Below are 118,625 nucleotides of genomic sequence, written 5' to 3'. Positions count from 1 at the left end.
AAATAAGTTATGAACACCGAGTTATGCAGTGTAGATGATATTTTTAGCGTATTAATAATGTATCATTTATTTTAATGGTACAAATACAATTTCCTTTATTAAAAGTGCACCTAACTTTCAAAACAATGATAATAAGTAGTAGTGACAAAATACGAGTTTATATATGACCGAGACAAAGGATTTTTATTTAAATCTGAGAGACATTCTTATCACATTTAGTAATCTACCATCTATTTTAAGGCAAATATATTTCTTTTTTTATTTAGGATAATCTACATCCCCTTACAGGCTTACAGTGTATATGTATATACTGACGTATGATTTATTTTAGTATTCTTTTTATTGAATAATAAATAAGATGTCCGTGCATATGTGCGGCTTCCTTTCCGATTCCGGAAATATCCTCCAATTTATATTTTGTCCTTACAGTGTTAGAATCACAACCTATGATACATGCATGCCCACGCGAATGCGCGGGCTACTTTCCTAGTTAGGTAAAAAGCCAACCGAACTGTTCCCTAAATGGTCAAGATGCAAGTTAAGAGTAGCTATCTTCGTGATCTGTGTTGAGATTATAGGCATATAATGATTTAATCTATTCCATAAATAAATCATGATATTACAGATGAAAACTAGCATGAACGCATCATTAGATCTACACATATAAACTACACAGTATAACATGAACAGATCAAATATGCGCAACATATTGAACACGTACCGAGGTGACGGAAAGACCGGCTGCTTGGTCGAAACTTTTCGCAGACGTCTATGAAGGCACGAAACACGCGAGCGAAGAGGAAGGCGAGCCGTCGCAAACGAACAAGGAGCAGTCGCGCGAAGCGCTTCCCAAAAACCTTATTGCCGCCTTCTCCCGGTGCAGGACGTCGAAGGCAGAGGTTCCGGAGACCTACTCTCCCGATCGCCGGTGCACGCCGGCGAGAGAGATGGAGTAGTCTACGAGCGACGGTGTAGTACAGAGTAGGAGGCAAACCCTAGATTGATTTCGCTTGTGTTCCGTGAAGACGGCAGGTCGGTTTATATAGAGAAGGGTCGCTTGATCAGGGCGCCCGCACGATCTCTACTGCGTGTAACCGAACCGGATAAGTCGCGCGTAACTTATCCGGACTCCACGCCATTTGCACGCACCGAATTTTTCGGAACATTTCCAAAACAAAAACAAATCCGAATTTGCAGCAAAACAAAACTGCAAAAAGAGGCTGCATCTGCGCAAGGGTGAGAAGCCAATTTTTCGGACCATTCGACGCGTACGTCGTGCACGCGCGCCGCCTGCCCAGCCCAGGCGAGGCGAGCGAGCGCGCGCGTGTGTTTCCCCTCTTCTCTCCACCACACGTGCTTCAAGTGGCTAGGAGGGCATCCTCCCTTTTAAGGAGGTCCCCCTCTCCTAGAATAAGCAAGGTAGTACTAAACTCTACATACATGCCATCCCATGAGGTGGGCTTTTGTGATTTTCTAAAGAATTAATCTTCGAGTGGGCTAAGGCCCATTCATTAACTCCAACAATCTGAAGAAGCAATTGGTGGAACCATGGAATTCGTTCATAGATCAGCATCAAAATGGCAATATCTTCACTTCATCATGGTTGTACTCAATAGTTATTGGCATCGTGAACCTTTCTTTTCCGATGAAATTAATGCAAATGAAGCATGATGTATAATGTGGATTTGTTTACAGGGACTTATTATAAACCATATACAGTACATTAGTACGTCTCTCCATCTAAGATTGATAGCCATATAAGCAAAAAGGGAAAAAATAATATAGGATTGATCATCATATAACGAAGGGAGCATATATTTTTCTTGTGTACAATGTTGGTGTTTCTTCGTTGCAGATGCTCATATTAATGCGTCACCGTTTTCCTAATGCATAAAGCAGTCCATGCGCGCCATGTTTTATCCACACCGTGCCCACCCCCTTCCCCGTCCGTGTCCGCCCATGCACGCTACACGCTTCCGTGCGGATTAAATGCATTACGAGGGAGCTTTGTGCTCGTTATTGTAGCCGACAAGTTATTTGGACAAGTTATTGTGCTCCTTGGCTTTGTGCTCCTTTATATGCTGATATTTGGACGGAAAGAGTAGTTTAGAAGAGCGGTGTACGCAAATGTTGACATAAAATTTTCCTAAAAATCATACTACTCCTAAAAGCATTGCCATAAATAATTCTGATAATTTAGAAAAAGAGGACCGGCTCCTTTAGACCTCTAAATTGATGATCGAAAACAGACATCTTAATGTTGACGATGGTTAGTCCATGAAATCATATAAAATTCTCCACCATAGAGTAGACACTTCACGGTATATGTTTTCAAGATAGCAAGAGTTGGGGTCAATAATCTGCTCCTCTTATCTCATAATAACTTTTAGCTATCAAAATCTGTCAAGAATACAACAAAATTTTAAGCGCTTTCTCATTAAATTAATTATGTACGCTCACATCTTATTTAATTTCTTCATACATATTCTTATCCCAATCAATCATAACATTTATTTTTTTTGGATGGATTTAGTAGCTTCCAATTTTTCACCCGCAGAAAGTTGGAAAGTTGGAGGTGCTTACGTGATCCCAACTGCCTTCGCCGGCCGACATCGATCCGCCGGATAACGCAAGCTCATCATCTCTCTCATCAAAACTAAAAGAAAAAAAGGAAAAAAGAAAAAAAAAGAAGCTTTAGTTAATTACAAGAGTGAACAGCTGTCAGACACGTGTGGAAGACAATCAGACAAGACGTGGCGTCCACGCCCGGGCCCCACCCGATTAACCACCCACCACTCCCTCCCGCGCTTTTTTTTTTCCCTTCTTTTTCTCCCCTCCCGCGCTTTTTTTTTTCCTTGTTTCTTTCCCTCGCTTTTCCTCCACGTCCGCCGCTCGCGCGAGCCGAACCCCAAAAGCAAAAGCGCCTCCAGCTTCACATGCCACCCCCGCCGCGCCACCACCTCCTCCCCGCCCTCTCGCTATATATTCCGGCGAGCTCGCCATTGCCTCTCCTACCTCATCGCCATCGCCTACCTACCTAGCTAGCCATCGTAGTCGTCGTCGTTGACAGATGGAGATGAGGCGCCTGGCTGTGAGCGGCGGGAGGAGGAGGAGGATCAGGCCGGCGGCGGCGCGGAGGAGCGGCGTGGCGCTGAGGCGGAAGGTGCGGGAGCTCCGGCGGCTGGTGCCCGGCGGGGAGGGCGCGCCGGCGAGGAGCCTGCTCGTCCGCACCGCCGACTACATCGTCCGGCTCAAGGCGAGGGTCGAGCTCCTCAGGGCGCTCTCCGCGCTCTACGACGAGCTTCCACTCCCCGCCGGCGCCGCCGCCGGCGTCTGAGCCCGCCGCCGGGGCGCGGTGGCGCGCCGCGATCGATCATTGCTTGCTTGCACCGAGATGAGAGATATACAGTAGCTATGTATAGAAGAAGAATTGAATGAATTCATTTCGAACAAGACAGCATAAAAGACATTACTATTGAATTGTTTGTTGTAGAGTGGATGGAGTTCATGCAGGCTGGCGGATAATCGATTAATTAATTACAAGCTGTTATTTAGTTACATGGAGTATATAATATATACCTCATCATGCGCTATTAACTAATTTTGTTTCTTCTGTTTTGATTTTGTTCTTCATCTATCCCTTTTTCCCTTTTGATCGATCGACGATGTTTCTTCGATTGGCGGCTTATTTTGTAGGGTGAAATTGAGGCCCTTATTGTTTTGTTTCCATGGTTCTGTACTGCTGGCATGCAAAGAACGGCCTAAGAACTAAGATAGACTTAACTGTAGTGTTGTATTATCTTTTGAATTTGATGAAGTAAAAAAATCAATAATTTTGTCGTTTCTTAATTATGGATGGAGTCCATGATATGAACTTTTGTTCTTATGGATGTATAAGAGGTATGCAAGATTTAAGAAAAGATAATCTTTGCTTTTGAGATAAGCTAAAATGCAAGTGTCTCTTCATAATTGGAGTGAATTACTTCATATATACATTTTTCTTCATTGAAACAATTGTACTACGTCCGGTCAGTTTTATTTATCGTGTCAAACAAACGTTTTGGCTTTTTTTTTGTTATTGTCTGAAAGTCTATTGATTAAGTCCAGAAGAAGTATTTCTAACTTCATAAAAAAAGTGTTATGGTGAACGGTTACAAATATATATTAGTCTAGCAATACATAAAGATTATAAATCAATAATTGTAGGCCCCATGTATATATATAGTAAATATGTACTGCGGCTTGCAATGCAAATGTATTATATGCATTGTGTATTCTACAGAAACTATGAGCAAGCAAGAAAATTTTGTGCCAACTAGCTAGGGAATAACAAAACCAAAAACAAATCCATTGGTTTTCCTTGGACTAATGCATACCCTTGGGCGTGTACGCGTGTCTTTCGTGTAATTGAAAAAGAGAGGAGAAAAAAAGTACACAATGCCAAAAGTTTGTTTAATTAATTTGAAGAGCATTCACGCACATGCAGCTGGTGCAGCAGCAGCAGTATTCATATGCAGCATGCAGCACACATATGTGAATATGTGATCATTTATCAATCATATCTGATACATATTTATTAGCTGTTGTATTGCCACCTGTTTGCAATTCATGGCCAGCTTGTAAAATTTTGTCGGAAAGATGAGGCGTTTGCATGGACAGAACAGCGAGAATGACACGTCCTTGGGAAGACAGGCAGACAACGTAGGGCGTACTCTCTCCAATCCCAAATGATTTGGAGCACTATATATCCTGATTATTATCTTAATTTAATTAATTTTGACCTGCTTCTGGAATGCACATACACCATGTAGTATTACATCCGTACCAAAATAAATGCAGCCATAAGTTTCTGTGCCCAACTTTGATCATCCGTCTTATTTGAATTTTTTTTATAATTAGTATTTTTATTGTTATTAGATTATAAAATATGAATAGTACTTTATGCGTGACTTATTCTTTCTAATTTTTTTAAAAAAATTTAAATAAAACGAATAATTAAAGTTTGACACGGAAACTCATGGCTACACTTATTCTGGGACGGAGAGAGTATATATGCATCATCATCGATCGCTGCATAATAATTAATTGATTGAGTAAAGTAGAGCCACCGCTGAGCTGGAAATTAATGCAATTATATTAGTGATGGATGCTGTATATACGCAGTGTACGCACCCATACGTCGATCGGTGTCGCATATACATCGTGGACTTTTCTCCCAGAAAGCAGGGTTATTCAATGTTTCGATCCGATCGATAAACCTGAAATTTCAGGATCTTTTGGCCGAAAATATGGTTTATTTGCTTAACAGGGACGAAGCCAGGATAAATACCTGCCGGGGTCAGTACTACTAATTAGGATTTACGTTTTCAGCCAAAACCTATCAAAAACCACGCAATTTGATATCTCCACGCGGGGTAGATTCCGAGTGAATTTTTGAATAGTTCTCAAAAATTAATTTTTAAAACAGTAAAAATTAGAATCGAACACTAAATCAGAAATATGTAATGTAGCTTGTAATTAATGATATAAGACTACATAATGCGTGACAATTATTAAAATAAAACCAACTCCTGCTGTAGTAGTGTTACATCTTACCTATTACAGCTTCTGTCTATAAAATTATTAAAACATGTACATTATTAATCTGTAAAAGATACCAAATACACCAAAGATTATCAAAACCACTAATTCTTTGCCTTCCGTTATGCTAGAAACAGAATGAAATATGATATCAGGATGTGCAATGCCTACGCAAGACAACGAGGAATATGATGATGCAACCAGGTAATTTGTGGAGTAGTGGCTTCCGGTCTTATTTGTGGGCTCAAATCTCAATCATAAATGTATATAGGACCATCATATAGTCATATAAGTGCTAGTTCATTTTCTATTTGCTGCTTGCTAGTAAGTATCGTTCCTATAGTAACAAGTTGAGCTTTGATGGAACAATCAACAATATCACCGGGGTCTAGTTTAGCTCTTCACTGGAGTAATAGGCCATGTCACATCGGATATACAGACACACATTTGAAGTATTAAATGTAGTATAATAAAAAAAAATTACAGATTCCGTCTGTAAACTACGAGACAAATTTATTAAGCCTAATTAATCTGTCATTAGCAAATATTTACTGTAGCACCACATTGTCAAATCATGGCACAATTAGGCTTAAAAGATTCGTTTCGCAATTTACACACAATTTGTGTAATTAGTTTTTTTTATATTTAATACTCCATGTGTATATCCAAACATTCGATGTGACAGGGTGAAAATTTTTTTGTGGGAACTAAACAGGGCCATAGCTGATAAAATAAAGAGGGGTAGTAGACATTGGCAAAAGATCGTCGGGGTCTACTGACCCCGATGGTTAAATGTAGCTTAACAAAATTGGTTCGCATGTACTCTATCCATTACATATTAATCATCATATAAGTTCTTTCACCAAGAAAAAAAAACTTAACTACTGTACATTTTATTTAGCACGGGAAGTGCTTCTGTGCTCCTTAATAAAAAAAAAGCTGCACACAAATTAAAGCGCACCAATGGTTTGGATTAAAAAGTGATTAACAGGTAAACCTCACTAGCGAGGGGCAGTTTCGTCCAGAAAGTAAAATTCCATACGCATACCCATCCCGTACCCGGCCAGCCGCCTCTCATCGATCGATTCGTTCGCGACACAGCTGAATGATATTCTGATGATAAGATCCGCAGCACTTGCATCCATATTTGAATCGTCCATGCCACAGCGGACAACAAAAGGATCAGCGTTTGAAAAGGACGATTCAAACACTGATCAATCAAAAAATAGGAGAAGAGTTGGGGTTTCTAATCAAGGTTTCTCCAGGTACAAAGAACAGGAGAACACTGAATCAAAAGAAGCGGTTATTCGGCCGGGAGTTTGCGTAATTATAATCATGAACGGCGGCCGTAGTGGATGCGCGCAGCACGAACCAGCCAAGCTCCATCTGGTCTGCCGCCCCCGCAGCCTCAGCTCCCTACTACGGCGCTGCCCTTCGAGAACTGGTCCTCTCTCGTCGTCCTAAAGGTAGGACATGTTTAGATCCATTTGGAATGGTAAATGGCAAATAGCAAAAGTTTTAGTGGTAAAAGTTTTGATATTGTAAAAGTACTAGTTGGTGTTTAGATACCTAAACTTTTGCCATTCTAGCACTTTTTGGTGAAGAGAGAGAGGTCCCAAAGCACTTTTTAGCACAATTTGCTACTACGGACTAGCAAATAGCAAATGGCAAATTGTCAACTTTTGCTACCATTGCTTATATCTAAAATGGCAAAAAGTGCTCTAAAATAACAAAACTTTTGCTATATCTGAACGGGTCTCAACGCCGACTACGGGCACCAAACAACGTCCCGCACAGCTCGTCACCCTCCCGTTCCTCGCACATGCACGGCCTGATCTTCACCACCCAGCCCTGTTGCCGTGTCGACCTCCCAGATCGATGGTGCGATTGGCCTGGCCTGAATGTGGGATTTTATTTCCTGGACGAAATTGGCCCTTGCTAATGACGGTTTACCCTAGCTAGTAATCATCTTTTAATCCGAACCATTGATGCACTTTAATTTTCGTGCAGTATTTTTTTCCGAGGAGCATATAAGCACGTCTTAGCGCGTAGTTAACCCATGTGCTGAGAAAGAATCAGGAAAACATGCAGACTTAGCGCTTAACTACCCACAAATATCTGTATGCATAGATACAATAATGTTGTATGTTAAACGGAGAAATCGGGGTTATATGATGATCAATTTAAAATTTCTGATTTTTTTATATGATGATCAATATGGAATGGATGAAGTATTTCGTAAAAACTTCTAGATTTCTGAAATTTCAGAATTTTGGTGCCTCTAGCTAGGATTGTGTTTCGATCCAGAAATATTGAACCCCGCTAAAGAGAGCTTGAAGTTCGAAAATCTGCGTTCTCAATTTTTCCAATTTGTTCTTCGTCACTTTTAATTCCGGTTGGAAGGCCGATTAAATTAACGACATATATATCAGAGACTAGACAAATGTTTCGCCTATTCTCGTACGAACAGAAAAACCATTCAATTTCCGCATGACCAGGAAAAAATTTCGACAGTTATTGACCAGAGAAAAGACTCCATTGTAAGGCCATTCACAGTAGTCACCAAGTTTTGGTGTTCTTCATATGCTACGTAGACTAAGACCGTCAGCCACATGTTACACAGTGCAAACTCCACAAGACCATATAAAAGTAGTTTGTAGTGGGTCCCACTAATACCACTTTTACATTTTCTCTTTTTACTTTTCCCCTCTCCTCTCTCTCCCCTCTCTTCCTTTCCCCCATCGGCCACCGCAGAGAGCCGGGCGGAGATGGAGGTCGCGGAGGTCGGGCTGAGCGGCGGCTCAAGCGGAGGTCGCGGAGGCGAGCAGGACACGGCGGGGACGGGGGAGAGCGGGAGACGGCACCGGGCCGAGCGGCAACGGCGGTGGGGCCTGGCGCCGTGCCTCCCCTCCTCCTCCTCCGGCAGCGGCGAATCGAGGAAGCTGCCGCCGCCGCCGCGCCCCACCTCTTCATCCGCCGCGGGCGGGAAGCCACCGTCAGCCAGATCCAGATCTCCGGCCTCCGCGCCGTGGCCCGAGCGGCGACGGCGTCAGCGGCGGCGGCGGCGGCGGCGGCGGCGGGCGTCGACGTCGGGCGGCGGTGGAACTCCGGCCTCCGCGCCATGGCCCGAGCGGCGATGGCGTCGGGCTTCTGTGTGTGCTTGATTGCTTGTGCCTCTCCTCTTCTCAGCTGCTCCCCTCTCTCTTTCCTTTTCCTTGCTTTTCACAGACTTTTCAGCCCAAGAACGGGTGACCATCCATGGCTACCCGGTCTTCACTTGGCCACACATGTGGAGGACGTGGCACTCAATATGGTGTTCCTTCTTCTTAGGCTGAACGCCCCATAGATGCATTGTAAATGCCTTAAGTTGGAATTGTACTGCTACAGCCACAGTACAAGGATCAGAATAAAAAGTTTTTGGTTAATTGGATTCATACCACTGCAAATTTGTCAAATCAGAAAAATGACACTACTTTTCGCGATAGACGCTTGGTGCCGCTGAAATTTTATAAAATTGTAACTATTCGCGATAATCTCCACGTACGGTTTGTTGTTACCGGTGCGAACTGCGAAGCGACGAACAAAATGTGGGAGAATTTACTATTTGCCACTCTCTCAAAATGCCAGTGCTCAAATGCCATTCTTCCAAATTTTCATTCCCAAATGCCACCCGGGCCCACATGTCAACCTCACTCAGCATCAGGTCCCGCATCACTTTTGAATGGAAAGTGAGACTGACATGTGGACCCAGGTGGCATTTGGAAATGAAAATTTGGGAGAGTGGCATTTGAGCACTGGCATTTTGAGAGAGTGGCAAATAGTAAATTCTCCCACAAAATGATGGAAAAGCATTCACACATGCTGAATCATAGTGAAATATGTATATATATAGGATAGATAGTTGAATTAATTCTGGACTACACAGAGACACATACGGACAATCGTTTATTATATACAGAAGAAATGCATATTCTCATTGGAGTTCATCTCAAATGTTTCTGCCTTCATATATGTACAGAAGAATCTCAGTCACACAATGACACAAATGAGGTAAACTGCCATTATATACAGGTAGATTAAACATCCCAAAGCAAGTAGATCAATGTTAATCTTAACAATTCGTCGATTCAACTTCAGGTTGTCAGCACGTGGCAGTAATCTTTCGTTTTCATGACTCTTATTACACTGCAAGAGTACCTTAACGTTGGAATCTCGGTCCACTGCTCCTCAACTTTTAATTTTCTTTTTTTTTGGATGTTTTCTGGGGTTCATGTCTTCATCGATATATTTACAAATACGAGACATAAAAATGCTAAAGATAACGAAGCCATAGAAGAATGGATAAATAATCAGTTTGGAAGAGAAGAAAGCCAGCGCTCTACAAAATTCTTGGCACCTGCGGAACACAAACAGAAAGAAATATTACAACAATGGTCAAGCAAAAAAAAATATTTAGAATCATGCACGGTATTGACTAAGAAAACAGAGAATATTAACAAACAAAACTATATCAGGAAAGGCAAGCTGCACAACGAACTTCGGTATGGACAAATTTAATTAAAATATTCACATTAAAATGGTCAAATCAGACAACAAAGTGCCTAATTCTCGATCGATCAGTTTGAGCAGGCTATGCCCTCTGAAAAATGTCATGGCATTTATCTTGTAAAGATTCTGGGAATGATAATAAATAACAGAAGAACTAAAACATTAAATGTCTGAGAAATAAATAGTTGTAAAAGGAAATCGACCATACTGATTAGTTAACATGTTTGCAAAATTATTAATATTGTTATTAAAAGAGTTATTAAAAATAATGTGATCTTTGCATCGAACATGTCTTTCATTCTTTTGTTCTAAGGAGCATTTGACAGTGTTTATGCGCCCTAATTGCAAATTTTACCCACACATAACAATTAGGTTGTATCGGGCTTTTCCATGTTAAAATGTGATCTCAGAAGGTTGTCAAATAATAAGAACAAACAAACACATGGAAGCCTTATTGCATACTACTAAAGAAATTTGGGGAGTAATTCGTAAAAGAAACACACTGATAACTTCACCTCCACCTCGTTCTTAAAGTACATAGAAAGTAACAGGTGTTTGTATATCCGACATGACCACATATAGATGTAACTGAACAAAAAGAATGAGGAGAGACAGCATATAACAGAATCATTTATTACCCTTGTGTGGTGATGTTCATTTGCAGCTCTCACGTTTGGTTTGGTGCATGACCTTCCTAACTTAGCGGGACAATAATGAGCGTACAAGACCCTTCCTATTAGAGTTAGGCGGGCGCTACCAGAGCAAGACCACATGACACAGAATTAATCATGAACTACAGGAACAGATAACACTAGAGCAATGAAAATGTACTTCTCACCAGATCTCCAGAGCATTCAGGGTTTCCGTCTAGAACTGAAAACTGGATAAAATAGCACATCCTACCGTGCATTAGAGGATTTAGGCAACAAAACACACAAACTAAATGAAGTTCCCAAGGCAACCGTACAAAATGAGCCATCAAAATCAATAACTGATTTATCTACCAACTTCAACAGCATATGGACACCAACATGACAGATCATTAGCAATAGCTTGCTTGGCACATGCACCAGAACAGAGATGGACACCACAAGCATAACAATTGACAAGTTATAATTTCAGGATGATCATGCCACCAAACATTCACATATAACAACAATTATGGTCACAGTAGCACAACAAAATGATGACAAAACAAAGCATGTAGAGAGAACAGTTATGTCGTACTATCCTAGTCTACTATTAGGATGAATGGATGATAACACCTAAGCAATCATTTCAATCAGAGAAAATTACGGAAAAAACAAATTCTATTTTTTCCAATTTGGTGATTTTTGCAGTGGGACTGAGTAATTCCATCAATCCGGAACTTGTGGTTCCAACATAAGACAACTAAGTCAATTATCAAGTCAGTGGTGATTCACCATGACTAAAAAGTTGAAAAACCCTTAATTCTTCCACTTTAGACCTTAGCAATGTAACTTTCCCCTGTCCAACATATTAGTTACAACTAGATGGCATTTTCCAACTAGCTGATCTCTCCGATAGTCTCCGTCACAAAATAAGTACAGCCATGAGTTTCCATGTCCAACTTTAATCATCCATCTTATTTGAAATTTTTGTATGGTTAGTATTTTTATTGTTATTAGATTATAAAACATGAATAGTATTTTATGCATGACTTGTGTTTTTTAGTTTTTTTTTAAAAAAAATCAAATAAGACGAACAATTAAAGTTGGACACGGAAACTCATGGCTGCGCTTATTTTGAGACAAGGGGGTACTATCCAAGACCAAGGATGCACTCTCATCAAACCGGAGCTTGTGTCAGGACCATGACATAATCAGTTAGCAAGTCAATGATTGTCCAACAGACACCGGTGATTAAATGTTTACTAAGCAGGTGTTTCACCCAATGCTATAATTTCAGCATCAGTTTGAACTCTGACAGTTCCCAATTTGGTGCATCAATTTAAGAGGTCGAACTTTGTGTGTGATACTAGCTTCAACTATGCAGCTTAAGCACTTGCTAATGCTAACTCTACATCAACAGCATAAGCATATATAATGCACATTGTGAAAGGATATTATTGTACAGTGAGCTCACCGGAGACATTGCCGTCGGCGAGCCTACCGCGGCCGGGCTCCTCGACACGGCGGCGGCCATGGCGGTAACACGGCACGAGGACGGCGAAGCTGCCGTCGGAATCCCCGTCGCTGTGGAGCTCCGGCCCCTGCGGCTCGAGCCAGCCGATGGACCAGTCGGAGTCGTCGGAGCCCGAGTCCGACGAGTACCCGTCGACGCCGCCGCCGACGTCGAGCGGCACGACGACCATGTCGTGCTCCCTGTCGACCACCTCACGGCTGCGCGGCCGGCTCGTCCCCTTCCGGGCGCGTCGAGCGCCGCCGCCGGAGCTCGCCGGGCCCCTGAGGGTGCCCATCGTCGGCTCCCGGAACCCGGAGGGGGAGTCCGGGAACAGCGCGCCGGCCATGGCCACGGCCACGCTGCTCGCCGGAGCGTCGCGAGCTCGCCGGGTGGTTCTACTCCCCGGCCATATCCAGTCGGAGAAGCGGCTCAGCCCCATGGCCGCTAGGAGCCAAGATTTCTCTCCCCTTCTTCTTGATCCGGACAAAAATCGCCGGATCCAACAAGAATTGAAACAAAAAGATCTCCCTCAAGAATCCAAATCTTCGCTACAGCTATAGATCCAATGAAGATAAATTTTCTACCAAAAATTAAGCAAACTCGCCGCCTTCTGAAGCAATTACAAACAAACAAACAAACAGGCTAGATGGAGGAGAACAAAAAAAAAAACTGCTCACAAATAGCCGCAGAAAAAAAAACGATAAGCCCTTTTTCCACTCTAATCAACGAAATGAAGCGAATCAACAACGAAACAATCAGGAGTAGTCGCTCACAAGAAATCCAATCGGTTCGTCATCCCAACACGCTTCGCACAGACACCGAAAGCACCAAATTGGGGGGAGGCGAAACAAAACAAACTGAACGAAACCCAGATCACTCACTAGCCACCACTAGTACATAGTAACATCTTTTTTACTCCAATCTGCAAGAACTCTCCTCCATTGGCTCGAGAACCAAGAAACCAACCAAACCCGGCCCGAGACGAAGGCGTGATTTCAGGACAAGCAAGCTCTCAAACTCCACTACCACCAGCAGCCGGGTTGTTAGGACGTCACTGGATCAAATCCAATGGGGATAAACTGCTCGCAAGATTCGAATCTGGAGGTGGGCGAGAGGATCGGAGAGGGGGATGGGAGAAGAAGAGAGGAGGTGATGCTTCTGTTCTGTTTCGTAAGCCACCGGCGGCAGCGATAAATCGGCGGAAAAATAAATAATTAATTAATTAGTGGTTGGGTAACGGACGGCTGCGATCGCGCGCGGCGGTTGCGGGAGGGCGATCTGGGCCGTCGGATTTGGGTGTGTGGGGGGAGGCGGAGGGAGACCCGATCGACTGGGTGGAATGGAACGGAGGCTTGCACGGCTGGGCCATCGGTCGTGAGCTGCGTCCGACGTGGCACGTGAGCGCGTGACGTGTGCTTGCAAGGCAAGCTTCCCGTTCGCGTCCGTGACATCTGCAGAGTTTCATTCCGTAGCAGTAAAGCCTCTTGGCATAAAACTAACATTTAAATTTTAAAATTTAGGCTGTGTAGTTCGACACTAAAATTGAAAGTTTGAAAAAATTAAAACGATATAACGGAAAAATTGAAAGTTTGTGTGCGTAGAAAAGTTCGATGTGACGGAAAAGTTGAAAGTTTGAAAAAAAAAAGTTGGAATGTAAATATGGTCTTTTTTTTTCCTCGCAAAAAAAGGGCCTTATTTTTAGAGTTGATTTAAAGATATTTAAAAATATTTTTTATATTAGCTTTTAGTAAGTCACTAAAAACATATATATAAAAAAATTATTACCAATCAGTCGTCAAGATTTATAATTAACTTTTTGGAAATAGATAGGGCTCTGAAGTTGCATTTCATCTCGCATTTAATTAAAGTTCTCTAACCATTGTTTGGGTCAACTATATTGTAGATGATAATTTTGCCACAAATTAGTTCATGATTGATCCTTCCGCTGGTATTTATTAACAGTTGACTGCCAGTCTTTCTGATAAAAATCAATCTGATTAGGATCCTTGTTGCCTGATGATTAGCATGACAATTGCGTAAACCTGAAAATTCCTCAGAAATTGAATCACTCGATAAACTCCTCACAGAAAATGTTACACCAACTGTCAACTCTATCGCTGCTGTTTGACTTTTAATTGAGTGTCTGGCAAGCCAACTTGCAGCTTTGTAATTTGTAGTCACCGACAAAATTGTGTACATTGACCACGTTACGTGAAGGATAGAATATCAAGGGATGCAAGAATTTTTTTTTCCTATTTAAAACAGTAAAATATTGGGAATCCGTTCAATGGACCTGTATGGAACATCTCATTCTAAACTATTAGGCCAACGTAAAAGATGCAAAAGAAAAATAAAATAAAATTACAAGTCAGAGGTAAGAGAATTAAAGAAACAACTGTGTGAAAATGCTAGGTGCATCTAGTAAATTTATGCGAGGGGAAAAGAAATTGGGCGATTTTTTTTAGATAATGAAATGAATCTCAGCATTTGCTTCAAGGAAGCTATAGCTCATTTCTACAAAATCCGCTCAACAAAGAGCATGAAAAATCTAAAAATGCCGATACACAAATTAGTGACCACCATATTAAAGTATATTTATAAATCTCTATCTGTAGTTAGCAAATATCTATGTAATTGTTGACTCTAGGTTTTGGCAGACAATATAAGTTTGTACTGAATAGTACTCCCTCTGTCTAAAAAAAAAAAAACCAATTCTAGTTACAAACTATATCCAAGTTCGTAGCTAGGATTAGGTTTTTTTTAGGACGAAGGGTCTACCTTACAAAGGAAATTGGGGATTGAACTCTTGATTGTATTAAGGCCTTAGGTAAATCTAGAACACGAACAAATACCCTTGACACACGCTGCTACACTAATATTTAGCACATATTTGGTAGACTGGGCACGCAAGATTTACCAAAATACAGTACAACTTCACAATTAGTACAACAGCAAATGGAGCTCAGACACATCAGTTTATCACGGTTTATGAGAATTTGCATACTGCAATTATGATGCCAGTTATTGTTAATTCTCAACATATATAACAAGGCCTGAAGCAAATGATCAGCTCAGAGAAGATGCATTTCAAATGCGAAAGCCCCATATAACCTCTAATCAACGAATATCCGGGTTTTAGAGTTCAGACTAGCGATACCGCTGATAGAGCATCCGAAGATCTCTGCAGTGTATGCACGTCCAGGGCGTCAATGGAGGATCAAGACAGTACGAGTGTACCCATTGCGACCGGCAAACATGGCAGCTCAGAAGAAGCTCCTCAGGCTCACGACAGTGGCACTGGTAGCATGCCCCTTGCCCAGACTACAAATATAAGAAAGGTGTAAGAGAGGTGAGGAATTGCAAGCCAAAATTAAAGGTAATTTATGTAGCAGCAAGTTACTATAATGGAATAGGAGCTCACCGGTGATTCTGGGAGGCCGTAGAGACTATCATCAAATATGAAAGTGTCGGTAGAAGTTAAGCACGGTATAGTTTGAGAGTATATCTTTTGATCAGATGTACCAGCCTCATCTATTTTACTGATCCAGGCAAAACTTGTTTTGCACAGAGGACATGTCGAAACTTTTCCCCTAGAAGACTGAAAAAGAAAGACACATCATGCGAGTGTAAGAACAGGTTTCAAATTGAAGAATAATGATATTAGAACCACAGGCTCTTTGGCTACAAAAGGAAAAAGTTCAGCAAAGAAATGATAAAATACAGCATTCTGAGAATGATGACTGTTAAAAAAATATACATTTTATTCCCGAAAAAAAATATACATTTTTATTTTATTTCAAGAATCCAGAACTGCGTATTATTTCATAAAGCAGAAGAAAATGATCAACATATATGTTTTCGATCTGATATGTTGTAGTTTGACAACATCTATTCCAATCAGCATGAAATGCTAGACATCTTGAATATACAATCCACCATTTCCTCACTGTATTATACTGAAGCATATGAGCATGAGAGTAACGCAGACGGATGGGTCATATAATTGTGTTAACGAAAAGAATGAATCGAGCTGAACAAGGTGCACTGAATACATACCAGAGAATCCGCCCATTCTTGAATGCATGAATAACAAAATCGGTGTCCACATGGTAAGATGCCCCTTGTGGATGAAAAATCAGTCCAGCAAATGACACAGGAAAGTTCTGCTTGCCCTTGACGACTGGTTGATTCTTCCAAAGTGGCTTTCTCATCACCTCCCTTGTCATCATCAGCTGCAATGTCAATGTTTCCTTGATTTGTTTTCTCAGTACAGAAAGCTGGTTCTTGTCTGGATGAATCACTTGGCTGAAAGCTTCTTGAACTTTCACCCAATTCAAAATTTTCTTGATCCTCACTTTTCTCAGGATCATGCTCACTGGCTTCACCATAATCATATATACTGTCCAAGGTACTTTGTCGCAGTCTTGTCTTCCTTGTTTTTCTTCGATCTTCAGTGGGCAGAGTATCCGACATTTGAGGTTCATCGAAGCTGTCTGTCAAACTTTCATTTTCACAGCTTTCTATAAGATAGCCTGCATGCTTGGTTCTTGATTCTTTTTTCATGAGACTATTTCTTTTTCTCATCATGCTAGCATCATCATTATGCAGAAGCTTTGACAAATCTCCCTTCTGCTTTGATGCGCTCCGAGATGAAGTATAACTTGACTCATGACGCCCTTTTCTTGCCTGCGTTATCATTAATACATACACATTAGATTACAGAGAACCTGTAAGCAAAAGAAAATACAAAGCAAGATGAAACAAGAAGCTAGGTATATCGAATCATCAAAGACCATATAGCAAAACAAGTGCTGCTCTAAATTAAAACACAGATTAGCAACACAGATTTTCATCGCCTTGGATGTGGATGGCATGAAAAAGTTTGAAGTCAATCTGCATAAACAACAGCAGCTTCATATAGGTGCTATTCCAGTTTCCATCACTGAAAGGTCCTTGAGGAGACATGGCTGGTATGGATTATGTGGGACAAAAAATAATCTACTGGGTTAGTGGGAATTTCATTCATCAGAAGAGTTATATTATCATTAGGAGTAGCTATACAACATTTGACAGTTTTTTGGGTGAAAAACATTCAAAATGAAACACAGTGACATGCATGATAAACATTTATAACTACAAAAGATAGTTCTAAAAACAATTATAAAGGATACATGATCAAGGATGTTCAGGTCTTAGTTGAGCAACAATCATATTGATAGGTTCAAACCAAAATGAATATCTAACTATCAGCACAGCATAGAGATGACATCTAAAGGTTCGCTAATATAAAGCTACAGAACATTATCTACAAAAATAAAGTGAAGGCAGACAAAGAAAAACTGACACAAAGGGGAATATAATTTGCGTACTACCATGAGACTAGAAATATTGTCTTCTGGATCTAGTGCATCTTCATTGTTTGATTTTTGTGCATGCTTTAGACGTTTTCTTCTTTCCTTCACATGTGTTGCACCAATCTTAGAATTCTCGTGATCACCAACAAAATTCTGAAGCCAACGGATCAACAAAGGAAATAGAGTAAAAATGAAGTACATAAGTACATTGGAAAAGGTATGCAAAGTATTCTAATTTTGTAAGGTGGTGACAACTGGAACATGGAAGAATACCACCCAATGTCAGGATTAAATGCATAATACCTTTTTAAAAGCAATGTACAGAAGATATGTACAAACTTAAAAGGCTTTTAAAAGCTGCTCCCATATTTATATATTTTTTTAATGGATACTCTAATATTTATACCATGGATGGCTTGACAAAAAAAACAAAACAGATCCACCATCATCCAGCACTTTTTTCACTTGGTAATAAGGCCATGGTTGGCATTCAGCAATGCCAATAGACAGGGATGATGTCTGAACTGACTGAACAGCAACTAATGCGGTAGTGGTGAAATGTAGTATGCTAAACCATAGTACTGAACAGAATATAACTTAACTTGTGGAATGTAGTCAGTAGTCCCATTAAAGGATTCTACCAGGAAATCAAATCATGCAAGGACAATAATCTATTATATACTAAAAGTCCATTAAACATCCTATAAACGCTCCTAAGCCGCCACGTGGCGCATTACAAGCGCTCCTAGATCGCCATGTGGCATTCTACAATCCCGCCATCGATTTTCACTTAAATTGGTGGACCCATTATCTTACACCGTCAGATTAAATCTATTTAAAAGTTTATGCTTTCTATATCTGAGATAATCCGTCCACCAGAAATATTTACGTATGTACATGGAAATACCCAAATAGTACGTATGTTACTTTGGATGAAAAAAAATATATACCTTGGTACTGTTTATTTGAAAAGAAAACAAACAGCGTACATAGTACGTACGATAAAAAATATAAAGACAAAAAAAAAACTGTTCACCTAGGAAAGAACGAAGGATACGTACCATATAAGCACGATTAAAGATGTACAATGTTATAACCATCGAGGCCTTTTTAAAATATGATCTTCTATACTATAAAAATAAAGTTTATTACTCTACAAATATGGTCATTTGCTGCTTCTACAAGCGTTCTTAGACCGCCACGTGACACTACGTAATTTCACCATCGATTTTCATTTATATTAATGGACCAGTTATTTTCTACAATTGCATTAGCCCGCTTTCTCTTAATCTCCTGTGTATGAGAGAAACTATTTTCCGGATAGTCGATTAAAAAAACCAAAGAAACATATGTACATACCATTAAAAAAAGCTATAAAGCCCTCCCAAAAAAATAAATACGTACGTTGGTACAACATCAAAAAAATATAGTTAGTCCTTAAAATAGGATTTTTTATACTATAAAACTAAATTTATTACTCCAGAAATATGCAAGTTAAACTAAGATCAATATAAGTATCAAATCAAAGGTATTTAAACATCCATTTTTAAATTATAATCCATTGTATTCAAATGTTGATGACTTATCATAGTTATATTATGATGCTAAATACATTACAACACATGGAGCTGACATATAGTAATTAATATTAATTTTCAAATGATTTAGGTGACATATAAAAATTAATTTCATCATAATCTTTGAAATAATTTCACATCATATTTTGTGGTGTCAAATATCACTTGACAAATATATAACACTAACTGAAATCGACATGCGTGAAAACAAAACAACGTTATGTTTTGTCAGTTATATATGATTTAATTTTAATTTATGGAGACTAAAATTCTCAAATGTTTTTTTTCATATTTTCAAAACTATTTCATTGGTATTCCTAGGCAATAATCTTTCTATAATATGGCCCCTTAATCCATACGTTTTTCCCACCAGATTGGTTTGTTAACAAATGTGCATTAAACTACTCATGATATATTTTGTTTATAGTCGAGGAATTCTAATATGTCGAGTATAAGTGATAGTTGATAGTTGATGAATGTATGCTATAAGTGCACTCCAAAAAATTAGTTATTTTTTAATATTTTTTGAAAATAAATAAAATTTAAAATTAGTAAATGTGTCTCATGCAATTATGAACAACAGGTCACAAAAACAAACCATACACTAAAATATTGATCTTTGTCAAAATATAAACAATGATATAATGATATGATACTCTGAAGATGGTTATGATCATATATCTGTTTAGCGATATATTTTTTAATGATCAACCTCACTCATTTCAAAACGGAATATTGTATTTATACCATAAAAATTTGGGTAGTATTGCTTAATACTAGAAAAAAAATTATGTCTACACAAAACGTAAAAACAACTATTTTTTTATGGGAAGAATTATTTTCATTACATCGCTTTCTCTAAAGGGTATTGAACATCTTTTACAAGTATAGTTGAGGTAGCCCCAGTGGAGACCACCATAGATAATAGTGCTCAACTTTTTACTTACTGATGCAATCGTTTTTGAGGGTGCTGTTAGTGAATTAGGCCTTAAAATTACACTGCATGCTGGCCTTGAGAGGCACGAGTATGTCGATACGGAACCCATGTTTAGAGGCAACAGAGAAATAAAGACTTGGTATCTCCACCTGTTAGAGGGGATATTCATGTCTAATTTTCAACACTGTTATCACATTTACCATTAGATGCAACACTTTAAGTATATTTATTTATAGATTTAGAACTAAGTGTTGACATAAACATTTAGGTATATAGTGGAGATAAATGTTTTATGTATTATTGATGTATTAGGCTTATTTTGGTGCTACAGATGCAGTTTCATTTATTAAAAAGGCATCTAGCGACAATGGTAAGAAGTAATGGTGACAATAGGTGAGTTTACATAATCAGGACAAAAGTGATTTTTTAATATAAGAAACATTCCTATTGTTTATATTAAAATCTACAATATATTTCACGACATAGATTTTTGTTATTATGAGGTAAAATATACAATTTCTTATACGCATATGATGAGATATGACTTAATTCTCTTAACGTTATTTTTTATAAACATAATGAATAAGATCCCCGCACATCCGCGCGGGCTTCCTTCCTAGTTGATATAATAGTTCTTACTTCTTTCAGTAGGGAGGAATCAGACCATCGCTGATGCTCGCAATCAGAACCTGAATCAGCAACCACAAGCACATCGGTCGCATATGAAGTATTGCAGAAATCATCAGGTAATTCTTTCAAGCATCTATCCTCCATGCTTGCATTTCTCTTGGATCGTGAACGTGGGAAAGTGGGCAGCTCAGGGACTGGCCCTGCTTCTTCACCACTGGACATCAAGCAAAATAGAAGGTTTTTTGAGACTGACGGGGGAAAACTAGGCACAATAATATAAATTTGTGCTATTTGACTATTTCTCCTACATTACAAGCTATCAGCTGTCAAGCGCATAAAGAACGGTAAGCATCTAATAAATCAAATCGAATGTTTAAACTAACCACTGGGCTTTGGACTATGCTACAAATCTATAAGGTTCAAATCCTGTTAATACGAATATAGGGAAAGGCCCCAAGAGTACTAAAACCCTATACAATTATATGGCCCCTTTCGACACACAGCATGACTGATTTATTGCAGCAAATCAATGAACATGGAAATCACAAAACCACTCTGAATGTAACTCCTAGTTCCGAATTAACATTTCCTCCAAAGAAAAAAAAAATACATGCCCACATGCCCAATTCATCGCTGTTCATATCCATCTGAAACAATTACCAATAGTCGAACATGTAGAGTAGCATCGCACCAAGCAGAAGAAACCAGGTACCTTTCCAACACGTAGGGTTTCTCGGGGAGGCGCCTCCCCTCCTTGAGGCAGTCCTCGAACCAGCGGTGGCTGACGACGCGCGTCCGAAGCCTCCTCGCGATGTCGTACTTCTTCCCCTCAAGCCTCCAGCACACCTGTCACCCCAATCGAGAAGCGCGCGAGCGCGAGCGCGCGTCAGATTTCTCGCCGGCGGAACAAGTTCAGCGGCCAATCAGACCGGCGCAAGGCGTGTGCGCCGTATTACCAGGTGGGTGATGGATCTGCTCATGGCGCCGACGTAGCTCGCGCCGGTCTCCGCGATGAGCCTGACCAGCCTGTGCCGCTCGTCGCCGTGGTAGCCGCTCACGGTGGCGACCACGTCCCGCATCCCCTCCACCGCCGGCATGGAGTCCCCGCCGAGGAGAGGCAGGCCAATCAGTGAAGCGGTCTCCGAATCGGCGGCGAGCGGCGGAGGCGGCGGCGGCGAGATGGGGCGACGTGGTGGGGGAAGAGGAGAGGAGAGAAATTTCTGGAGGCGCCTTTTGCGATTCCCCTCCTCCTTCCGCGTTTGCCTCCGGAAAATTTGAAATTTTCAGATCCCCGCGTCGGTCGAGGGCTGGTGGGCCGCAGCTTCGCGTAAGATTGATGGGAGGTGGGCTGGCCCAAACTGTGATTTGCCATCGGATTAAGTACACTTTAACTCCCTTAAAATAGGTCCGAATCTAATCCATGACCCTGAACCGCAAAACCAGATATGTTAACCCCCTAAACTATTAAAACCGGTTCAATTTGACTTCCTCGATAGTTTTGGAGAGCGGTTTTGCTGACATGGCCGGGTCTTCGTCCTACGTAGCGTTGACGTGGCGCTTAAGTGGCATTAGAATTAAAAATATATATGCGGGCCATTTGTCATTAAAAAAAGTTGCAGGCCCTACTGACATGTGGGGCCCACATAAATCTCTTCTTCCTCCTCCCCCTCTCCCTTTTTCTCTCTCTTTCTCTCCATTTCTCATCAGTTCTTCCCCTTCGGCCGGCGGCTGGCAGCGAGCGCCAGAGCTGCGCTGGGCGGCGAGAGTGAGCGATGGCGGGCGGTGAAGGAAGCGGCGGAGATGGGTCGATGAGACTGGTGCCGATGCCATCTCGACCCCGCTCTCATCCCCCTCTGCTCCACTTATTCGTAACGGCGGCGTGCAAGTGAGGGCCGGAGCAGCGACGGCAGGACGGGCGAGGGCAGGAGCGGCAAAGGCAAAGGAAGCAATGCAATGCTCACAAGTAAAGGAATGCATGTAGTATAGAAGAAAATTACAATTCGAAAATAAAACGCACTCTCTCGCGCATGTATAATTAAGCACCTTTTTTTAAGGTTAAGAGGGAACTTTATTAATGACTAAGTTAAGTGGCAGAGTCAGGATAAAATTATAGTAGGGACTCCTCAACCTTTTAGGCTTTCTAACATTCTCAGACAAAGTCTATTTTAGCCCCCTTTAATAGATATATAGATTTAAATTTTAGGGGGTCTTAATGAGGGCTTAATGATTCATTAGGGTAGGGGGGTTAAAGACCCCCCAGGCCCCAGCCCCCACGCTGCCTCCGCCGTCTAAATAGAGGGTTACATTGTTGATTTAGCTAGCAAGATGATTAAGCTAGCGCTTGCGGATGGAGCAGGCCGCCAAGATGACGAGGAACATGAGGATGACGACGGTGAGGAAGGAGGCGAAGACGGAGCCGCTGGTTCGCTGGCAGAAGCCGTGGAACTGCATACATATGGGCACCCAGTTCGCCCGCAGGTTGCCGTTGTGCGCCAGGTCCACGATCGCCGCTGCACAAGCATCAATCGCTCGGCTCATCAGGCGCCGCTCATTCATGGCTCCAAATCAATCCAAAGAAACCATCGAATCTGGCGCGGAACTGGTAGAACTCAGTGAAGACGGAGAGAGTCTTGTAGGACGTGCCGATGGAGATGGTAGATTTATATTTCTTGGTGGTTTCTTAACATTTAAGATTTGCAACCAGTTCAACAAGGGCCACTAACTATTTATGGTTTTATCTTGACTTTATTTCAGCATTGGAACCAATAAAAAAATCCTTGGGTGGGTGGATAACTGGAGAATTATTTTGTAAATAATAATATTTTAATAAAAATTTCTAAAAATAGATGTTATATTATATTAACATGTCAAACAACTATTGTTCAACAGGCTACATATTGAAGGAAAAAGTACGAATTACCCCCCTAAATTATTGTGGTCGTCCAATTTACAAACCAGACATTTAACACCCTTAACTTTTCAAACCGGACAAATAGCCCCCCTATCTCAATACCACCTGGTTTTGATCATACGTGTCATCCAACGTGGTAATGAAATTTTGTTTTAATCCTACCAGACAATAGGGCCCACCTAACAGCCTCTGTGGCTCTATCTTCTTCTACCTCATCTTCCGCATCAACGACTTGCGGCTACGCAGGGGAAGCCACGCGCAGCGCCGCCAGCACCATATTGCCACCGATCACTGGACCTCCTCCAGCCTCTGCTCCCTCCGCCGACGACCGGATCCCCTCGCCCATCCCCATCGCTGAGAATTGAGAGATCGAGAGGGCGACGCAGCAGCCCGCTGCCTCCCCCAAGCAAGCTCGACTGCTCGAGCTCTTTCCACCTCCGTTGTCGGCCGGAAGAGCTCGTTGCGCCTCCGCTACCGACCTTTGTATAGGCACCCCGCCGCGTCGCCCCCTCCCCCCCCCCCCACAACGTGCTTCAGAATGGAAGGAGAAGAGAGACGGGTGGCGACCGGATTCATCGGCGCGGCGGGCTGCCGGAGGACCGGCGGGTGCCCCGCGCGCCGACCGTCGGCCCGCCCCCGCACGCTGCCGAAGCTCGAGTTGGTGGAGGCCGAAGGGGGCTCGGAGCGAGCCGAGGACGGCGGCGGGCGGATCTCGGGGCGACGGGAAGACTCGCAGCCGCTGGCGCTTGGGGCGGTGGAGCTCAGAGCGCCCGCAGGCGCTGCAGCGTCCGCCGCCTTCCTCCCGCCGCAGCGCTGCATCCCGCCGACGCCTCCCGGACGCCCGGCGCGCACGCCTCACCCACCCAGACACAACCGCCGTGCCGGCCATGTGCTCCTGCGCCTGAGTTTGAGAGAGGATAATAGGAAGAGGCAAAGAGGAGTTATGACAGGTGGGTCCCACCAATTTTTTTTAAAGAAAAATGCTGACTGGATTGCCACACGTACGCCACGTAGGACAAAACCGCTTTGGATTAGATTGAGGGGGGTAATTCGTCCGGTATTGATAGTTTAGGGTGAGCAATGTCTGGTATTCAAGTACAAGGGGGTAATTCGGCCGACTGCGATAGTTCAGGGGGGCAATTCATACGTTTTCCCATATATTGAATAATAGAGATTCGATTCGGGAGACAGATTCTAATCACTTGAGTGGATGTCCACCTGTTTGTTGCATGTCAACTAAATGATTACGAAACTTTTTAAAAAAAAAATTGACAAGATAGATCAATATGTAATATATCACTCCACAAACATGCAATTTTAAATTCAACTTCTACGAGTTGTAACAAAAATAACAAATTTAACTGCAAATATGTGTATACTAATTTGACTTTTATTTGTTATTTTTGTTGCAATTTGTATAAGTTGAATTTTAACTTGCATGTTTGTGGAGTGATATATGTAGATATCCACTCGAGAGTTTCCCATTCGATTAGCTGTGAAGACTCTACGTCAGATAGGGCAAGGCAGAGAACTGGTTTCTACTGCTAGTAGTAGTACGGAGTAGTACTACTTTGCATAAAATTTATTCACATCTATATTTTATAAAGTTGGCACCCACTAAATAATTATTACATTATAAAACTTAACATATAGATATGTCATATTTTATTATAAAGTATTTTAAATCTTATGTAAGTATGAGTAATCATCTACAATATAATATTATAAAGCTCAACATATACAAGCATGTCAACACCTTCCTCATATCATTTCCATAATGTTTTAATTTTATCATTTCTATAATATTTATCATATATTCATTTATGTAAGTAAAGCACGAGATATCACCTAGTTTGTTGATGCTTATCGCATAGAGCAAGGGCGGGCTGGTGTTTCTACACAGGGCTAGTGATGTGCATTAGGGAGTTTACGTGAGGACTACGGGTAAAAGGAAAGACCGAAAGAGATATATGGTCCCATGGAAGATACGGAAAGTCTTTTTAGCACCTAGGTACTGCGGCACCTATGCTAGAAATCACACGATGGTTTGAAGATTCGTGCGTCAGATAGTATACGGAGATGTTAGGATCGTATTTTGTTTTTTTGAGCGCACGCTCGAAATACAGCGCTGGCCCACCTGAAGATTCGTATGGGAGGGGGGACCAATACGTGTGTACGACGTCTCCTATTCTCGTCCACATAATGTTCGATACATCCCCAGAGTCATCGGGACCGAATCGCCACCCGCCGCCGCCGCTGTTCGTCGGTCGCCAGCCGCTGCCAGCCGGCCGCATCCCCGTTACATGTTCCTTTGGCGGAAGCGGTGCTCCATCCAGTCTCACCGAGCCTCCGGCCGAGGACTTCCATCATGTATGCTCTAGAAATCCCCTCTTCCCCAACCCCCCCCCCCCCCCCCGCTGCCCCCATCCCCCGTCCCCTCCTCCATATCACCCTCATTGAGTCATCGTCCTGGACTCCAACGAGCTTCCATCGCCGCACATGGAGGCCCTGCTGGCTGCGGCGGCTGCGTGAAGCCTCCCGTGTCAAGAGTTGCCTCCGCTCACAGACACCGGCGAGCTATCACGGGCCAGCAAACAAGTTATACCGCCCCATTCGCCATTCTTGAGCTTCTTGAAGTGCAGTTCTTCATCCGTGCCATGAGCGGACGCCGGTGAGCCGAGACAAAGAAACAGCACGTGCTTCGTGAGCGGACGCCGGCGAGACGACACGAGCTGAGCCGAGGCAACATTACGTTAAGGTCAGCAATACAATCGATGTTTTCTTCTCCCCTGCCGCACATGCACGCATTCTTTCGTTGCCGCCGCCACGGAAGAACTCTAGGGCTTTCAATTCTTCTTAGCAAACGGCCAACGATTTTGTCCATGGTTGTTTTTTTCCCTACATTTTTCTGGAGGAAAGAAAGAAACCACACCAAATCTTATTTTTTTCACATTCTGATCTACTGAAATGATTTTTCAATTTCTTTTGCATGTTTTATATTCTCATTACATGTTTTGGGGGGAGATTGGCAGGTCTTGAGAAGAGTGGTTTACACCAACGGATCCATGCAACTGTGCTAGCAGAAGCTGAGTAGCCCATAGGCCATGGCGGCGACGAAGACTTTTTTTTTTTTTGTCATGGAAAAACTCACACCCCTTTTCTATTCTTTTTTATAAAAATTAATGATTATAATTAAGACCAAAAGAACCAATTTTTGGGATAAGGAAAATTGGTTCAAACTTAAACAAGGTCTTGTTTTATCTGAGCTCTGGGCTTCGCGGAGTACCTCTGTACCTGCTTTCTCTGCTAGCAAAGGAGGATAGCAAGATGAAGTTGGTAGAGGAGACTTCAAACCAAATACCTCTTGCTTCTTTTTGGGATGTAACTTCATCTAAGTTTTCCGATATTTTTCCTCTCTCGAATACTTTTAATAGCAAGAATGTATAGAAAAGCTGAATAAGATACAAAAATTTGGGGACACTATGGACACACTGCAGAAAGTTGCAAACTTTGTCATTTAACTAGCTTTTGTTCAGGTAGGAGGAACTAGGATGTACTGATGATTGAACAAGCAGCTGCAATAGCTACTCCAATGGTATGGGATGTTAAGCTCGACCATTTGAGGTGTCAGCCTAGCATGTTTTTTTTGTAAAGTGTATTGGCACACTATGGCTGTTGTATAGTATGCACTTATCTGAAAAAGTGACATTTTTGGAGTACATTAGAACAACAATGGGGCTGCGCACAGATGTAAGCTGTTCGAAATTCAAAATCTTACCAAAACAACAATGCTTTTTACGTTTCATGGATTAATGTCAATGTTCCAGTGCCAATCTTTTTTGTGGCAGTGGATGTTGGAATTTTAGTCTTTCTTTATTACAAGCGATTGATGTTGTCTGGGGTAAACAATAGTATGAAGAAAAAGTCCAATGATCCGATCTTTGCTTTGATCAATTACACACGGAAGAAGATGGATCCAATAACTGACCAATAAATAGTCTGTTTGCTCATCTAGTTCAAGCAAACAAAAAGAATCCAAATACAAACAGATAATAGAACACCTCTGTTATCTCTCAACCGATCATGAACAGAAGATCTCTCTCCTTCTCCCTCCCTCCCTCTATCGTCTCTCTCTCTCCCCCGGTCCCCCCCTCTCTCAGGCTTTTGGCAGATCATGAACAGATAAGAAGCACTTGCATTGGCAAAGCGAATCAGAAAGAAATCATGGAAATTACATGTGCTCCACTTCTATGTTGGTCAAATCTAGTACATTTTATGAATTGTACTCCCTCCGTCCGATAATATAAGGGATTTTAAGTTTTTGCTTACAACGTTTGATCACTCGTCTTATTAAAAAAATTTTGAAATTATTAATTACTTTATTTGTGACTTACTTTATTATATATAGTACTTTGAGCACAACTTTTCGCTTTTTATATTTGCAAAAAAAATTTAAATAAGACGAGTGGTGAAACGTTACAAGCAAAACTGAAAATCCCTTACGGCCTGTTTGGTTGGAGGGAGTTGGTGATGGGGAATGGGAGTTTATAATATCTGGGAGTTTAAGTCTGTAGTTTGGTTGGAAGACTTGGAAATTCGAGGGGGTTTGGGATGGGGAATTAAAAGGTCGAATTCCCACCAATCTCTTACCTGGGGGAGTCCTGTTAATTCGTGAGACTTGGAGGGAATTCGATGTGAAACCAAACAAGAGATGAGGACTAAAAATGTAACTCTCATGATCAATCCCACCATCAACTCCCTCCGTCCCATAGTATAACTAGCAACAGCAAAGAAGCGACTACATACGCTCACAGTAATTAATTAGATATTTAGATGAAACACATCCTAATATATTTCGATCCAAAAATTAATTATTTTGCTTTGAGATTAATGAGCAATACACTAAAACATGAAGAGAAATTTAAAAAATTGATGATAAATACTTGAGCTGGAATATGCAGAACAAGATCAGCAACAATAACACTAGCAAAGGTTAATGGAAATCTCTAACAGCTCGGTATATAGACGTCCTCTGCCCGAAGGTGTCGATGGATTTCCTCGGGACCGCGCCGCCCGGCGAATCCACCCGCCTGTTCTCCGACGACGAGCTCTTGGCCGCGACGACGACGCTGCCCCCTGCAGTGGATGCCACCGACCACGTGCTCATCGATAGCGCCAGGCTCTGCCCATGCGAGCTCGCCGTGCCCCCGGCGCCGCCGCCGCCGCCGTTGCAGCTCCCCACCAGCACGTCGGAGCACGCGTAGCTGCTCGCGCTAGCATCGGTGCTCATGTCCTGATCAGCGTGCTGCGGCGGCGATGGCTGCGGCTGCGGCTGGTTGCTCCGGAGCCACGTCTTAATCATGGACAGTTCTATGGTTCCGCCGCCGCATCCGCCGTTACTGTAACCACCGGCGCCGTTGACAGTGCTTCCGGAGTAGAGGTATCCGCCGGCGGCTTGGCCGTGCACGTCGGAGAATAAGATGCCGTCGAGGAAGTTCTCCAGCTTCGGCGCCTCGCCACCGCCGTCGCCCACCGTCCTCCTCCCGCCGCCGCTCGAGCCGACGAGCATCGAGAGGTCGGAGTAGCCACCGCCGTAGTCCAAACCCCTCAGCGCCCAATCTGCAAAGCACACCAGGGAGATCACCATGCACGACTCCCCCAAAATTCGCTGCTTGCGGCTGCAAAATCCCCATCAAATAGCTATACGGGTATTCTCCCCTGCCAACAATTAATAAAACAATTTTCTCTGCTTACCACCAAGAACGGAGATTGCGAAACGAAAGAAAATACAAGAACCACCAAAAAAGAAACACAGCTGGCTAATACGGAGACTCATTCGAACAGCACGGGGAAGAGAACACTTACGAGATTTCCACCATGGGAGATCCGGAGGACGAGCCGCAGCTGAGGATGAGATCTGTGTAGGACATCGAGCTCGCAAGGTGGTGTGCGGCTGTGCGCGGGCAAGTGGTTGGACACACCAATCACATCCGCCGCCGTGTTTCCATCGCGGATGGGATCTTGGGGAACAGACGGCTTTCAGTTAGACTGCCGATTGAACGCCATGGCCGCCGCGTCGGCGAGCGGGGCGGGTGGTGGGTGGGGAGAGAGAGTGGCCATTGAGCTCGCACGATCTTGTTGCGCGAGCATGTTGTTGGTCACCACACTCCCATCCACCGTCGTGCATACCTCGCCGGTGGGATGTTGGAGAACAGCCGGCGTGCACCCCATCGCCGCAGGAGCGGCGAGGCCGCGTGGTTGGGGCGGGGGTGAAAGGGGGAAACAGCCGGCACTGCGCGTCGTCGAACACACCGGCGAGATTTGTGTTCGGCAGTAATTGGGAGGGGCCAATAGTACTCTCTCTCCAACGTGACGCGCTGGCCCACGGAGCGTAAAAGTAGTACTTTGTATACCCAATACATACGGTCAGCGCAATATATAGATTGAAGAGTGAAGTAAATGGGCGGTCCCTAAACTCGTGTATGTGTGTTATTTAGGTCTCTAAATTTGTCATGTGTGTCATATAGTCCTAGCCGGTTCAAACCGGCTCCATGCGCTGACGTGGCATTGCCACGGTGGCACCTACGTGTCATTGAAATCCACATGTCAAGCATATGTAAAAAATAAAAATTAAAAACCATATTTTCTCCTCTTAGGTAAACATAAAAAAGACAAAAAATCTAAGGTAGAGAGAAGAAAATATGCTTCTTTAATTTTATTTTTTCTATGTGCCTGACACGTGGCACGTAGGTGCTATCGTGGCATGCCACATCAGCGCATGGAGCGGGTTAGAGCTCCTCTGGACCTAGATGACACCTCAAGACAAGTTCGAGGACTTGAAAATACATTTTGAGAGTTTAGGGACCTAGATGACATGCCCGTACAAGTTTAGGGACCGTTCATGCACTTCACTCTAGATTAAAAAACGTCCCGAACACTTTACAACCTGCACCAATCGCGGGATGCATCTGACGGCTCCCAGCCTAGGTGCTGCAGCACCTAGGTGTAGAAAAACCGCCTCCATGGAAGATATACTATTTCATTGTTAGTAACTTTTGCGAAGACTATAACTTAAAAGATAGGAGAACATTGTTAGTAAGCCATAGAAAGTTGAAAGTTAATGTATGCAACAATAATATAGTACGGTGCTAGCGCAGTCGAACAACGGTTGTTCGACATGACCATGTTGCACTACCACTGTTTTATAGATCTAATGTGACGTTTTTATAGGTAACTATACCGTGGCAGTTTGATATATGGCTCGTCAAACAAGCGAACTTTGATATAGGGTGCTAAACTTGTGATTTCATTCATACGACATCTATTTTTTAATTAAAACACTATTAGTTTTTTTAAAAAAACATAGATATATAATTCCAATACTACACGACAACTGTGCATCAACAATTCAGCTCGTATTGCTACTATGTAGTAGTTGTTGTCTACTCCTTATTTCCATTTTTAAATATTTGTCACCATTTTTTATCATATAGTTTAATTTATTTGTCAGATTTGGTTGTTAACTATGAAGTATAAACGACAGAGAACATTGCTGTTAACTATGAAGGCATAGTAGCATAGAGTGTGTTGTTAACTACTCCCTCAGTTTCGAAATGCTTGACGCTGTTGACTTTTTTAAACATGTTTGACCGTTCGTCTTATTCAAAAAATTTAAGTAATTATTAATTCTTTTCCTATCATTTGATTCATTGTTAAATATATTTTTATGTAAGCATATAATTTTACATATCTCACAAAAGTTTTTTTAATAAGATGAACGGTCAAACACATGCTAAAAAGTCAACGGTGTCAAACATTTCAAAACGGAGGGAGTACGAAGAAACAGGGACTGCATCATTAGTATTAACGACCCACCATTTTTATTCGTACTAACATTGTAGCAGCTAGGCACTTTGGAGAGTTCCTACTACCATTTCACATACTCTCTCCTTCTCTAAATGTTTGACGCCATTAACTTTTTTAAACATGTTTGACCGTTCGTCTTATTCAAAAACTTTTGTGAAATATGTAAAACTATATGTATACATAAAAGTATATTTAACAATGAATCAAATGATAGGAAAATAATTAATAATTACTTAAATTTTTTGAATAAGACGAATGGTCAAACATGTTTAAAAAAGTCAACGGCGTCAAACATATTGGGATGGAGGGAGTAGTATATTATGCTAGGGAAACTGTTTTAACCACTCAGGTGGACGTTCACCCATTTTTTACAAGTCATCTAAATAGTTATGAAAAATTTTCAAAAAAATTAACATGAGAGGTTAATATGTAATATATCACTTCACAAACATGTAAGTTTAAATTCGACTTCTACAAATTGTAACAAAATAACAAATTAAACTTTAAATAGTATACGTATATTCACGGCCAACCTATCTTGTAAATTCGGGTGGACGTCCATCGAGTTTGAACTTGCATGCTTTCTCATATTTTTTAGAGGCTGCCTTAACCTGTTGAGCTGTATTACCTCTCTTTTTTAATATATGGTGCTGTTGACATCGGTCAAGGTGCTTTATACAGCTTTCAGCGCTGCATGACCGGCGACCTGAATGATAATTAAACTGAAGCAAATTAAGTATACAAATAGAGATGCACATCATAGCCATGTCAATTACTCCTAGTTGGCAAGCACAGCGATACAGGAGAGGATCGAAGAAAATGTACGTGACAAGGCCGTTGTCACGGTACCTGGACAACCCAGACGCCGCGGCGGAGCGACCGCCGGAGGGCCCAGGATCCGGGTTCCTCGTCGTGGAGGACGAGGCGGCCGTCGAGCGGGCCACCGTTTGCTGCGGATTGTTGATGAAGGCTTGATGTGGGTGAAGACGACATTGTCCTCTTCGTCCCCGTCGTCGGCGAGCCGTTGTCGGCCGGCCGCTACTACGTCGTCAAGGCCATCGGCCACCACGCTGGGATGGTGTTGGCGTGCTCACGGGAGGAGGACAAGACAAGGATCCTCTTCTTCTCCTTTGTGGACGATGCGCCACCGAGGCCATTCCACCACGGCGACATCTACCAGCAGGTGGAGGTGGTGGCCGTGACGCAAGCGCCACACTGCCTGAGGGGATTCAAGGCGGTGGCGGTCGCGCCGGATGGCATCCCGCCGAGCTTGCTGAGGAGGAAGGGCTGGGAGGTGAGCAAGGCCATGCGTACGAGCTACGACGGCCTCAGTGACGACGCGCACGGGATAGACTGGCCGCTCCGTCGCCGGATGCCTGACCTCGACGGCTTCGCCATCGGCGCGGGAGGCTCGCCGGCCGCCGTCGTCGGCAAGTGGTACTGCCCGTTCATGTTCATCAGAGACGGCGAGCGGCGGCTCAAGGACCAGGTCAAGCGGTGCATGTTCTACGAGATGACGCTGGAGCAGAGGTGGGAGGAGATATACAGCTGCGACAACACTCACTGGGGCAGCATCAGCGGCAAGCAGCCGGATGACGAGGTCAAGGTGAACGTGACGGTGCGCCGGTCGACGGCGCTGCTGGGCGGCACCGGTGCAGTAGTGCAAGAAGGTGGGCCTCAGGTGGTCGACGGGGTGATGTGGTTCTGACCGGCGGCGCCGCCGCCGACGAACTCTGGCGCGGCAGGTGGAGTTGGGCTGGACATGGTGGTGTGGGAGAAGATGAAGTGGGAGCTGGAGAGAGGAGGGTGGGTCGCCGGGAATGGCGACTTGGAGAGTATCGAGAGGGTGGAGAGGCGTGAGGCGCTGGGTCGGTACTGGGACAAGTTTGGGTGCTACCTGCTGCTTGAGAGCTTCGTGCTCAGGAGGATGGACGGCAGCGTTGCACTCACCTGTGGTTTCAGGCACACCAGCAAGACTATAACCAAATGGGTGAGCAAACGATATGGAGTAGTACTACTGTAACTATCGAATTTTAATTATTTCTGTTAACTTTTAAAAATCTGGAGATATTTATATCGTGTCATCTATGATAGCTTAAAGAGTACATATGACAATATCTGTAACAGTTGTTTAAATCAATCGTTAGAGATATCTATTAAATGGAGTTAAAGAGCCATCATTGATAACTGCCTGTAATGTAATGGCTTGTAATTTAGAGCCGTTACAGATAGCATAGTCATCAGATCTTATCTATACTCATATTTTCACCAAGTGAGTTCAACAAAATGAAAAAAAAGAACTCTACACTGCTACTGCCTCCTCTTGGGCTCTCCTTGCCAGAGCCACTGCTGTCTACGTGCTGCTCATTGGTCTCTCCTCCTTCCCCATGGGTGGCCCTCCTTCGTACCACCACCACTCCTTCATCCTCTCCTCTACCACCGACGGACCTTATTTGTGTCGTCATGGCGCCTGCTCCTGACAACCTCTCCTCCTCCCCCATTGACGAGGAGAGCCAGATCTGGCGATCACGGGGCCTTAAGATGGCGGTGGTAGTGGCTCAGCAATGATGGTGGTACACTCGGCGGGGGATGGCGGACGACGACAATGGCGACCGGGGGAGACGGTGGATCCAATTTTGCCCTGTGCAAGCTCCCTCCGTCACTGCTGCTTGCTCTCCTCCTTTGCCCAAGCAGATGGATCGAGCTACCTGGGTGGCTACGGGGAGCAGCGCATCTAGTGGCCTCATCAGTGGATATCGGCGGTTGCGGGGAGCGGTGGATCCGACCTCGGTAGCTGTGGCTTGCGGATCGAGCGGCCTCGATGGCGCAATCCAATCATCGAGTACGGAGTATCCGCCAGCGACCTCCACAGCTGCAGGCAGCAGCAGATCCGGCCTTGGCAGCTGTTCGTATTTCTTAATGACATTACTAGAAATATAATTCTCAGTAATGACGCAGAAATACTTCTGGTATACTACAGAGTTTATCCGCAAGCATATGGATATACCATGTAGCATTTCACCCGAGAGTATTCCAAGAGTATTGTATTTGTTTAATCCAATAGGAAGATTATAATAAAGAGAACCATACTAATAATTTATATATTACTTGTAATAATCAAAGTCTAAATAGGGGTTAATGTAATCGATCCAATCGGTGGATCGATGGTCGCTCAATAGCTTCTATAGCTCCTGACCTCCTCCACGCCGTGCCTCCACGCTTCCGGGGATCGCACACAGTTGCTGCTGGGTTAGCGAACAACTCCTGGGTTGGTGACATACGTGGCGCCCTCACTGTCCCGGTCATCTCTCAGTTCCTGTTAGTCTGGGACGCGGTGCTTCCTACCCAGCTCTCGCCGGGTGTTGAGGATCACCTCGTCTGGCGTTGGACGGGTGACCAGTGCTACTCAGCGCGATCGGCATATCAGGTGTTCTTCCTTGGCCAGCACTCTTTTGCCTGTGCCGACTTACTCTGGCACGCGAAGGGCCTTGCTAAATGCAAGTTCTTCCTTTGGTTTGCATTTCAGCAGCGCTGCTGGACTGCCGATCTTCTCCAAAAGCATGGTATCGATAGACACTCTGCTTGCCCCTTTTGTGCTCAGGAGCTTGAGACAGCGAACCATATCCTCATCGATTGCGTATTCGCTCGGCAGGTCTGGCTCCGTGTGTTGTCCCCTCCTGGCTGGGCTGCCCTCTCTCCCCCTCGTGGCAGCTGGCTCTAGGATTGGTGGTCATCCTCCAGGGTATGTTTACCTGAGCACCTCCGTAGCGGCTTCGACTCCTTGGTACTCCTAGTCTCCTGGCAGCTGTAGAAGGAACGAAACTCCAGGGTTTTCGACTTTGCGCTCACTTCGGTTGCAGTGGTTCTGGAGTCCATCCGCTCGGAGGGCCAGCTGTGGTCTTTAGCCGGTGTTACTTTTTTTGGGGATTTCTTGGGAGTGTAGCGTGGCTCTGCCCCCTCCCACTGTTTGGAGTTGCGTTTTTAACCGTCGTAGTAGTTCCTAGCTTCAAGTCCCCCCCTTTTAGGCATAAGCTAGTCTGGCTGATTGCTTTGTGTAACAAAAACTCTTTTCCTGCTAATATATTAACGTGTAATCCTTTTGCGCGTTCGCAAAAAAGAGTGACACTAAGCAGAAGTATTAATACTCTCATATATAATTATCTAAGCTCAGTCGAAAGAAAATATAAAGAACCTATACCTATACTTCTAGTATACATACATCCTAACTATATGATTACTTAGCTAATACCATCTTTCCAATGCCCTCCTGGTGCTTCGAGAAGTCACCCCTGATTGGCGAGTTCCTTACGACAATCCGTCATGATCATTCAACCGGGGCTAAATATGGAGGAGTACCCTCTCCAGGAAAGTAACTTAGTACTATATACACGCGCGGAGAAATACCCATACTGAGCTGTCACCATCAGCGGCCCACATCACTTCCGCAGCATATAACCCCAAATAATAATATCCAGTAATCTAAACACCACGCTTAAATTACCAAATACTACTCTAATGTCATCGTCGTGACATAGAGTCATCGTATATACGATCATTATACCCACACCATTGCATTTCCCAGATAAACTAGCATCATAATCATTATAACTCGGATATATAGAAAAGTTGATATTCATATACTCGAAAAGTAATACAATACCAGAGTAGTATAAAAAAAATATTTTAATAAAAGTACAAGTCTTAGAAAAGAGAGCGGAGCTACTAGAGCCATACCCGAAGCCTTCTGAAGACTTCCTGGACTGAGATTCCTTTTTTATTTCTACTCCACTAGCTTGAGAACACTACTAAACTAATGAGAGAGCTTGATTCTTCTTGCTTGAGGTGTCTTGAAATGGAGGATGAGAAGGCTTTATATAGCCTCCCAATGACGGTTGTGACGGTTGAAATGGTCGGAAATACCCTCCAACCGTCATTGGGGGGGGGGGGGGGGGGCTAATCTTCACTGTTCAGAATAAACCCGGCATCCCATGGTGATGTGGAGGGTTCAGCCAAACCCACTGGTTCGGCCGAACCATGGGCCGGCTCAACCAGCCCACATTTCGGCTGGTAGTCTCCTCGTGTTCTTCTCTTCCCAGACTTGTGAATTTTGGCCCAATTTAAATATGCTACTTCTGAGTTCTTAGCCCATCTTCCTCTAAAACCGATTCTCGACAGCATCCGATTTATCGATCTTTTATTTTGTTGTCAATTCTCCTCTATTTGTGTTTATTCTCTACAAGAGGTTAGTAATCCTAATGCTAGTGGAATATTTCTTATTTTGACACAAATATGCATTGCAAGCATAATTAGTTCTTCTTTATTAAGGTAATATTGATGGGCGAAAGATCGCTAACGACCGTCAACAACAGCATCGCTCCCTCTATCTCTATCCCGTGCGCACCATCACCGCTCTATCCCTGCCGAGGCTTCTTCCCTTCCTCGCCGTTGGTCTCCTCCCTCACGCTCTGCTGCTTCTACATTTTTCATCTGCACGGTGACGCCAGTGGCCAAGAGGCCCCATGGTGGACAATGACGACACGGTAAGGCAACAACAATGCCAATGGCCATTGCGTCCGCCTGCGTTTTTGTTTTTTTTTGGATTTTTCTAATCTTTAGTGGCTCGACATTTTCGTTACAAATGTGAAACATCTGTAACGGCTCCGAAGTTCTTATAGATGAATACCAACATCAGTAACCAAAAGGTTGTAATGGCCGACTAAGCTGTTACAAATAATCCTTTGAGCCATTACCGATAAGGGGGTCTATGCTAGCTAGTGTTTGGATCTGTGGCCCTATTTGGGAAGCTTAAAATTTCGAGAAAAAGCTGGTTGGTAGTTAGCTTCTGAGAATCTGAAGAAGGTAATAACCTAGCTTCTAGCTTGTAGTTATTTTTTTATTATGTAAGTAGAGTTTCTCAGTATCTAGATTAAAAAAGGGGGACTTTTTGATGGCGCTTTTAATATTAGGAGAAGCTTCGGTTACAGTAAACTTCGCCAATAGGCACGGTAAATTGTGTAAACGCTATATTATTGGTAATCGTCCCCAATGGAAGCAGTACATATATAAGCTTTTCCAAAATTATGCAAGTTCTTCGGTCACATTTGAAAAGCTAGGATCACAGCAAGTTCCGTGTTAGTCACGCTGAAATGCTGCACGCACGGCTCCTATAAGCTCCATCCATTACTCCATCATGGTTGCTTGTGTTCTCGATTCTTTGTGTTCTAGCTAAGCAAACTGGCTGACTGACTCTTTTGGTTCTGTATTGTTTCTCTGTGTTCAAATTGACTGCGAAAAATTTCCGGCGAAGTTTGCTACCATCATACACGTCATACCAGGAGGTTTTATCAAGGGATCTAAATACTTCATTTTGTGCACAATGTTTCGCGTTTCTACAATGGCAGACTCAGGATTTTATTCCCATGGCGATTAAAAATTTGTGCATCAGTTTCACGTCTCTACTGGGTTCCACAATGTTATACCAGTAGATTTAGGATTTGTTTCCAATGACGAGTTTGAAGTATGGTCTAACTTTTCTGAATCAAGGGTGTTATGGATTATAGTCCAAGTGACTATTTGGCGCACATGGATTTTATCATCACGAGTTTATTTAGAGATTGAAGATTTTTATTGATGTGACCATAAAGTATATGCATACATCCAAGCACGAGAAATATAAAACATGGCCAAAGAATACATCGAGTGAACGGAGGATCTACAAGATATTAAAGTCCAATGAGTTTTGGAATCCAGTTCGGCCTCCGGAGACAGCACTGACTTCAAACAGACTTAGCACCTTTATGCCAACTCCGATTTGAGTGATCTTAGACTTCGTGGAAAGCTTATCTTGTTACCTTTCAAACGCATCCGGTCTCATGTCCAAATTCATCTCGAGTCAACGGGAATCGTCAAAACAAAACAGTGTTATTGCTGAAACCGAACTTGGGCCTTGGGCCTTATAATAGACTAGACCCATCTCGAAAGTGTCTCCCTCCACCTCCACGAATTAGCACTTAACCCTAGATTTATTTTTCTCTATAAATAGCTTTGTACATTCTTAAAAACAATTGGGTTTTGTTTAGTTGAATTTTGCCATATGCCATTAACCTTGTCTCTAGTCTTCGCTCGATTAGTCGGCGACTATAGATTCAGAGCCCCCAATAGTTGGTGTGTTGATTTACCGGGTTGATTAGATCTACCACTTCAATCGTAACTATTCCTTTGTGCTTAATCACCTATTCGCAATATTTAGATTGCATCTTATCTTGTTCTTGCAGTGTTCTCTCGTTTGCATTGCAGGGATCATCAACCGCGCGTCACGGTTGGTACGACATTGTTTGTGGTGTAGCGATTACACGGCGTCCTGGACTTGTTCTGGTTGGTAGCCACGTCACAAACGTCGCACTCGATCAAAACGAGAGTTATCCCCTCACCAGAAGATTGGGCCACGAGAGAAAGCGTCATCATTTATGCTACAAGGGAAATTCATCTCAAGGTGGAGATTGTTAAATATGTGATCCGAATTTTGGGCCCACAATATATTTGGATTAGTTTCCTAATAGAACTTGACTATTAGGATTAGTTTCCTAGTATGACTCTAAGTCTTTACCCACTAGGACTCCTTGATATCTCCTATATATATCCCTTGTAAGTCGCACAGGGAGGGTGCGACAACCCAATATATCCCCTGCGTTTGTATCCAATTTCTCTATAGTGATCATTGCTGGTTGGTGCCCGTGGTTTTTTCCGGGTTTTCTATGTAAAAATTCATGTCTCCGTTATTTTCATAACAAAAATTATGCCTGGTGGAGAATTATGCACAAATTATAAAGATACGTTTGTTCTAATTGGTAGTGAAAAACAATACCATATGCACAGTTCTTTTGACAAGTTGTCCATGTGCATAGTCATAAATACACTATTTTTGTGACGGAAGTATTAGTAGCTAAATTTTACTATATGATAAATTTTCGGAAACACTACAAATATGGCGACAGTTTTTCCTTGAAAAATCTATAGATTTTTGGTCCATCAAATCGTGCTGAGATTCGTGGTAAGGATACGGGAGAAGTAAAATCAAATTAAGCATGCAAACGCAGGGAATCGAGCTCAGCACCTAGGTCACAGAGCTCACGTATTCACCACAAGAGCAAGCTACTGTGATTGAATTGAAACTAAAACTTACATGTTACTCACACCCCATTTACAATGTAATTAATTTACAATGTAATTACATGTAAACTACACTACATTCACATTTGACATATCTTTCTTAGAAAAATTGTCGCCATGTTTATAGGTAGACCCTAAAATTTTTAGTTATACCTTAATGCAAATTAATAATTTTTTGGGGTTATTCACACTTCTAGATTTGCAACCAGGTCAACCAGGACTAATCATGCGGTTGCCACTTTTATAAATCTATCAACACATTCTCTGTCCCATAAAAAGTAAAAAATAAATCTAATATCACATCTTCTGCAAGATTTGTTTTTTTATGAGACGAGCAACACTTTAGCATGAAGATCTACCATTAGTTGGACATGAATACTTATGTACGGTACTGGCACACTCAATACGAAATCGGATTTGCTATTGTGCTGTCGACAGTTTTTGACGTCCAAAACTTGCGATTTTTTATCCGTTTGATCTTGTGCCAAGATTCGTGCTACAGTTTTCAGTTTGCACTTTGGGCTGGGGCAGTGTTTTCCCCTATTTTAATATAGAGCAATTGCACATTTGACCCTATTTTGATATCAAACTACCAATTTGACCCTAAGTTTTTTAGGTTTGCTCATTTGACCCTACTTTTTAAAAGTGAAGATCATAGATGATCCTATTTTGTGAAGGCTAGATGGCAACATATCCTATACACACAGGCCCTCACGTGTACACACGTGCACACCAACTAAAAAATATCACCAAAACATCTAGAAAAAATCATACACATACTTTCAATTGTATTACACCTAGGGTTAAAATCTTAACGTCAAATTCATTATATTTTAGCCGTAACAAAAAAAACAAAAAATCTGACAGTTTCATTATATTTTAGCCGTAACCAAAAAAACAAAAAATCTGACAGTTTTAAGGTTGCAATTTTGTCAGAATTTTATCTTTTTTGTTATTCTCTATGTAGAATGAATTTGAAGATGCGACTTTGCACGTAGATGTAATACTATTGAAAGTATATGTATGAATTTTCCTAGAATTTTTTGTGATAATTTTTAGTTGGTGTACACGGTGTGTACATGTGAGGGCCTGTGTGCATAGGATACGCTCCCAGGCTAGATAACGGTGTTAACTAAGAGGGAAATTGTCCGTTTTGCCCCTGCTCATTTAGCCATGTTATATCAAAGTTTTTTTTTCATTGGGACTTTTTTAAATATTTGTAATGATTTGATATGGCTTTTACAGATCTGAGACCGATTTGTCTTCAATTTAACAGAATTTTACAAAACTTTGACAGCATATTGTCCAACAGCAAATTTCATATCCAAATCCAACAACAAATTCGTATCCAAATCCAGCAACAAATCCAACCAGAAATTCTCCTCCGTCTCTCGCTCCACACAACGCATGATGGCAGCCGGCGGCGGCGCCCCTCCGCGCGGCAACAGCCGGCGCTGCTGCCCCTCCTCCTCCCTCCCTCCCTCCCTCCTTGTGGCAGCAGCCATGCCGGCGCTCCCTCCCTCTGCTCCGAGCCCGGCAGCTGCCGCCACCGCTCAATCTCTCCGCTTTGAGCACGGCAGCCGCCGACGCCACCGCTCCCTCCTCCCGCGCGCCGATGCCACCGCTTCCTCTGCGCGCCGACGCCGCTACTCCCTCCCTCCTGATGTGACCATCAAGTATATGCATACAATCAAGCATGAGAAATATAAAACATTGTCAAAGAATACATCGGATAAGTGTAGTATCTACAAGATATTAAAGTCCAATGAGTTTTGAAATCCAGTTCGGCCTCCGGAGACAGCATTGACTTCAAACGGATATCCGGAGACATCACTGACTTCAAATGGATCTAGAGCCTTCATGCCAACTCCGATTTGGATGACCTTGGACTTGATGGAAAGCTTATCTCGCTACTTTTCAAACGCATCCGGTCTCATATCAAAATTCATTCCGAGTCAACGGGAATCGCCAAAACAAGATAGTGTTGTTGCTGAAACCGAATATGGGCATTGGGCCTTGTAATAGACTAGGCCCGCCCCATCTTGGAAGTGTCTCCCTCCACCTCCAAGAACTAGCACTTAACCCTGGCCAATGACGGAGCTCGTGCGGAGGTAGCTGTAGCGGCAGTATAGCTTGACCTCCGGCACAGGCGGCAATGAGACTGCTCTGCATAGCGGCCGGACGAAGGGTCTCAAGTGGTGGAGGTGTAGGAGCTCGAGCGGCGTAGGCGGCTCCTCTTCCGCCTCCGCTGGCATGCACCTCCTCCTTGACCTCTGCCAGCGCACAGCCGTCCTTGCTGAACTTGATGCCCCGCCGGCCGAGGTGAAGCCTACGGCAAGGTGTCGGAGGCGAAAGGACCGCGGCGGATGGTGGTGAAAATTCCTCGAGGGGACATCCCCTCATTGTTTACATGTCATCTAAATAATTATCAAAAAAATTTGAAAACAATTGACAACATAGATTAATATGAAATATATCACTCCACAAAAATGCAAGACCAAATTCAACTTCTATAAGTTGCAACAAAAATAACACATTTAACTGAAAATAGTTATCGCACATTCGCAACTATATTTGTTATTTTTGTTACAACTTGTAGAAGTTGAATTTAAACTTGCATGTTTGTGGAGTGATATACTTCATAATAATTTATGTAGCCAATTTTTTTTAATATTTTTTTATGACTATTTAGGTGACACGCACAAAATAAGGGATATCCCCTCGAGGGATGAATTCACTTTCCCATCCAACCTAGTATTCAACTGTGATAGCATAATTTTGGGAAACTCATATATGTACAGATTCATTTGAGGGATGATTTACAAACTAGAATGTTTTTTTTTACGCGAACAAACTAGAATTCAGCATTCACAATGTACAGATCCAAAGAACATTCATTATTCCAAAGTCTACTACTGCTGTGCACGCAACATTTTGCTCACTCCCACTTGGTTGTAATCTTGTCAGTGTGCCTGAATTCGTACGTCAACGCAACGCTGCCATCCATCCTCGTGAGCACGAACCTCTCAACCAGTAGGTAACACCCAAACTTGTCCCATTGGCCGTCCAGCCCGTCACGCCTCTCCACCCTCTTGATCCTCTCCACGTCGTCGCCATTGCCGGCAACCCACCCTCCCTTCTCCAGCTCCCACTCCATCTTCACCCACACCACCATGTCCAGCCCCAGCCCTCCTCCTCCTCCTGCCGCCGCAGCCGGGCTCGCCGCCGGCAGGAACCACATCACCCCGTCGAACACCTGAGGTGCGCCTCCTTGCACCGCGCCGGCGCCGCCCAGCAGCGCCGTCGACCGGCGCACCGTCACGCTCACCTTGACCTCATTGTTCACGCTGCTGCTGATGCTGCCCCGGTGGATGTTGTCGCAGCTGTAGATCTCCTTCCAGCTCTGCTCTAACGTCATCTTGTAGAACATCCACCGCTTGACCTGGTCCTTGAGCCGCTGCTCGCCGCCGTCCTTGATGAACATGAACGGACAGTACCACCTGCCGACGACGACGGGCGGCGAGCCTCCTACGCCGACGTCGAAGCTGTCGAGGTCAGGCATGCGGCGGCGGAGCGGCCAGTCCGTCCCGTGCGCCGTGTCAGTGAGGTTGTAGCTCGTGGACGCCGAGGTGTGGACCTTCCACGCCTCCCTCCTCAGGTAGCCCGCCGAGGTGTGGCTGGATGCCGTCCGGCGCGACCGCCACCGCCGTGAAACCCCTCCCGCGCGGCGGCAGCCGCAGCACCTCCACCTGCTGGTAGACGTCGCCGCGGTCGAACGGCCGCGGCGGCACGTCGTTCACCAAGGGCCAGAAGCAGCAACTCGTCACATCCTCCTCCCTCGAGCACGCCGACACCTTCCCGGCGTGCCTGCCCGTGGCCCGGACGGCGTAGTAGCGGCCGGACGACAGCGGCTGGCCGACGACGGGCACGAACACGACGTCGTCGAGGTACGTGTGGGTGTGGGTCCTATGGGTCGTGCCGGCGCGGCCGCCGCCGTCCATCCTCGCGGTGGCGTACTCCACCTTGAGCTTCCGGCTCTGCGGTCGCCCGCTCGACGGCCGCCTCGTCCTCCACCACGAGGATCCCGGAGCCCGGGCCGTCCGGCGGCGGCTCCGCCGCGGCCTGCGGGTTGTCCTGGTACCGCGACATCGGCCTCGTCACGTACATTATCGATCGTTGCCTCTCTGGCGTACCACTATATTCTTGTGTGTCGCACTAGCTAGCTGCGATGTTGATGTGCATCTCAAATTTGTAGACCTTGTGTACGGCAAATGGAGGTGACGTGTAGGGTGGTGTTGACATTCCTCTCGTGCAGTGTCTGAGCTGGCCAAGTGGACGAGACAACGGTTGATGTCAGGAAATTCCTGATCATTTGCTGATTTGCAGTGTAATTTCCTAGATATTTAATATCTCGAGTTACCAATACCTCACGTTATCAAATTGTTTCCGATCGTTGGTTCTACCAATACCTCACGTTATCAAATTGTTTCCGATCGTTGGTTCTACCCAGGGTTTAATCTTTCGGTTTAGTGATTTGTATCGGGGTGGCCGAAATTTCGGTTCGAAATTATATAATTTTTTAATAAAATTTGAACAAAATATTACCAAATTCACGAAAAAATGAAAAAAAATAAAAATTCCGGCCGAAATAATATCGTATTGGGGGTGGGGGGATGGGGGTGTCCGATAGAACCGAATTTCGATCTGAAATTTTGAACTTTGCTGGTACCTCGAGATATTTTTTTTTGAGTAAAGTACACAGGCAGTTTTTAAAGTTTAAAAACTTGGAGCGAGGTGTCACTTAGGTCCATGATCTAGGAAAATCGTTATTCAGGTCCGCGATCTTGTTTAAGTGAATCATTTAGGTCCAAAGCACCTTTGACTGGGTTGACTGACTTACGTGGCCATCCACGGTGGTAGCATATTTGCATTTTAGCCCCTTCCCATCTTGGCTCCCCCTTGTCTCTATCTCATTTCTCTATCTCCACATGTTGCCAGTTGCTGATCACCACGCGTGCATGCATGAGCCACCAGCTGCACGCGCCGAACACCCCGGAGCTGCCGCCTGCACCCGCGCCGTGCGTGTCCTGGGAGAAACCGAGCATGGTCTGAGCTTGTTGTTGCTCCTGCTGTGGCGGTGGCGGCATGCGGAACTCGCCGAGATGGAACCCCACGGCTGCATACTCTGCCGGCATCCCTAGCGGCCCCATCTGAGGCAGAGGAACGTAGCAGCCGATGCTCCTCAGCAACTCCATCGCCGAGAACACACGCCCACGTTGCCCCTACCACCGACGCCGTTCGCCGCCGCCAGTCCGGGGGTTGCACATGCTGCTACTCTCCAAGCTCGGGAATGCCATGAACTCCGGCGACTGCAGGGCGCGGCCGCGGTGATGCGGGAACGCCAGGTTGAGGTCCTGTGCGCCCTCGTGCATCAGCTTCAAGTTCTTAGCTGCCAGCCCCACGTGGACCGAGCCAGAGACCGTCGCGGAGGTGGAGGCCGACGCGGCCGCTGACGACACCATGAGGATGACGAACGCTTGTTCTCCCTTGCCGTTGCCGCCGTACGCGCCTCCCTCCTCATCGTCGTTGTCGTCCTCGCGGCCGCCGTCACATCTACACCGCCACCCAATCGCCGCTGCAATCGCTAACCCTAGAAATCACACAGGGGGAGCTGAGGAGGATTTAGGGGAGAATGGTTAGATCGGATATGGGGGAGCCAAGATGCCCGGGGGGGGGGGGGGGGCTAAAATGCAAATATGCTGCCACCGTGGACGGCCATGTAAGCCAGTCAACCTGGTCTAAGGCGCTTTGGACCTAAATGATTCACTTAAACAAGATCACAAACCCGAATGACAATTTTCCTAGATTATGGACCTAAGTGACACATCGCTCCAACTTTAAGGACCGGCCGTGTACTTTACTCTTTTTTTTTTATCGGAGCAAATCTTAGTTATTGAATGTGCCGGTACCGTACAGAAGTATTCTTGTCCAACTAACGGTAGATCTTCCTACTGAAGTGCTGCTCAGTCTCATTAAAAAACAAATCTTACAGAAGATGTGATATTAGGTTTATTTTTAATTTTTATGGGACGGAGGATATGATAACAGATTGTTAACAACCAAATTTGGTAATCTAAGTATCAGAGATGGAGATGGAATAAAAGTGGAATTTGAGATGGAAATCGCTCGGGGAACAGAGTAAGATCGGCTGCGACCAGGATCGGCAGAGTCCGAGTTGGACAGGGTTAGCCGATCGAGCCGAATCCGACAATATAGCATGGCATACATTGTCGGGTTAGGTTGACGTGCTTCAAGATGATTGCCACGCATGGATAGAGTCCTGAGAAGGCAATTGTATCTATTAATTAGGATATTTCATATAATTTCCTTAGAGATATATATGGGCAAAAGTCTGCCGCAAAGACTTACGGTATCTTAGAGTTTGTTAGATAAGAGTCGTGTCCGATATGGACATATCTTGTAATTCTCGGGTATAAATAGAACCTGAGCCCCATGTAATCAAACTAACACACGTTCAATACAATCTCGGCGCATCGCCACCCTTTTTACTTTCGTTTTGTTTCGACGAGTTCTTGCTTTCGGGTTGAGCTGCATCGGTTTCGATCTTCAACAAGAGGTAAAACTTGTTATAGCGGCTTGCGTTCTCGGGATTAGTGCTTCCATCTTTATGACACTCTATTCTTGTCCATGTAATTCATCGAGTTATCATATATCTTACATAATCTCTGACAATATCACTATCTAACCTACAATCGGCTAACATCCGCCAATAGAGGGCAGCCGATTAGGTTAAATAATGACGTTGACTTAGATTATATAAGATATCCACCACTCTATGAAACTTCCAACGGCTTGATTGTCTAGATATTGTCCTTCTTTGAGTTGAGTTTGATCTTATGAGTCGTGATTAGAATCTCAATCTCTAGCCTGCTTCTTGGTTGCCGATTAGGGTAGTATCGGGGTTTCAGCCGATCTTACCTGATTTAACTATATTTACCTTATATGCTTCGTTGATATGTTGAATCTGCCCTTTATGTTAAGATCTTGTTGCATTTAAGTATATTAGGCTTTTGTTTGATATATTCTATTTGCTTTGATATTTTAGTATAGAGTGGTATCGGAGTATTAGCTGATACATGCTAGATCTATCTGATCGGCTATGTTATGAATATATATAATCTCGTTATTAATATATATTTCGATCTAAGTGATTTATACTGTCTCGGCATGACGACCGATCTATCCCAATCACTTGATTTAAGTATATATCGATATAAGAATTATATATCGTTAATATCTACAGCCGATCGAGTAGATTTAGTTCTGTTTTATTTATTAATGCCTGCCGATCGATGCATATATGATATCGGCTCAAAGATAAATGATATGTCATCGGCACCTAGCCGAACGGCTATCATTTATGGATTTAACCGTGGTTTCTTTGTCTTTGTTTCTTGTTGATTGCAAGATCAAATCAACTGGCACGCTCGCATACCCAAAGGCAAGTTTTGGACCTGCACTAGAGTTAAGCAGATCTCTCAGGCCTCGTGTTTTCGTATCAACACAGATTTATAAAAGTGGCAACAACATGAATGGTCCTGGTTGACCTGGTTGCAAATCTAGAAGTGTGAATAACCCCAAAAAATTTTTAATTTGCACTAAAGTATAACTAAAAAATTTAGGGTCTACCTACAAATATGGCGACAGTTTTTCTAAAAAAAAATATGTCAACTAAGTGTAGTGTAATTTACATGTAATTACATTGTAGGTGGGGTTTAAGTAACATGCAAGTTTATTTCAATTCAAACACCTTAGCTTGCTCTCGTGATGAATATGTGAGCTCTGTGACCAGGAGGTGCTGAGCTTGATTCCCGGCGATTGCATGCTTTATAATAATACGTGATTACATTTTTTATGAAAAAATATGAACTACTTTTGTAATATATCTAAATTACTTTTAGATTTTATTTAATTACTTCTTAATCATAAAAGTAAATTTAATAAAGTCTAAAAGTAATTTACATATATTATATTATAGAAGTAACTTAAAACAAAAAGAAAGTAAATTGTCACAACATTATAAAGATTTAATTGTTTCTACCACAACGGTCTAATCATATTGTAAATCAAATGAGTAAGTTAAGAGAAAATTTTATTTGAAGCATAGGCAGTAGGAATATATTTTATACTTGATAGACAAGTAATATAGATTAACACATATTAGGACAACATCTGATGGCATCGCTCGTTAGCACTAAAACGAGATGTCTCTCGATTTAGATTTTGCGTTAACAAATGGTTACTTTAGCACCACATTGTCAAATCATGGCGCAATTAGGCTTAAAAGATTCGTCTCGCAATTTACACGCAATCTGTGTAATTCGTTATTTTTTCGTTTATATTTAATACTTCATGCATGTGTCCAAACATTCGATATGACATGATGTAAAATTTTACCATGGGATCTAAACAACCCCTAATAAATTTCAAGGTGGTTTCCCTTAATAATTGTTTTGTATTATTCTGCTTCCACCTAATTTGCTTCAGTTTATCATTCAGGTTGCCGGCCGTAACTGTGGATGAAACTTGAAAGCTGTATATATGAAACACCTCCTTGACTGGTGTATATATAATTAATACTCGCCCCGTTTCAGATTATAAAATGTTTTGACTTTGGTCAAAATTAAACTGCTTTAAATTTAACTAAGTTTATAAACAAATATATTAATATTTACATTATCATATTAGTTTTATTAAATTAATAATTAAATATATTTTTATAATAAATTTATCTTGGATTAAAAATATTACTATTTTTTCTATAAATTTGATTAAACTTGAAGCAGTTTAACTTTAACATCTTACAAACTGAAACGGAGAGAGTAGCAATGGTAGGATAATATACTTATATACTATGAAGTGGTCGTAGGAACTCTCGAAAGTGTGCCTAGCTGCTACAATGTTAGTACGAATGAAAATGATGGGTCGTTAATACTAATGATGCAGTCCCTATTTCTTCGTAGTTAACGACACACTCTATGCGACTATTTCCTTCATAGTTAACAACGATATTCTCTGCCATTTACTTCACAATAATTAACAACCAAATCTGACAGATAAATTAAATTATATGATAAAAAATGGTGACAACTATTTAAAAATGGAAATAAGGAGTGGATTGCTACTACTACATCGTATATACGAGCTGAATTGTTGATGCACAGTATTGTCGTGTAGTATTGGAAGTATTCATGTTTATTTTGAAAATAATGGTGTTATAATTACAAAAATTACAAAATAGACGTCATCCGAATGAAATCAAAAGTTTAGCACCCTATATATCAAAGTTTGCTTGTTTGACAAGCCATATATCAAACTACTATGACGGTATGGTTAGCTATAAAAATACCACGTCACATGATCTATAGAACAGTGGTAGTGCAACACGGTCATGTCGAACAACCGTTGTTCGACTACCCTAGTATCGTACTGTATTATTGTTGTATACATTAATTTACAATTTTCTATGACTTACTAAGAATGTTCTCCTATCTTTGAAGTCATAGTCTTACAAAAGTTCTCAAACCTCGTATGAAATAGTGTATTTTCTGTAGCATAAGGACCATATATCTCTTTCCTTTTACCCGTAGTCCTCACGTAAACTCCCTAATGCACATCACTAGCCCTGCGTAGAAACATTAGCCCTTGCTCTATGCGATAGGCAGTCGCATCAAACAAATTAGGTAATATCCTGTGCTTTACTGTGGTATACATAGATGAATGTATGATAAACATGGAAATGATAAATGTTGAGACATTGTGGAAATGATGTGAGGAAGATGTCGACATGCTTATATGTTGAGCTCTATAATATTATATTGTAGATGATTAGTCATACTTGCATAGGATTTAAAATACTCTAGAATAAAATATGACATATTTACATGTTAAGTTTTAGCTTGTAATAATTACTTGTGGGTACCAGCTATATAAAAGGTATATATGTGAATAAAATTTATGCAAAGAAGTACTACACCGTACTGCTACTTAGGGGTGGGCAAGGGCACCAAACACCGAGCCGAACCGAAGTCACGGTTTTTTTGGCTTTTGGTTTTTTCTTCGGTTCCTGTTTGGGACTGTCTAGGCATCTCTCGTGTGATTTTTGAAAAAAAATCACCCAGATTTTTTATCCCCTCAGATTTGTATCCAACGGTAGAAAAAATAGTACACAGACCAAAAACAGGTCTAAATAAGATCGGGCCAATACAGACTAATAAAACAGATACAATATGGGTTGCAATATGCTAAAATTACAGTAATTTATAACTAAAATTACAGTTGTAAAAATAGTAGATATGACATATAAGTGCACTGTAATTTTAGTACAAATGTAATATAAAATTTGGTAACTAGAATATTTGTCGTTTTAGTACAAATGCACTGCTTGAGAAACCGTCCAGGTATCTGAAGTGTTAAATATTGCATTTATAACTAAAATTATAGTGCTTTATAATTAAAATTACATTTGTAAAAATAGTAGTTATGGTATGTAAGTGCGCTGTAATTTTAGTACAAATATACTGTAAATTTTGGTAACTAGAAAAAGAAAAAAAAGAAATAGAGAGAAGCGGCATCAGCGAGAAAACATGGGCGCGCAAATCAAAATATCGCACGGTGAACATGGGCCCCATGCGGCGCCATGCATGATCCATTTTCTGTCGACTGGAAGCTGAGATACTCCGGCTACTGTCTACTGTGTTACTATCAGCTTATCGATCGTTTCCTCCACCATGTCGCCCGTGAGACGTGTGGCGCTGGACCGCTTTGTGCGTGTCTGATTCGTCGCGCCTAATCGCGGTGCAGATCCGACGGTTGAAAAAACGTCAAATACGAAGAAAAAAATCACACGAGAGATATATAGCAAATTCGTTCCTGTTTTTTCTATCCTCGGTGTTCGGCGTTCTCTTCAGTTTCTATCATTCATGAACCGAACAAACCAACCGATCTTAGCCCATCAAATCATTCTCATGCGTGTCTTGGTCCAAGGCCCATAAATTAATGGGTTAATTAGTACATGCCATTAAAAATTTGCCGGATTTGAAATATACCATCAGTATTCGCGTACTTGGAACCATACCATTGCAATTTTACACATATTCAAGATATGCCACTACCAACCATTTATGAAAAAATTTGGACCAAATTACCCTTCTTTCTTTCTTTTTCTCCCCCTCCTTTCTTCCACAGCTCAGAGAACTGGCAGCGGCGAAGCGGCGGCAGCAGCGAGCGGAGCAAGCGGTGGCAGCGGTGGAGCGAGCGGCGCGGCGGCGGAGCGGCGGCAGCAACGAGCGGAGCAAGCGGCTTCAGCGGCGAGCGGCGCGAGAGGCGGCGGTGGAGCGAGCGGTGCAAGCGGCGGCGGCGAAGCGACCGACGGCAGCAGCGAGCGGCGCGAGCGGCGGCAGCGGCGGTGGCGGAGCGGCAGCAACAGCGAGCAGCAGCGGCGGAGCAAGCGGCGGCGGCGGCGGCGAGCGGCAGCGACGTCGAGCAGCAACAGCGCGACAGCGACAGCAACAGCGGCGGTGACGGCGCCAGAGTAGAAGCAGCGGGGAGAGAAGAGGGAGAGAGGTAGAAGATGAGGGCATTTTCGTCCAATACATGCAAAATACGTATCTTAGTGGCACCACTGAGATTATAAACAAATAGCAATGGCATCATTCCAAATACGTAAATAGTAATGGCATATTTCAAAACCGGCAAAATTTTAATGGCATGTATCTAATTAACCCTAAATTAATAGAGGTTGATGTAGCGAGAGCCCAAGTCCTCATCCCCTAATAAGAAGATGTAGAATCAGGCTTGTGGGCGTACACCGCCAGCATCGGCGCCGGCAGGAACCGTATCACCTGCACGCACCGCGACGACGTCGTGCTCGTGCCCGCCGTCGGCCAGCCGCTGTCGCCCGGCCGCTACTACGCCGTCCGGGCCACGGGGGAGGCACGCCGGGAAGGTGTCGGCGTGCTCGAGGGAGGAGGACATGGTGACGTGCTGCGGCCTCTGGTCCTTGGTGAACGACGTGCCGCCGCGGCCGTTCGACCGCGGCGACGTCTACCAGCAGGTGGAGGTGCTGCGGCTGCCGCCGCGCGGGAGGGGTTTCACGGCGGTGGCGGTCGCGCCGGACGGCATCCCGCCACACCTCGGCGGGCTACCTGAGGAGGGAGGCGTGGAAGGTCCACACCTCGGCGTCCACGAGCTACGACCTCGCCGACGCGGCGCACGGGACGGACTGGCCGCTCCGCCGCCGGATGCCTGACCTCGACAGCTTCGACGTCGGCGTAGGTGGCTCGCCGCCCGTCGTCGTCGGCAGGTGGTACTGCCGTTCATGTTCATCAACGACGGCGGCGAGCAGCGGCTCAAGGATCAGGTCAAGCGGTGCATGTTCTACGAGATGACGCTGGAGCAGAGGTGGGAGGAGATATACAGCTGCGACAACACTCACTGGGGCAGCATCAGCGGCAAGCAGCCGGATGATGAGGTCAAGGTGAACGTGACGGTGCGCCGGTCGACGGCGCTGCTGGGCGGCACCTACGCGGTGCGAGGAAGCGGCCTCAGATGGTCGACGGGGTGATGTGGTTCCGACCGGCGGCGCCGGCGGCGAACTCTGGCGCGGCAGGTGGAGTTGGGCTGGACACGGTGGTGTGGGAGAAGATGAAGTGGGAGCTGGAGAGAGGAGGGTGGGTCGCCGGTAATGGTGACGAGGAGAGTGTCGAGAGGGTGGAGAGGCGTGAGGCGCCGCCGGGTCCGTGGGACAAGTTTGGGTGCTACCTGCTGCTTGAGAGCTTTCGTGCTCAGGAGAATGGACGGCAGTGTTGCACTCACCTGTGGTTTCAGGCACACCAGCAAGATTAAAACCAAATGGGTATGAGCAAACTGTGTACTACTGTAACTATCAGATATGATTTTCATCATGAGATGTTCTCTGGTTGTTTACATGTCATCTGAATAGTTATCATAAAATTTGAAAAAAATGACAATATGGATAAATATAAAATATACCACTTTACAAACATGCAAGATTAAATTCAACTTATACAAGTTGCAACAAAAAGAATAAATTAAACTGAAAATTGTTATTATACATTTGCAGCTATATTTGTTATTTTTGCTACAACTTGTATAAGTTAAATTTTAACTTGCATGTTTGTGGAGTGATATATTTCATATTAATCTATCGTGCTAATTTTTTTAAAATTTTTGGATGACTATTTAGGTGCCATGCATGAAACAAAGTGGATATCCCCTTAAGGGATGAAATCACTTTCCCATAACTATCGAACTTTAATTGTTTAGAAAGATTGTTAGCTAGGATACTGATCCTTAGATATGGCGATGGCTAAGGTGTTGCGGTAGGGTGTGCCTTTAAATGTTTCTTTTAGAAGAGCTATAGTGGAAGATATTGTCAATAAAGTGATTGATATTAACCTAGTGAGACAAAAGGATGCGTTCATTTGGAATGCTAGTAAAAATGAAACTTTTACACTTAACTCAATGTATAATAAACTCATATTGTGAAACGTGGTACCAAGGAAGTCTTTAATTTGAAAGCTAAGATTCCCGCTAAAGATTAAAATCTTCTTATTGCACTTTAAAAAAAAGAGTCATCTTAACCAAGGATAATCTTACTAAGAGGTGGAAGGTAGTATTAGATTTTGCTTTTGTATGTCCAATGAGATGATACAACGCTTTTTCTTTGGCTGTCCAATGGTAAGATTTGTGTGGAACATGGTACATTTCACTTTTGATATCTATCCACCTAACAATGTGTCTCATTATTTGGTAGTTGGCTAAGTGGTGTTAATCCTAGGTTTAAAAAATCAAGTTTTTGTGGTCATAGTGCCGTTGTGTTGGGTGGTGTGATTAAGTAAGAATGATATGGTTTTTAATGGAACTTGTGCGCATTCTTTTATGAAGGTAATTTTTAAGGGGACGCATAGAGTGAGACTATATTATTTTTGTTGCTTAAGAAAGAAGATGGCAACAACATGGTGAAAGTGTACTGCAAGGCGCTTGAGATGAGAGTTTTGGGGTTTTTTCTCCAAATTTGTCTAGAACTTGGGAAGGAGAATTGAAGCTTAGAATAATTCCTTGTGCTTGGCTGTTATAGTTACTTTGTGTGTTAGCTTTTGCAGTCTTGTTGGATTGAATTTATGTATGTGTTCGGTCTTTTGTGTTTGTTGTACGATCTATGTAATGGGGTAGCCTATATGCTTATGTATGAACTTGGTAGGCTGTGTACGTACATCATTCCGATGTAGAAACCGGGTTTTCAATCCATTTTTTTTAAAAAAAAACAACGCTATGATACGCGAGTCATATCCAGATCAATCGGGCCTGCACAGGAAGGAGTTTGCGGGGATGGATTCTAATAACTCGAGTGGACGTGCACTTGTTTATTGCATGTCAACTAAATAGCTACGAAAAATTTTAAAAAAAATTGGCAAGATAGATCAATATGTAATATATCACTCCACAATCATGCAAGTTAAAATTCAACTTCTACAAGTTGTAACAAAAATAATAAATTTAACTGTAAATATACATATAGTAATTTGAGTTTTGTTTGTTATTTTTGTTACAATCTGTAGAAGTTGAATTTTAACTTGCATGTTTGTGGATTGATACATTATATATTGATCTATCTTATTCATATTTTTTCAATTTTTTTCATAACCATTTAGATGACATGCAATAAACGGGTGGACATCTACTCGAGCTGTTAAAATAGTTTCCCGGAGTTTGAACCTGATACGGTACCCTACACGTACGGTACCCTATAACGAGCCGAACACGGATAATGTCAACGTACCGACTCTTATTAAACACACGCCATGCGATCCCTTGTATATATATCGCAATAAAAGAGCTATCGATCTGATATCGTTGGACCTCGTTTCGCTCCTGGAATATTGTTTCGTCGGCCGGCGGCGGCCAGTCTCATCATCATCAGCATCGCCGACATGGCCGACGCCGACGTCTCTTCCTCCAAGACGACGACGACGAGAGATTACAGTACGGCGATCCTGGAGTGCGCCAAGAAGAAGTCCCCGAACCGGCTGATGGCGGACGACGCCGAGGGCGGGGTGGCCGTCGACAACTCCACGGTGACGCTCAGCGAGGCTACCATGGAGGAGCTCGGCATCTTCCGCGGCGACCTGGTGACCCTCCGCGGGAGGCGGCGCCGCGAGGCCGTCTGCTACGCGCAGAAGGACGAGTCGTGCCCCGACGGCCGCCTCCGCCTCAGCCGCGGCGTCCGCAGCAACCTCCACGTCCGCCTCGGCGACCTCGTCACCGTCAAGCCGTGCCCGACCATCAGGAACGCCAAGAGGGTGCAGCTCCGCCCCTTCGACGACTCCGTCGAGGGCATCTCCGGCGATCTGTTTGAGCCCTACCTCAAACGTAAGCTTTCTAATCTAATCTATCTGATAAACCATCGTACGTCTTATCTGACATCGTACGTCTTACCCTGATAATTCTACTAATCTAATCTATCTGATAAACCATCGTACATCTTATCTGATAATTCTACTAATCTAATCTATCTGATAAACCATCGTACGTCTTACCCAATAATTCTAATAAACCATCGTACATCTTACCCGATAATTCTACTAATCTAATCTATCTGATAAACCATTGTAAGTATTACCCGATAATTCTACTTGTTGGAGTAGATTTTATTTTAGTCTAATGTCTTGGCATGCAAAGTTAGTTTATTTAGTTACTTGTATCTAATAATAATTACCCCTCATATTTTCCATGAACTAATTAGTACTTCCTCTGTTTTATATTATAAAATTTTCAAACATTACCCACACTTATATATTATATATGTGTTAATGAATCTAGATATATATGTGTGTCTAGACTCTAGATTTATTAACATCCATATATAAATATATGAATATAAACAATGTTAGAAAGTTTTATAACCTGAAACGGAGGTAGTACTACATAGTTACTCATCTAATTTTTATATAATCTCACGTAAAGTGTTCATGAACTAATTAATTAGTACTACCTATTTTTCATGAACTAATTAGTACTATATAGTTACTCATCTACTATTTTTTTATAATCTCATGTACAGTGTTTATGAACTAATTAATTAGTACTACCTATTTTTTTGTTTGAGGTAGTTCATGAACTAATTAATTATTACTAATGTTTTTCTGCAGCCGTTCATAAACTAATTAATCATTTCTACAATATTCTCATGAACTTAATCAGTAGTTACTCATCTAATTTGTTTTATATAATCTCAGTCTCATGAACTTAATCAGTAGTTACTCATCTAATTTGTTTTATATAATCTCAGTGTTCATGAACTAATTAATTATTACTATTTTCTATTTTTTGTTTGAAGTAGTTCATGAACTAATTAATTAGTAATTATTACTAATGTATTTTTTTTTGCCGTCGTTCATAAAGACATAAACTAATTAATTATTAGTACTAATGCTTTCTTTTGTTTGCTTTTCATGTAGCTTACTTCATGGATGCGTTGCGGCCGGTGAAGAAGGGCGACCGGTTCTTGGTGCGCGGCCACATGCACGCCGTGGAGTTCAAGGTGATGGACACGGAGCCGAACAACGAGCCCGTGATCGTGGCGGGCGACACGGAGATCTTTTGCGACGAGGGCGACCCGGTGAAGCGCGAGGACGAGGAGCGGCTCGACGGACCGGGCTACGACGACGTCGGCGGCGTCCGCAAGCAGCTGGCGCAGATCAGGGAGCTCGTCGAGCTGCCCCTGCGCCACCCCAAGCTGTTCCAGACGCTCGGCGTGCGCCCGCCCAAGGGCATCCTCCTCTACGGGCCCCCCGGCACCGGCAAGACGCTGCTGGCACGCGCCATCGCCGCCGAGTCCGGCGCCCACTTCGTCGTCGTCAACGGGCCGGAGATCATGTCCGGGATGCCCGGCGAGAGCGAGGCCAACCTGCGCGCCGTGTTCGCCGAGGCGGACGCCGCGGCGCCGTCCATCGTGTTCATGGACGAGATCGACTCCATCGCGCCCAGCCGCGAGAAGGCGCACGGCGAGGTGGAGCGCCGCGTCGTGTCGTAGCTGCTCACGCTCATGGACGGCCTCCGCCCGCGGGCCCAGGTGATCGTCATCGGCGCCACCAACCGCCCCAACAGCCTCGACCCGGCGCTCCGCCGCTTCGGCCGCTTCGACCGCGAGCTCGACATCGGCGTCCCCGACGAGCTCGGCCGCCTCGAGATCCTCCGCATCCACACCAAGAACATGCCGCTCTCCGACGACGTCGACCTCGAGCGCGTCGGCAAGGACACCCACGGGTTCGTCGGCTCCGACCTCGCCTCGCTCTGCTCCGAGGCCGCCATGCAGTGCATCCGGGAGAAGCTGGACATCATCGACATTGAGAACGACACCATCGACGTGGAGATCCTCAACTCGCTGACCGTCACCATGGACCACCTCAAGTTCGCCATGGAGGTCACCAAGCCCTCCGCCCTGCGCGAGACCGGGATCGTCGAGGTGCCCAAGGTGTCTTGGGACGACATCGGCGGCCTGGGCGAGGTCAAGCGCGAGCTCCAGGAGACGGTGCAGTACCCGGTGGAGCACCCGGAGATGTTCGACCTGTTTGGCATGTCGCCGTCGCGCGGCGTGCTCTTCTACGGCCCGCCGGGGTGCGGCAAGACGATGATGGCCAAGGCCATCGCCAAGGAGTGCAAGGCCAACTTCATCAGCATCAAGGGGCCCGAGCTGCTCACCATGTGGTTCGGCGAGAGCGAGGGCAACGTCCGCAACCTGTTCGACAAGGCGCGGCAGTCGGCGCCGTGCATCCTCTTCTTCGACGAGCTCGACTCCATCGCCGTCAAGCGCGGGAACAGCGTCGGCGACGCCGGCGGCACGCCGGACCGCGTGCTCAACCAGCTGCTCACCGAGATGGACGGCATCAACGCCAAGAAGACGGTGTTCGTCATCGGCGCCACCAACCGGCCGGACATCATCGACCCGGCGATGCTCCGGCCGGGCCGCCTCGACCAGCTCATCTACATCCCGCTCCCGGACGCCTCGTCGCGGCTGGAGATCTTCAGGGCGAACCTCCACAAGGCGCCCATGTCCCGCCACGTCGACCTGCCGGCAATGGCCGCCTCCACCGACGGGTTCAGCGGCGCCGACATCAAGGAGATCTGCCAGCGCGCGTGCAAGCTCGCGGTGCGCGAGGTGGTCCAGAAGAGCACCCTGGTCGGGAAGGCCCTGGCAATGGCGGGCGCGGAGCTCACCGTTGACCACTTCAAGAGCGCCATGAAGCACGCGAGGAAGAGCGTCAGCGAGCTCGACGTCATCAAGTACGAGTACTTCAAGCGCAAGTTCAGCGGCGGCATCCCCGAGGAGGAGGCGACGGAGCCGGAGCCGCCGGTGGGACAGCTGAGGTTGGTGGCGAAGCCGAAGCCGAAGACGAAGGCGGAGCTGGAAGCAGAGGCGGAGGCGGAGGCGGCGGCAAAAGCGAAGGCGGAGGCAGAGGCGAAGGCGAAAGCAAAGCTGAAGGGGAAGGCGGTGGCCGTGGATGATGACGACGACGACTCTACGTACTCCATGGATTCTATGGACGAGGACTTGCTGTATTAGTTAACTATAATATTAGCTAGGTTCACTCAGCTTTAGGTTTATGCCCTGCTAGATCCACTGAATTGTTCAGCCAAGAGCTAAGGAGTCTTATGTTTTCCTCTCTTTGGTCTAGTTGAGTTTTATGCTCAACTTGTCTCATCATTACCATTTATGGGATCCACTGAATTGTATAGCCAAGGTCTAAGAAGTCTTAGGTCCCTATCATTTGGCTTTTTCCCTAATAAAAACAGCTTATTAGAAAATAAAAATAAATTTGTAAGTAAAACTTTTATATATGTGTATTTGGTGACTTAAAAGCCAATGCTGAAAAGAAACTACGTTGAAAATATCTCAAAATTAAGTTTGAAAATTTAAAATTTGGTTTTTTTTGGCTGATTAGGCCATCCGATGGAAGCCTTATGTTTTCCTCTTCAGTCCAGTTAACTCGTGTCCCTCTCCTCCCTACCTCTTCAATGTTTTCATTGACTCTTTAATATTAACTACATTGTTCTACCTCTTCGATGTTGTCATTGACTCTTTAATATTAACCACATTGTTATCTTCATGTCTTGCACGATACTGTGATGCCCATTAAGCAGACCCAGCAACTTGATTTGATGAGTACACTCAATTTTCTGGAGGACAAAAACCTTGAAAGCACAAGGGTGCAAATTGTAACCAATGTGCTTGTTGCTGGAAACTATGAAATCTTGGAGGAAAGTTGCCGTATAGTTGATAGTTGGTTGGAGCCCCCAAAGGATGGAAGGTGACGAGGATTGAGCAAACTGTGATTGGAGAAAATTGAGGGGAATTGTGTATGAGTGGAGTTTTGGCTAATATTTAAGAAGTTTGGCTCGGGAGCCCTGGTTCAACATGTGCATAAAACCTCTGTTGGGGTGATCAATCTAGTTTGATGAAATGTAGAGAAATTTACTGAGTAGTTTTTATATTTGTAGAGGATGACTACAATGCAACAAGTTTGCAACGGCTACAAATGTAATGACTGCAATGCAACGGCTAACTATCTCTATTATTTTAATGTTGCGCATGAAAACACTGTACAAATATAGTAGCATAAATGCTCGGTTATTGCTGTTACCTACTCCCACAATAGCTACTACCAGATAGGATATCTCTCACAATGGTTACTATTGTATAGGATGAGTACATTTATTGTTTATTGACTGCTTTAATATTACACCGTGGATGTTATTAAAAGATAGCTTCCCCGTAGGAAAACTATTTAAACTCTTGAGGGGGCATCCCTTATTGTTTGCATGTCATTCAAATAGTTATAAAAATATTTAAAAATAAATTCAACGAGATAGATTAGTATGTGAAAAAACACTCCACAACCATAAAAGATCAAATATAACTTCTACAAGATGTAGAAAAACAAATTTGACTGTATACGTTAAGTAGCCATATTTAAATTTATTTATTTTTCATTGTAATTTGTAGAAGTTAAATTTTAACTTACATATTTATGAAATAATTTAGCATATATTAATCTATCTTGTTAATTTTTTTTAAAATTTTTCATAACTATTTAAATAACATGTAAACAATAAGTAGATATCTCTTCGAGAGTTTAGAATCAAGCTTGTCGCTCTCCTGGCCATGCCATCGGATGCGCATTGGCGCATTGCTGAGCCGAAGACTACCGCCGTCGTTGAGTTGTTCTTCCTCCTCTTCTTCCAGCCCTGCGAGAAGCTCGGACGCGTTGGTCATCTTGATCTTTCAACTGCCCTGCCCTAGCCGTCGTCGGCGTGCTCTAATCGATCGGCCACATCCTCCGTCCCCTCCGCCCTACTCGCAGCTTGTGTTGGATGTCCCCTTCGTCCCCTCCACCCTACTCGCAGCTTGTGTTGGATGTCCGGAGGAGGACGAAGAACTAAGAGCAAGTTTAATAGTGTAGCCAACTACTAGCTTCAATTCATTTATAGCCAATCTAATAGCTTATTCATATAATAGTTACATACTACACCATTAATACATGGTCCCACCTGTCATATACACACTGCGTCTTAGAGTCAGTGCTACAGTTGGCTACAAATCTGTAGCCCGCTGCCTTTCTCTCTTTTTATTTATCTCTTTAAAATATGTTTGCAGTTGGCTTATAGCCTGCTATTGTACCTGCTCTGATAGCTCTCGTTGCAGTTGGTATTGGATGATCTCCTCGATCAGTGTGCTCCCCTTGATTGAAGCATGTTTTCATCTCCTGAAAAGCACCATGATTTGCTCAGCACGATCTTGGACACAACAATTGGCTCACCTCATTGAACGAACAAATCCGAAACATACGCCTCTAAAAATCAGCAAGATTAAGCACCACGTAGATCGATCTGGCGGCATTTATCTCCGACAAAAAAAAATATCAGAATTCAGAAATGGACTACTCAATGATCTAAACTTCACACGACGAAATCGGAATTCAGAAACCCTGGATTTTGTTGCCTTCCTCGGTTTTTGAATTTTGACTAGGCGCAGTGTGCAAATGTGTTAGTGTTATGTTTAATATCAGGAGCTAAGCAGTTATAGAATTAGCGGCAGCTGATTAACACCCTGTTTGGATGTGACTAAAACTTTTAAGTTCCTATCACATCGAATGTTTGGATACTAATTATAAATATTAAATATAGCTATTAATAAAATCCATCCATAATCTTGTACTAATTCGCGCGATAAATCTATTGAGCCTAATTAATCTATGATTAGCCTATACGATGCTACAATAAACATTCTCTAATTATGGATTAATTAGGTTTAAAAAAATTGTCTCATAAATTAGCTTTCATTTATGTAATTAGTTTTATAAGTAGTCTATATTTAATACTCTAAATTAGTGTCTAAATACAGAGACTTAGTCTCTGGATCCAAACACCACATAAGACAAGAACACTGAGCACATGCAAGAGTGCCATGTCTAATATCAGGAGCTAAGCAGCTGTCGAATTAGCAGAAGCTATTAAGAAGCTGTAGAATTAGCGGCAGCTGATTAGACAAGAATAATGAACACATGTAGAGTGCCAGGCCATGTCATAATAAGAGAATTCTATGCAGAAGAGGGATCATGGTTAGGTGGTTAACAAATGGTTTTCTCTGCTTATATACTACCTCCATCATTTTAGGTTATAAGACGTTTTAACTTTGTCAAAGTTAAACTGCTTTAAATTTGACTAAGTTTCTAGAAAAAATAATAACATTTTTAGCCAAAGACAAATTTATTATGAAAATATACTCAATTATTGATTAATGAAACTAATTTGATATTATAAATATTATTATATTTGTCTATAAACTTAGTTAAATTTAAAGTAGTTTGACTTTGACCAGTCATAGTCGTCTTATAACCCGAAACGAAGGGAGTATATCTTTATCTTTATCTCTATCTCTACTACTTATCTATAACTACTTAAAAAATACGTAAGATCTCCATAGTTTTTTTTATCCGTCGATGTCTGGCTTCGATTCCTATTCATCGTTGATCCGCGTGATACAATGTCCAGACGCGCGACGCCGCTGCACTACGCAAAATCTGAACGTACGTGGTTGGAGCCTTAGAGGGACTCACAAACCAGGGATCGGAAAAAAGATGACGGAACACTGTATCGGGTATCATGCATGTATTTGGATGGATCTCTTTCAAGCGATGGAAATTGAATTGGTCACGCTTTTTTATAGTTAAAAGAAGTAAAAAAAACAATCACATGCCTCCTTTTGCTCGCTGACATTATTGGCCCATAAAAAACTACCCCCACAAATTTGTATTGTTGCAAGAAGAAACATGTTATCACCAATAAATTGAATCGTGCTTCCTACGCAACGCGTGATGGTTCTCAATTTGTCATACGCCGCAGGACACCTAACCACATCACTTTCCTTTTTTTATTCATTGTACGATTTTCTTCTGATTTTTAGTTTTTTTATCAAGATAAAGCAATTCTGCTATTGGAGTGCAGTGAGCATGATCCAATAGCTAGCAAAAAAAAAATTCTTCTACTATGGCTACTCTTTACAATATTTGTTTGCCAATATCAATTGCTAAAAAAATACCCATGCATTGCAACCGACTCTAATAATAGTACATGACAAAAATAAATATTTATTATCGTTTCAAGTTTTAGTATGTAATACATAATTTTATTTTAAGTGGTTTTGATAGTTTTTTTTTTAATAATCATCCATATTAGTGGATTTAGAGCAACAAATAATTATGTCTTGTGATCGAGCGTCATCCTTGTGTTGCACTGGAAATATTCGATTTTACTATAAGGACATCGATTAGGTGGCCTTATGCTCCTCCCACACACTCACTATTGCTTTTGGCTTCACCCAGTACAACGTACGAGTTTTCTGCTAGTATATATATTTTCATCAAAATATAGTAATGCAAGAACTTGTTATAAAGATTTTAAATTATAACAAATACATATGTAAATAAACAATAAATTGGATGGATATTTTAAGAGGAAAAAATATTTAAAGTTTGGTTAAAAATGGAAACAAGAAGCGGGGGAGAGAGGGTGAGAATTGCAAACGAATGTATGCATGTGCAAGTAGATATAGTGTCTGTTTGGGAAGTTTAAAATTCGGAGAAGCAGTTGGTTGGTAGCCAGCTTTTAATAATTTGGAAAAGTTGAGTTTTCCAGCTTTTGGCTTCTGAATTCTATAACTACAACTTCTCATAATCTAAACCAAAAGCTAGACTTTTTGAGGAGCTTCCGATTCTGGAATAAGCTGTAGCAGTTAGAGCAGGTACAATAGTAGACTATAAGCCAGCTATAGACACATTTCAAGAAGATAAAAGAGGAGAGAGAAAAGCAGCGGGTTACAGATTTATAGCCAGCTACAGCACGGACTCTAAAATACATGTGTGTATGACAGGTTGGACCAAATATTAATTGTGTAGTATATATTTATAGGTAATTATTATATGAATTGGCTATTAAGTTAACTATAGATATTTTTTTACTGTGTAATTTTAAAAAAACTATAGATAATTTACAGCCAACAGTTAGCTATACTATTAGCTCTCTAAACATGCTCATAGGGTTGCGTGGTTGGGTGCTGCTTCTTTGCAGCCATGCACTTTTTCACGTGTCAACCTAACAGGCAGAGAGAGCATCCGATTTTTATGAAAAATATCCAGAGTTCGATTTGTAGTTTTGTGCTAGAAGTTTTTTTTTTTAGGTCTTTTGTGCTGGAAGTTTATTTCAGGAAGAAATCTACGAAACCGACGATCTGACTTGTTTTGAACTTATTGTACAGCTGTAGTCAAAGTAAAACAACACGTTAATTCTCATGAATAATCCCCATCATTTTTCTCCTCAAATTGAGGTGGTGTTTAGATCAGGGACTTAATTTTAGTCTTTATTTTTAGACACTAATTTAGAGTATTAAATATATACTACTTACAAAACTAATTACATAAATAAAAGCTATTTCGTGAGACAAATTTTTTAAACCTAATTAATTCTAATTTATTGTAGCATCACATAGGCTAATCATGGATTAATTAGGCTCAGTAGATTCGTCTCGTAAATTAGTCCAAGATTATGGATGAGTTTTATTAATAGTCTACGTTTAATATTTATAATTAGTGTCTAAACATTCGATGTGATAGGGATTTAAAAGTTTTAGTCCCGTAACAGGGTCTCAGTCAAGTTCATGGCTTGACCGCGGCAGTATCTTAACGTTTCTCTTTGATCACACCAGCAAATTAAATTTCACGGAAATGGCCACAATGCGACGTGCCATGCCTCTCAGCTGACACTCTCTCCAGTTGTCTTCTAATAAATCCAGACCGTTAAATATTCTTCATCATAAGTTACTCGGCAATGTACACAACCAAGCCGCTCTCGGCGTTCGCGGGCCACCCGGAGGCCGCGTCGCGGCCGCCGGCGGCGGCGGCGGCGGAGGGCGGCTGCTCCGGCTACCTCGCCGTGAAGAGCGACGAGGAGGGCACCGACGAGACGCGGTGCTGGGGCTTGCGCAGCCAGCCGCGCGTGCGCGGGCTCCCGTTCCCGCAGAACCGCGTCGTCACGGTCAGCGACCCGGCGCTCGGCGAGTACGCCGACGCCTACGCGGACGCCGTCGTGTTCGTGCCCGTCCCCGGCGCGCCGCCCTCCTCGAACCGGTACTACGCCGTCCTCGCCGCGGGCAAGCACCGCGGCCTCGTGCGCGCGTGCTCCAGGGAGGACGACGCGGCGACGCACTGCTTCTGCCGGTGCGTCCGCGACGCGAAGCCCCGGCCGTTCGACCCCGCCGACGTGTACCAGCAGATGGAGATCGTGCCGAACAGGGGCGGGTTCACGGCGAGGTCCGTCGCCGCCGACGGCCTCCCCTACTTCCTCTACCGGAGCAAGCGCTGGCTGGCGTACGCGTCCAGGCCCAAGCACTTCGACCTCGCCGAGGCGCTTGGCCTCAACGACCCGCTCCGCTCGCGCTCACTGACCACCCAGCCGCCGGCGACGGCGACGGCGACGGCGGCGACGGCGGTGGCCGTCGGGAGGTGGTACACCCCGTTCTTCTACATCAAAGAGGACGGCGTCCCACTCAAGGCGCAGATGGACCGGTCCACGTTCTACGAGATCGTCCTGGAGCAACGCTGGGAGGAGGCCATGGGCGGCGAGGCGAGCAAGAGGGTGCTCGTCGGCGGGAGCGTCGAGGGGAAACAAGAGGCGGTGGGGGCGGCGGCGAGCGCGCGGACCGGCGGAGGCAGCGGCGACGGGTACGTGTGGTTCAGCTCGGCGACGACGACGTGGCCCACGGGGCAGAGGGTGGGCGTGCACGCGAGCCTGTGGGAGAAGATGGTGTGGGAGGAGCAGAGAGGCGGGTGGGTCAGCGACGAGGAAGTTGACGGCGGCGGCGTCAGGAAGAGGGTGGCCGGCGGTGGCGGCGCCGGCAGCAGGTCGGTGCTGGTGGAGAGGTTCGCGGTGAAGAGGCTGGACGGCAGCGTGGTGGTGGCGTTTGACTTTTCCCACGTCAACAAGATCAACTAGACAACTACTAGGACCAGTACTAGCGGAGACCTTTCAATTGCAACTATAGATCAGTACGAGACCTTTCGATCGCTTGTATTTGTGTAGTTGTATAGTTGTACGGATTTGAGTTTTTTTTTCTTTTTCAAGGATTGTATATGATTATGTTGTATGCATGCGTGTATAACCTTAGATATTGTTCTTTACTACGGTTAGTTAGTTAGTTAATTAATTACTGATAATGATGAGTAATACATCCAATTTTAAAATGTAAGGCGACACATTTTAAGATTTACATTTACGTAATTTGACCAATAGTTGAAAAGAGAGAGTTAAATTTTGATGTATTACATATTGATTAATCCTTGTCCTTTATTTATCTTTTTAAATTTTTAAATTTTTTTATAACCATTTAGATGATATACACTAAACGGGTGGACATCTATCCAGGTGATTAGAACAGTTTCCCCATTCAAGTGCTTACTACATAATTTGCGCATACATAGTACAGAGTACATACCAAGGCGAAAGCTCAAAGCAAGGTGATTGACAAACAATAACAAATGTAGGATCGAATCACAGGAACTAACCCAACCAGAGAGGGGTGAATGGTTGGTATACCCAAAAACCAAAAACTTTTAGCGGAAATAAAAGTTACCCTCAAATTCGATGTAGATCGGACTAACCGAGGTTGATCAACTGGTCTGACCGCGCTCGTGCCGCCGGTCTGACCAGTGTTGATCACTCGGTCCAACCGCCTGAAGATCGTCTGCCGCGCCTGAAGTTGCTGCCGGTCTGACCGCCTCTCCTCCATCGGTCTGACCGCCGCCTTCCGCCGGTCTGACTGCCGGTATGTCGCCGGTTAGACCGCCGAAACCCGATGAAACACAAATCGAAGAGCTCTCAAAGTAGATGACAAGTTTATTGCTTCTCTCTGTGCCTACAAAGTGCACCAACAGCACTCCTTACAAAAATCTCGACTAAACTAGAAACCCTAATTAAACTAGCAACTCGCGATACAAAAAGCGATACATAAAAGACTCACGCTCCCCCTCTATTTATACATGAGGTAGGCAGCCTAAAGATACGAACCAAACTCATACTAAAAGTATTAAACACCTTAGAAAGCCCTTTAGGACAAAAAAAACAAACTTAACATAACCAATCGTACCAAATTTGAACTCCTTCCAAATTTAACTCCGTATCCCATACGCACACAATACCTCCATTGTAGGGGAGGTCTAGTATACGAACGTTCGGGAGGCAGGGATCTCACGAATGTTCCGAATGCCGTACCCATCTTTTCTTCATCATCACTAATTACATATCTAATTACGTGCTTAATCATGATTAGTAAATGACTAACGAGCCAGTAGTTTGTTTCTTCAATTAAAATACCAATGCCGTGCATGTTGTTACGAGGTTTGTTTGGATTGGACATTTTTTAGAAAAATATCCGGTGATGATCATTTTTTTTTATTTCTATTGAATTGATACACTAAACTTTATAATTATAGATATATAAATATCATATAAAGTTTATATAGGTAAAGTTTACATATAGAAACTTTACATAAATAAAGTCTACGTATAGAAACTTTACATACATAAAGTCTACACATAAAAACACTACATACATAAAGTCTATATGTATGTAAAAAAGTTTTCATGAAACAATTCGTATAAAAAAATTTCTGTTCAAGAAATAATCAAAAAAACTACTGAAAAAATAATTCTGAAAAAGAAAAACGGAAGCAGAAAAATAGAAAAAGATACGTGAAGGATCACGTGAAAAGAGGAGAACCGAAGAATGGATATCGCTTCCCTGGCCCTCCCCGCGTCTTTGTCCCGAGTCCCGACACATTCGCGAGATTGGTTGTGGGCGAACGTTCGCCCACTGGACTTCTCGTCCATCGTATGCCATATGGAATCTCCATCAATCACTCACGTGCATCAACTCTAGCCTTAGTATCTTGTATGATATTTGACCACCACGGACATCGTCTTATCACCAAGCCGACTCCCGATCCATCACCACAAATACTCTCCCGAGGCATCGAGTCAACTACACATGAAATAAACAAAGAAACTATATTCCGAGACCAAGCTATCTCCAACTTGTCTCATTGTTAGCAAACAACAGTATTACATACGTATAGTATCCATCTAGAAGCCATAACCATGAAACAATCACGGATATCCAAACAAACAACTCGAAACCGAAACTGACACAGTGTGGCCGGTCAGACCACGGGCCGGCCGGTCTGACCGCTACAATGAGCCGGTCTGACCGGCAATCACCGCCCGGTCTGACCGCTCCTGACAAAACAGCAAACCCCGTTTATCACCTGAAAATCAATTATCTTCAAAACTAATTCGAGAGTAATCTCTAAATATCAAAACCAATAATCACATATGCCAATTGTTCATCATAGAATAAGAATCAAAACACACCTTGATCTTACAACAAATACACCTCCACTGTCTCACAGAGTTGATAAAAAAAATCATTACAAATCGCAACTTCTTCTTCTTCTTCTTCTTTTTTTATGGTTTTTGTAGGACTTAACCTGAAGATTCGCAACTGTGCATCTGATAGGTATAACCTGACAGTGACAGAGTGACACGCCTACAATTTACACCTGCTTCTCCCTGACCTTGTTGAAGTGCACAAAGTCGACGGCGACCGCGACGCTGCCGTCCATCCGCTTCACGACGAACCTCTCCACCAGCACCGACCCGCCGCCGGCCACCTCGCCGGCGTCCTCGTGCTCGTCGACCCACCCTCCCCTGTACTCCTCCCACCTCATCCTCTCCCACAGGCTCGCGCACAAACCCATCCTCTGCCCGCCGCCGCCCGCCGCCGCCGCCGCCCTGAACCACACGTACCCGTCGTCGCCGTGGCGCCCGCCGCCCTCCTGCCTCCCCTCGACGCTCCCGCCGATGAGCACCCTCTTGCTGTCCAGCTTCCCCGCGTAGCCGTCGCCGTGCCCGTGCGCCGCCGCCTCCCACCGCTGCTCGAGCGACACCTCGTAGAACGTGGCGCGGTCCATCTGCTCCGGCGGGGAGACGCCGCTCTCCTTGACGAGGAAGAACGGGGCGTACCACTTCCCGACGGCGGTGGTCGTCGTCGCCGGGAACGCGTCGAGGGCGAGCTGGCGCGACCGGAGCGCGGCGTTCAGCCCCGGCGCCTCGCCGAGGTCGAAGTGCTTGGGCTTGGAGGCGTACACGCGCCAGTACTTCTTGCGGTAGAGGAAGTAGGGGAAGCCGTCGGCGGCGACGGACCTCGCCGTGAACCGGCCGCGCCGCCGCTGCACGATCTCGACCTGCTGGTAGACGTCGGCCGGGTCGAACACCCTCGGCTTGGCGTCGTTGATGCAGCGGCAGAAGCAGAGCGTGGTCATGTCCTCCTCGCGGGAGCACGCCCTGACGAGGCCCTTGTGCTTGCCGGCGGCCACGACGGCGTAGTACCGGTTCGACGCCAGCGGCAGGTCGGGGACGGGGACGAACACGACGGCGTCGGCGTGGGTGGTGCTGCTCTCGCCGTGCTGCTCCGTGTACCGGACGGTCAGCACGCGGTTCTGCGGGAACGGCAGGTCGCGCACGCGCGACCCGCCGCACGTGCCCCAGCAGCACGTCTCGTCGTCGCCGCCGCCGCCGTCGTCCTCGGGGCCCTTCACGACGACGTAGCCGGAGTTCCGGCCATCCGGCGGCGGCTGGGTCGCCGCCTCCGGGTGGCTCTTGAAGAGGGAGAGCGGCTTGGTCGCGTACATTCTTTGGTTTCTCTATATTTCGCAGCCAGTGCACATGTGTAGGAGTAGCTTAGTTTAGTTTGCTTACCACAATGACAGTGAGCACGTACTTATATAGTACTAGCGTATTTGCTACGCACGATGAATGTTGACGAAAATGTTTTCTGATCTTATCAGAATACTCCATGCATGTTACTCCGTAATTTATATATATTTTTTGAGACAAAAACATGGAGACGTGTTGACCAAAGGGTATATTTATTGGTGCAATGGCGTTTTTGTTTGACCAGAAGCAAAAAAGGGGATTTCGTCGAAATTATCATCTTGGCTTGCTGACCAAGAACCGTACGACTTGAGAAGTCAGAGATCACGACGGCATGTGGCCAGGTGTTTCATGGTAGTACAGCACGAATCGGAGTCGACCTGTGTTCGTGACCAGTAACGCGTTGACCCTTTCTTTGTTGAATAGGTGTCATCGAGGGCTCGTTGATGGGCCTTAACTGAAGACGAGTCGAAAATCTCCGCCCCACGCTCGTTGGATGGGCCGGTTTCAAGGCCCATCTAAACAAAGGATTTACCACCAAAACTAGGCCCAAACAGGTCGTGAACGTCACGCGGTCACGCCCCCCTTCTCTCTCTCTCGTCGTCTCGCGTCTCTTCTCTCGCCCGCGACCGCATCTCGCTTCCCGGCGTCGCCGCCCGCCGCCGCCGCCGCGTCAGCGCCGCCTCCTTCCCTCCGCAACGCCCGACCCCCGGATTTCCCACTCTTCGGGTTAGAGCCTCTCTCTCTCTCTCTCCTTCCCGAGGTCCGCAAAACGACGCGTGGTCGCCGCCGCGGCGGTCTCCGACGACCCGAGGCGTCGCTTCGTCCCCGACTCCGGCGGCAGCTGGAGGCCCCGGATATAATTCCTCACCGGATCGTAAGGTATTTCGACTAACCAAGTAGCTTGTCACGATTCTGATAGGCAACAGCGATCAAACCCTGCCTGCCCATGGTGGCAGCAATTTGGGTGGGAGATTGGGTGGAGAGAGAGGGCATCAACCCAATCGCACATTCAGTAGATTGTTTTTTTCATATTAGTCAAATTAAGTCTTAATTGGAAGGTGGTAAAACAACAGTAGGCCTCGAGATCTCTGTGCCACTGTTGAGTCTTCCCCCTCACCGTCGCAGCGCAGCAGCGCCACCAATCCCCACCATTGGCACTGATTTGGCAAGCTCGATTCCAACCGGACCCGTTGATAAAACTTCCCCGCTGCCTTCTTTTCTAGCCATCCGCGATCCGCTGCTGCCTGACTAGCTTGTCATGCGTTAGGCGAGGTCTGCTGTGCTGCCACTTTCGATTCGGTTCACCTTTATCTGGATTCTGTTCTTGTATGTAATGCTATATTCAGATTCAACTCAGCTTAATGTGTAATTTATGTGTTGGGAGCTTCATGGCAATGGTGCTTATGTTTGGAAATCAATGGCAGGTAGACAAGGAGGTTTCTGTGCTGTATTGCGAGGACATCCTTGAGAGCTAATTGGTATGGATAAGAAGAAAGCTGTTGATGACACTGAGCCTGGGCCAGCGCCTTCTCGGCCTGTGGACAGATTTGGTTTCATTAAGCCAGAACAGGGTACCTCTCCTGATGGGATTTCGAAGAGTAAATCCATACATGAACGTGAGCGTGAAAGGTATGTAATGCCTTATTGGTGGTCTCTTTATATATTCCCTGATAATTGTTTGTTTAGATGATTAGCTGGAAACAGTAAATCGTCTAGAGAAGCTGTTTTCAGTTCTCTGCAAGTAAATTAGTTTGTTGCAGTGTGTTGTGGTATGACAACCTCAGTGTCTAGTAGCTGACAGCTTTATGTTTAGTACCTGATGTGTTATGATATATCTGAAATCTTGGCTTATAATGCATACTTGCTCTTCATTATATTATTTTTGTCGCTTTGATATCATGCTATCACTTTTGTAATGCATCTAGTTTACTTTTGTAAAGTGGGTACTGGCTTACTGTGCATTACTTCACTAACCTCACAGCTGACATATTTTTGGGTAACCATAGGGACGGAAGGAGGATAAAAAAATGGAGGAAGATGATAGGTGTTGGTGGTAGTGACTGGAAACATTATGTTAGAAGAAACCCTCATGTGGTTAAAAGAAGAATAAGGAAAGGAATTCCCGATTGCCTTAGAGGACTTGTTTGGCAGTTAATTTCAGGCAGCAGGGACCTTTTGCTAATGAACCCTGGGGTTTATGAGGTACCCATAACAATTGTGAAAGAACTGCTTGCCCTGATTTTTGTTGAATGTTCCCTATTATTTTTTAACTTTCTGTTGTTTTAGTAGTTATTTCTAAATTATCAGGATATTGTCTTAAGAGTCATACATATATTGTCAACATTATTACATTTTCTATACTATTTTTTGGACAGACACTGGTCATATACGAGACATCTGCATCAGAATTGGAAATAATTCGTGACATATCACGTACTTTTCCATCACATATTTTCTTCCAACAGAGACATGGTCCAGGCCAAAGATCCTTGTATAATGTTCTAAAAGCATACTCTGTTTATGATAGGGATGTTGGATACGTGCAGGTTTGTGTTAAAACTGCTGACTAGTTTTAGGATACAAACTTATTCTGTTGAGTAATATGTGTTCTCTTTTGCATAATCATGATGCAGGGAATGGGATTTTTAGCTGGCTTGCTACTTCTTTATATGAGTGAAGAAGATGCATTTTGGTTATTAGTTGCTTTGCTGAAGGGAGCTGTTCATGCGCCAATGGAAGGTTTGTATCAGGTAATGCAATTGAATTCCTTTGGCCACATAATTTCCCTGTGGTTTCAATAAATTATAATGATTCTTTAGAACTCAAACTTCCAACTTCCGATGAAAGAGTGAAAAATAGCTTGAAGATTTTGATTCAGTATATATTGTCCAGTACTTTTGATATGAATGCTTAGTCATACTTACTTCATGCTTATCTCCATTTTCTGCCACTCCACTCTGTTGTTTTCTCCTCAAAACTTGTCTGTTGAACTAATGGACAAAATTTACACTTTATACTCCCGAGTACATGTTTTGTCACTGCTTTAGCATTACTGTCTTCAATTTGAGCAATTGGTGATGGTGCATATACAATTTTTACACTACATGAAAAGCCTGCATATTCTAAAGCTAATACTGAACAAACTACTGTTTATACTCTTGCAACAGGCTGGTTTGCCGCTTGTGCAGCAATATCTGTATCAGTTTGAGAAATTAGTTCTGGAGCAAATGCCACAGTTGGGACAGCATTTTATTGAAGAAATGATAAATCCAAGCATGTATGCAAGTCAATGGTTTATCACTGTTTTCTCGTATTCCTTCCCATTTCATCTAACTGTTAGAGTTTGGGATGTCTTCCTGTATGAGGTCAGAATCTTGCCCGCCATATAATTATTTTCTGTTTACTTTTTATCTGAGGTTATGAGCTAAGATTGACTGATTTTCAAGGCACAATTTATTCTAATACATTATGATTATAGTTTTAGATCCCATGTGATAACATTCTTAACTAACGAATAATAAGCATCTATTACTGATTTACTGTTTTAAAGTTGTACCTAATGAAATTATGTAGCCTAATGGAGGGTGCTATATCCAGTTGATTATTATCAATAGCGGGGTTTGTTTGAGCTTACATCTGATTGACCGACTTGAATGCACCTTAAAAGTAAATTCTCTGATGGGTTGTACGCTGTGCAATTGCAATATACGAACCACAGAAAAAACAGTTTTTAGTAGCTAGTTAACACCTTTAATTGCCCAGTTCCTTGTAGCACTGTTGTCCAATCTGGATTCTCAAATTACTGGTCACTAGTTGGACTGAACATTTTATTAAATATTTTTACTACATATGAAATAAACTCATATATGCATAGAGCATAGTGAGTCAATAGCTGGCTCTTGAGGTGTCTTTGATTTCTCCAATGTGCATAACCAAACGCCAGGAGCAGCTTGCTATCAGGCTGTCTTTCTTTTTCTCCTTTTGTTCAATTTCTGGCGAGATGCAAAGGTGGAGGGAGGAGTTTGGGTTGAAATTTAACTTGGGTTTCACTGGTTTATTGAAGCCAATCTCATAACTATCTGATTGCTGGTCTGGCTGGGCCACATAGCAATGCCATGTACTGTGCACTCTGGAGAAAATCTCATGCTTGTGTTTTCATTTTTATTATATCTTCAAGTCAATTATTATATCTTCAGGCTAAGATAATTTTTTTTATATGAATGGTCATTGTTCTTTCCTATAAGCACATACTTGTAAAGTGCAGTTGAACTCATTTAATTTCCATCTACTGGTCTTCTTCACGCAAGATTAAAAAAAAATACTGATTACTGTGTCATTGTTATCTACAGGGCATTAAGGTTGTATTCCAAGTTGGATTGGCTCTATTGAGATTTTGCCATGATGAATTGGTGAATATTCTCTTTGCCCTTTTTTTTGGCTGCTTTTGTTTTAAGTCTTATTTTTGGAGATGTGCTGAAGTTTGTAACGTGCTGCCAGGTCAAATTGCCTTTCGAGAAACTTCTACATGCTTTCAGAAACTTCCCAGAAGAGGCAACTGATCCTGATGTATTATTGCCAATTGCCTTCACATTCAAGGTGATGAGCTGTTTTTTGTACCAAATGCTACATTATGTCAAACCTTTTGTGAATTCTTCTTGTGTGATGAATTTGTTTGTGCATGTGGCCATGCTCATCATTTTTTCCCTTCCCTCCATATTATGGCAAAACTTAAGGTGTTCGTTTTTTTGTTAGCCTGCTTTTCTCTTCTGTGGTACAGCAATCTATTTGTCGTTTTTGCGTGACTTATGATATAACTTATAAGGAGCAGTCGATGTACAACTTTAGATCTCAACTCTGGCCATTTGATATATATATATATATGAAATATCAACATGTGAATCTAATCTGTTAATTATTGGTAATCTTCTGTAGAACTGATAGGAACTTGCAGTACCAGATAGATAACTGAGGCAATTCCTTACATTATTTACAGGTGTCTAGTCGTCTTGAAGAGCTGGAGAAAGAGTATCAGAAAAAATTAGAAGGATCCAATGCAAGCACAAGTACTAAGCGGTCTCATCCTCTCAAATTGAAAACGATGAGCAGGATTGGTAGCCGTGCCTTAAGCAACTTTACTAATAGTGAAAAATGAGACAAATCTTGTGTTGTATAACGAGTCACACCTTGTTTTATTACACTGTAAAGAATGACAATTATTCGTTCATCTCTCTGTTATATTATTTTTTTTTAAAAAAAAAGAAAGTTCAACCAGTTTCCACAAGCACAAAAGGTGCAGATGCATCGTCAACTTTGTAGTTCTTGATGTTGTTTTTCTCACGCTGAAAAATTGTAAGGCATGCCAAATTGTAAATACTATCTTGGTGAATGAGATGGAATACCTGTTGGTGAATAAGATTTTATTCTGTTTGTATTCGTTTCTATCATTATATGGACAAGGCTCTGAAATACAACGGTGTGATATTCTTACATGTTGGCAATATATGTGAGGATTTGTTCCCTACGAATTGAATTCCTTCTTCCCAGCAATATTAGTGGGGTAGCAGTGGATGATTTTACCGCGTGTGTTTTTTGCTGAATAGATGAATGGTTTGTGATAATTATTTGAGGGTACAAAATGAATGAATTAACTACTATGAAGTTGAAAAGTAGATATAAAACAATATTACAAGAATTTCATAAACATAAAATTTTTGCAAAATTTGCACTGAGCATGTGCATTCATCCGTTAAGAACATGGAGCAGAAAAGAGAAGGGCAGCTTGTGTTACAATATTTTAGTTCTGCGGGTGGGATAGGTGATATCATGCTGTTTTTCATCTAGTGCCTTGTCAAAACGCCACTATAAATTTTCAAAAAAAAAAAAAGAAAACAATTCATGTGAATTTGGCGTGGAGTCCATGAGACCATGACCCATTCTACTGATTCATTTTTCTTTTGAGTGAATTTGTTCCCAAATCCCAACTCCACCAAGTTTCATGTTCTTCCGTCATTTCTCCAACCACCCCACCTCCAAATCTCCAATCCCCTCGCTCCCTAAATCCCGCTCGTCAACCGCATCGGCCTCTCCAACCGCCGCCGCCGCCGCCGCTGTCGCCTTCGCCGTCGTCCCGTAGCTAAGTGGTCTCTCCCTCCGCTCGATCTCGTGCTGTGTTGCCTGTTGGTGTTGGAAGCGCGATTCGGCAGCTAGTGATGATGAGATAAAAAGTGTGGCATGATCAGGTGGTTGGAGCAGCTCGGGAGGGGCAGATTCCCGGGCATGGCGACGGCGGCGAAGGCGTTCTGGAACAGCCCCGTCGGCCCCAGGACCACCCACTTCTGGGGTCCCGTCGCTAACTGGGGCTTCGTCCTCGCGGTACAAACATACCGTCTAATCTAATAATACGGTCAATGTCATTTTGCGATTTGGGTGCTGTGATTTTGATGCTAGTGATATCATAGTTTGGTCAAGTAGAACATGGCGCATTCTGTTGAGAGGATTGAAGTTTTCCCCTTCGATCACTGAGGTTTTGTGTAGTATACCTGTAGCTTGAAAACGATTAGGCATGAGGATATCATATTATTTGGTGCAAAAGGTCCGTTTCATAGCCATCTTGGGCGGTAGTGATCTTAGGAAGTAGAGAGTTAATCCTTGTTGACAACCTTTTGGGGCGTAACTGTCTAACTGACATTTTGTGGGTGATTTGGAAGTTGTAAAGAGAGTACTACTGCTGATTGTTGACAGTTGACTAACGAGATGAGGGGTGGTTGATTTTATTCCATGGCAATCATGCGGGTGTTTCATCCAGTCATGTAGGCACAAGTCTACAATCCTAGAAACTGTTACATCGTTAATCTTGATAATCATGTGACGTGCTGTGTAAAATTGGTTGACAATGAAATTCATAGGTATTCAGTATTTTGTTCCGTCATGGAATATTTTCTGATGACTGATTGTGTATCAGTGCGTGCAGTCTAACTGCGCAACATGTCATGCCTTTTTAATGTGTGTGTAGCTCACAGTTAAAAGGCTGTTGTGAAAATGTCAATTGCAGAAAACTCTTGCACCATTCATCATACTTAATTATTTAATTATGATCTATCACAGTGGATGTTGATGACCCTATAAATTTGCTGTCCATTAAATAAACCGCATCTGAAATTCTGAATAATTTAATTCTTCCTAATACAACATTTCTAGACTTCTAGTTGAATTTCTTCTGTGGAAATTCATGAAGTATTATATACTTACTTATCCCTGCACTGTAATTGAGTAGCACCTTACTCCCTTCTTTATGTTTTGTTTTCTTCCAGGGCTTAGTTGACATGAACAAGCCTCCTGAAATGATATCTGGCAATATGACAGCAGGTAGGTGATGAGCTTGTGGGTTTAGCTACAATTCCTGTTTGATAAATACATACTCCCTCCATTTCATATTATGTCGTTTTGACTTTTTTCTAGTAAATTTTTTTTATGTTTGACCAAGTTTATAGATTAATATAGCAACATTTCCGACACAAAAGAAAAATATTATCAAAATATATTAAATGTTAGTTTTAATGAAACTAATTTGGTATTGTAGATGTTACTAATTTTTTCTATAAACTTGATCAAATTTAAGTAAGTTTGACTAGAAAAAAAAGTCAAAACAACTTATAATCTGAAACGGAGGAAGTATGTTTTAGACAACAGTATCAACCCTTTCCGCGTTCCGAAAAGTGATTAACAAGTTCTACAACAGAATAGAAGTCCAAAGGAAAATTGGGGTTACCAGCTGCTTTTTGGCACATAAATACTTGCTGAATCACTGAACTCACTAAGCAAAAAGTAAAGTAGTTGCCACGTGAGCATCTAACTCTAATATCCCATCAGCTTCCACCATCAGCAGAAGTGATTTTTCTCACCTTCTTTCCGATTCTTGAACTCCAAGTTCAGTCTTCATCAGGCTCGTGATATGTATGCCCAACCTAGATGTTTCTTCATAGTGCAAATAAGAAGAGTTTTGAACATCACATCAATAGGCTATGGAGGAAACTCTATTCAATCACCATCGTACTCCTAATCTGCCAGAAGATCCAAGATAGAGCTGCAAAACTCCTAATGGTCATGTAATAGCTAGAAGTTAGAATCATACTCTGAAGGAGCCAGTTGCTCAATGAACCCTTCAAATCATCTATGGGCCTTTTCCTTGTGAAACATTTCTGTCAAACAGCACTGCAAAAATTGAGTCGCATACCATCAGAACAGGGCATGGCCTTCAGTTTCCGGTTGACCAGGCAAGGCACAAATTCATGTTCCCTTTCCATTGCCTCTTCAGTTGAGTAGCTGACTGTAATTTGTCTTAACAAGTTTACAATAAAATCAACTTTACTTTTAGTGGAATCTTGCACTTAGACAGGCTCTGCATCCTGGCGCTCACGGCAACCCCTAAATGTCACCTTACAAAGGAATCTAGCAGTGCACACCCCTTTTTCTATGGCACAACATTTCAATGCATAATTTTCAATATCATTAGCCCCTATGGTTTTTCCCTTAGGGGCTGTAATTTTTTTCCCTCAATAAAACGGGCACAATCTATGCCGATTTGTTCAAGAGAAAAAAACTAACCACTATGTGTTTGTGCAGCCATGTGTGTGTATTCTGGACTCTTTATGAGGTTTGCATGGATGGTACAACCGCGGAACTACTTGCTTCTGGCTTGTCACGCCTCCAACGAAAGTGTTCAGTTATATCAGTTCTCACGCTGGGCGAGAGCTCAGGGGTAAGATTTCCACAGTGCTTTGGCTGCTTCAGCATAGTAGCAACTATGAAAATTAACATCCTGTGAAAGCACTTTTAAATACATATCTAATGGTAACACCTGCATGCCACTAAAAATGTTAAGTGTTAGGCTAATTTTCAGTCAAAGGTTATAACGTTACCTTTTGAAATACATGCAATACATGTGCGCCTTATATTTATGAACGGAGTGAGTAGTGAGTATACAATACCAAAAAGAAATTGTCATGGACATGGTTTGTGTTTGCATTTCTTCCCTGTTGTATCATGTATGTATAAGTTCCTATGTTTTGCATGGGAATATTGTAGTAGTGCAGGCAAAGCACATGAACCTCCTGCTTCGTATTTTGCAGGTACCTAGAGAATAAAGAGCCAGAGGGCCAGCAGTAAAGATGAAGTCTCTTCCTCAATGTAAAGCTTCGTTTCCTGGATTTCTGTAACGCTTTTATTCCATGCCCTATAGTTGTCTGCATTATGCATTGTATAAATATCTTTTATATAAATATTTGGAGAAAAATAAGTATTTGTGACTGAAGCCCTTTCTCCACAGTTAGTCCAGCTCAAAAAAAAAAAAAGTACTCCCTCCGTACTCGTAAAAGAAGTCGTTTAGGACAATGTTTAAGTCAAACATTGGGAATATAAATCATTAATAACTCTTAAGTTGTTGAGTTTGAAAATATAAAAATTATATGAATAGATTCGTCTTGAAAAATACTTTCATAAAAGTATACATATATATCACTTTTTAATAAATATTTTTATAGAAACAAGAAGTCTATTTTGGAGACCGTGTTGCTGTCTAAAAACGACTTCCTTTACGAGTATGGAGGGAGTACAGATTAGCTGAAAAAGGAATAGTATAGGTACAAACGGATTAGAAGTGCAATGCGATGTGAGAACTGCTCCTCGTGGTTTCCTCCTCGCGCGGCAGAGTTCGAGCAGGTCGCGCGCAAAAGCCGTAGCTGACGCGGCCGCCGGCCATGGCTTCGTCGGAATCTGCCCCCGCCGCCTCGGAAACCAGCGCCGACACCACCGCCTACTCGGCCGCCAAGCCCAAGCCCGCCTTCTACCGGCCGCACACCATGGGCTACGACGACATCCCGACCCGCATGGCGCCACCGTGCGTCGTGCGGCCAACCACTGCTACAAAAACGCATAAAAGGGCCGGTACAATACGCCGGAAACAGTAGAAGTGTAGAACCGGCGCTTATACTGTTTTTCCACCTTCGCGGGGATAAAAAAAATAAAACTTTTGAGTAATTATAAGTGTTTAGAGAAAAAAACCGACACAAGTGCTTATTTTCTTTAAAAAAAATGACACCTTTAATATATTATAGGTGTTTGTAAATTAAAAAAACGACATATGATATATTACATATGCTGGTTTAAAAAAAAAGCATATAAAAATTGAGCCGAGCCAAGCTAAGCACCGTTTCAATCTTATGTACTCTAGCACACCACCCCTCTTCAATCTTATCCCTCCTATTGCACGCTCTCTCTCTTGCTCTCGCTTCGCTTCCGACTGAGCATTTCTTGCTTCTCTCGCAAGCCTCGTCACTGTCAACGCTGCTCGCCCCAGCCGATGAGCGGCATGGCAGTGTCTTCCTCCGCTAGGTGATGGTGGCAGCTACCTCTTTCACTCCCCGCCCTGGTGCAGCAGCCCACGGGTCCACCATCATGAGTTTGGGCGACTAGATCCACACGCAACAACTTTTTCCTCTCCTCTACGCAATGTTTTTCATGGCCACGGTAGCGGCTGTCTCTTCCACTCCTCGGCCTAGTGTAGTGACTACAGGATTTGTCCAACACAAGCTTGGGGCGGCCAAATCCACCCGCGGTATCTTCTTCCTCTCCTCGGCTCGACGACAGCCTTTTACTCTCCTCTATGCAATGGCAGCGCCCGCGGCCGCGGCTGCCTCTTGCACTCCCCGGCTCGGTGCGGCGGCTACCGAATTTAGCCACCACGAGCTTGGAGCGACCAAATCCACGCACGGCAGCCTCTTCTTCTCCCTAGCTCGACAACGGCTAAGGTGGCCACGACAACGACTGCCTCTTCTACTCCCCGTCTTGACAGCAGCCTCTTCCTCTCCTCTATGTGGTGACGACAGCAACCACCTCTTCCACACCCTAGCCCAGTGCGGCGGCTACCGGATCCAGCCGCCACGAGCTAGAGGCAGCTAGATCCACGCGCAACGGCCTCTTCCTCTCCTCGGCTCAATGGCGACCTTTTTCTCTCCTCTACGCAGCAGCCACGACTACCTCTTCCACTCCCCAGCCCAATGCAATGCATAATGATGGTCGCAAACCTTTCGGACGCATCCTCAGACCTTACTTCCTCCGTCCCACGAAAACTAACATAGTATTGGATAAGATATTTAATAGTACAACGAATCTGGATAAGCTTCTATTCAGATTTATTGTACTAGAAAACATCCCATCCAATCCTAGATTGGTAGTTTGTCTAGATTCATTGTATTAGGAAATATCTTATCCAATACTAGATTGGTTTTTCTGTGAGGAGGAAGTAGTTTCTCTTCATGCTCTGAATTAATCACCAAAGGAAAAGCAAAAATGCATAATGATCAGCGCAAAAGCATAACTGCATAATGTGTATGATTAACTGCGAAGAAAAAATGAAAATTGTCTGATGCATTGTCCAATGAATGGACTTGTCGACCCTTTTTTTTTATTAAAAAATCTTGGGTTTTTGTTGGTAAATTAACCTTTGGATATATATAGTCTACGAAAAATACTAAACATCAGATTATTAACAATGACCCAATTCAGTCAACGAATACTATGTAAACAACATTTGACCTAAAACTCACCCAAAAAACTTAGGATTAACTGTTAAAGTACATTATCTAGGGGGTAAAGTACACTTTATTTGTTTAGAGAAACACACGGTTGCGGAACCAGGCTTGTTCTGTTTACAGATAACATCACAGGTCAACACAAAGCTCGTCAATTCCAGACATAAACCAGGGTTGCATAGAACATTCAAGCAACCAAATAAATACATATAATAGAGTTACCGTTTATGGTTACTGAGTTTATCGAATCACAGACCCAAGTTAAAATAACTGTTAAACTCGTAATATTATCTTTTGTATGTCAGGAGTAACAGCAACGTATGCATACTTTTAAAGACGTACGAGAACCATTTAATTCTTTACTTTGAGCCACCATCTCACAAGAAAGACCAAATATAGTTACTCCACAAATCATTCTATTGTAGTGGCAAAGTAGATTGCTGCAAGTTCTCCCCAGAAGGCCAGTACAGTAAATGCGGAGATGACACAGACAAGAAAGTCGAATTACATCAGTTCAGACCTTCGTGCTACATTGAGCTGCTAAGAACATCCATGCCATTTGTTGATTAACGGTATCAGTTTCCTTCAAGCTGATACTGATAGAAATCCACCCGTGAATGATCTCAGTTTGCTGCTTGCTCTACTTTCCTCTGTTTGCTGCTATGTCTAGTCAGTTTTAAGTTTGCTGGTTCACTTTGGCTTCTTCAAGATAAGCTAGGAAATAACCTCTTCAGTTCATAAAATTGCATCCTCCATGCTTGTTTCACACATGCATTGAGCTTGGGAAGAAGGAAACGGAGTAACCTCATGAGGACAAAAGAGCTAGCCAATGCAAGGCATGTATCCTGGTGAAGCAATCTGTCTGGTGATCGTGCAAACATGAACAGAGAATCCCCTTGCTCAGTCTTTTTGTCATTCTCAATTATATTTACCGCTTCTTCCATCCTCTCTAGGGATATTGCATCCAGTGACACAGGATTCATACCTTCAATATTTCGAAATGAATCAGTAAAATCCTGGAGAACTTATACAACGAATAATGAACGCTAGCAGCATCTCAAATTGGGGAAAAAACAGCATTTAATGTTTATCATAAGATACAGTAATCAGCTCATATAGGAAATTAATGCCACCATAATCAAACAATCTAATATGCTAAATTTGAAGCACGGCATACAAGTATAGTGTCAAAATATAGCAGGACACACAATGTTGGTTTAATTTGGTGAACTTCACTTCGCAAAACAAGATACACCATTATTTTTACCAATCAGAATAAAATATGCAGCCATACCTGTAACATCTTTATAAAACATAGCAAGAGAGTTCATCGTGCGAGATCCATGATAGCGCACACGCATTGTAGAGTTCACAAGGAAAAGTGTCGGAAAGGCACGAACTCCATATCTTGACAACATTCTGCAATTTCATATTCAAGTGAACCACTATACCAAAATTAATCAAAGCTAACCGTCAAATTTCCTTTTTCAGGATGTACACACCTAGGTTTGATACGAGATTCTTCAAAGGAAAAATGAGCGATTGTTGGAAAGAAGGATGATAACTTTTGAAAATCTGTTCTGAAGATCTTGGAGAAAGGACACCATGAAGCATAGAAAAGAATTGCAACAAAATCCTCCCTGTTCTGCAGCACAAGAGTAACTGCCTTTTGCAGAACAACATCATCCCCCTGGCACATAAAATGGAGAATGAATTCCACGTTGAGTGGGCCAATCATGATGCGCACATAAATCTCAATGTATTTGAGTCTGTGCGTAAAAATAACAAAATCAATTACCGAATCATTATATTTCTACCCAAAAAATAACTGAATCAATTACCGAATCATTATATTTCTACCCAACAATTGATAGATGAACTTATACTATGCACAAACAGCATGGCAGTTCTGTGGATAGCAAGCAAACACTAATTATATGTTTTCTTTACTTCGATTGTGTGAGTATCGAAAAGAGAAATAAAGGGCTTCTTCGATGGTCAACTAGCTCTTCGTATAACATAACAAAGGAAACATCAAGTGCAACATGCGATTCATACTTAGATTAGACAAACCATGCTAGAATTAAAATAAATGATAATTACTGTTCTTGAAATCAGGGTGACGGGCCTAGCACATATTATGACACCAGCATCTAGAAAATTTTGTATAAATTAATAAGAGTCATATCTGTACTACTGGGTAACAAACGAATCTCTGATGCTCAATCAGTGAGAGCCCATTTCTGCTATCTTCAAAACAGATAAAACAAAAAAAAACAATTAAGTCAACGTTGCTGAAACATAGATATTCCCAACAAAATTTTCTGAACAGAATACCTTCCAGAGCCTATCTATATACAAAGTTAACTAGATATTTCCGTATAACTGTTTTACATTTCAAAAATACCCTTGGTCACGCTCACGCAACACAGATCGCGAGCTAGTATCAACTTGTGATTTGGTACTCACAGAGCAGAGCGAAGCAAACCTAACGGTATGCCGCCCCGAAGCGCGAAACTGCTACACCTAACGCTAATCGCTCCTGATCATGCAGAAGGCGCGCGAAATCAGGAGGGCGATCGATCGAGAGATCAACAGAAGAAACCGGCTACCGGCTGCTCACCTCCACGACGCCCACGTGGTGCGCCCGGTGGCCCGGCGACCCCGCCGCGGGGCAGGAGGAGGAGGAGGAGGAGGAGGAAGCGGCGGGCGCCTGGCGCGGCAGGACGGCGGCGGCGGCGGGCTGCCTCGGGCAGACCCCGTGGCCTGCGGTGGCGGCGGCGGCGAGGAGGGGGAGGAGGAGGAACGCCGCCGCAGACGCGGACGCGGACGCGGAGGCCGTCGCCGCCGCCATGGTGGCGCGGGGTAGTTAGGGCGGGAGGTTGGGGGGGAACCCCCTAGCCCAGCCGAGAGGCGGCCTCGGCGCGGCGCGGTCGCCGCCTCTGCGAGGGAGCGGAGGGGGAGGAGGAGGAGGAGGAGGGGCGGGAGCCTTGGGTTGGGTGGCGCCACCGAGGAGGGGAGGGGGAAAGGAGAGGGGAGGGGAGGGAAAGAAACGTCAGAGGTGGACGGACGCTGGCTCGGTGGTGGCTCCGGTTGGATCGCCCCCGTTTCTCGCGCGTATCGTCAGCTCTTTTGGAGTTTTTTATTTCTCAAAAAAAAAAAATTTCGAGTATCATCGTTAGATCATTCTCAACCCAATTACTAAGATGATATCCATAACATTAAATAAGCTGTCACCTATAATAAAAAATGATATGTCAAGTAAATAAATGAAGAAAGAGAAGGAAACCATGTTTTGCATGACACACGGTTTTTACATAATATTCAAGACATTATGTTTGCATTAGAATAGTAGTGTTTGCATTAGAAGAGTAGTGTCTAGTACTAATTTCTTGATGATGTGGAGTTTATTTGGGAATGGCTTTATACGTACAACTAGTAGATGTACAACGTATGTGTAACTAGAAACATATAACCATATAAACTCATCTGCACAACTCATGTGTAACTAGAAAATTCATATGCACTGCACTGCAGTCGTTTACAATCGTTAATCAAATTTAGTTGTATATGAGTCGGACAATTGAGTAATATGCATAGAAATTTTCTTTTTTTTCCTCTTATATTCTATTGACATATCCTAAGACAATGAACTTCGACAGAAGACCTATCTTAGGACAATAAATCTGGACAAAGATATGTTAATGTTCATTGTTGACCTATCTTGGTTGTATTTTTTTTTAAGACTAAGGAAATACTTGTTTCACTTACATTTATACTTATGATTGCTTTTTAACAATTTAAAAATAATTTAAAGGAAAACTTACATATATGTATCCTTGACGATTCGAAAACAAATGATGTAAAATAAATCACGATGAGAAAACCACAAAATTAACTATAAAATTATAAAATTCAAATTTTAGCTAAGCATAATATAATGGGACTGACGTCTCTCTTCTCTGTTTTGTATGATGGCGTTTAAAAAATTTTCTTCTTTTTTAAAGCTAAAGGCTCGCCAGCGATGTTTCTTTTTTCTTTTTTTTTTTAAAAAAATCTCACCAGCGATGTTAAGTTGTAATGTCTACTCCTTTCTATGTTTAGACGGTTATAATCCTACTGTTGCACGAAGAACGGCATTAAACCATCAATAAAAGGATAAACATGCCCGTATTTTGAATACGAGAAAAACTTTAGGTAACTTATCACATTATTTGTGCCCACATCATTTGTATAGTTAGCTAGCCGTATGTTTCTCTCTTAATAAAGAAGCAAACGAACGCATTAATGCTGTTGGGAACAAATCTTTGTGTACGCAAAACGTTGCAAATTATTAGCGCATAATTAACTAAGTAATAGGTTTTCTTTAAAAGGATTAATATGATTTAAAACAGCTTTTGTATAAAATTTTTTTTTAGAAAATGCACCGTTTAATAGTTTGGAAAGCGTACATACGAAAATGAAAGAGATAATAAGTTGAGAAGTTAAAAAAAAACAAAGGGTAAGAGTACTGAGCTTTGGCCGTCAGTACACTTGGTTTTTATTAAAATATTCCCTCTTCTAAGTCGATCATGTTAAAAGTTTCTTCATGAAAATTATATACAATATATATAGTCTCATCGAATCTATATGTTTTGACACTGTATTTATCTTTTATTGTAGATATTAGGTCTTGTTTGGTTTCCAAAACAAAAACTTTTCACCCATCACATCGAATGTTTGGACACATGCACGAAGTATTAAATGTGAAAAAAAAAACAATTGCACAGTTTGCGTGTAAATCGTGAGACAAATCTTTTAAGCATAATTGCGTCATGATTTGACAATGTGGTGGTACGGTAAACATTTGCTAATGACGGATTAATTATGCTTAATAAATTCGTCTTGTAGTTTCTTGCCAGAATCTGTAATTTGTTTTATTATTAGACTACGTTTAATACTTTAAATATATGTCCGTATATCCGATGTGATGACCAAACCTAAAATTTTTCCTCATCTAAACAAGGCCTTAGTGTATTTTCCTGCCAAATTAAAAAAGTTTAACTAACGACAAACATAAGAAACTAAGGGGGTGTTTAGATTCAGGGGTGAAAAATTTTGGTATGTCGCATCAGATATACAGACACACATTTGAAGTATTAAACGTAGTCTAATAACAAAATAAATTATAGATTACGCTTGTAACCTGCGAGACAAAATTATTAAGCCTAATTAATATATCATTAGCAAATGTTTACTTAGCACACCATTGTTAAATCATAGAGCAATTAGGCTTAAAAGATTCATCTCGCAAATTAGTCGTAATCTATACAATTAGTTATTTTTTAGCCTATATTTAATACTTCATATATGTGTTTAAACGTTCGATGTGATAGGGTGGAAAATTTTGGGGTGGGATATATAATATGGAACGAAAGGAGCATTTACTGTATTACATGTAGTAAATGCTAAAGGTACTCCAACCAGAAGAGTAATAACATATCCCTGCAAAAGAAAAGAAAAAGAACTAGAAGGCCAGTAACATAATCATTTTTTACGTAGAACAGAAACCGACGAAGTAGGCTTCTTAGGACCTGTAGACTGTGTTCGGAGGCGGAGGTCCTTACACACAAACTTAAAAATAAACTTATTTTTTCTGACGTATGATTAATTAAACAATAGCTAAAATAAACTTAAAAATCAACTAATATGATTTTTTCTAAAACAACTTTCCTATTGATTTTTTTTAAAGAAAACACATTGTTATAAGTTGGAAAAGGTGAGTATCAAACTTAGCCTTAGAAATCTAAGTGTGTCCTTATAAGGAAAAAGTACACCGGAGGTCCCTTATCTTGTCATCGAATCACAAAATCATTCCCTCAACCGAAAAACCACATATATTACATCTCTTAACTTACAAAATCAGATCAGGTCCTTAGGCGGTTTTATCTCCGGTTTTGTTCGACATGGCAGCTGATTCAGCGTAGGGAGCCACGTGGGTTCCACATGCCAGCAACTACTCCATTTCCTCTCTCTACCTCTCTTCCTCTGTCTTCTCGGCAACCGGCGGTGGGGGAGGAGCAGCGCTGGGGCGCTAGGTCGACGATGCGCGGGGAGAGGAGCGGAGGTCAAGACGGATGCAGGGCGGCGCCACCGGCGACGACCTCTCCATCGCCCTTGTCTTGCTCTCCGTCGACTCCAGCGCTCGCCCGTGCGTCCCCCTCTTCTGCTGCAATGATTGGTCGAGGGGTGCTCCGCCCTCTACTGCTCCCAACCTTGGCCTGCGGCCCGCTTCTCGCCGGTGGTCGCAGTAGTCGTCCCGTGGAGCTCCGTTTCTCCTTGCCCAGTGCTCGGCGATGATGTCCATTGCGTCGGTGAGTAGTACCCCATACACCACGACCTTAGCGACGGTGGCCGAGGAAGGCATCTACTTCAGCCACTCGGTGGCCCTGCGCACAGATGCGGTGAGACTGGCGAGGCCCTTCTTGCATGGCGCTGCAAGCTGGCAGCGTCGCGCCTACGTGTCGTTCTCTAGGACGATGCCCGCTAGGTCTAGCCGATTGCCGCCACCGCCAATGCCAAGCTCTTCTTCGCCGGCTGCCGCTCCTCTCCCCGCTCGTCTTTGCTAGCAAGCGTCGTTGCCGCCAACGAGGGCCACTTCCGCCGTGTTTAGGAGGACGCGCATGCGACCGTTGGAGTGGCCTCCTGTCGAGCAGAGCGGAGAGTGAGACGAGGCAAGGCAAGGGCGAGAAAGAGGCCGTCATCGGTGGCGCCGCCACCGCGTCCGTCTCCACCTCCGCTTCTCTCCCCGCCCATCATCAGCCCAGCGCCCTAGTCCTGCTCCCCCTTCTCCCTCGACGGCTGGTTGCCGAGAAGAGAGAGGAAGAGAGGTAGAGAGAGAGGAAAGGGAGTAGTCACTGACACGTGGACCCACGTGGGTCCCACGCTGACTCAGCTGCTACGTCGGGCAAAACCGGGGATAAAACCGCCTGAGGACCTATAATGACCAGTCTATAATGACCGGTTTTGTATGTTAAGGGATGTAATATATCTGGTTTATTCGCTGACAAGATGAGGGATCTCTGGTGTACTTATTCCTCCCTGTAAAAAAGAAGGTATCTGTGTGACTGTGTGTGTCTACTTGGGCCATTATCGACGAAACAAATGGGCCAACGAGTAGAGTCACAGTCAAAGGCCCAAATTATCCCCCATCTCCACTCCCATCAAAACGACACCAACACGAAAACCCTAACCCCCTCTCTCGCCGTCGTCGCGCCTCGACGGCTTTTGCTCCCCTCTCCCCCACCGCCTCCTCCGGCCGCCGCCGCCGCCGCTGCCGCCGCCCGACGACGTAGTCAGGTAAGCACGGCTCACCGTATCCTCCTCCCCCTCCGATTCTCCACCGTCTCCTCCCTTCTCGGGGGGACCTCCGCTCGCGCGCCGTGGTTGTGAGAATCCCGGCGGCTTCTCTCGCAGGGGGGCTCGTCAGGAGTAAGGAGGGAGATGGGGCTGAGGGAGAAGAAGCGGAACCAGAGGCGCGTGCTCGCCCGGCGCTCGGCCGCTCCCCGCTCCGGGGAGGGCAAGGACTTCCTGGTGCGCGCCTCCATCCCCAGCTCGTGGTGTTCTTCTGCCACGGTAGCTTTTGGTTCTGATTTCTGATGTCTGTGTGATGTGTTTTGTGCGTGCTCGGCGCAGCCGCTGGAAGAAAGGCCTGGGAAGAAGAGGGCCCGGGAGGAGCAGCCCGAGGAGCCGGAGAACACGTCCACCGTCCTCTACATCGGGCACATCCCCCATGGGTTCTATGAGGAACAGATGCAAGGTGTGTTCGTTGTTTATGGCACATAGCCACATCAATGATAAACAAAAAAACTAGCTGTACCGTCCACGCGTTGCTGCGAATCTAATAGGAAAATTGTTTGCTATTAAAAAATTAATCCCACGAATATATAATTTTCATTGTTCTAATGGCTCAAGCATATGTTCTTGCCACTTCACTCTAAGAAAAGGACAGATTGGCATAAGAAATTAATCAATATAGTAAGAACTAAGAACAAACTCGACAGCTTAAATTTCCCTTTTCCAGATTGTGCATAGATAGAATGTTTGTGGCTAGTCATCAGATAGTAATATGAAGATAGTCAAATAGAATCGAACAATATGTGGCTCGTAAATGGCATGCTCAGCTCCTTATGTACCATAAAGTGTTAAAACAAATTTTGAAATCAATGCATTGAGAGATGCACCATTTCATTAAGTAGGTATTGGTTTGACAGAAATGCTTTAATTATGTGTGACATTCAGTAGCATTTTCTTCCACTGTGTCCTCTTTCTTTACCTTCTGAAATTTGTCCTCTTGTTTAATGAATTCAACAAGCTCTTCCGCTATTTAGTGGAGCTTAAAATTGCAAGTGAATTGAATCTTGGAGCTTAAAATTGCAATTGAATTGAATCTTTTTGCTTGATGAAACAATTTTAAGACAAGGAAAATGAGGCAATCAAGCAGGTTAGTACTTACCAATCAGGAACTACAAATGTATGATTTCATGAAAACTCAGTTGAAAGGAATGGGAACATGTGATCATTGATGATTCTAAGCATTGAAGACTATGATTTCATAGAATAGAACTAAGTAATAGTGTCCATAGTTGAATAGCGTGATGAAATAGTCAGTAAGACGAATATGCATGCATTAATTTTGATCCAAGGCACAACGAGTGTAAAATGAGTTTGTCGTTAGCTTTTCCCAAGCATTAGACATGATTCCGTTGATCAGTGGAGCATAAACCAGAATATTGGGAGAAGAGCGAACCAAAAGAAGTGTAGAATTGCAAAATTGCAAATTTCAGTATAAACATATATTCTCAATCCCATTTTCAGCCTTAATCAAATTCTTTCATTGATCAGGCAAAGCAAACAACACAATTCCAAAATGCCTTGGCTTATCTCACTTAAGTGAGTATGGGGCATGAAATTGTAGTAGCAATACCAGGGCATTTATTTGCATTTTCTAATCAAAATGAATGGATTACCCTCCGTCAGAAAAAGAAATTCTATTAATGACACCTTGTAGCTGCTTATCATCCGTGCATGCACAGAAATCAAATTAATCATATATATAGGAGGTATTAACTTGAGCATGAACAACGAAGGGGAATGCACATAAGGAATCCACAGAGTCGCAGAAGTTTGATGACATGATGATTAGAAAGGATGTGCTCCTCTGTACTGCTTTTACAACCATGTCTTACAAAGTAGTTCTGTTAACGACCAATTGGGAAGGGCTAGAGACGTGTTGGGGGTGACAACTGCCAAATAAATCATAAAATGACTGGACATATGCGGCAAATGCATCTTTTCTAACTATTCACAACAAAAATGATAAAATCTTATCCAAGGACAGAAATTTATTGCACTGCCAATCTAATGGCTTGTATTTTGTGGACGATGCTCAGTGGGAAGCCTTGGTTTAATCAATAATGTAGGAGAGATAGGTATGATAACCTGATGGTGCAAGGGATGCAAAGGGATGTGATGCTAATGCTCTGTCTTTTTGTCTTTGCAGGTTTCTTTCAGCAATTTGGAACTGTTAAAAGGTTGAGGATTGCCCGAAACCGCAAGGTATTGTACACTGAATTACATGGTTTTTGTGTTATCTTTGTGATCTAACTTGCATTTTCGTCAATGTTTAGACAGGAAAGTCCAAGCATTATGGGTTCATTGAGTTTGAGAACCCTGAGGTAAGTCTGTGCTTGGGGCTGCATTTGGTGTCAAAACTCTTTATGCTGATGGAATACAAACTTATATTTTTATTTATGTGTTTGTCCTGTCAGGTAGCAAAGATTGTGGCAGATGAGATGAACAACTACCTGCTGTTTGAGCACACTTTGCAAATTGCGATTGTTCCACCTGAGAAAATTCATCCAAAATTGTATGCCTCCGCAAAACGTGGTTTCTATTAAATCGAAGTACCTTTTATTACCTTTTTGTGAAGAAAGAAAAAATAGTCATCGTCCTCTGTTATGAGTATTCTGTTTATTTATTGTGAAATGGTTTCCTTAGAGCCTATGGACACTCTAGAAATTAATCAGGTTGCCTGTTTCCACAACATTGTGCTGCTTGGTACAGTGTCAACAATTGCCAAAATTCGGGCTTTTAACAGAACTCAAAAGATAATGTCTATCGTTATATAATCATTGTCATGTCATGGATAAGTTTGCCAATCAAATATGGGTAGTTATCTTGCAAGTACTGTATTCTTGTATCCTTCTTGTATGTTCTTACTCAACATGCACCTTACAATAATCCATAAAGCCCTCTAGTTGAGAGTTTTTATTTAGCTGTGCTTAAAGCCTGTTTTCTTGTTTGATTAAAATGGGAGCAACATTCCTGTAATTTTACAATTTGCACATCTTTTACCTCTTTTGTATATAGGTGGAAAGGTGTGCGACGGGGGTTTATACCAATTGATCGGGTAGCAATTGAACGGAGGAGGCTGAACAAGGTAATGCATTGTGAATTGAAAGTATGATGTGACATGTGGGCATTTGATCTAATTAGTATTTGTCCTGTAACAGGATAAAACAATAGAAGAGCACAAAAAGTTGGTTGACAAAATCGTAAAACGGGATGAGAAACGTCGCAAAAGAATCAAAGCTGCTGGGATTGATTACGAGTGTCCACCCCTTGTAAGTAACACTGCACTTCTTGCTTTTTGGTTGATCAAATTGCTTGCTCTTGCTTGTTCTGAATCTAAAGTTAGCTTGGTGTATGAATCTAACATCGCAGTGCTCCTGATCATTTATGTAGGTTTATTTGATAATTATTGCACTGCCTGTTTTATATTATACTTTTGTTGCTTACTAGGACCATTTTGCAACACCTTTCATAGAATTCATGCCATGTCTGGTCACATGCTTTTTTTAATTCTCTTTTAGAACACTTTGATGCTACTATAGCTGCCTTTTTGAATTTTATGCTAAATAAACGTAACTTGTGGACACTTGAGTTCTTGGCCTGGACATACCTTGCAAGGGTGAAGAGAAAGTTCATAATTGGCTCAGACGATCTGGAAAGCACAAAATTTCATGTGTGTGACAGTATGGTTGTATTCATTCATCCAACATTTAATTAGAAATAAAGTAAAATTTTTTATATTTTTTGCAGCCAAATAACTTAATTTATTGTGAAGCTGTTGTCACTTTGTTTTTTGGTGAAGGGTTAATATGAATTTAACAAGATTTGCTCAGATGAATCATACTATAATTTTGATGAGATTTTTCGCCTGGTCTCATTAGTTTGACATATCCATTGATGGACTGGGAACTATTTTATGTTTGATTATTTACATGTTGATCACTTTGTACTGTTTCTAATTTAGGTAATGGATAAACTGACTGCTGCATGTAAGATGCACAAAGCTATATATATTGGATATATTAATTCCTAGTCCTAGATTATGTGGAAGCAATCCTTGTGAACATTTAAAGTGCAACACACAACCTGCCCGCAGCTATCTCATTTGCGCTAAACCAAGCCACTTTTAGCTACTATGTACTATGAGATGACAAAAGCTTTGTCAGGTTCTAATATTTTCTTGGTTCTACAGATCGGCAGCGTTCAGCCTTCAGCTAAGAAGATCAAGTTTGAGGATTAGTGCCTTTTGACCAGTAGTGACAGGACAGTCGAGTAAAATGACTGGTTTGTTTTTAGTGACGAAGACGTGTCAACATCATTTTGTTGCGTGTTTAATCGGTGTTGTATCAGTGTGACCAAAATTGCACAACGAAGCAGGAAATTTCTGAGATTACGACTGGTATATCTTTGAGAAAATAGAAATCATACTGTGTTTTCCCGCCGCTCAAGCCCAGGTATCCTCTCCCAAGCGTATGTGGGAATTATACAAAGTTGAATCTGCATCCAGTTTGTTGGATTTTGTCTCTAGTTTGCCAAAAAATTTTTTTTTGAAGGAAATAGTTTGCCAAAATTTTCGAACACGTATTGTAACAAATCCTTTGGTTGATGCAGCACAATTTTCCCTTAACCGGTATGCATGCATCAATTAATCTGTAACAAATACGTATTACGTACATACGGATTAATAAGAATAAACAATATGGATACTTTTCCTTCTCTTTTTCACTCCTCCCCGACCTTCCGTCGGATTTGTGGGCCTCCACGGAATTTTTCTTCTAATAATTGTAATGTCTGTCACGTAAGCGCTCGGCTCTTATATCGAGCCAACATACCATAAGATCGAGCCAACATATACCATGTAGATGTTACGTCAGTCAAGTGGTTCTTTGGGTGTGCTAAGAGTAAGTAGATGCCACGTCAGTCGAGTAGTTCTTTGGGTGTGTTAAGAGTAAAGGTGTGTTTAGTTCTTTAGGTGTAAAGTTAAGTAGTGTTTAGTTCTTTAGGTGTAAAGTTAAGTAGGTCTATAGTTAGGCAGGTACTAACAATTGTTCTTACAATTGCTGGGTGTGTTTAGTTATTTGGTTGTTAGGTGTGTTTAGTTCTTTGGGTGTGCTAAGAGTAAGGGTGTGTTTAGTTCTTTGAGCGTAAAGTCAAGTGGGTCTATAGTTAGGCAGGTACCAACAATTGTTCTTTGGGTGTGCTAAGAGTAAGGGTGTGTGTTAGTTCTTTGGGTGTAAAGTCAAGTGGGTCTATAGTTAGGCAGGTATCAACAATTGTTTTTTGGGTGTGCTGAGAGTAAGGGTGTGTTTAGTTCTTTGGGTGTAAAGTTAAGTGCGTCTATAGTTAGGTAGGTACCAATAATTGCTACGAGTAAGGGTGTGTTTAGTTCTTTGGTGTAAAGTTTTTGAAGTATACAGACACACATTTAAGGTATTAAATGTAGACTAATAACAAAATAAATTACAGATTCCGCCTGTAAACTGCGAGACGAATTTATTAAGCCTAATTAATCCGTCATTAGCAAATGTTTACTGTGGCGTAATTAGGCTCAAAAGATTCGTCTCGCAATTTACATGCAAACTGTATAATTGGTTTTTTTAATACTTCATGCATCTGTCCAAACATTTGATGTGACGTTTTTGACCAAAATTTTTTGGAATCTAAACCAGGCCTAAGTTTAATAGTATAGCTAACCATTAGCTTGGAATCATCTATAGTTAATTTAATAGCTAACCTATACAATTAGTTACTTATAACATATACTACACAAGTAATAACTGATCCTACCTGTCATACACATATTGCGTCTTGTAGTCTGTGTTGTAGTTGGTTACAAATCTGTAGCCGTTGCTCTTATCTCTGCTCATTTATCTTCTCAATATGTGTTTATAGCTAATTTATAGTCTGCTATTGGACCTGCTCAATTACGCTAAACATCTGGCGACAAATTTTTGGCCCAAAATCACTCGAATTTGCTTTCCTTGGATTAGTCTCTGCATGATTTAATTAGCGGCTGGGATGTGTTCCCTTGGATTAGTCTAACTAGGTCCACAAATTTACAAATTTTGTTAAATGGGCCGTCAATAAAATACGGCCCAGCTACACGATCGATGGAATACACTGCAGAGAAGTGAGTAGACACCATCCTCCCACTCTCGGACTCTCCACTACTCTTCGCCGCTCGCCGCCTCCTTGCTCTCACCGCCGGTCACGACGGCGCCGCCACCCACCCGGTCCATCACCTCCTCTCCCGCCGAGAAACGCTGGAATGGCCGGCCGCGGAAACGCCACCGGCTCCACCCGCACCCGCGCCTCCGTCAACGTCGTCGCGGTCCACGGTGGTAAAGATTTGTACAAATCCTGCTCGTTGTTCCAAGATTCCGTCGATTGGTTTTCGCCGAAAGAAAAGCAAAATTATTCGCAAAGTGCGGCGGCGATGGAGCTATTCCCCGTCGATTTCCCCTTTCCACGCCCTCCATTGGCGTTTGGCGCGACGGATCGGCATCAATCCCCCCTCCCCCACGAAGCTTCCGTTGGTTCCCCCGCGTGTTCTTGACCCCTTCATCTTCCATGGATCCGGGCATCTCACTCTCGCTGCAGCCATAGCTCGTCTGGGTGTTCTTGGTCTCCCAAAACCACCAAAGATCAAGCGTTGCACGGTTGCACCTGAGATTCAGAGAGAGGAGGATTGGGAAAGATGGTCGGAGCCACGGCGAGTGCTTTGATCGGGGTGATGAATCCCCTCCTCACGAAGCTCTCCGGCCTGCTCGAGAGGGAGTACGGCAAGCTCAAGGGGGTGGGCCGCGAGGTCGCGCTCCTGCGAGACGAGCTGAGCAGCATGAACACCGCGCTGGAGGCGGTCTCCGATTCGGAGGAGGAGCCCAGCTCGCAGGTCAAGGAGTGGATGCGCCAGCTGCGGGAGCTGTCCTATGACGTAGAGGATTGCATCGACGTCTTCGTGCACCGCCTTGGCCACCATGACCCCGGCGACGGGCTCTTCCGCAGGACCAAACGCCGGCTCAAGGCTCTCTGGAGCCGCCACTGCATCGCAGGCCAGATCGCTGAGCTGAAGGATCGTGCCGTGCTGGTCAATGACCGGCGCAAGAGGTATGAGTTGGATGCAGCTGCATCTAGCTCTGCTGCGATCGCCATCGATTCCAGGCTGCCTGCGCTGTTCGAGGAGATGGACAGGCTTGTGGGCATCGAAGGTCCAAGGGATGAACTTGTTGAATTTCTTATGGGAGGAATCAATTTGGCTCCGCAACGCAGAGTTGTCTCTATTGTCGGATTTGGGGGATTAGGCAAGACAACTCTTGCCAATCAGGTCTATCAACATATCAAAAGCCAATTTGATCGCACAGCTTTTGTGTCTGTGTCACGGAATCCCAACGTCAATAAGATCCTAGCCAACATACTTATTGGAATTCTCGAGACAAGAAAGCTATCATCAGTTCATCAGAAGCAGCATAGTGACACAATAGAAGATCTAAAGCACAAAACTTTTGAAGATTGTAAGCTTATCAGCCTGATAAGAGAAAACCTACAGAATAGCAGGTATGAACATGTTTGTTATTCTAGATGTAAGGATTTGATGGTCGGATGGTCTACTTTCTTTAGTTTGTGTTGTTTTTAATCATATTTTTCTACAATGTTACCGCACCTTTAGTTTTATAAATTGAACTGGTCAAAGTACAAACCAATTAATTTGGGTGGTTTCTTCTGTTAATTTTTATTAAAATTGCCCCTTATTAGGGAAAAATGAAACACTTCACATGGCATTGCCAATTACTCCCTCCGTTTCACAATGTAAGTCATTCTAGCATTTTTCACATATATATTGATGTTAATGAATCTAGATAGATATATATGTCTAGATTCATTAACATCAATATGAATGTGGGAAATGCTAGAATGACTTACATTGTGAAACGGAGGGAGTAGTAGATAACCTACCCCAAATTTTTAGGCATGTACATATCAAAATGCAATATCTTGAGTTATTTGATGGATGTTCCCTTACCATTTTTATATGGAAATGCGTACAAGTGATATGTTTTTTTTTTTACATATTGAATAATAGGTACTTCATTGTAATTGATGATATATGGGATAAAGCTGCATGGCGAGACCACCTCCGATTTGCTTTTCCTGAGAATAACTCTGCAAGCAGAATAATTACAACTACACGCATCAATGATGTAGCTATAGCTTGTCACTTCTCACATGAAGATTTTATTTATGCCATGAAGCCCCTTAGCAGTGAGAACTCTGAGGCATTATTTTTTAGAAGAATCTTTAGCTCCAAGGAGAAATGCCCCCCTGAATTGGAAGAAGTTGCTGATGATATACTTAAAAAGTGTGATGGTTTGCCATTGGCCATAGTTAGTATAGCTAGCCTTTTATCATGTAAACCAGTTACGAAGCAGGAGTGGGTATGGGTGCTGAACTCCTTTGGTTCTACAGTTATGAAAGATCAGGGGTCACACGAGTTGGCAGTAGTGAAGAGGATACTATTTCTTAGTTACAGTGATCTACCTCACCACTTAAAGTCTTGTCTTTTGTATTTAAGCATTTTCCCTGAGGATCATACAATTACTAGAGATTTTTTGATATCGAGATGGATCGCTGAAGGATTCATTACTGAACAACGAGGAGAGAGTTTAGAGGAAGTGGGAGAAAAATATTTTAATGAGCTCATAAATAGGAATATAGTTCAATCATTTGAGATTGACCCTTTTAGTAGAAGAGAGGCCTATCGGATGCATGATATCATGCTTGATCTTATGATATCTCTGTCTACTGAAGAAAATTTTGCAACTATACTGGATGGTCAGCACTGTGCACCATCATCCAACAAGATTCACCGTTTCTCCCTCCAATGTAAAAGTGTGGAAAGGATCACGTGGCTGAGAACCACTAGTTTTTCTCATGCTCGGTCGCTCTCTGTCTTTGGTGATTTTAACAAGATACCCCCTCTTGTGGACCTTGAAGTTTTACGAGTACTAGACCTCTTGAATTGCTCTAGTTTGAAGGATGATCATATCGAGAATATTGGAAGTTTATTTCAACTGAGGTATGTCAGACTTGGAAATATTAGCAGGATACCAAGGCAAATTGGGAAGCTAAAGCTCTTGCAAACACTGGACCTAAGTGGAACAGCGTAAAGAAGTTACCTCAATCTATTGTTCAACTGCTCCAATTGGTCCGCCTTTTTCTGCCTTGGCGTGTAGAATTGCCAAATGGAATTGGTAACATGGAAGCTCTTCAGGTGCTATCAGTGTTCGATGGCACTGAAAACTCATCAGCTATCATTCAAGAGCTCGGTAACCTAACCAAACTGAAGGATCTTGATGTGTACTGGAATTGCGATGACACAGAAAGTGGTCATGAAGTGTACATCAACCATTTAGTCAGATCTCTCTGCAAGCTAGGTGGATTTAACCTTCAGTCTCTTTGTATTCGGAATATATACCCCTGTTAGATATCTTGGCTGAATCGTGGTCCCCTCCTCCACGTCATCTTCAGACATTTCAGACTGATATGGGCTGTTATTTTTCTAGTCTTCCAACATGGATGTCCTCCCTCTCTGAGCTCACCTGCTTAAGAATACACATGAAGAAGGTGGGAGAGGAGGATCTCCAGGTTCTCAAGTGCTTGCCTGCCCTGCTTCGTCTCGATCTATACCCAGGGTACCCCAAGCATACTCTCAAAGTTAGCTGCAGTGGATTCTCATGCCTGAAGGAATTTACTTATGGTCCATCCTATGTTGATCTGGCTTTGATCTTGCGTCATCAGTCAACTATCAAAAATGGACTTGGTATGGGTGTGATGTTTGAAGCAGGGGCTATGCCGAAGCTCCAGCAGCTTGAGTTTGGTTTCAACGCACATGATATGGTATCTGCGTATGGAGCTGGACTCGATTTTGGCATCCAGCTCCTTGCCTCCCTCAGGCATGTCCTTATCTTCATCGACTGTAGGGATGCAAGTGATTGCGAGGAGGCTGCACTGGCTGCAACCACTAACTCGGTTTCTCTCCGAGGAAGCTACCACGTTGAAATCCTTACAATTTTAAGGAATGTGGAAAATGATGAGCAGAGCTGACTTGGGACATCATACAACATGGAACTAAACAGAAAGTTTCCAGCCAAAATGAGATGCCAATATGGTTTGGTAATATATTAATTTTCCTCTTAAACCGTCTATTGTTACATTGTTCCTTTCCTCTTTCTGTTTCTTGTTTCTGCTTTCAGTTGAAGTAAAGAACTAAAGTGAAGTACCGTTGCAATGTTTTGGACATCCAAATGATTTCAGGCTGACAATTTTAGTGAACTAGGAAGGTAGCCCGCGCATTGCGCGGGCATGTATTTTAGATTGCGTTCGAAAAACTTATATAGATCGAATATTAACTCAATGACATTGCCATGTTTCATAAGTACTATTTCTCCATAATTTTACTTCATCGGCATTGCTTAGATAATTTTTCCAAACTATTTGTTAGCTTTTAAAATATATAATATTTAATTCATTCGTATAAACAATTATCTATGATCCATATAAACATCTCTCATATTTCAAAAGTATCTATTTAGTTTGTTTGGAAAAAAAACATATCTAACGAATTAAACGTAAATTAAAAGTAAAATATTTTGTCTTGTTTAATTGAATGTTTAGTGGCTTTTTAAAACAAATCCTAAAGCACTATTATTGTTAGTAAACATGCTTTATTTGTACCATCAAGTTAGTCCTCCTTTTAGTCGGTTTAGATTCACGCAAGTTGTTACATACTTACATATAAGTTAACAAAGACATATCGTAGATCATCGCTTGCTTGTAATACGTTTGACCTATAGTATCTTTTCTAAAAGAAAATATAGTTAACATGAGTTCGAAAAATTAAATTTAATAGTAAGAAATATGACTTTTCAACTAACTATATGTGTACTGCTACCATAGTGTGGCTTAATAGACTGACAAACTCATAAGGCCTTATCCAGCGGTATGAGCCGGTTGCTAGCTCATACGCGCTCGGCACAGTGCCGGCCACTGCCTGGGCGGGCGTGCCTGTGAGAGGGCACTGCCTCGGTGAGCGTGCGAGCTAGCGCTTGAAGAAGAGCTAGCGCGTCCTGTTCATCGATTAAAAAACTCTATGAGCTAGCTAAGAGCTGCCCATTGGAGATGGCATAATACTATGGTATAGGATAGATGCAAGGCCATTAATATGTAAGCATTTAAAAAATATTATAAAAATAGAACATGTAATGGGTTGTCTAATTTTAGTGAAAGGTACAAACTTATTTGATTTTCCCCAAATAGTTCAATTTAGTCCCTATTGATATTTTATATTTTAAATTTTATTTTATACCAGTTCAAACTATAGAGGTTATGAACCTTTAAATTGTTGATTTAATTATGAATAGAGCAATAGTTAGATTAGAAATCAGATGTACAGCTAAAAAAATTGCATGTTTTAATATTATTAATATTATTGATTATTTCTCACTATAAAAAGGAGGGGTAAAGGAGAGAGTGGAGAACTCAAGCTGAGACAGGAGGGGAGGAGGGGACACGGGTAGTGCTGTGTTGTGCACATGTGAGGGGAGGGCGAAGTGGGGGGGGGGGGCTTTTTTTTCTAATGATTTAATTGAAAACCGATGATCTGCTTTTTTGTCAAAATTTTTAATATCCTTTGCGTCTAAATTTTAAGGTGTAACCAGGGTTTACCTTATCGTTTGGGCCGGGGTTATCGCCACCCCGCGGTAGCGCGATATCCGTGATAATCGCGTGATAATCGTCTAAAATCACACAAAAATCACATCCAAAAAATTTGAATTCAAAACTCGATGGTTTCGCAGTTTCACCGCGATAATCGCACGGTTTACCGCGATAACCACAATATTCGCATGGTTATCGCGGGCTATGTAGCTGAAATCATGTAAATGTAAAATAAATAGGGTAAAAAAAATCAAAAATACAGTTGAATATGTGTAGAAAACTAGAGATTGAGAATAATTGGAAGAATATGTAGGATACTTAAGGCCCAATATCCTCTTCCTTTTTCAATTTGTGAACCATTTTTGGTTTTGCCCTCAAATTTGAATTTAGCTTACTCTATTTAAAAAAATTCTTCACCATTGGCAATTACAAATCAACAACTACATCTATGATTTTTTTCAGTTTTTTTCGATCTTTTTCCGGAATGTTGAATTTGGTCAAAATTCATCCAAACCATATCACCGGTTTCCCCTACCGTACCCCGTGATAAGCGCGATAACCGCGCGATTATCATGTGATAAGTGAAACCCTGGGTGTAACACATGGCAGCTTAAGATTTTCTCTAATATTATATCTATTGGTTAAAATAATGGATCCACCTATTAAGTGAAAACCGATGGTCAGATGTCTTTTCTTACAATTTCTAAGGTCTTACTTTTAATTAAGATGTAACACGTAAGTTACGTACCACTGTAAATGCGCTACAGAGGATGTACAATGATTTAAGGTGATGTAATACTTATTGTCATTTTTTTTATAATGCTCTATTTTTTTTTCCATCTGGTTACCATGCAAAGGATAGTTGTGTATGCTTAAATGGTATATTTTCATTTTTATGAAGTGAAATATGAGTAATATGCATCTTGAATTATTTATTTAATTATAAACACAGTTCAAATAAACTAAAAAACAGATATGACATAAGAATCATAATTATTTAGCTTTGTAATTATTGATCATTTTTTATTATTTTATTAATTAGTTAAAAATTATAAGACAAAGGAGTTGAGTGAGATAGGAGAAGAAGAGAGTCGAATGGGACAAAGTACGTGCACATATAATTATTTTTTTACATTTATTGTGTTTTACTTACTATTACTTTATTAACTAAAAATAGAATAAAAGTTTTATTGATTGATTAAGATCTATCTTTTCTACTCGTCTTTTCCTACATAGTATACAATATTGAAAATGTGAACACTAAAAATCTATTGATGTTATTTTTGATTTATTATAATATCAGAATGGGAGGAGTAAATTTTTTTAACAATTCGTAGTGTTATTAGGTTCATTTTACTTTTTGTCATTACAGATCTAATTGAATTATTGTGAACTTATATACAATGATAAAATATATATCATTACTATTCACAATTTTATAATTATTTGAATGGCACATAAAAGTCAGATAATATAACCCCAAATATGGGTCTTTAAATGTAAAATAATCAAAATACATAAAAAAAATATTACTCGTATGATTTAGGGGATCCCATGATTGAGATGTTATAGCTGCTTATTTTTTTCGTGTAACTCTTGCTTTCTAACTTATATATTTTGGGAATATTACTCATAGCTATTTTTATTTTAAATTTTATGATTGTAGATATAATTTAATTGTTATGAAGTTATGCACAATGATAGAGTCTATAATATTATTATTTCATATTTTTGTAATTGCTTCAACGGTACGCAAAAGTCTGGAAATATAATCCAAATTGTCATTTTTTTCTCAAAGTTGAATTATTGTGGAAATTTGGTCTTTGCCTGTAGATTTAGTCATAAAATACTTTTAAGATATAAGCGAATTAAAACTTAGTTGTATGATTTAGATGTTATAGTTGTTGAATTGTTTAACACAAAAAATATATTTTCTAACTAATAAAGTATATGATAATAGGGGAAGAAATATGTGAAAAAATATGAAGAAATTGAGGGAAGAAGGGGTGGAAGTACGTTACTAACGTACGTACGTACTATCCTTAAGAAAACGTACGCTACGTACAGGCCCAATTTTTTTGAGGGAAGGCACTGTAGGGGAAGCCCCCACAGTTAAATAGCTTTATTATAGAAAATAAATTACAAAAGATATAACCAATTCAAAAGGGACTGTCTCTCAGAAACATTTAATCTAAAAACTAAAAGGGAACTAAAAGGGAAAGATCACTCTTAAAGAGAGCTTTCCAAGAAGAAATTGAGGGTGCTAAATTCTGGAAAATCAGGGAGTTCCTCTGTTTCCAAATATTCCAGGTTGCATAAAGAATTTTCTCCACAAAGTGCGTAGACCTATAAGAATTCATTGCCTGATGCAGCATATCTGTGAAGGCAAGAGAAATATCCCAGACAATTCCAAACTGTGCCCAGCAATCAGCACTAAAAGGACATTGAAAAAATAGATGAAAGGTGGTTTCTCTTGCACAGGTTGAGCAAAGGACACAAGTTAGATCTGAATTATTGGGAGGGTAATGCCTTCTGTCAAGCATGTCATAAGTATTGAGTCGATCAATTAACAGGAGCCATCCAAAAACTTTAACCTTCATAGCGCACTTACTCTTCCAGATCCAAACTAGGCGCATGTATATGCATGAAATTAATGTCATATATTTTCTTGGAAGAGAACAAACCATTTCCCTAAACATAAGACCAGACATCATTCTCATCAGATAATTGATCTAAAGGATCAGCTGCAGACATTGTATCATACTCATGGAAGGCTTGCTCAGACAGAGGGAGATTAAAACGCTGCGAAATACTCTTGGAAGAGGTTAAACTCACTGAATCCTTCAAAGAAACAACATAAGAGTGAATCCTTGGGTACATTACTGACCTGACTTTATTATTCCAGAAATCATCCCAAAACAGACAAGTCTTTCCATCCCCAACCTTACAGGTGGACAATCCCCTGAAAATGTCTGCAAATTATAGAACATCTTTCCACCAAAAAGACCCTCTAGGGCGATCAGCATGAGGAACTTTGTTAATATAATAAGTGGACCAGATCAAGCTAACCCAAGGTATTGAGAGCCTATTATAAAATTTGTGCAGATTTTTCATTAAAAGAGCATTATTATGCAGCCTTAGGTTAATGACTCCCAGACCTCCTCTACTTTTAGGTTGACAAACCCTTTCCCAAAGAACCAAAGATTTCCTGCTAGAATTAATATCAGTTCCTCTCCATAAACAATTTCTTCTAACTCTATCAATGTTTTCAATTATTGACTTTGGAAGGGAAAGAGAGCACATATAGTAAGTTGGGAGGGAAGATAAAACTGAATTGACCATAGTTAATCTATCTCCATAAGACAGAAGAGCAGAAGTAGCAGACAATCTTCTCTCAACCCTATCAACTAAGGGGGCAAAATCAATTATCTTTGGCCTAGTTGTTCCCAAAGGCAGACCTAAATAGGTGAAAGGTAAAGTGCCCACTGAGCAACCAAACATCTTGGACAAATGCTGCACCTTTTCTATGTCCACATTCAGAGGAATCATGCATGACTTACTGTAGTTAATCTTCAAACCGGTAGAATCTGCATAAGTGATGAGAATAGCCTTCAAACAGAAAAGCTCTTTTGAGGAAGCTGTCAAGAAAAGGAGAGTATCGTCTGCATACTGTACAACTGGAAAGTCATTATCAGGAGTTGGGATTGGAATAGTCAAAACACCCTGAGAATAAGCTTTGTTGACAACAGACTGTAGTAAATCAGCACCTAGCACAAATAAAAGAGGTGATAATGGATCCCCTTGCCTTACACCCCTTTTGCAATAAAAATTCCTTCCAGGAACCCCATTTAGAAGAACTGAAGAAGATGCTGAAGAAAAGATCAAATCAATCCAATTCAACCACTTTGAATCAAAACCTTTTTGTCTCATGATGTCCAAAATAGTAGAGTGCTCTATAGTATCGAAAGCTTTCTCCAAGTCCAACTTCAACAGCACTATCTCCCTTTTTGATTGTTGGCACTGGTGTAAGTACTCAAAAGACCAAGAGAGACAATCCTGTATTGTCCTGGCTTTGATGAAACCATATTGGTTTTGATGGATGAGTTCTGTAATTACATACTGAAACCTATCAGCAAGAACCTTTGTTAAAAGCTTGAGAGCCACACTTTGGAGAGAAATCGGTCTGTAGTCATTAACCCTCTCAGGTGTTGATTTCTTGGGAACAAGAGTAATGAAAGATCTATTTAAACTTTCCAAAGCCAAGTTACCTTCACAAAACTGAGCACAAAGGGTGTAAAAATCCTGCCTAATAATAGGCCAACAACTTTTAATAAAGCATCCATTAAAACCATCTGGACCGAGTGCTCTATCAGTAGGCATTCTTTTAACAACCTCATCAATTTCAGAGATGGAGAAGTTTTCAGACAAGTGGGCAAGACTATCATTGTGAGAAACCAAACTCTGCAGGTCAAAGTGCATAACAGGTAGCAAAGACACTCCCATTCTCTGCTGAAAAGTTTGAAAAATTATCTGCGCCTTTTCATTGTGCTGGGTTAAAACTCTTCCATCATCTGTCTGCAAGTGAGTTATTAAATTCTTTCTGTACCTCTCAGTAGCCGCTGCATGAAAAAATTTAGTATTCTCACCACCAAAAGTTGCCCACCTTATAGTGCATCTTTTCTGCCAGTACATTTGCTTATATCTCAGGTACTGCAAAACTTTCCTTTTAACAATGAATCTGAGATTCCATTCAGCCAAGGTCAAATCTCTTATCTCCTCAAGTTTATCAATAAAAGCTATGACCAGATTACAGTTTTCTATGAGTGAGGACAACTTGGACAAGCCTTTACTCCATTTTTTGAGACCTTTTCTAAGAGATTTAAATTTTGATGTTATATTCTTAGCAGCATCCAAACCAGTCCCATGATTAGACCAGATTGAAGAAATCAACTGAAAGAAACCCTCATGCTCTATCCAGAAATTCTCAAACCTAAAGAGATTAGACTTTGGGATTGAAGTTTCTATTTGGACCACACATGGGACATGATCAGAAAAAGATCTAGCCAAAGGCTTTACCAAGGTGCTTGGATAGGAAGCAGTCCAAGAAACAGTCGTAAAGAACCAGTCAAGTTGCTCCAAGAGAGGTGAATTCTGCATATTACTCCACGTGTAAGACCTACCTTTCAAAGGCAGCTCAAGGAGACCAAGATTACTGATTATATTATTGAAAATCATCATGTCATTCATATCCCCCCCCTGCCCTATTTCTGTTCTCAACAGATCTGTAAAAGTTAAAGTCACCCAAGAGGATCCAATTTTCATTGTCAGGAATTTGCAAATCAAACAACCACTGGGCAAAGAGGGATCTATCAGGATCAACACACGGGCCATAGACTGAAACAAGAGTCCAGGACTCAGCAGAGTGTTTTGAAAAGAACTTTACAATCACAGCAGATCGGGTGATACAAATAACATTAGCAGCAAAGATTGCCCCAACCCAACAGACCAAGATACCTCCAGAAGCTCCAACGGAAGGAGAGAAAGAGAAAGAATCAAAGCGTTTCGGAGCTAACTTCTTAACATAAGCAGTATCAAAACTTTCCTTCTTGGTTTCCTGTAAACAAAAAAACTGAGCAACTACTATCATCAACAGCTTGCCTGACAGCTCTGCATTTATCCGCTGAATTTACACCACTCACATTCCAACACAGAATATTCCAATTTCTTGTAAGATTACTCATAGAAAGTAGATAAGGAACAAGGTAAATAGAACATAATTAAATTACATTCCAAAGCCAAGAGCTGACTGGTCCAAGCAAAAAATAAAGGGGGCAAACTAGAACAGACTACAGAGCAATAGTCTGGAGAGGAAACATAGGACACGAAGGAACAGAACTGAAGATAAACAAAGCCACTAGGGCTAAGGAATATAGAACAGGACAAAGTTCTAGATTTATTCCTAGGAAACCTAAACAGAACCAGACTTAGAAACTCAAGATTCATCATCAACAGACTTTGGAGCAGAAGCCAGGAGGCTTTCCTGTGTCACATCCTGAGGAGCAACACCACAAAGATCAGTGGCCATTTTCTGGAGGAGAGGAATAGGGCAATCAGCAGGACCTTCCACTTCAGCTGTACCTTCCATGAAGTCAGATTCTTGCAGAGAACTTCCTGAGAAAAGAAGGCCCACCTCATGAGCAACCTGCTTGAGCTTTTTTACAGACTTACCCCTAGGTTTCCCAATTCCTTGATTAGGATCAAGCTCAACAAGAATATCATCCTTAAAACTCAATTTGCGTCCATCAGAAATAGCAAGGAGTCTTGTGCTCCTTCTTAATCCTGTAGCAACAACAGGAGTGGCAAATCCAACTGCTCTCTTCTTGTAAGCCCTTTTTGCTGGTTTAACTGGGGCGTCAGAATCAGTGAGGGCTAAAAAAACACTAGGAGGCGGCGCAACAGCAAGTGGAACAGGATCAAGAATTTCATTAGCCCTAGAAACAACAGGAACATCATTCCCTGAAGCCCAATTAGAAGAACCAAGAACACTTCCAGAGTTTAAGGCAGACCAAAAGGATGCATCCTTGACAAAATTCTTATCAAACATAATCTGAGGAAACCTCTGGCATAAATTCTTTAAAACATTAGCATCAACAGAAACTTCCTGGACCATCAAGCTATTGTCAGCCCCAATCTCACTTGCTTCACCACTGGAAATACTGATAATAGAACCAGAGTTACCTGAATTGACAGTTAAAATAGAACTAGCAGAGGAGGAATTAATTTGTAGCACATCAGTAGGCTGTGGAATCTCAGGCAGAAAATCAACATTTTCATTCACATTGTCCTGACCCTCATCCCAATTACCCCAACCCTGATTCTCTTCCTGATCAAAATTCTGCACATTACCAAATTGCCAAGCTGGAGCATCCTCAAAATTAACATTAGGATCCACAGGACCTTCACCCATCGGCAGATCATCATCAGGAGGGAAAGCATCAGCAAACTCACCATTTAGGGTACAGGCCCAATTTGGATCCGGTTTGGAGGTTAGGGAGTTCTTTTAAAGATAAATCTAATGGTGGTAAATAATGGGTCCACCTAATTTAATGAAAATTAATGTCTAGATGTTTTTTTTCTTAAAATTTTTAAAAATTTCTCTAATTTATTATAGTGACACGTGGCGTCGTAGTATGTAGCGTTTGCAGGATGCCACGTGGTGGCTTAGAAACATTTGTTATATAATAGATCTAACTTAATTTGTTTATGTATATTCTGTGAATTGATATATGATCGTGTAATCTACATTATCAATTTTTCCCTATTTTATATGACAGTTTTACGTGATATGCAAAGTTTAGGACGTGATAAAAAAAATAAATATTTCATATATGTTAAAGAACACCTTATATTTTTTAATTGTTGATAGACAACATGCAAATAACTATAGAAAAAATATGGTTATTTAAGATTTATTATTGTTTAAAAATTTTTATAACTAAAGAAAAAGGAAGAAGAGATTGGATAGGAGGGGAGGGAGGAAGTACCTACGCTAAGTACGTACGTACTTGAGTTGTTCGTCCGGTTGAAGGATGGGCCCATGAGGAGAGGAGAGGGGAGGGAAGTTTGTGGGGTTTTTTTTTTAATAAAATTCTAATAGATAAAAATATTGGGTCCACCGGTTTGTTAAGATGCCATGTAGCGATTTAGGAGTATTTGTAGGAGTACACATGGCGGCTTAGAAGCGTTTGTAGGAAGTTTTATGGACTTTTAGTATATAATAGATATAGATAGATAATAGATGTGCTTTGTCAAAACGGCGGTTTAATGGCAGTTAGGCAATACATGTAGATGTGCAGACTTTTTTTAAAAAAAGAAAAAACTCATATTCTTCTATCAAGTAGACAAGTATATACGTTTCATTTGAATTATGAGTTGTCTGTGTGGTGTTTTTCTCTATCTGTTGATAACGCATTATTTACATAAATTTTTGCGGATTCGTTCCTATTTCCGAAAAAAAGGAAAGAGCGGATCGAGTGGATAAAAACCCTCAACCAATTTTTGACAGATAAAAAAAATCGGTTGGATTTGATGGGAGGATCAACTCTAACACAGGGGTACTGGATTTTCTGAATGTTGAATACAACAGTTGGTTGTAGGTCTGTAGCTCTACTCTACTTGTGGACTGGATCGAAGGGAGACAGGCTGAGCGGATGTAGGTATCGGACTGGGTTGGGCTTGAAAAGGAAGGAAAGAATGGGATTTAGACCCAAAACCAAGGAATAATTTTCACTAATTTTTTTAATTATAATATATAGCGATCCTAATATTTTAATTTATTGCTTAGTTCTTAATAATGATTGTACCATTGAAAAAACGTTTTTATCTGTTGCAAAGTACGGGTATTTTTTGAAGTTCAATAGAATAGAAAAGTGGCTTGGAACGAAGGAATTCACGCTTCGGATGCCGTATTATGAAAGTGACGTGAATTGAGTGATATATCCTGAAAACAGTTCGAATTAGATGGCATATACTGAAAATTCTCAGAATAGTGGGAGCCCTATGTGTATGTTTGCTAAGGCTCACATGCCAGTGGCATGGCAGCATCCTCGATGGGCTGGCTTAGATTATCAACCCAGATCGATGACTCCGAACTTATGGGCCGGCATTTCGGATTTTTTTTCCAGGAATACACAAAAGTCTTCGTACGGTGTTCTTTTCTGCTACAATTTTCGTGGCATGTTTTTCAAACTATTAAATGATACGTATCATGCGAAAACTTTCAATATAAGAGTTGCTCTAAAATATCAGATTAATCTATTTTTCAAGTTTGTAATAATTAAAACTCAATTAATCATACTTTAATACTACCTCGTTTTGCGTAAAACACTTAATCTATATCTTTATCTTATTTTACAGGATAAAAGAACACCACAAGATAAAAGAACACCACAAGATACAATGCGCAGCTGTAAAATGGAAGGCAAAAAATTGATTCTATACAATTGATGTTTTCCCATCCTTAAGGGTGTGTTCGAATCAGGGATGGGAACCTCTTCTTTCCTGCCCGAAAAACGAGATACCTCATTAGCACATGATTAATTAATATTAGCTCAAAAAACTTGAAAAATAGATTAATAAGCACTGTTTAGTAGTTCAAAATATATGCGCACGGAAAATGAGTGAGAAGTTGGAATTTATAGTTCTAAACACAGTCTTGAGGCTGTGTCCAAATGCCCCGGCTGGAAACTTCTCATCCAATGCACGCGAAACGGAAACGGCTCATTAGCGTATGATTAATTAAGTATTAGCTGAAAATTTTTAAATGGGTTAATATAATTTTTTAAAATTAAAACAACTTTTCTATATGATTTTTTTTGCAAAAACGCAACATTTACCAATTTGGGAAACATGTGCATGGAAAATGAGAATAAAAGTTAGGAAATGGCAGGTTCAAATTAACTCACCCTTAAGAGAGGTATATAGAATTCGTATCCACCTTCCAATGTTTTCTCTCATCTTCTCGTTAAGGGAAGTTCTCTTTCTTAGAGGTATATACCTCTCTCCCACTTGATTGGTAAAAATAAATAAAATAATTGAACTGATCAGAACAAATGTGAATCATCAACAATGGCAAGACTTTTATTTGTCCTTAGGAGATATAACGAGGCATATGTACCTAATAGTGTTAGTAAGGAGATATATACCTCTAATTGTATACCTCCTGACTGACATTTACACCAATATTCCTTATTCCCTTGAAGACCGTAGACAGGGAAAAAAAAACTCGAGCAAGTACAAAGGAGAATTTCCAATCCTTGCTCAAGTTGATGAGGTTACCTCCTAGATGGAAGAAAGTACTCCCTCCGTCCCAAAAAAAAGGCAAACCCTAGGTTTCCTTGTCAACGTTTGACGGTCCGTCTTATATGAAATTTTTTTATAATTAGTATTTTCATTGTTGTTAGATGATAAAACATGATTAATACTTTATGCGTGACTTATCTTTTTAAATTTTTTTATAATTTTTTTAAAATCAGTATTTGTCTTTTTTGGGACGGAGGGAGTACAAGCAAAGGCTTCCCATTTGTGCATTTTATGTCACGTTTACGCGCTTGGTCGCTGGAGCTATCAGACGTCACTCGTGTAGCTAAGTACACTAGTCATGCACTCAACCGTGTCGAACAAACAAGATGAAAATACATGGAAGATTTCACTCAACACAAGTCCAAATCAAAACACATTTGTTTAGCATACATTGTTCCTCAAAGTATACTCACTTACTCAGTGACAAGGACCTTTGGCTAATGCCTGTTGAGTTTCATAAAACTCAAATCCATCCGAAAAAAACAGCACCGTCAAGTGAATATCACCGCGTGTATAACCCCTTTTCCTCGAAACCTTGTGTCCCCTCTTTCATGGTCTTCACCCTTTGCTCTCTGCATTTCTTTCAAAGTTGTTACCAGCTAACTTCTGATTTGCTCGAGCACCTCGTCGAAGCAGTTTATTTTTCAGAGAATGGTTAAACAAAATATTTTTTGACTCACGTAAAAAAAATAAAAACTTATCTTTGCTTCCTTGATTTCCATGTTGAGTTGCTTCTGCAGGGAAAAAACAATACAAAAATTGCAATATAGGCTAAAGAAAAGATGAAACGGTACAAACAAATTTTAGCTCTTACATTTTTGTTGAGAATAGAGCAAGTCGCAAGAAATTCAAACAATATTTTCACAACAGTAACAGGAGAAGAAAAATGAAGTTCAGCCATCCTAGTTAGAGAAACTACGCATTGAGATTGACTTTGTGCTGTGCCATTTAAGCAAGTTGCAAAGAATAAGCATGTGGTCTAACTTGAAACTATGTATCTGTCTCAGTCAAGAACTTCACGCGTGGATGAGAATTTCTGATGCAATGCCCAATGGAGAAGAATGCAGCATGAACATTGACTAAATAAGTAGGCAAGTAGCCAGTCATCTTGGTACTCAAAAAGTGGAGCTCAGACTGTGTTCTCTGTGTCACAGACTCAGCATACTCACATAGACACCCCACTGTGCAAGAAAACTGGAAGCACCACACAAGCGTCTTCAACACCAACAAGCTCGAAGTACAGCTCTACTCTCTAGCCTCCCATGTCACCGAGAGTCCCTGCACATTCCAACAAATCTTAGCCAGAGCAAAGAGAGGCACAAAAAAACAAAAATGGTAGGAGTAACAGCCATCGCTTTGATGGGGGTGACGAACTCCCTCCTTGGGAAGCTCACCGTTCTACTTGGGAGGGAGTACAGCAAGCTCAGAGGTGTTCAAGCCGGCATCACATCCCTGAGAGATGAGCTGATCATCATGAAGGCTGCACTTGAGGACTTGTCACAGTTGGAGGACTGTAACTCACAGGTGAAGTTGTGGATGCATCAGTTGCGGGAGCTATCCTATGACATTGAGGACTGCATTGACATTTTTCTGCACAGCCTAGACCATGGAAGTGTTAGTGATGGGCTCATTAACAAGATTATCAGTTGGCTCAGGACACTGAAAGTGTACAGACACACTGGTAAGCAGATTACTGCACTGAAGGAACGTGCTGTAGAGGTAAATGACCGACGCAAGAGGCTAAAGCTTGATGTAGATATCCTTACTTTGAAGGCAGTGGCCATCGACCCCAGGTTACCAGCACTCTTTGAGGAAGCGGATAGACTAGTGGGAATCAATGGCCCAAGGGATGAGCTTGTCGAGTGGCTTACCAAGGGCAATGGTTTTGCACAAAATCGCAAGGTTGTCTCAATTGTTGGCTTTGGAGGCTTAGGAAAAACAACACTCGCCTGTCAGGTGTACCAAATGATAAAAAGCCAATTCGATTGCACAGCTTTTGTATCTGTATCACGGAATCCTAATATCAATAAGATCTTGAGAGACATACTTTCACAAGTTCTTTATACAAGCAACCCGATGTCAGATTATCAGAAGGATCACTTCTGGAGGATCAAGGAAAATCTTAATCAACCATTGGAAGATCACCAACTCATCAACATGATTAAAGAATATCTAAAAATTAACAGGTATGAAAGGATTTGATATATTTAGAGTATATCACTAGGATCAAAAGTATAAATTTTTATACTACGGGAACGTGTGCAAACACTTGGTTTGATCTGGGTATAAGCTACGATTCCAAGTCAAACTTTCTAGCACTATAGGATGAACCAAGCAAAAAAGGCACAAAACCATCACGATCTATTTGATCCACATGAGTGAAGGTTGGAAGGAAACATGCTATATTGTTGCTTGCTCACATAGTCAGATGTGTATTTTTAGTGTGGTCAATTGGTCACCTATGCAAATGAAACTGAAGTTCTTTTTTCTTCCCTTCGAAAAAGCACAGTTTTATTTTTGGGATTGGATGCTACCGTTAAAGCTTGCTTCAATCCTACTAACACAGTAACAGTTTACCTTTTATGATTTGTATATAGGTACTTCATAGTAATTGATGACATATGGAGTAAATCAGCATGGCAAGTTATCCAATGTGCTTTTCCATATAACAGCAATGCGAGCAGGATAATGACAACCACTCGCATTCAAGACGTTGCACAATCTTGCTGCTTTACACATGAAGATTATATTTATGATATTAAACCTCTTGGTAGTGACGACTCAAGAAAATTATTTTTGAAAAGGATTTTCGGCAATGAAGATAATCACCCTACAGAACTCAAAGAAGTAACTGATGAAATCCTAAGAAAATGTAGTGGTTTACCGCTGGCCATAATTAATATAGCTAGCCTATTATCAACCAAACCAGTTACCAAGCACGAGTGGAAAAAAGTGTGGAATTCTATCGGCTCCATGCTCAAGCAAAACCAAGATCTAGAAATAGTAAAGAGGATACTATTTCTAAGTTATTATGACCTACCTCATCAACTGAAGCTCTGTTTGTTGCATATAAGTGTATTTCCAGAGGATCATGTGATCAAGAGAGAGCGTTTGATATGGAGATGGATAGCTGAAGGATTGATTACTGAAGAACAAGGACTGAATCTGGAAGAAGTAGGAGAAAAGTACTTCAATGAGTTGGTCAATAGAAATATGGTGCAACCAGTGGACATCGACTATACTGGTAGAGCAAAGGCTTGCCGAGTGCATGATATCATGCTAGATCTCATTATATGCTTGTCAATTGAGGAGAACTTTATTACTATAATTGATGACCAGAAGTCCATGCTTTCAACTAACAAGGTTAGGCGTCTTTCCCTCCAAACAAACCATGAAAAAACCAATATATGGCTTGGAACCAACAGATTTTCTCAGGTTCGGTCACTTAGTGTCTTTGGTGATCTGAAGCAGATGCCCCCTTTCTTTGACCTACAAGTTTTACGAGTTCTGGATCTAGAGGATTGTTCTAGTTTGAAGGATGGAGACATCGAGAATATTGCAAGCTTATTTCAATTGAGGTATCTAAGTCTCCGAAACTGCCACATTAGCAGGGTCCCAGCACAAATTGGGAAGCTACAACTTTTGCAAACACTCGACCTCAGAGGGACGAGAATAAAAGAATTGCCAGAGACCATAACTCAACTACAGCAATTGGTTCGCCTACTGTTGGGACGCTTTGGTGTAAAAATGCCAAATGGGATCAGCAACATGAGATCTCTTGAGGAGCTAGTGGTGCTTGATGGAAGCAAGAACTCCGTGGATGTTGTGGTTGAGTTGGGTAATTTAACCAATTTGAAGGTATTTTCTATATATTGGCATCCTAATGGTGAAATTCACGATGAGGGAAGCTACACAAAGTCAATTATCTCATCACTCTGCAAGATAGGAGAGCACAACCTCCGATCCCTTCACATTACACACGGTTACAGTCTTTTACTGGATTTCTTGGTTGATTCATGGTACCCTCCTCCATGTCATCTTGAGATGTTTCGGATGGTTTCTCACTTTTATTTTCCTAGGCTTCCTAATTGGATGTCTTCCCTCTCTGAGCTCACACTTTTAGACATCAACGTAAAACAGTTTGGAGTGGAAGATATGAAGATCTTACAAAACATGCCTGCGTTGCTATCTCTTAAACTTTACCTTGAGGAATCCCCACAAGAAACACTAGTCATTAGTCGCTGTGGATTCCAATCTTTAAAGTTGTTCTATTTTTATCCAGTGAATGGTGAGCTTGGTTTGATGTTTCGAAAAAACAAAAAGGATGGATTGGGTTTGATGTTTGAAGAAGGAGCAACACCAAAGCTCCAGCGGCTTGAGTTTCGATATTGTGCTCATGATGCAATGTCTGCATATGGCGTTGATTTTGATTTTGGTATCAAGCAACTTACCTCCCTCAAGCATCTCGGTGTCAGCATTCATTGCAGAGGTGCAAGGAATTGGGAGGTGGAGGCTGCTGAGTCTGCAATTAGAAATGCAGTCTACCTTCTTCCCAACCATCCTACACTTGAAATGTATAGACTGTCAGAACATGAAATAGTGAAAGATGAGGAGGAATGGGATGATGATACTGGATATGATGGGGATGAGCACAGTGGATCAACAAGATGGGACCAAACAAATGAATATTTCCAGCAACAACTAAGGTATGAGTTCCATACTTTGTACATAACCTATTCTTCTTAAATTGAGCAGTTTGTAATTTGTTATGTTAATTTATTTATGTCCTTGTTTTTGTTTACAGTTGAAGCATCACAAAGCTGTTGTCAGGATTCAAGATCGGTCAATTAGTGAAACAGAACAAACATATTGTGATCTATGAAGCCAAGCAAATCACATTGACACCTTATCTTTATGTTCCCAGTTCTCACCCTGACCATCCAACATATTCCGTTTTATATTTTCATACCTAGATCAGTCATCAGTCTTCAAGGAAGAAATGTATAGTGAATTGTAAAATTAATTATGTCTAAGCATTGTGACTCGATAAAACTCAAAGTGCTGAATCTATCACCATGTCAGACAGCAAGACCCACATACTTCTGTCAAGGTAAATTAAGTTAGTGTTTTCACATTGAATCAAGCATTTGTATGTATGGAACTAATGATTCCATCATGCTAATTTCAAACCAACGGTTGAAGCACACATGGAAAGATTGGTTAATGCCGCCACAACACTTATCATTATCGGTGAGCATGTATCTCCCTAGAATCATTATTGACAAAACATACTTCTACAGCCAATCAGGCTATAATCTAGATTATTACCTACAGATCTGCGGTGCATTCCTTCTCACATTGACACTCGTGAAAAAAAAAAAACAGGTACCGTACAACTGAAAACACCCACACAGCCTGAACTCCTAGGTCTTCTGTTAAGCAGTAATTCTCCTTCATCTAGGGAAATCAATCGCGAATGTGGAGAATTTCTTATACTAGTTTTGTAGGATGAATACTTGATTAGGGCTCCCATCTGATCGATGGATGGATTTTGCAACGGCGCAAAGGTGGCAGACGACTTACACGAGCTGATCTCTGAAGCGCGCGTTGGAGTAGTAGCCAGACACCATCCTCCGGGAAGAGGAACGGCCTCTCGCCTGAGCCGCGTCCGCCGCCGCCCAGCCGCTTCGCCGGCGCCGGCGACGGTGGGGGATCCGCCTCGGTCGCTCGCTCGCGCAGGCGAGGGGAGTGAAAAATGGGCCTTTTGTCAGGGGAGCATTGTTGTTGGGCCATCTTCGGGTTGTATGTAAGACAGGCCGAGGTCAAGGTCCAGTTTACATCCCTCATCTTTTTGTCGAATTTCAATACCTGAACCACGATATCGGAAATCTGGTCCCCCTCCCTAACTTGCGAAACCGGGTTAAATTAGGTCGCATAGCAGTATGGATGACTAGTTTCGCTGACTGGGTAAACTCGCCACATTAGCAAAACCAATCATCTATACTACCAGAGGACCTAATCTAACCTGTTTTTGCAAGTTGGGATCATGATTTCACGTATTGCCAAGGCCGACGACTCCGAACATCTGGGACTCTGGGTCGAGATTTCATCCCGTATTGTTCATTAGGGCCCAATTCGCAGAAGGGAGAAAAAGGCAAAAAAAAAAAAAAAAAAAAAAGAACACTTCCCTTCCCTAACGTCTTCAAAATACTTCGTGTAATTACTACTGCCAGCTCATGGACAGGCAGGCCAGACACTGCTCGAGGCTCGACGGCCCGCGTATGCCATGGCCGTCGGGGCTGTGTGCAAAAACCGCCATAAAATCGGTGCAAACCAGCAGATGATGACCCCCTGCTCAGCACAGCAGGAATACCGGCGACGAGGATGCAGCCCTGTCACAGCTTAATCCTCCCTCCGTTTCATAATATAAGACTTTTTAATATTATTCATATTTATATAGATATTAATAAATCTATATATATATATATATGTGTGTGTCTAGATTTATTAACATCTATACGAATATAGACAATTCTAGAAAGTTTTACATTGTGAAACGGAGGAAATACACTATATAATAATAATAATAATAACAATAATAATAATAATAATAATAATAATAATAATAATAATAATAATAATAATAATAATACAGACAGCCTTTTTCTAAAGGACTCAATACAGAGAACTGAAGGAACGTAGTGCTAGCTAGTAGTACTTGATGGCGTGTTAGTTGGAAGTAAATGCAGGCAGTGTCGGTGATCGATCGATCAGTCGACATTCTGGCGCCCATCCATCCAAGGTTTGCGAAAAGCGCGTGGGCGGGCGGAGGAAGACGACGCCGCGGCGCTGCATTCCGATGCGCGCCTGTGACCCGCCCGACGCCGCCGTCGCCTGCTTTCCTCCTTGTCCTCTTGCGAGAGAGGCCTCACCTACTGTTGCTGCTGACTGCTCAAATTAAATATCCTCATCCTGGCTGATTATATTAACTAATGAATTGTATATTTGTATTAATCAATCATCCTGGCATGCAGATGGGGTCATTAGGATTTTGGGATTATTCATCATGCTCACAACTTCTGTTATTATTATGTTAGTGTCACATACAGTGCACGTACTCTCTGCTAAGGTGTTAGCTCAGTGGCTCAGGGGCAGCAACCAAACGCGAGTGTCGTGGAGCTTTCACGCGTTATGAGTGGATTCTCTAACCATCTGTACTACAACGACATCTGCTGCCTCTCACAATCTTGCTCTCAGTGCTCCAAGAGCAGAGCACATTTAGCGTGCCATGTTTTGGCCAACATGCAAAGATCGATCAGTGACAGGGCGAGGTTATCATTATGGCGCCATTAACCACGACATTTTTGATTGATTTAATTAGTGGCGTGTTCATTAACCACGACATGCTCGATTAATTAGTGGCGTGTTCGGTTTACCACGAGGTGATGACCTTAGTGGAGTTGGTAGGATGCAATCTCCTGTACCTTTTCTACTCCTTTGATCTTTTCCTCCTCGATGGTCTCGGTGGTCTTTCACCCGCGAAAATGGTGGAGGTCAAATGTCAGAGAGCTCCAGCCAGAATTATGGTTGAAGCAAGCATTCCATCCTCGAGCGATTTAATCGAGTACTAAAAAATAGTCTAGTTCAACTATCCACTGTCCAACCAGCATCAACCTCGATCCTCCAGAAAAAGGGACCTTAATTAACCTTGTTGTTTAGCGTACAATCAAAGTCAGTGACCGTGCTCAAAACTAAGTAAACTGGCATTGCGCCGCACACGGACACAAATCTAGGGTTCATCGAATCATTCCTGAGCCAAAAATCACGGTCAGCGGTTTCTCGGTTTTGTTTGTAAAAACCATAAAAAAAAAACCGTTGACTCTTGATAAAAGCCGATCAAATTTTATAAAAGATTATAAAAGTTGATTTCAATTCAACTTGGCCTTCAAACTATGTAATTTGTGTTCTCGAGCCAGTCGGTTGTGGCAGATGTTTCATGAAAACCAAATCGGTTTACACATCGGTTCTCTCTCTCTTTTTTTTAATATATATTTCAGATCTTTTTGAAATCTTATTTTATAAAAAACCCCTTGAAAATACTTATTTTGAAAATAAACCCTTTTTTCAGCGTCAATATCATTAGCGTTGTGGTCCAACATGAAGGTGCCAATGATCCCCCATCCTTTCCGCGGAAGCAAAGTTACTTATATGAAGAGGAACGACGCTAATGTCATTGACGCCGAGAACCTATTAGTTAAAAGGAAAAAATACGAATTATCCCCCCAAACTATCACGGTCGACCGAATTACCCTCTGAACCCGAAAAGCCAACATCGTTCACCCTGAACTTTCAATACCGGACGATTACCCACCTCCTCGACCCAATCTAGAGCGGTTTTGTCCTACGTGGCGTACGTGTGACAATACAGTCAGCATTTTATTTTTTTGAAAATGGTGGGACCCACATGTCATACCCCATCCTTCTCTCTTCCTCTCTCTCTCTATCTCTCTCTCTCTCTCTCAGTCAGTGGGCAGCAGCGTGCACGCTAGCACGCATGGCACGGTGCGGGGACGAGCGGTGGGCAGCGGCGGGCTGGCGATCGGAGTGCACGGCGGCACGTGGAGAGGTGGAGGGGATGGGGGAGGGAGAGGTCGGCGTGCACGGCGGCCATGGCGGATAGGCAGGCGACGGCTGAAAGTGTCGGCGAGGGGAGGTAGAGGGGATGGGGGAATGGAGGTGGATGGGGAGGTGGAGGAAATGAAGGGGGCAGGCTGGCGGTCGGCGCGCACGGCGGTGGCCATGGCGGAGAGGCAGGCGGCAACGCTCACCATCATGGCGCTGGCGGAGAGGCGGAGGTCCGCGAGGAGGCAGCCGTGCGACGGCCTCCGCCTCCGTTGCCGACCGCTCGGTCCGTCTCCATCTCTGTGA

General features: G+C 42.4%; 11 protein-coding genes, 1 long non-coding RNA gene, 3 other non-coding genes and 7 pseudogenes across 22 annotated transcripts; 12 read left to right on the top strand and 10 right to left on the bottom strand.

Moving 5' to 3' along the window:
* Positions 1 to 2,858: 2,858 nt before the first annotated feature.
* LOC127782902 (transcription factor IBH1-like) lies at positions 2,859 to 3,740 on the top strand. Its single transcript, XM_052310180.1, has one exon. It carries the CDS (start codon positions 3,071 to 3,073, stop codon positions 3,335 to 3,337), a length of 267 nt encoding a protein of 88 aa, XP_052166140.1. The 5' UTR covers positions 2,859 to 3,070; the 3' UTR covers positions 3,338 to 3,740.
* Positions 3,741 to 9,524: 5,784 nt separating this feature from the next.
* LOC127782790 (uncharacterized) lies at positions 9,525 to 13,438 on the bottom strand. Its single transcript, XM_052310058.1, has 2 exons — positions 12,235 to 13,438; positions 9,525 to 9,976 (listed from the first exon to the last, which is right to left on the bottom strand). Exons 1-2 carry the CDS (start codon positions 12,710 to 12,712, stop codon positions 9,930 to 9,932), a joined length of 525 nt encoding a protein of 174 aa, XP_052166018.1. The 5' UTR covers positions 12,713 to 13,438; the 3' UTR covers positions 9,525 to 9,929.
* A 1,585-nt stretch (positions 13,439 to 15,023) lies between these two features.
* On the bottom strand, positions 15,024 to 22,010 carry LOC127781338 (uncharacterized). Its single transcript, XM_052308281.1, has 7 exons — positions 21,728 to 22,010; positions 21,484 to 21,617; positions 20,781 to 20,985; positions 17,646 to 17,780; positions 16,330 to 16,959; positions 15,695 to 15,871; positions 15,024 to 15,594 (listed from the first exon to the last, which is right to left on the bottom strand). The coding sequence occupies exons 1-7, from the start codon at positions 21,866 to 21,868 to the stop codon at positions 15,421 to 15,423; spliced, it is 1,596 nt and encodes a 531-aa protein (XP_052164241.1). The 5' UTR covers positions 21,869 to 22,010; the 3' UTR covers positions 15,024 to 15,420.
* A 6,268-nt stretch (positions 22,011 to 28,278) lies between these two features.
* LOC127781616 (AP2-like ethylene-responsive transcription factor PLT1) lies at positions 28,279 to 29,689 on the bottom strand. Of its 2 annotated transcripts, none has more exons than XM_052308602.1 (2): positions 29,548 to 29,689; positions 28,279 to 29,301 (listed from the first exon to the last, which is right to left on the bottom strand). In XM_052308602.1, exon 2 carries the CDS (start codon positions 29,249 to 29,251, stop codon positions 28,676 to 28,678), a length of 576 nt encoding a protein of 191 aa, XP_052164562.1. In that variant the 5' UTR covers positions 29,252 to 29,301; positions 29,548 to 29,689; the 3' UTR covers positions 28,279 to 28,675. The 2 variants fall into 2 exon arrangements, with proteins under 2 accessions (XP_052164562.1, XP_052164561.1); XM_052308601.1 differs by having other exon boundaries at positions 28,279 to 29,400; positions 29,548 to 29,685.
* On the bottom strand, positions 29,326 to 29,913 carry LOC127781617 (uncharacterized; annotated as a pseudogene).
* Positions 29,914 to 32,358: 2,445 nt separating this feature from the next.
* On the top strand, positions 32,359 to 34,028 carry LOC127783088 (uncharacterized; annotated as a pseudogene).
* LOC127783434 (small nucleolar RNA Z206) lies at positions 33,133 to 33,264 on the top strand. The gene has a single exon (XR_008019336.1). It is a non-coding gene; the product is annotated as a small nucleolar RNA Z206 (small nucleolar RNA).
* Positions 34,029 to 42,655: 8,627 nt separating the features above from the next.
* Positions 42,656 to 43,884, bottom strand: LOC127781080 (uncharacterized; annotated as a pseudogene).
* LOC127783437 (small nucleolar RNA Z206) lies at positions 42,939 to 43,068 on the bottom strand. The gene has a single exon (XR_008019338.1). It is a non-coding gene; the product is annotated as a small nucleolar RNA Z206 (small nucleolar RNA).
* Positions 43,885 to 44,687: 803 nt separating the features above from the next.
* Positions 44,688 to 45,298, bottom strand: LOC127783087 (dof zinc finger protein 2-like; annotated as a pseudogene).
* Positions 45,299 to 51,443: 6,145 nt separating this feature from the next.
* On the top strand, positions 51,444 to 52,660 carry LOC127783085 (uncharacterized; annotated as a pseudogene).
* LOC127783436 (small nucleolar RNA Z206) lies at positions 52,255 to 52,382 on the top strand. Its single transcript, XR_008019337.1, has one exon. It is a non-coding gene; the product is annotated as a small nucleolar RNA Z206 (small nucleolar RNA).
* A 2,089-nt stretch (positions 52,661 to 54,749) lies between the features above and the next one.
* LOC127782631 (cell division cycle protein 48 homolog) lies at positions 54,750 to 58,606 on the top strand (annotated as a pseudogene).
* A 5,597-nt stretch (positions 58,607 to 64,203) lies between these two features.
* Positions 64,204 to 65,535, top strand: LOC127782985 (uncharacterized). Its single transcript, XM_052310280.1, has one exon. The coding sequence runs from the start codon at positions 64,204 to 64,206 to the stop codon at positions 65,365 to 65,367; it is 1,164 nt and encodes a 387-aa protein (XP_052166240.1). The 3' UTR covers positions 65,368 to 65,535.
* A 2,201-nt stretch (positions 65,536 to 67,736) lies between these two features.
* LOC127782690 (uncharacterized) lies at positions 67,737 to 69,167 on the bottom strand. The gene has a single exon (XM_052309957.1). It carries the CDS (start codon positions 69,117 to 69,119, stop codon positions 67,983 to 67,985), a length of 1,137 nt encoding a protein of 378 aa, XP_052165917.1. The 5' UTR covers positions 69,120 to 69,167; the 3' UTR covers positions 67,737 to 67,982.
* A 552-nt stretch (positions 69,168 to 69,719) lies between these two features.
* On the top strand, positions 69,720 to 74,703 carry LOC127782524 (uncharacterized). The gene is made up of 9 exons (XM_052309770.1): positions 69,720 to 70,023; positions 70,569 to 70,773; positions 71,151 to 71,346; positions 71,520 to 71,690; positions 71,778 to 71,894; positions 72,312 to 72,509; positions 73,494 to 73,553; positions 73,642 to 73,740; positions 74,138 to 74,703. The coding sequence occupies exons 2-9, from the start codon at positions 70,625 to 70,627 to the stop codon at positions 74,294 to 74,296; spliced, it is 1,149 nt and encodes a 382-aa protein (XP_052165730.1). The 5' UTR covers positions 69,720 to 70,023; positions 70,569 to 70,624; the 3' UTR covers positions 74,297 to 74,703.
* Positions 74,704 to 74,987: 284 nt separating this feature from the next.
* LOC127782526 (mitochondrial pyruvate carrier 1-like) lies at positions 74,988 to 78,454 on the top strand. 2 transcript variants are annotated; one of them, XM_052309772.1, is made up of 5 exons: positions 74,988 to 75,284; positions 75,384 to 75,516; positions 76,455 to 76,509; positions 77,767 to 77,902; positions 78,273 to 78,454. In XM_052309772.1, the coding sequence occupies exons 2-5, from the start codon at positions 75,421 to 75,423 to the stop codon at positions 78,307 to 78,309; spliced, it is 324 nt and encodes a 107-aa protein (XP_052165732.1). In that variant the 5' UTR covers positions 74,988 to 75,284; positions 75,384 to 75,420; the 3' UTR covers positions 78,310 to 78,454. The 2 variants fall into 2 exon arrangements, with proteins under 2 accessions (XP_052165732.1, XP_052165731.1); XM_052309771.1 differs by lacking the exon at positions 74,988 to 75,284 and having other exon boundaries at positions 75,291 to 75,516.
* Positions 78,455 to 81,071: 2,617 nt separating this feature from the next.
* Positions 81,072 to 83,755, bottom strand: LOC127781167 (5'-adenylylsulfate reductase-like 4). The gene is made up of 4 exons (XM_052308081.1): positions 83,356 to 83,755; positions 82,235 to 82,422; positions 82,027 to 82,151; positions 81,072 to 81,717 (listed from the first exon to the last, which is right to left on the bottom strand). Exons 1-4 carry the CDS (start codon positions 83,584 to 83,586, stop codon positions 81,437 to 81,439), a joined length of 825 nt encoding a protein of 274 aa, XP_052164041.1. The 5' UTR covers positions 83,587 to 83,755; the 3' UTR covers positions 81,072 to 81,436.
* A 4,175-nt stretch (positions 83,756 to 87,930) lies between these two features.
* LOC127781885 (uncharacterized) lies at positions 87,931 to 92,572 on the top strand. The gene is made up of 9 exons (XM_052308945.1): positions 87,931 to 88,070; positions 88,188 to 88,304; positions 88,407 to 88,530; positions 90,274 to 90,329; positions 90,401 to 90,448; positions 90,542 to 90,639; positions 91,143 to 91,212; positions 91,286 to 91,396; positions 92,317 to 92,572. Exons 2-9 carry the CDS (start codon positions 88,215 to 88,217, stop codon positions 92,362 to 92,364), a joined length of 645 nt encoding a protein of 214 aa, XP_052164905.1. The 5' UTR covers positions 87,931 to 88,070; positions 88,188 to 88,214; the 3' UTR covers positions 92,365 to 92,572.
* A 1,691-nt stretch (positions 92,573 to 94,263) lies between these two features.
* LOC127781884 (disease resistance protein RGA5-like) lies at positions 94,264 to 98,601 on the top strand (annotated as a pseudogene).
* A 12,148-nt stretch (positions 98,602 to 110,749) lies between these two features.
* On the bottom strand, positions 110,750 to 115,457 carry LOC127783329 (uncharacterized). Of its 6 annotated transcripts, XR_008019287.1 has the most exons (5): positions 115,281 to 115,457; positions 114,149 to 114,263; positions 112,738 to 112,862; positions 111,092 to 111,296; positions 110,750 to 110,975 (listed from the first exon to the last, which is right to left on the bottom strand). It is a non-coding gene; the product is annotated as an uncharacterized LOC127783329 (long non-coding RNA). The 6 variants fall into 6 exon arrangements; XR_008019283.1 differs by having other exon boundaries at positions 111,092 to 112,862; XR_008019284.1 differs by lacking the exon at positions 112,738 to 112,862.
* Positions 110,982 to 114,862, top strand: LOC127783328 (disease resistance protein Pik-2-like). The gene is made up of 2 exons (XM_052310585.1): positions 110,982 to 111,883; positions 112,295 to 114,862. The coding sequence occupies exons 1-2, from the start codon at positions 111,030 to 111,032 to the stop codon at positions 114,441 to 114,443; spliced, it is 3,003 nt and encodes a 1,000-aa protein (XP_052166545.1). The 5' UTR covers positions 110,982 to 111,029; the 3' UTR covers positions 114,444 to 114,862.
* Positions 115,458 to 118,625: the final 3,168 nt, after the last annotated feature.

Source organism: Oryza glaberrima, chromosome 8 (assembly GCF_000147395.1).
Source record: "Oryza glaberrima chromosome 8, OglaRS2, whole genome shotgun sequence".
Classification (NCBI taxonomy): Eukaryota; Viridiplantae; Streptophyta; class Magnoliopsida; order Poales; family Poaceae; genus Oryza; species Oryza glaberrima.
This window is presented reverse-complemented; position numbering and strand designations above follow the sequence as displayed.

Excerpts from the sequence above, each read along its gene's own strand:
- LOC127781167 (XM_052308081.1), bottom strand. The coding sequence starts at position 83,586 with ATGGCGGCGGCGACGGCCTCCGCGTCCGCGTCCGCGTCTGCGGCGGCG. Across the intron at positions 82,423-83,355 it reads ACCACGTGGGCGTCGTGGAG|GGGGATGATGTTGTTCTGCA; the intron begins GTGAGCAGCCGG and ends TTTATGTGCCAG. Across the intron at positions 81,718-82,026 it reads GTTTTATAAAGATGTTACAG|GTATGAATCCTGTGTCACTG; the intron begins GTATGGCTGCAT and ends GAAATATTGAAG.
- LOC127781885 (XM_052308945.1), top strand. The coding sequence starts at position 88,215 with ATGGGGCTGAGGGAGAAGAAGCGGAACCAGAGGCGCGTGCTCGCCCGG. Across the intron at positions 90,330-90,400 it reads GGATTGCCCGAAACCGCAAG|ACAGGAAAGTCCAAGCATTA; the intron begins GTATTGTACACT and ends GTCAATGTTTAG. Across the intron at positions 90,640-91,142 it reads GAGAAAATTCATCCAAAATT|GTGGAAAGGTGTGCGACGGG; the intron begins GTATGCCTCCGC and ends TTTTGTATATAG.
- LOC127782902 (XM_052310180.1), top strand. The coding sequence starts at position 3,071 with ATGGAGATGAGGCGCCTGGCTGTGAGCGGCGGGAGGAGGAGGAGGATC.
- LOC127781616 (XM_052308601.1), bottom strand. The coding sequence starts at position 29,329 with ATGGTGATCTCCCTGGTGTGCTTTGCAGATTGGGCGCTGAGGGGTTTG.
- LOC127782690 (XM_052309957.1), bottom strand. The coding sequence starts at position 69,119 with ATGTACGCGACCAAGCCGCTCTCCCTCTTCAAGAGCCACCCGGAGGCG.
- LOC127782985 (XM_052310280.1), top strand. The coding sequence starts at position 64,204 with ATGTACACAACCAAGCCGCTCTCGGCGTTCGCGGGCCACCCGGAGGCC.
- LOC127783328 (XM_052310585.1), top strand. The coding sequence starts at position 111,030 with ATGGTAGGAGTAACAGCCATCGCTTTGATGGGGGTGACGAACTCCCTC. Across the intron at positions 111,884-112,294 it reads GAATATCTAAAAATTAACAG|GTACTTCATAGTAATTGATG; the intron begins GTATGAAAGGAT and ends ATTTGTATATAG.
- LOC127782790 (XM_052310058.1), bottom strand. The coding sequence starts at position 12,712 with ATGGGGCTGAGCCGCTTCTCCGACTGGATATGGCCGGGGAGTAGAACC. Across the intron at positions 9,977-12,234 it reads CGCCGACGGCAATGTCTCCG|GTGCCAAGAATTTTGTAGAG; the intron begins GTGAGCTCACTG and ends TGTGTTCCGCAG.
- LOC127782524 (XM_052309770.1), top strand. The coding sequence starts at position 70,625 with ATGGATAAGAAGAAAGCTGTTGATGACACTGAGCCTGGGCCAGCGCCT. Across the intron at positions 71,691-71,777 it reads GGGATGTTGGATACGTGCAG|GGAATGGGATTTTTAGCTGG; the intron begins GTTTGTGTTAAA and ends ATCATGATGCAG. Across the intron at positions 73,741-74,137 it reads CAATTGCCTTCACATTCAAG|GTGTCTAGTCGTCTTGAAGA; the intron begins GTGATGAGCTGT and ends CATTATTTACAG.
- LOC127781338 (XM_052308281.1), bottom strand. The coding sequence starts at position 21,868 with ATGCCGGCGGTGGAGGGGATGCGGGACGTGGTCGCCACCGTGAGCGGC. Across the intron at positions 20,986-21,483 it reads AAACCCTACGTGTTGGAAAG|TGGTGAAGAAGCAGGGCCAG; the intron begins GTACCTGGTTTC and ends CTTGATGTCCAG. Across the intron at positions 15,872-16,329 it reads AAGAATGGGCGGATTCTCTG|TCTTCTAGGGGAAAAGTTTC; the intron begins GTATGTATTCAG and ends TTTCTTTTTCAG.
- LOC127782526 (XM_052309771.1), top strand. The coding sequence starts at position 75,376 with ATGATCAGGTGGTTGGAGCAGCTCGGGAGGGGCAGATTCCCGGGCATG. Across the intron at positions 75,517-76,454 it reads ACTGGGGCTTCGTCCTCGCG|GGCTTAGTTGACATGAACAA; the intron begins GTACAAACATAC and ends GTTTTCTTCCAG. Across the intron at positions 76,510-77,766 it reads ATCTGGCAATATGACAGCAG|CCATGTGTGTGTATTCTGGA; the intron begins GTAGGTGATGAG and ends GTGTTTGTGCAG.